The sequence below is a fragment of the Elaeis guineensis genome, chromosome 15 (assembly GCF_000442705.2).
Source record: "Elaeis guineensis isolate ETL-2024a chromosome 15, EG11, whole genome shotgun sequence".
Lineage (NCBI taxonomy): Eukaryota > Viridiplantae > Streptophyta > Magnoliopsida > Arecales > Arecaceae > Elaeis > Elaeis guineensis.
This window is the reverse complement of record NC_026007.2, coordinates 46,693,011-46,837,189: the sequence shown is the minus strand read 5'-3', so window position 1 is coordinate 46,837,189 and position 144,179 is coordinate 46,693,011. Positions and strand designations below refer to the sequence as shown.

The 144,179-nt window shown below is 35.6% G+C and overlaps 1 protein-coding gene, 1 non-coding gene and 1 pseudogene across 2 annotated transcripts; 1 reads left to right on the top strand and 2 right to left on the bottom strand.

The window, feature by feature from the left end:
• The first annotated feature begins 99,261 nt into the window (after nt 1-99,261).
• LOC140853957 (uncharacterized) lies at nt 99,262-130,730 on the top strand (annotated as a pseudogene).
• Nucleotides 101,959-102,065, bottom strand: LOC140854174 (small nucleolar RNA R71). The gene has a single exon (XR_012137308.1). It is a non-coding gene; the product is annotated as a small nucleolar RNA R71 (small nucleolar RNA).
• A 1,120-nt stretch (nt 130,731-131,850) lies between the features above and the next one.
• LOC105032351 (probable indole-3-pyruvate monooxygenase YUCCA9) lies at nt 131,851-136,327 on the bottom strand. Its single transcript, XM_010906785.4, has 4 exons — nt 134,814-136,327; nt 134,011-134,259; nt 133,680-133,802; nt 131,851-132,274 (listed from the first exon to the last, which is right to left on the bottom strand). Exons 1-4 carry the CDS (start codon nt 135,426-135,428, stop codon nt 132,077-132,079), a joined length of 1,185 nt encoding a protein of 394 aa, XP_010905087.1. The 5' UTR covers nt 135,429-136,327; the 3' UTR covers nt 131,851-132,076.
• Nucleotides 136,328-144,179: the final 7,852 nt, after the last annotated feature.

Genomic DNA, 144,179 nt, shown 5'->3' with positions numbered 1-144,179 from the left:
GAATCGGTTGGTGTCTAAGGTAAGTTTGGCAGTTTGACCAGTGGTTTTTAAGCGGGAGCTACTCGCAGTGATTCGATCTTTGACGAGTTAATGGTTTATCCCCACCACTGATCTCACTTACCTGACCAACCTAATGAATTAGGTTTTGATTAGATCACTTGGTGATTAGGGCTCACCCATGTCATTAAGTAAATCAGTTTGACTGATTTAGGTGCTCCTAATGCCAGCTTTAAGTAAATCCTTTTTAATCTGACTTGGTGAAGTCAGTGGGAGGATTGAAATTGGCTAGATATTTTCTTCTCTTTGATTCTTTAATAAAATTTTCAAAAATTATTAGGTCCTAAAAATGATTAAGTTATATTGATAACTAAATCATAGCCTCTCATTAAGTGAGTGATAATGAGTCCATTAGTTTAATAATCATTGGAGGCCCAAAGGCCTGGTGCTTATTGACTAATGGAATTATCATTCATAATATGATAATTTAGTTTGAGTCTTTCTGATGGTGGTCAGGTTGGCTGGCTAAAGTCGGACCTGATCATTTATTGGTCCGATTCACCAAATCAAATCATGTTAATGGTTGGACCTAACCAGATCTTTTCAGTGGAGGCCAAAGCCTACTGATTAGGTTCAGGGGCAAAATCAATTATTAGAAGTTGTTTAGAGAAACAACTGGTTATGAACCTACCCATAGATGCACATAGGTTGACCAACCAAAGTTGGGCTCGTGTGTAGTCTGTGTGGATTCTAGTACCCACTAAGAAATTAAAGTAATTAATCGAATTGGAGGTTGAAGCTACCAATTCGTAAAAATACTGGGAGAAACTTTAGACTAAAATCTAAGTCTTTAGTATTAATAATTTATGTACTAATATAGATCTGGTTTTTCTTTATGCAGCTATGGCCACTACCCTTTCGCTTCGATCATTATTAGATAATGACAAGCTCATGGGACCTAATTTCGATAGCTGGTATCAAAAATTAAAAATCATCCTTGAGCATGAGCGGATCCTTTATGTAGTAACAGATTCGGCATCCGAGGAGCCAGCCCCGAACGCTAGAGGGATGGTCCGAGACACTTATCAGAAGTGGCTCAACGACTGCACCACCGTTCGGTGCATTATGCTAGCGGCAATGAATGATGAGTTCAGCCGCAGGTTCGAGAACGCCCAACCACAGGAGATACTTCAAATGTTGAATGACTCCTTTGGCATGCCTGACGACGTTGAAAGGCACAAAACTAGTTGTGCCATTTTCAATGCTCGGATGAGGGATGGAGCCTCAGTCACTGATCATGTACTGTACATGATCGAAATGATTGAGCGCCTAAGTAAATTGGGCTTTCCCCTGCACGAGCAGCTCGGTAAGGATGCGATCCTTAATTCTCTGTCCAAGTCCTATCTTTCCTTCCTTACTCATTTTTGAATGACAAAACCTGCAGTGAACTACCACGGCTTGTTGGGGTTGCTGCAGAACTTTGAGAAGGACCACCAGCTCCATAAGGAGTCAGTAAATGTTGTGGGAGGGTCTTCTTTTGGTCGTCGACCCTTTAAGAAAGGGAAGAAGAACAAGAAGAAGAAGAATAAGAAGGTGCAGCCACATGCTGGGATGTCTGCACAGGGTCAGACCAAGAAGCGCAAGCCCGATCAGAGCCAGGCAGAGTACTTCTTTTGCAAGAAGTAGGGGCACTGGAAGAGGAACTGTCCTCTATACATTGCCTCACTGGATCCGAACAGGCCGAAAAAGAAGCAAGGTACTTATATGATAACACCTTGCAACTTTTTCTTTTGTGATACTACTACCTGGGTATTGAATACCGAAAGTTCTTATCATATTTGCAATTTGATGCAGGGTCTGTAGGTCAGTAGGAGATTTGATGAAGGCGAGAGATTCTTGAACGTTGGAGATGGAAGCAAAGTTCCAGTTCTAGCATTAGGAATCATGAACCTTGTAATCAATTCTCGAAATATAATTCTGAGTGAATGTCACTATTGTCCAAGCTTTTTATTAAATATTATTTCTGTAGGCCTTTTGGCTGTGAACGGTTATTAATTTTTAATAAAAAAAAATGTTTACAATATCATTTTGAATGGTGTTACAATATTTGTTGGATAACTTAATAATAAAATTTACTTTCTATCACAACCTGTTAATGTGGTTCAAACCTCCGGTAAACACCCTAGAATAGATAATGTATCAGAAGTCTATCTTTGGCACTGTAGGCTAGGTCATATCAATAAGAACAGGATAAACAGGTTGGCTCAAGAAGGAATTCTTGAAGTAGGTGATTATGAATCACTTCCAACCTGTGAGTCCTATCTTCTTGGTAAAATAACCAAGTCACCTTTTACTGAAAAAGGTGAGCAAGCCAGTGAACTCTTGGCTCTGGTACATTCTGATGTATGTGGACCCATGAGATCAAGTGCAAGAGGTGGATATTTCTACTTCATAACCTTCACAGATGACTTATCGAGGTATGGATATGTCTATTTAATGAAGCATAAGTCGGAGTCGTTTGAAATGTTCAAACTATTCCGAAATGAGGTAGAAAAATAAACTGGAAAGTGTATTAAAATTCTTCGATCTGATCGAAGAGGTGAATACCTTTCCAATGATTTTCTGACATATCTTGGGAAGAATGAGATTCTCTCTCAGTAGACACTTCTTGGAACACCACAGCATAATGGTGTGTCTGAAAGGAGGAATCGAACCTTGTTGGACATAGTTCGATCCATGATGGGGTTTGCTGGTCTGTCGATCTCTCTTTGGGGATATGCGCTTGAATCGGCTTGTTACCTTCTAAATAGGGTTCCGAGTAAGTCTGTAACCAAAATGCCATATGAGATATGGATAGGACGTAAGCCAGTACTCTCGCACCTTAGGATTTGGGGGTGTCCAGCTTATGTTAAATGTTTAATTACGGATAAGCTTGGACCTAGGTCTGACAAGTGTAATTTTATAGGGTACCCAAAAGAGACCAAAGGGTATTACTTCTACCTAGCTGATTTGCAAAAAGTGTTTGTCAGCCTTAAGGCAATCTTTTTGAAAAGGGAGTTCCTTGGTGAAGGGACTGTTGCCTCTAAGGTCGAACTTGACGAAATTCGACAGGTGAAAAATCTGACGCAAGTTGCTGAACCGAATTTGATTAGATCACATCCGGAGCCCATTGATCAAGCATCCTTAAGGTGATCTGATAGAGTACCACTCAACCGAACAGATACTATGGTTTCTTGGTCCGGAACGACGATCCTATCGAACTTGATGAAAACGATGAGGATCCGATCACCTACATGGATGTAATGCAGAGATCCGACTCTGAGAAATGGCTAGAGGCCATGAAATTCGAAATGGAGTCTATGAAGGTCAACGATGTGTGGACATTAGTTGACCCACCCGAAGGAGTAAAACCCATAGGGTGTAAGTGGGTCTTCAAGAGGAAGAGGGGCGCAGACGGAAAGGTGAAAACCTATAAAGCCCGTCTGGTTGCCAAGGGATATCGTCAACGTTATGGTATAGACTATGACGAGACATTTTCTCCTGTGACAATGCTCAAATCCATTCGGATTATGCTTGCGATAACTGCCCATCTGGACTATGAAATCTGGCAGATGGATGTGAAGATAGCTTTCCTAAATGGAGAGCTGGATGAAGAGGTGTATATGATACAACCTGAAGGATTCACATCCACTGATGAGTCTAAGGTGTGCAGACTATAGAGGTCCATTTATGGACTTAAGCAGGCATCCCGGAGTTGGAACATACATTTTGATAGGACGATCAAGATGTATGGCTTCGTTAAGAACGGAGAGGAGTCCTGCATTTATAAATGGGCTAATGGTCCAGTAGTGGTATTTCTTGTATTGTATGTGGATGATATTCTCTTAATCGAAAATAATGTCCCTGTATTACAGGGAATAAAGATTTGGCTGTTGTCACAGTTCTCCATGAAGGATTTGGGAGAAGCTTCCTACATCCTAGGGATGAGGATCTATAAGGATAGATTTAAAAGGTTGCTTGATTTATCCCAGTCTACGTACATAGATACTATGCTGAAAAGGTTCAGCATGGAGAATTCCAAGAAAGGCTATCTACTGATAGGCCATGGAATTTCTCTCTCGAAGAGGGATTGTCCGACAACACCTTAAGAGAGAGAGCATATGGGAAGGATTCTGTATGCTTCGACAGTGAGATCTATCATGTACGCTATGACATGTATACAATCAGATGTGGCATACTCACTAGGGGTAATGAGTAGATACCAATCTGATCCAGGGGAGAATCACTGGAAGATTGTTAAAACCATCCTGAAGTATTTAAGAAATACTAAGGACCAGTGGCTTATTTATGGTGAATCGGACTTGAGACTTATAGGACTTACAGACTCTAGTTTCTAGTCTGATCACGATGACAGCAAAAGTGTGTCGGAATTTATTTTTATCCTTAATGGTGGGGCTATCTGCTGGAAGAGTTTCAAGCAACACACAGTGGCTGATTCAGTTTGCGAGGCGGAGTATGTCGCTGCATCAGATGCTGCCAAAGAAGCGGTGTGGCTGAGAAAATCCATCATCGAGCTCGGAGTAGCACTTTCCCTTGTTGGTCCAGTTCTGCTCTACTGTGACAGCTCTGGAGCCATTGCTCAGGCGAAGGAACCCAAGGCACACCAGCGGACGAAGCATATTCTGTGCCGCTACCATCTCATCCAGAAAATTATGGATCGAGATGACGTTGACCTTCAGAAGATCGATGGAAAGGAGAATCTGACTGACCCATTCACTAAAGCCATTGCGGTGAAGGAGTTCGATGACTACAAGTCGAAGATGGGTATTAGATACTGCACCGATTGGCTTTAGGCCAAGTGAGAGATTATTGGGAATAGTATCCCAAAGCCAATCGTCAGCTTGTTGATGGTTGTGCTCATTTTTGTATATGTACATAAATTATGAATTAATAAAAATTATTTTAGTATTTTTCATCATAAAATGTTTCATCTTCTAATGAACTCCTATGTTGTGGTGAAGTCCTTAGGACTATTTAGACTTGACAAAGGAGGATTTGTCGTTTAGTCTTTAAATTTGTTTGCGACCAAATGATACATTGTTACCAAGGATGACAATATTTATCAAGCATAGGTCGTTGTGTGCCATATAGGTTGGTTGTCCTCTTAACTAATGAGTGTGGAGACACTGGTATGGCATACAGGTGAGATGTAAGGGTACATCTACACTGAACGTGACCGACTCTGGAGCTATTTTTGCTGTCAAGATTTGCTTCGATGGAATATGGGTATAAATATACCTCCGACTTGAGACCACTGCGGTGATTTGCAAGCAACTCACTGCACTTAGGCATCGGACTACTTGAATTTCTAATTCAGTGAACGGAAGGCTGCTGGGTGTAGTCAAATACTTGACTTATCGGTGCGTGTGTCAAGATGGGATTGACCACTCTAGTTTAGGAGCTGTGTACAGTTGTATTTTAATTTAGCAAAATCTTGACCAGGATAGTCTTTATGAGGAGTCACAGGACTGTTTGAGTTAAGCACGATTCGGATGATCTAATCAGGGTTGACAGTTTAACCCTGAGTCATCCTAAATACAGAGGTCAAAAGGATGAATTATACAGTAACCATATTCACATAGGTTCTGAGTATTGCGATTGCGACCATTCGATCTATCCGATCATCGGGTACCATTGCTAGATGGTCACTTCGATTAGTACAGGAATTGGTTCCTGTGCTACCGGTTTAGGTTCGAACCTGTGGGGTCACACACATTAGAGGTTCCTATCTGATCTGATAGTTGGTAAAGAGTCCTTCATGTCTGGGATTCTGTGATCGAGAATCAGGATTCTCTGATCATGAGTTCCACACATTTTGGATACTGGGGTCAAGAGTCCCACTGGTTTAGGACTCTTCGATCAGGGTTACATATCGATGAATTCTGATGCCCGATTATCGATCGGATTTGGACTCAATATTTATGAGAAATTTAATTAGTGATTTGATCACTAATTAACTCAATTTGATTGAGTAATTAATTTTGGATCAAGTCCAATTGAATTGGATTCAGTTGGGTTTGACCCGATTAGGTTAAGAGTTGACCTAATCGTCAAGATGGTTTGGTCCCTGATATGATCAGGGGTTGGGCTTAATCAATTCCTGATTTGATTAAGATTTTATTGAATCTAATTAATCTTAATTAAGTTGGGTTTAAATTAGTCTAATTGGGCCTAACTTATTTGATTCAATTAGGTTGGTTTAAATAATGAAACCACCTTGACCACTCTCCCTGCGCCACCTCATTTCCACTGCGCCCATTTGAATTCACGAGAAGGAAGTTCTCATAAATTTTTTCTCACGCAAAGCCCTCCTCACACCCTACTTTAATGCACCATATGAGTGGATAAGGATGATTGGTTGGCCATTCAAATTCAAAACAAAGTTTGAATTTGAATGAGCAACCAATCTTAGCGCCTTGACCTTATCCTCTTTTAACGCCCCATTTATTACACGAGAAAATGTTTCTCATGAAATCACTCACACACAGATTAAGCCACGCCCTCCTCTTCTCGCACCCTTAGTGGATAGGGATAAATTGGTTTTCATTTGAATTCAAAATTTGATTTGAATTTAAATGTGCAATTACTCATCTTTATCCTCTCACGTGGATAAGACGTTTGACATTGTTTTAAAAGGAGGAGAAGAGTGGGGCATGTGTAAGAAAAATTTTAGAGAGAAAATCTGGGCGTGAGGAATCCCTGTGTGTAAGGTGAAGGTCTATATCCTTCCGAGAGAAAAAGAAAGAAAAGAAAGAAAAAGTGTGCGCAGGGTTTCAGTGAGTTCTTCAGGGTTTCAGCTTGGAGTTCGGAAAGTGAGAAGGTGAGCTACGAGTGTCGTGAGCCCACCAAATTTTAGAGAGATATTCAACATCCTCTCAAGCATATCTACTAATGATCCGAAGCATCCAAAGAATCGACAGACATCGATCGAAGGAGTTCGATCAGCATCGACCGTCGAAAGGGCTCTATAACGAGCTAGCACTCGTGAGGAGTCGATCAGACCGAAAGCTTCGTGTGGACAATCCACAGAGACCAGACATACTGTATGACTGCATCACAATGATCAGACTCTTTCAACGGTGATCAGATTATGACGATCTACTATCCGCACAAAGGTATTCTGTTCTGAACACATTACAGTAAAGTGTTTACTGTTCAAATTCGAATTTCAAATTTAAATGTATGCATGCTATATATCATATTTAGATCCTAGTGTAGGATAAATTTTTATTAATTAATTAGATTAATTAATAATTTTCACTATAAAATAATGATTTTGAAAAGTTTTAAAATTACCATTTTACCCCTGTATTGATTTTTCCCACAAACCGTACATGGCCAAAAGGCCTACAGAAATAATATTTAATAAAAAGCTTGGACAATAGTGATATTCACTCAAAATTATATTACGAGAATTGATTACAAGGTTCATGATTTCTAAAGCTAGAACTGAAACTTTGCTTCCATCTCCAACGTTCAGGAACCTCTCGCCATCATCAAATCTCCTACTGACCTGTAGACCCTGCATCGAATTGCAAATATGATAAGGGCTTCCGGTATCCAATACCCAGACAGTAGTATCACAAATGAAAAAGTTGCAAGGTGTTATCATATAATTACCTTGCTTCTTCTTCGACCTGTTTGGGTCAAGGGAGGCAATGTATAGAGGATAGTTCCTCTTCGAGTGCCCCTGCTTCTTGTAAAAGAAGCACTCTGCCTGGCTCTGATCGGGCTTGCACTTCTTGGTCTGACCCTGTGCAGACGTCCCAGCATGCGGCTGCACCTTCTTGTTTTTCTTCTTCTTGTTCTTCTTTCCTTTCTTAAAAGGTCGATGATAAGAAGAAGATCCTCCCACAACATTCACCGACTCCTTATGGAGCTGGTGGTCCTTCTCAAAGTTCTGCAGCAACCCCAACAAGCCGTGGTAGTTCACTGCAGGCTTTGTCCTTCGAAAATGAGTAAGGAAGGGGAGGAAGGACTTGGGCAATGAATTAAGGATCGCATCCTTACCGAGCTGCTCATGCAGGGAAAAGCCCGGTTTACTTAGGCGCTCAATCATTTCGATCATGTACAGTACATGATCAGTGACTGAGGCCCCATCCCTCATCCGAGCATTGAAAATGGCACAACTAGTTTTGTGCCTTTCAACGTCGTCAGGCGTGCCAAAGGAGTCGTTCCACATTTGAAGCATCTCCTGCGGTTGGACGTTCTTGAACCTGCGGCTAAACTCATCATTCATTGCCGCCAGCATTATGCACCGAACGGTGGTGCGGTCATTGAGCCACTTCTGGTAAGTGTCTCGAATCGTGCCTCTAGTGTTCGGGGCTGGCTCCTCTAGTGTCGGATCCGTTACTACATAAAGGATCCGCTCATGCTCAAGGACGATTTTTAATTTTTGATACCAGCTATCGAAATTAGGTCCCATGAGCTTGTCATTATCTAATAATGATCAGAGAGACAGGATAGTGGCCATAGTTGCATAAAAAAAAATCAGACCTTAATTAGTACATAAATTATTAATACTAAAGACTTGGACTTTAGTCTAAAATTTTTTTCAATATTTTTATGAACTGGTAGCCTCAACCTCCAATTCGAAGAATTACTTTAATTCCTTAGTGGGTACTAGAATCCACACAGACTACACACGAGCCCAACTTTGGTTGGTCAACCCATGTGCATCTATGGGTAGGTTCAAAATCAGTTGTTTTCCTAAACAACTTCTAGTAATTTATTTTGTCCCAGAACCTAATCAGTAGGCTTTGACCTCCACTGAAAAGATCTAGTTAGGTCCAACCATTAACATGACTTGATTTGGTGAATCGAACCAATAAATGATCAGGCCCGACTTTGGCCGGCCAACCTGACCACCATCAGAAAGACTCAAACCAAATTATCATATTATGAATGATAATTTCATTAGTCAATAAGCACCAGGCCTTTGGGCCTCTAATGATTATTAAACTAATGGACTCATTATCACTCACTTAATGGGAGGCTATGACTTAGTTATCACTATAACTTAATCATTTTTAGGACCTAATAATTTTTGAGAATTTTATTAAAGGATAGAAGAGAATAAATTTTCAATCAATTTCAATCCTCCCACTGACTTCATCAAGTCAGATTAAAAAAAGATTTAATTAAAGCCGGCATTAGGAGCACCTAAATCAGTCACACTGATTTACCTAATGACATGGGTGAGCTCTAATCACCAAGTGATCTAATCAAAACCTAACTTACCAGGTTGGCCAGGTAAGTGAGATCAGTGGTGGGGATATGCCATTAACTCGTCAGAGATCGAGTCAATGCGAGTAGCTCCCACTTAAGAACCACTGGTCAAACTGCCGAACTTACCTTAGACACCAACCGGTTCATTAGTTTTAATTTGATCAACTTAGTAAATAGGGTTCCACCGTGTAGCCATGAATTAAGTCCATCTTGGTCTAGTTAAAGACATGGACCCATTCAACTACAACTATTGGAGTTGAGTCTAGAGTGTCCTTGACCTAATCTAATTCAATTTTTGATTAGATTTGATCAATTACTCTATTTTAGTCCATTTCTTTAAGCTAACCTTGGGTCTAATCCAATATGGATCTAATCCATCTAACCCATTGATCCACAAGTTTATGCAATTGTCTTAGGTCTTAATTCACAATTCTAGACCAACTTGACAACACTTAATTCTTTTAATTAAGTATTTTGGGCTGATGGGTCAGGGTTTGGCTTTTCAAAAATAATTTTCAAATTTGAAAGGTTTTATTTTTCTGTTCATCAAATATGTTGACTCATTTCACAAATAGATCAGCACATTTCATAAATAGCAATCCTATTGCTAATTACATAACAGAAAATAACTCAATCAAAATAAATTATGAATATTACTTTAGATCTAATCTAACACATTCATGATAAATTTTACAATTGAACCTTTACAATTAAGTTCTTTTGCTGCTTCATCTACATGGGATATAATTACAGCGGCACCCCTACCGCCATAGAAGACCCCATCGAATGAGAGGAGAGGGCCTTTAAACCCTACTTTTCTCCTATGACCGGACGGCCATGGCAACCAACCCAATTTGATTACTTGCTACTTCAAGTATATCTAAATATACTAATTTCAAAATTTAAATTTTAAATTTTGAATTTCAAATTTCAAATAAATTTCAAATTTTAAGTTTTTGAATTTCAAATTTTAAATTTTAAATTTTGAATTTCAAATTTGAAATTTCAATCAAATTTCAAATTTTAAATTTTAAATTTTAAATTTTAAATTTTTAAATTTTAAATTTTGAATTTTAAATTTTAAAATTCAAATTTTAAATTTTGAATTTTAAATGTTTGAATTTTGAATTTCGAACAACTTTCAAAATTTAAATTTTAAATTTTAAATTTCAAATTTCAAATTTAAACTTTTAGATTACAACTTAATCTACGCATGTAAATTCATATATCATATCTTAGAACCTGCTCTAATATAATTTGAAGCAAAATTTGAGTGCAGGGGTAAAATGGTAATTTTAAAACTTTTTAAAATCACTATTTTATAGTGAAAATAATTAATTAATTTAATTAATTAATATGTATTTATCCTACACTAGGATCTAAATATGATATATAGCATGCATGCTTTTAAATTTAAAATTCAAATTCGAACAGTAAACAATTTACTGTTCTGTGTTCAGAACACAATACCTTTATGCGGATAGTCGATCTCCATAATTTGATCGTCGTCGGAAGGCTCTGATCACTGCAATATAGCCACACAGTATGTCTGGCATCTGTGGATCGTCCACACGAGGCTCCTGGTCTGATCGGCTCCTTACGAGTGCTAGCTCGTTATAGAGCCCTTCGATGGCTAATGCTGATCGAACTCTTTCGATCATTGTCTATCGATTCTACAGATGCTCCAAATTGTCAGCAAATATGCTTGAGAGGTAGATGATTCTCTCCCTTGAATTTGGTGGGCTTACGACACTCGTAGCTCACTAACTCACTTCCCGAACCCCAGGCTGTAACCCTAGGGAACACACTGAAAACCCTGCACCAAATTTTCTTTCTTTTCTTTATTTTTTTCTCGAAAGGTTTTAGACCTTCACCTTACGCACAAGGCTTCCTCACACCCCACTTTCTTTCTCAAAATTTTTTTACGCACATCTCATCCTTCTCCTCTTTTTAAAACAACATCGAACGTGTCTTATCCGCGTGAGAAGATAAAGACAAGTGGTTACACATTTGAATTCAAATCAAATTTGAATTCAAATGCAAAGCAACTCATCCCTATCCACTTGGGCGTGAGAAGAGAAGGTGCGAGGCTGCATTGTGCATGGAAAGGTTTCACAAGAAACTCTTTCTTGTGTGAGATATGGGGCGCTAAAGTGGATAGGGTCATGAAGGCGCAAGAGATAAGTTATCCATTCAAATTCAAACATGCTTTGAATTTGAATGGCTAACTAATCAATTTTATCCAAAGATTAGCGCACAAGAGGGGCATGAGAAGGGCTTTGCATGAGAGAAAATTCATGAGAAGTTTCTTCTCGTGAATTCAAATGGGCGCAGAGATGTGAGGTGGCGCAGGGATTCAAATTCAAATGGTGGTTTAATCTTAATTGAACCAACCTAATCAAAATATGTTAAGCACAATTAGACTAAATTAAACTCAACTTAATTAGACTTAATTAGGCTCAATAAAATTTTAATCAAATCAAGAATTGACTAAGCCCAACCCCTGATCAAATCAGGAACCAAACCATCTCGACGATTAGGTCAACTCTTAACCTAATCGGGTCAAACCCAACTGAATCCAATTCAATTGGACTTGATCCAAAAATAATTACTCAATCAAATTAAGTTAATTAGTGATCAAATTACTAATTAAACCTTTCATAAATATTGAGTCCAAATTCGATGGGCAATCGAGTATCAAAGTCCATCAATATGAAACCTTGATCGAAGAGTCCCAAACCAATGGGACTCTTGACCCCGGTACCCAAAATATGTGGGACTCATGATCAAAAAATTCTGATTCTCGATTACAGAGTCCCAGATATGTAGGACTCATAGTCCATGAACAGTAGGACTCTTCATCAGCCATCAGATCAGATAGGAACCTCTAATGTGTGTGATCCTACAGGTTTGAACCTAAGCCGATAGCATAGGAACCAATTCCTGTACTAATCGAAGTGACCATCTAGCAATGGTACCCAACGTCCGGATAGATCGGATAGTCATAATCGTAACACTCAGAACCTATGTGAATATGGTTACTGTATAATTCATCCCTTTTGACCCCTATGTTTAGGACGACTTAGGATTAAACTGTCAACCCTGATTTGATCATCCAAATCGTACTCAACTCAAACAGTCCTGTGACTCCTCACTAGGACTACCCTGGCTAAAATTTTGTTAAATTAAAATATGACTGTACACAGCTCCTGAACTGGAGTGGTCAATCCCATCTTGACACATGCACCGACAAGTCAAGTACTTGACTACACCCAGCATCCTTCCGTCACTGAATTAGAAATTTAGGTAGTCCAGTGCCTAAGTACAGTGAGTTGCTTGCAAGTCACCGTGGTGGTCTCAGGTCGGATATTTATACCCATATCCCATCGAAGCAAATCTTGACAGCAGAGATAGCTCCGGAGTCGGTCACGTTCAGTGCAGATGTACCCTTATATCTCACCTGTATGCCATATCAGTGTCTCCACACTCCTTGGTTAAGAGAATAACCAACCTATATGGCACACAACGACCTATGCTCGATAAACATTGTTGTCCTTGGTAACAACGTATCATTGGTTGCGAACAGGTTTAAGGATTAAATGACAAATCTTCCTTTGTCGAGTCTAAATAGTCCTAAGGACTTCACCACAACACAGGAGTTTATTAGAAGATGAAATAATTTGTGATGAAAAATATCAAAATAATTTTTATTTATTTATAATTTATATACTAATACAAAAGGAGCACAACCATCAACAGGCTGACGATTGGCTTTGGGACACTATTCCCAACGTGTTCAACATTGTAAATGGAGGCTTCATGCTGCATTGTTGAAAAAATATGGATATTTTCAAATCACAAAATATGAGGATCCTCACACTTGTTTGTTTATCGGATTGAGTCGAGACCACAAACATGTCAGTGGAAGGATGATTAGCACATTAGTCCGACATATCCCGATATTAAAGTTGAAGCTATTGTGACAGCCGTTAATGATCAATTTCAATATACAGTGTCATACAGAAAAGCATGGTGTGAAAAGCAGAAGACATTGGTTGATATTTATAGAGAATGAGAGCCATCTTATGCTAAATTATCCTATTATATGGCTGCACTTCAACATGCAAATCCCGGTACAGTTGTTTCATGGAATTTTTTTCAAGCTGTGAATTCCAATGTCCGAGTTTTAAATTATATTTTCTGGGCTTTCAAACCATCTATCCAGGGTTTTACGCACTGCCGTCCTGTAATCAGCATTGATGGCACGCACTTGTATGAAAAATTTAAAGGTAAGATGTTAATTGCAACAGAAATTGATGCAGAGAATGGGATATTTTCATTAGCATATGCAATTGTGGATGAGGAGATGACTGTAAGTTGGAGTTGGTTTCTTTTCCAGCTCAGAACACATATCGTTAAAGATAGAAATAGAATATGCTTAATTTCTGACAGGCATCCAGGTATATTAAATGCCATCACAGATGAGTCTATTAGATGGAGTCCACCACGTGCCTATCACCGATACTATTTAAGACATATCTGTAGTAATTTCAACACTCATTTCAAAAATGTGCAGCTGAAAAGAGCAGTATGGCAAGCAGGAAGCGCTCATCAAGTTCGCAAGTTCAACTTTATCATAGGTAGGATCAGAACAGTGAATGAAGAGGCTTGGAGCTGGTTGTCCGAGATAGAAAAGGAGAAGTAGACATTGGCACATGATGATGGCCTGCGCTATGATGTCTTAACTATAAATTTGTCGGAGGTTTTTAACAGTATTTTACGAGGAGCTAGAAATATGCCAATTACAGCTTGTATTCAAATGATATTTTATCGTCTTGTGAAATACTTCAATACGAGGCATGCCCAAGCCTTGAGATATGTAGAGGAGAATCCAAATAATCTTTTTACTCCTCATGTTGTAATTAAGATTGCTGAAGATCAAGTTAAAGCTAACCAGCACCGAGTAACAGCATTCAACCTTCAAAGAGATATATATGAAGTGCTTACGAGGAGAGCAAGCGGAGGGTTACGAGGTGAAAAAATTTTTCATACTGTTACTTTAGCTGAAAGAAAATATTCTTGTGGAAAGTGGAGCATGTATAAATATCCATATTCACATGTTTTAGCTGTGTTAAGAAATTACTGTACATTTTAGTGGTTTTGTGGATGATGCATATACAATTACAGCATATATGAATGCTTGGAGCGGTGATTTTAATCCATTACCACATGAAGATTATTGGATGCATACACGTATGTTCAAATGTATTTTTGATTATCATCGTTTGAGACCCAAGCAGAAAGGTAGACCAAAGTCAACGAGACTACGAAATAAGATGGATGATAGGCAAATAAGAAATAAGAACCACTGTGGCATTTGTAGGGAACAGGGTCATGACCGCCGTCGTTGTCCTAGGATACTTCAACATACTTCAACTTCAAGCAGTGGAAGAAATTAAAGGCTTCGAAGACTTATTTTGTCATTGTTTTATGCATTTCTGTGAGATTGTATTTGAATTTACGTGTTTAATATCCTGAGATGAACTGAATTTTGTATTTAAGTTGTATTGTGTGACAATATTATATTTAAAAATTTTTTTTCTTAAAATATATTGTGTCTTATTTTTTAATACATCTGTGATAATATCATTATTTTAGATTCATTAGCATATTATGGCTTACGATCTGCGGTATCCCGGTTCTCGAGATAATAGTATTCTTATATTGCAGGAGCACCATCGATCACAGACTATTTTAGATGACGGCATAAGCATTTCAATCCTATTTACTATTTAAATTTTTATTTTAAAAGTCATATACATTATCTAATTATTATATTTTATTGCAGGAGCCCAGACACCTTCATCTACGATGATCCGATGCTGACTTCTGGAGGATAGAGGACTCCCACATAGAGTGTTAGATTATTTACGATATCTGAGATTTTATGGAGTATATCGGATTGGTCGTATACAAATGGACGTTGGTCTTATTACTGTTTTGCTTGAGAGATGGCGTCCAGAGACACACATTTCATCTTCCATTTGGTGAGGCGACCATCACTTTACAGGATGTCAGCATCCTTACTGGACTACCAGTTGATGGCGATCCAGTTACCGGAGTTGATCCCACACTTACCATTCCAGAGTGGCAGGCTTTGTGCTTGCGATTGCTAGGGTTTGAGCCCGACGCATATTTTTTCGATCATTCACGACTCAGGATTGAGTGTTTGGATGATCGTTATCGATATTTTCATATTATGGATGATGCACCAGAGGAGATGGTGCAGCAGTATGCTAGGAGTCAGGTGCTGCAGTTGTTAGGTGGTGTCCTGTTATCCGATACTTCATCGAATAAGATGAAGTTGATATTTTTGCCATTATTAGAGGATTTAGACTTCGCTCGTCGACTCAGTTGGGGCAGTGCAGTACTAGCTTGCCTATACAGAGCTATGTGTCGGGGTTCTTATGCTGATCAGAGCGAGATTGATAGTTATCTTGTATTATTACAGATATATGAATTAAAATTTTTTATTTTTAATATTTAATTATATTTTATATTGGGTATATCATCTATTTAATTTTTAAAATTTACAGATTTGGGTATGGGAGCGTATACCGACTATCAGTCTATTACGACGACAGTTGCTCGAGATGCCATTAGAGCAGCAGGATCCTGATGTTCCATTCAGACGAGATGGACCATTGGGATATAGGTATCGAAATATTTTTTTTTATTTCAAATTTACTATTTTAAATTCAATAAAATTTATTTAACATTAATACATTATGAAATAGATGGAACGTTGCATTCAACGTTCATCATGTATCGACGAGAGTGGCACGGGTTTATAGGTGCCAGTTGGATACATTAGTTGATACATATAGATAGATAAATTTTAAATTTTTTATAAATATCATTTTACAGTATTCATAATCTATTAAAATTTTAGCTTACTAATTTTTTTTTATTTTAACTATATCAGTTTTTTTGGGAGCCATATACAGATGAGATATTGGCTATACTACCGTAGATGTGTACAGTTGGACATGACATATGGACTACTAGGGTGCCACTTATTTATTTTGATGTGGTAGAGTGGCATCTTTCCGATCATGTCCTGCGGCAGTTTGGTCAGATTCAGGGCATCTCAGAGCAGTTTGATACCAGTCAGGAACTTCATCGTATTGATCGACGAGGGAGAGCTCGTATTGACTGGCGTATCAGACATGCAGAGTGCATCGATATTTGGGAAACACGTCGAGATCACATTGTTCATGGTGATTCTATTTTGAGAGGTCGTTCATATATCGATGACTACATGGCTTAGTTTTTTAGCATTACGATGTGAGTCATTGGACAGTCTCGGTATGCAGTTCTTGGATACGAGGGCGAGAGTTCTACTGTGCATCTTTTGGTAAGATTACAAAAATTACTTTATATTATTTGTGTTATATTTTTATTTTATATTTTACACTATACTGACTGTTTTATTTTTATTTTGTAGACTGATTCTATGTCGGATCTTATGTTGGACGCTTGTCGTGCTTTATCTATGACTGATGAGGACGAACAGATTCGGATACTGTGGGAGATAGAGAGAACAAGTTCCGAAATATTGGTGGCGATTGGTGTTGATCCATATAGCTGTGTGCCTTGGTATGGAGCAGCTCCGGCGCCAGATATGAGATATATGCCGTCACCATATGTTTTACATATACCATCACTGCATATTTCATAGATGTCATCATTAGATGCTGCACAGATGCCACCGCCTTTTGATCTACAGATGGCAGCACATTCTTCTTCCTACATCCCTCAAATGATATCACCGGGTACCAGTTGGCCACATGAGTATGATACTTTCTTTTCAGGTCCATCCGTGTATCCAGATGAGAGGGTTGAACGGGTCTCTCAGTCCGTAGATGATCTGACAGCATCAGTTATTCCTGAGCAGCATGATCAGCAGATCTTCTCTACTGATATAGGGGAGGAGCCATCACAGCAGGAGCAGCCGGCGAGGACCTTCCTGAGAAGGTCCAAGCGACCACGGGCACCGCGACGTCCTTATGGGACTTAATCTTTGTTATATTTGTACTTAATATTTTTTATATTTTTATTATACTATTTTTTATACGTTTGATATTTTTATTCTATTTAATAATATTAAATATTGATTTTATTTTATATTATTTAATTTTAAGTGATCGGATATTATGCTTTGTGCATATGGATACACATACTCGAATGTGTCTCAGAACATTAGGAGAGAAAAAGTTATGCTAAAAGGACTATAAAAATTATAACATAAATAATAATATATCGAATGTTGCTCTTTGAATTGATTTTGATGATTACAAAGCATTTGAGGGGATTACTAATGATTTTGGCTTGGAAAAAGATTTATTGTATTTCAGGGGCAAAATCATAATTTTATCAGACTTGATTCGGAAGCCTCAAGAGCAAGAACAAAAGATGTGTAAACTATTGGAGGTAATTTCAATATTTTTGGAAGTATATTTTGTAAGAAAAATAGATTTATATTTTTGAGTCGACCTCATGAATCGACTCATGGCTAAAAGGGCTGAACGACACGTAAAATTTTTGGCTGGCACACTCTGTGAGTCGACCCCTTGGCTTCTTTATGATAATTTTTATTTTTTAAATTTATTATTTTTTTGATATTTTTTTTAAAATTTAATTTTAAATGAGAAAAGTAAGTTGAAATGATATTTTTTATTTCAATTAAAATTAATTTTTTTTTTAAATTTAAAATTATTTCTTATATTTTTTTACCGACCCTCTGACGCCGGCGGTTAACAAAAAAGAGGAAGAGAGAGAGAGGAAGAGGGAAAGAGAGAAGGCAGCTCACCATCGTCGAGAGCTCGCCGCCGTGCCGCCAGAGAGATGCTGGAGAAGGGAGAAGAGGGAGAAGAGGGAGAAGGGAGAAGGAAGAAGGGAGAAGAGGGAGGAGAGAAGAAGGAGGGGGAAGGAGAAAATGCCATTTCCTTTGGCATTTTCTCTTTTTTTTTTCTCTTTTCTTTTTTTTGATTTTTTTAAATTTTTTTCTTAATTTATTTAATTATTTTTTTATGATTTTTTAATAAATAAATTTAATTAAATAATGAGGATAGTAATTTGAATGATAATTTTTAATTTAAATTAAAGTAATTTTTTTTAATTTATAATTATAATTTTTATTTTATTACCATTTTTTCCTCTTTTATTTACTTCTTTTATGACATTTTTTTTTGAAATTCAATTTAAAATTTTAATTTTAGTTTTCTTTCATTTTTATCTTTTTGGCATTCTATTACGTATTTTTTTTCTTTATTTAAAATATTTTTTAAATAATTATATTTAAATTAATTTAGTTATTTAAAATGATGTTTTTTATTTCAATTATAATTATAATTTTTATTTCTTAAAATTAAAAATTAAAAATTTTGTTTTTCAATTAGAATTAGAATTTTTATTTTTTTTCAATTCTATTTTTTTTCCTTTTTTTTTTTTCTTTTTTTAGGATAATTTTTATTTTTTTACAACATTTTTTTCTTTTCTTGAGATAATTTTTTTAAAAAATAATATGAAATGGATAACATAATTTGAAATGATATTTTTTATTTAAATTAAAGTTAAAATTCTTATTTTTTTTAAAGTTTAATTTATAAATTTCTTTTTTTTCACATTTTTTCCTCATTTTTTTCACTTTTTTATGGCATTTATTTTTTTATGAAAATTTAATTCAAATTAAAAATTTAAATTTTTTAATTCAAATTTATAATTATATAATTTTTCTATTTTTTTCATTTCTTTCTATTTTTATGAAATTTTTTTAGGCTATTTTTTTATTTGTTTGGAATATTTTTTAAATAAATTAATTTGAATTTGGAAAAGTAATTTGAAATGATATTTTTATTTTAATTAATTTTAAAAATTTTATTTCTTTTAAATTTCAAATTATAATTCTTATTTTTTTTTCCAATTTTTTTAAATTTTTGATTTTTTAATGGCACTTTTTATTTTTTTATTTTTTTATTTTTTTGAACATTTTTGGTAAGAATTTGAAATGATGTTTTTGAATTAAATTTAAAATTTTTATTTTTTTAAATTTAAATTTATAATTTTTATTTCTTTCACATCTCTTTCTCTTTTTTTTCTATGATATTTTTAATTTTTTAAATTATTAAGATTTTTGTTTAGACATTTTTTTTAAAAAATTAATTTGAAAAAATCATCTAAAATTATCTTTTTTATTAGAATTATAAATTTAAATTTTTATATTTTAAATTTTATTCAAAATTAAAATTTTAATTTATTTATTAATTTAAAATTTTAAAATTTATTTTTTTCTCATTCTTTTTCGATTTTTTTCTTTTTTTTTGGGAGAAAAAATAGAAAATATCATTTTGAATGATGTTTTTAAAAATACCATTTTAAATGATGTTTTTTTTTTTTTTAGATGATGCCTATGTGAAAAAATATGGGTGACGTGGCAAGGAGAAAATGCGATTCAAAATGTCATTTTTTCCTTTTGCATTATTTCGGTAAATAAGTTAGAATTTATATTATTTATATAAATAATTTTTTTTTATATTATTTAGAAAAAGAGCTCGGGGACAAACTGTGCTGGGCTCGATTTAAAATATTTAAAGACAAAAAAAATATAAAACTCAAGATCAATTTGGTTTGATTATAATATGAGCTATTTTCGAGATCAAGTTCAAATTCAAAATTAAAATATAATTTATCAATAATATATATATTAATATATATTATAAATAAAAATAATATTATTAAAAATATATATAAATTTGAATAGATTCGTGAGCTTCTGAACCGAATATTTTGCTACTCAAATTTGGCTCAAAAAATTATTCAAGCTATTCGAATTCTACTCGAGCTAGATAATAATCAAATCGGTCGAATAATTTGCGAGGACTCGACTCATTTGCACCTCTAGAACAACATATATAATATTAAAAAATATAATTTGGCCCAATAGTCTAATTTTTTAGCAAACTTGAGCAGGCTGGCAAAATGGTTTCTTCTCCCATTTCTTTCTTGAAAATTCTTTGTCCACTACCTCTGATGGAGAAAAAATACATTGCTTCATCGAATTAGGCCACATAGCATAATGAATAACGGGACAGATATTTAATGCAGCTCAGTTTTTTTTTTTCTAAAATTTTTTCTGACAAAAGTATCATTTTCATCTATTTTGCTCATGCTTAGCTAGGATATCATAAATAATAATTATAACAAACAACAGGATGTCATAGAAAATAATAAGATATCATAATAATGGTATGACATCTTTTTACATCTTATGCATCTTTTTACATCCTATGAACCAAGTTTTGCGGAATCGAAATCGAAATCCATATCGATTGACCAATGATACGAGTCGGTATAGATCTATACCGGATCAGACTAGCAGACCGATATAGAAGAGAAGAAGGGAACCAGAGAGGAGGAAAAGGGAGAAAGAGGGGAGGGGGAGAGGGTGACCGGAGGAGATGTTGGCGGTGGCCATAGGTGGGCCACGACCATACTTAGAGGGCTGCCAAAGCCTTGACTTTCTCTACCAAATCTCAATTGAGAGAGAGATAGAGAGAGGGGGAGGAAAAGAAAAGGAAGGAGGAAAAATGGACGGCCTTCGTTGGTTGCTATGGCTGTCGGACGATGAAATTATGGCCTGCGGCACTGCAGTTATGAAATTGGGGCAATCTCCCTTATTTCACAAGATTTTTTTTTTTTAAAATCTGACCATAGTAAAGCCGGCACACCCATATCAACTTCACTATTTCTTCAATTTTTTAAAATTTTTTCTAAAATAGTGAAGTAAATCCATTATTGGCTTCACTATTCATCACCGTTTTTAAAAAAATATGATGAATAGGGGCGGTCGCCCATATTTCGTGGCTCTGCCCCATATTTTTCATGACCTAGTGGCCACGGCAGCCATCCAGCACCCTACGGCAACCTCTCTGCCGGTTGCCTCTCTCTTCGGTATCATTGCTCTCCCTCTCCCTCTCTATCTCCCTCGATTAAATGTCCTACGGGTGACACAAAGCCACGGATGTCTCTACGGCCCTTTGGCAGCCTCGGTAGGCCATCGTAGGCCCTCCAATGGCATCGTCTCCTCTTTTACTTCTCTCTTCTCTCTCTCTGTTCCTCTCTTTCTCTCTCCCTCATCCAATGTTTTGATTTGACTAGCGACCCATCCCCAAGTGTGGTCGGTATAGCTCAAAACATCTTAAATCGTTCAGTTCGAAATGATTCAACGAATGCTGCTATGAATAATTATCAGAAAAGTAATATTATTGACATATGATATTATATCAAGCAATAGAATGTCATAACATTATTCGGGATGTTATAGGATTCACGAAAAGTTATATAAAGCATCAAGAAGTAATAATAGTCTTTCTTTATTCTATGATATTTTGAATAATATACATGACTTTCTGTACCTTTATATGATATGCTATTGATTTATTATGACTTCTTGTGTCTTGGAGGGCATTTTCATCAAAAAAAGTTGAATAAAAAAGTTAAGCTGTATTAAATGCCTGCCTTGTTATTAATTGCGCTACATAGCCCAATCCAATGAAGCAGTATGCTTTTTCTCCATAAGAGGCAGTGGACAAAGAGTTTCTTCCTCATATTTTGTACCTGCAATGTTATCAGTGAGATGGACCTCAAACTCTACATTGGTTGTTAAGGATCCATTGCACTATTCTTTGCCAATGCTCATTAACCATATAGTGCTGTGGACTCTTATTAAAACTCTTAATTGGATGCTTTCATCTCATTTTCTTCTTTGACTCAAGTGTTACTCGGCCAACTATGCAAGAGGAAATGGATAGATCATGTATCAGAATTATCGTATGCTTTTGCATGGGGCATTTGGAAAGCATGAAAGCACAAAGTTTTTTTTTTTTTGGGGGGGAGGGGTGGTTAAACCTGACAAATAAATTTTTTTTACTCGATTGCTCTGAATATTTCTGAAATTGAGCTAGGTTAAACTTGACAAATAATTTTTTTTTACTCAATTTCTCTGAATATTTCTAAAATTGAGCTAGCTAGGTCAGTTTCCTATGGTGTCATTGGTTGGTTGCCCTAAAAACAATCTAGTCTCTTCTTTTCATGAACATCTCCGATCCTATATCAAGTTAAAACCTGATGTTCCATTGGATCCTCAAATTGGTGGGAGAGAGAGAAGATACCTAAAAAAGGAATGACAAAGAAGTTTTTCATTGTGCTCCCATTATTCTTTTGTTAGATATCTTTATATGCCATGCAAAACTTAGAGCAACACAAAAAGTGATCTATGCAACCTTCTACCATGTAGGATCTTCAAATATATGGGCAAAAGGGAACCAAAGGATTATCACTAATTGTTTTAATCAAGACTTTTCTCTCCAATACTTTGTTGATCTTCCCTTATAAGACACAAAAATTTGCATAAAGCGAGATGTATAAAAAAGCGAGAGAGAGAGAGAGAGAGAGAGAGAGAGAGAGAGAGATGCATAAAAAAGTGATCTGTGCATTGTTTTACCATGTAAGAGCTTCAAATGTATGGGCAAAAGGGAACTCAAGGGTTATCACTGATTGCTTTAATCAAGATCTCTCTCCAACACTTTGCTTATTCTCTCTTATAAGAAAATTATATTATATATATAGGGAAGTCAATCAGCAAGTTGACTAGCTTTCCAAGATGGTTTACTTAGTAGCTAGTTGACAATTTTAGATCAAGGTTACTGTGAAATACCCCCACCATGCATGGAGGAATTAAAAAAAATAGAGGTTTAAAAATTATTAATTGATTTTTTTATAGAAATATTGTTTAAGAGATAGAATAATTATAAAATTCTTTGATAATTTTTATATAAATATAAAATAAGAAGCATAAAAATATATTGATAAATAAAATATATGTAGAATAGAAGCAAAAATGAGAGAAATCTACTATCTTCCACTACTAATAAAAATACTATATGGTAAGCTCATCAAGTAGTTTTAGAGTCTCACCAGCTATGGTGGGTCAATGTCACCAACTTTTATTCAAGGTCGAGGATTAGAGTTTTAATTCTATGACAGTAATGCCTAGCTCTACTCATGCTTCAATCGAAAAATGGAGGCTGAATTCTCATCCAAATGAAATGGCAACCGACTTGTCCTCCCCTTTGACCCTTGCACCATCCTCTATGCTCTTGTCTCCAATGCCTTCTCCTCCATCACTGCCTTCTCTTTCCCCGGCTCCTTATCAAACAACTTGCAAGAGATATCATACTACCCCTATAAGATCTTAGTGCAACCACAACAAAAAGGAGAAAACAAACTAAAGAAAGAAGAAAAGAAAAAAGAAAACTATGGAATGAATAAAAACATGAGTATAACAAACCTTTTCATTTAGTGGAATATGTGGCATACATTGAAATAGTTTTCAACTATAAAACAAACTAAGAAAAGTCCAATCAATTTGAAATTCTAAAATTAAATTTTAATAAATACATGGCCTTTCATGACATGGCATGCTCTCTATTTTTATGATTTCCAGAATTTTTCCTAAATTTTAGAAGGGGCCCTATTTTGTTTAGGAATAGTCATTCCATGAATAATCATTTTACTATGACTATTAATATAACAGCTCAGTTGTGGCCTTTCAGGCAAAAATAAAAACAATGTGTGCAAATTTATAAGTTAAATCCTATTTTGAAATATACAAGATAACTCAATGCTCAAAGACTATGCCAGCCAATATTAGGTTTCAAAATGATTTCATTTTAAGCTGTTGTCTATAAATAAGCTATTGAGTATGTCATCTAATTGAAAATTTGAGCTCCAAATATGTTAACTACATGATTTGACGTTTATGGTTTATCATGGATATTATTATAAATTAGATATTAATATATGTGATCCACTTATGCATAAATTTAGGTCAAATAAATATTGTTTTATCACCATATGAATCTTAGGGACTCAAGACTTGGTAGGGCCCTATTACTTGCTAATCTAGAAAAGAAATATGCAATTGAGTATAATTAGTTTCTGCATCATAGTATTATGTTCTTCTATTTTGTTGTAAGGCCTCTTATTTTGCATCAATTACTTCTTTGAAAGACAAATTCTATAATGCTAATTTCTGTGATTTCGAAGAGAATATGTTAAATAGATCAAATTTTAGACTGAAATCGACATCTATTGTGCATATTATAAATTTGAGAATAAGTATACCATGGGCAAAAACAAAAATGACCTTGATAGTTTAGCAACAGTAGTTGCTGGAGTTATTACTGGAACACAAGATTTCAAAAAAAAGGAACATAGGCTGGCATAGATGAAAGCATATAATATATTGGTAGGAGAAGTATGGATGATGTGGTTGATAAAGATATGTTTTGAGACACTATAAGTCTTATTAGATTTTCTGAATATAGCCTAGGTTTATCCATCGACATCAATAGTAAAATAAGTAATTTTAATCAGGAATCGATTAATAAGATTGGTACCATGATCAAGTGACATCTTTGACCTATGGAGTGACAATGATAGAGTTTTTGGGAAGCTAAGAATATACTCCCAAAAAATAATGACACAATACACTTTTTTCTTAGCTATTTCGTTAGATTTGTTCTTTGTCATGGTTGTGCAATCATTAGCTAAGCGACTATGTATGATGATTGGACAAGGCACTTGATAATATATTCATATGAAATCTCTCTATTTTTTTTTATTTTCCATTATCTTTGTATTCTATGCTATATTCTATGCATATAGTGTTATAGCCCAAAACCCAGCCCAACCAAGCCCAGCCCAGCAGACCCAAGTCCAAAAAAAAAAAAAAAAAAAAGGGGAATCAAACCGGGAAGAAGACTCCCGATAGGAGTCTTCTTCTCCGGCGAGACCCGAGCGAGATCAGACTCCTAGGACCCCTCGGAGTCCTAAGGTTCCCTATAAGAAGACCCCCTCTCCCTTGAGACCGAACATCGGCCTCCTCCCTCTCTCTTTCTCTCCAATTTTTTCGAAGAAGAGCCGCGGACACCGTTTTGATTCTCATCGTGATTGCCCGCCGACGAGGTCACCGGAGGCCGAGGTGAGTTTCCTTCTTCTTCCCCTTTTTCTTCTCCTTCCTCTCATGCTCTTGTGCGCGGCTGCCGGCGACGAGAGTCGCCGATTTTCGATTGGAGAAAGGGACTTATGTTTTGGTCTCTTTCCCGTGAATTTTTCAGCACCGACGATCGAAATCGATCGCCGGCCACGCTCCTCCGTGACCGGGGGAGTGGCCCCCCTCTGCCGCCGGCCTCCGCCGCGACGGCCGTGGCCCGAATGGCCGGTCAAGGCCGGAGGACTACCATCCTCTGTTCGGCCTGGAAGGAACCAAGAAAAAGAAGAAAAAAGAAAAAGAAGAAAAAGAAAGAAAGAAGAAGAAAAAGAAGAAAAAGAAAAAGAAAGAAAGAAGAAGAAAAAGAGAAAAAGAAAAGAAAAGAAAAAGAAGAAAAAGAGAAAAAGAAAAGAAAAGAAAAGAAAAAGAGAAAAAGAAAAGAAAAGAAAAGAAAATAATAAATAATAATAAAAATAAAAATAAATAAATATTTATATATATTATATATATATATAAATAAATAAATAAGAAAATAATAATAAAAAAAATGATGAGAGAGAGAGTTTCTCTCTCTTCTCTCTCTTCTTTCAGTCTGAACCCTGACTTTCTCTCTGGAATTGGACTTTCTCTCTCCACTTTCTCTCTCTAAAATTTTCTCTCTCTAGATTATTTCTCTCTCTTGATGGATTTCTCTCTCTCTAAAGTTATTCCTCTAGGATTAGCGAAGTGGAAGGCTTCATTGATGATTTTGATCGAGTTTAGCGAAGAGTCTGATTTTAAGTGAGGTTTTGATTTTGGGATTTGTTAGATTTAATTTTGAATTAAAATTAATATAAAAATATAATTTTGGATAATAGGCACGGAAGAATCTCCTAGAAGTTAGTCGATCCGTTCATTCAGTGCTCCATGAAAGGTAAGTAATGAATCATCTTCTCGAGATATTCCATATTTATTCTGAAAATAAATAATTATTCTCTGAAATTATGCATGATTTATGAAATTATGTTTTGAAAGAAAAGTGCGTTTGAAATATTATGGTACGTCGAATTATGCACATATTCAGTGAATTATTTATGATATATTATGATACAAAGTATTTTGATACAGATCGAATTTTTGCTCTCAGCCTAACTATGTTTCAGTGGGCCCCGCCAATGGGGATTATACGTTGGTACTCAGTGGACCCTTCCAGTGGGGGTTGTGCGCTGGTGTTTGTGGACCCTGCCAGTGGAGGTTGTGCGCTGGTATTTGTGGACCCTGCCAGTGGGGGTTGTGCGCTGGTATTCTGTGGACCCCACCAATGGAGGTTAAACGTTGGTCATAGTCAAGGCTGTTGAGTTACGAGTGTTTTGAATCGAATCGGATTTATGATTATATTATATGTGAATATTTGAAAATATTTGATTTGTATTAAATCAGCATGAAATATACTCTTATGTTTATTTGCAGCATTATTCTTGAAAATTATATAATATCTGAATTATCTAGTTGAAATATTTATTACTTACTGGACTGTCTAGCTCATTACCTTTCTTTCTATTTTTCAGATTCAGATAATTAATTTCGAGCGTGGGATGAAATATTGGGACAGAGCTTTTAGAAGCGAGATTAGCATTGTCAACTTTATTAAAATTAGATCTATTGTTTTTATTTTTTTTTAGCAAAAATTTTATTGGATGTAAGATATTTGATTTAATTACTTGAATTATAGTTGAATAATAATTATTTGAATTTATTCCGCTGTGATGCATTGATATCGTGATGAGATGCCTTGCATGCTTATGGAGAGAGTTCTTCATAAGTATGCGGCGGTTGCCGCGACCCTCGATTCACAATCTCGAGTCGGGGGCATGACAATTAATATGGTATCAGAGCATAAGTGGATAAATTATGACACATAGAATTTGACATAGTATGAGTGTAGGTGGGTAAACATTAGGAATATTGGGACGTTAAAGTATGAGCATCATAATAAACCCATCCTAACAAATAGATAAATGAATCTAATAAGGTTTTACTACTACAAGATTATCATGCCTCCCCGTAGAATGACAAGAACTACTTAGAGAATTGCAAGAGAGACATCACAATCACGGGATGGTAGCACTCCCCATCTGACCAGTGGCACCCCTCAGGAGGAGGGAGTTGTAGATCCTAATGGGAGTGCTTCGAGAGCACGTCAAGAACCAGATATGGCTCAGTTAATGCAGACCCTAATCAGAATGGTACAAGCGCAATAACAAATACAGTAGCAAATGTTTGAACAACAGCAGATACAACGAGATACACAACAACATCAGCATCCACCACCACAACATGGAGAGCAACCAGTACAACGGAACAACATTTCAGAATTTAAAAAGCTTGCTCCTCCAGCTTTCAAGGGGACTACTGAACCTTTGGAGCTTGATAACTGGATAATGGAGATGGAGAAGGCCTTCACTGTCCAAGAGTGTCTTGATGAAGAAAAGATTCGATATGCAGTTTATTTACTACAAGGAGAAGCATACAACTGGTGTCAGCGACTACAGCGCAAGCATGAACAAGACAGCGAAATACTTATCTGGGAAAAATTTCGGATTGCATTCTATGATCAGTATTTTTTTTGGAGTATAAGGATCCAGAAAGAGCAAGAGTTTATTTATTTGAAGCAAAAAGGTATGAGTGTGACTGAATATGAAGCAAAATTTACAGAGTTAGCAAAATTTGCTCCGAGATTAGTAGATGGTGAGCAAGAACGTGTTCACAAGTTCGAGATGAGACTGAGAACTGAAATTCGAAAACAAGTGGTTCCATATGAATTGACAACTTATGCCGATGTGGTAAACAAAGCACTGATAATTGAAAGAGAAGTCAATGAAGAACGCATGGAAAGAGAAAGAAAGCAAAGAAAGAGAGCAAAATCAAATGATACACAAGGGCAGAATAATAAAAACATCAAAAGATCAGCTAAGGGAGCAGTAGACAATAAGACTCAACAGATTGATGGTGAGCCGTGCTTCAGATGTGGTAAAAATCATGCAGACAAGGATTGCTATTGGAATACAGGTGCTTATTTCAAATGTGGTCAGAAGGATCATAAAATTGCTAGCTGCCCGTTAAATACTGAAAATCAAGTTGGCCAAAGAACTTATGAAGGACAACATAGGGGTGGTGGACAGATTTCTAAAAACCAGGGAAGAGTTTATGCGCTTTCTCAACAGAATCCATAGGCTTCCAATACAATGGTGACAGGTATGAAAAATTTTGAGGACGAAATTTTATTTTAGGGGTGAAGAATGTTATAGCCCAAAACCCAGCCCAACCAAGCCCAGTCCAGCAGACCCAAGCCCAAAAAAAAAAAAAAAAAATAGGGGAATCAAACCGGAAAGAAGACTCCCGATAGGAGTCTTCTTCTCCGGCGAGACCCGGGCGAGATCGGACTCCTAGGACCCCTCGGAGTCCTAGGGTTCCCTATAAGAAGACTCCCTCTCCCTTGAGACCGAACATCGGCCTCCTCCCTCTCTCTTTCTCTCTGATTTTCTCGAAGAAGAGCCGCGGACACCATTTTGATTCTCGTCGTGATTGCCCGCCGACGAGGTCACCGGAGGCCGAGGTGAGTTTCCTTCTTCTTCCCCTCTTTCTTCTCCTTCCTCTCATGCTCTTGTGCGTGGCTGTCGGCGACGAGAGTCATCGATTTTCGATCGGAGAAAGGGACCTCTATTTTGGTCTCTTTCCCGTGAATTTTTCGACACCGGCGATCGAAATCGATCGTCGGCCATGCTCCTCCGTGACTGGGGGAGTGGCCCCCCTCTGCCGCCGGCCTCCACCGCGGTGGCCGTGGCCTGAACGGCCGATCAAGGCCGGAGGACTACCGTCCTCTGTTCGGCCTGGAAGGAACCAAGAAAAAGAAGAAAAAAGAAAAAGAAGAAAAAGAAAGAAAGAAGAAGAAAAAGAAGAAAAGGAAAAAGAAGAAAAAGAAAGAAAGAAGAAGAAAAAGAGAAAAAGAAAAGAAAAGAAAAAGAAGAAAAAGAGAAAAAGAAAAGAAAAGAAAAAGAGAAAAAGAAAAGAAAAGAAAAAATAATAATAAATAATAATAAAAATAAAAATAAAAAAATAAATATATATATTTATATATATATATAAATAAATAAATAAGAAAATAATAATAAAAAAATGATGAGAGAGAGAGTTTCTCTCTCTTCTCTCTCTTCTTTCAGTCTGAACCCTGACTTTCTCTCTGGAATTGGACTTTCTCTCTCCACTTTCTCTCTCTAAAATTTTCTCTCTAGATTATTTCTCTCTCTTGATGGATTTCTCTCTCTCTAAAGTTATTCCTCTAGGATTAGTGAAGTGGAAGGCTTCATTGATGATTTTGATCGAGTTTAGCGAAGAGTCTGATTTTAAGTGAGGTTTTGATTTTGGGATTCGTTAGATTTAATTTTGAATTAAAATTAATATAAAAATATAATTTTGGATAATAGGCACGGAAGAATCTCCTAGAAGTTAGTCGATCCGTTCATTCAGTGCTCCATGAAAGGTAAGTAATGAATCATCTTCTTGAGATATTCTATATTTATTCTGAAAATAAATAATTATTCTCTGAAATTATGCATGATTTATGAAATTATGTTTTGAAAGAAAAGTGCGTTTGAAATATTATGGTACGTTGAATTATGCACATATTCAGTGAATTATTTATGATATATTATGATACAAAGTGTTTTGATACAGATCGAATTTTTGCTCTCAGCCTAACTATGTTTCAGTGGGCCCCGCCAATGGGGATTATACGTTGGTACTCAGTGGACCCTGCCAGTGGGGGTTGTGCGCTGGTGTTTGTGGACCCTGCCAGTGGGGGTTGTGCGCTGGTATTTGTGGACCCTGCCAGTGGGGGTTGTGCGCTGGTATTCTGTGGATCCCGTCAATGGGGGTTAAACGTTGGTCATAGTCAAGGCTGTTGAGTTACGAGTATTTTGAATCGAATCAGATTTATGATTATATTATATGTGAATATTTGAAAATATTTGATTTGTATTAAATCAGCATGAAATATACTTTTATGTTTATTTGCAGCATTATTCTTGAAAATTATATAATATCTGAATTATCTAGTTGAGATATTTGTTACTTACTGGGCTGTCTAGCTCATTACCTTTCTTTCTATTTTTCAGATTCAGATAATTAATTTCGAGCGTGGGACGAAATATTGGGACAGAGCTTTTAGAAGCGAGATTAGCATTGTCAACTTCATTGAAATTAGATCTATTATTTTTATTTTTTTTTAGCAAAAATTTTATTGGATGTAAGACATTTGATTTAATTACTTGAATTATAGTTGAATAATAATTATTTGAATTTATTCCGCTGTGATGCATTGATATCGTGATGAGATGCCTTGCATGCTTATGGAGAGAGTTCTTCATAAGTATGCGGCGGTTGCCGCGACCCTCGATTCACAATCTTGGGTCGGGGGCGTGACATATAGAATGTAATATTTATTTGTAAAGAGCTTTAAAATGACTTGGCATCTATTCTATTTTATATCAAAAGCTTGGGCTGGGCTTGATAACATGGTTCATATTATATGTTTTTTATTTACACAAACATAACAAGTGATTTAAAGAAGGTCTGGATCCTCATATAATTATTTGTTTTTCTTAGTTTCTTAATACTTTTAGAAGACACAAAAAAGAAAACGATCTTGCTTTTGTTATGCAAATTTCTTTTTGTACTTATGATTTTTGAGCTTTTCAATAAGCTGACAACTATAATTGTCTGTATCATAGTAAGGAAAGATAAAGTTACAAGACATCCAGTTCATGTGACCAAAGATTTAGTTTGGTGTTTAGAAATTTTTTGTTGGTTTAGTGGGTTAGAATTTTTTTTTGGTGGTTCAATAGGCAGAAATTATATAGAGGATTAATAATTTGGATTGTGGACTTGAACATACCTTGTTTCCAAGTAAAGAGACTTATTAGAATATCAATATCCATTTTGGCTTTAAAGACTTTAATAGAAAATTTTGTCAATTCTCTTTTTGGAGAAGTCTTTTTTTCTTTTAATTTTTAGTAAGGGGAACAAGGGGGCTGAGGCCTGCTAATTTATTAAAGAATGGAAAAAACTACAAAGACCTCCTTCAATAGAAGGAGGAAAGACAAAAACATCTTCAACAAATTATGACCCATCCATGGCTTAATCTATAGAGAAGTTTCAAAATTGATTTATATGCAAAAACTGCATTGTATGTGCACAAGCACTCTTGTTCCTAAAAAGGAGGGGTTGCTTTTTGTAAAGCAATCGAGGCCCATTAGCCTCTTGAGCAGCCTTTATAAGATTTTACAAAGATTCTTTCTAGAAGACTTACTAAATCCCTTCCAGCTCTGATTGAAGACTCTCAATTGGTCTTTTTAAGAGGTAGAAGCATCATAGACTGCTTCCTTAGTGCCCTTGAAATGCTTGCTTATTGTAAGAGGTTTGAGAAAAAGAAATTCTTTGTAAATTGGACTTTGAGAAAGCATTATAGAGGTTGGGATTTCTTATTTGAAGTTCTCCGAGCTAGGGTTATCCAAGTAGATGGATTGGATCGATTCATAGTTTATTGTTTTTCAATGTTTATTGATCTTCTATTGAATAGTATATTTGGAAGATGAATAAAATATAAGCAAATGTTAAGATAAAGTGACTTATTGATGCAATCTAGGGCCACGTTTCGAAGGAAAGAGAGAAAGAAGACATATGAAATAAAGGAAAAAAGGCAAAGGGAAGAAAAAACTCTCTTCTTTGAAGTTTTATCGAATAACCACCAAAATCTGATTACAGCATTCGCCAAGAGGCCTTATTTATAGGCTAAAAGTTCTGATTTAACTACAAGAAGGAATTCGAAATAAAATAAAATAAAGAATAAATCAAAATGAGACTCCAGATTTGACTAGAACTCTTGTGCACTTTCGTTGATCTGTCAAACGATTAAATTAGGCTCTGAAATTTATAATGATAGCGAAGTGGCCAACCTTGTAGAGCTCAAAAAGAGCTTTTCAGAATGAGGTCATATAATGATTCTAACATCGGATGAGAAAGTTATGATCGTTCTGGCTCGTCAGTATCGAATCAACATAGTCTAATACAGTCAGCTAGATTTTCGATCCTTTCGGATCCTATCCCTCACATCCAGATACCAATCAGCTAGGATGTCTACGTCATCCTCCCTGGGTTGGGAAGAGCTTGTTCTCGAGTTAGAAGTCTCCTTATTTGATGAATTACCTATATAACAAATTAGATGCTTCATGTTGAATACATCAAAGATTCGAAGATGGCTGGGTAGCTTCAACTGATAGGCGTTGTCATTGATCTTCAAAGATGAGCTTCTTTCGATGTTTGTCGGTGACCTCCTTATACCTGGTATTGCTGACCTCGATTTGTTCTTTGATAGATTGATGGATAGCTTGAATTTTTTTAGCAAGATTTTCAACCTTTTCACTAGATCTCCCCTTGGAAGTGATTGGCGTCAAGTCCAAAATGCTACTTAGGTTTGACGCGTAAACCAATTAGAATGGATTGGAGCCTATGGTTTGATTTACTGAATGGTTGAAAGTGAATTCAGCCTATGCCAAGGCCAAGTCCTACTACCCTGAACGGTCACCAGCAAGGCTCCTCAACAAATTTTTCAGGCTTCTATTAACTGATTCGGCTTGGCCATCTATTTGTGGATGATAGGCTGAGCTGAATTGTAGGGACATGCCTTATCTTTTTCATAAGCTCCTCCAAAAGTGACTCATAAATTTGGTATCTCGATCAGAAGTGATGGTTCTGGACACTCTGTATAGCAATGTTCTTGAAGAATAGCTGAGCAAGATTAGATGCATTCAAGGTCTTGCGGTAGGCTATAAAGTGTGCCATCTTTGAGAATAGATCCACAATCACAAGCACAGAATCACATCGCTTTTGGATCATAGGTAATCCCAACACAAAGTCGATACTGACCTCCTCCCAAGGATGATTAGGAATAGGCAAAGAAGTGTATAATCTAGCATTAGTCGCCATACCTTTTGACACCTGGCACACTCAACATTGCTGCATATGTCGAAATATGTCATGCTTCATCTTCGGCTAGTAGTACTTACTGTGGATCAGCATGAGGGTTTTATCTCTACCAAAGTGACTTTCTATATGGAGCTCTTGCATAATCTTCTCCTGCAAAAAATAATCAGGGATACAAAGCTGCATACCATAAAATAGAAAATCATCCTGCATCTGGTAATCAACCCGATTATTGACCTGGACCTCCTGAAAAATATTGGCAAAGTCTGGATCATTGGCATATATAAAGATCTTTCAATGCATCAAAACCAACTATCTCTATCTGAAGAACACCCAAAAGCTTACTGTTCTACTTAGCGCATCTGCTACTCGACTCTGAATACCAGACTTATGCTTCAGAACAAAATAAAATTCCTATAAATAATTAATCTACTTAATGTGCCTACGGCTTAGCTTTTTCGAACCATTGATGTACTTTAGGGTCTCATGGTCAGTATAAAGGATGAACTCTTTTTGGATCAAGTAGTGCCATCATTGTCGAAGTGCATTAATCATAGCATAAAATTCAACATCATAGGTGGAATAGTTTAGTTTGGAACTTGATAACTTCTTGCTATGAAAGCAAATGGGTTGCCTTTCTTAGCTGAGAACTCCACCAATGCTTGTAGAAGATGTGTCATACTCCACGTCGAAGATCTTGAAAAAATCAGGTAAAGAAAGAACATCAGTAGAACCAATTTTTTTTTGATCTCTTTGAAGGTAGTATGTGCCTCAGGAGTCTACTGGAAATACCTCTCTTTCATACGGTATATCATGGGAGACATGATGGAGCTAAAATCTCAGATAAATCTTCGATAAAAAGATGCCAAGCCATGGAGCTCTACACTTCGGTGATATTGCATGGAACCGACCAATTTTGGATGGCCTACATCTTCGATGGATCTGCCCGCAACCCCTAAGAAGAGACGACATAGCCAAAGAAGGTTCGGCTATTTACCATGAAGCTGTACTTCTTGGTATTAGCCAATAATTTTTTTTCATAGCATACTAAGAACTTTCTTAAGATGCTACAGGTGAGCTTCCAAAGAAGGACTATAGATAAGTATATCGTCAAAATAAATCACAACAAATTTATCGATGAATGGCTGTAGCATGTGGTTTATCAGCCTCATGAAGGTGCTCGATGTATTAAAAAGTCCAAATGGTATCACTAGTGTATAGGCCCTCTCTCATCTTAAAGGCTGTTTTTCACTTATCCTCAAGTTGAATCCGCCACTGATGATAGCCACTTTTCAGATCAATCTTCGAAAAGATGTTGGCTCTAGCTAGCTGATCCAGCATATCATTCAATTTTGAGATCGAAAACTGATACTTGATAGTGATTCGATTAATTGCTCTGCTGTCTATGAATATATGCCACGAATCGTCCTTCTTTGAAACCAATAGAGCAAGCACTGCACACGGACTCATGCTCGATCTAATGCAGCCTTTGTCCAATAGCTGCTGGACCTACCTCTGCAACTCCTATTGTTCAATGGGGCCCATGCGGTATGTCGATTTATTTGGGAGGCTCGACCTCAAAACAAGATCAATATAATGCTGAATATCTCGTTCAGATGGAAGTCTTGTGGGTAATTCTTCAGAAAAAATATCAAAAATTCTTGAAGGACCTAACATACCAAGGATGGGATTTCTTTTTCAACCAACTCACCCTTTTCCACCATCGCCAAGATGTAACAGACCTCCATTGCTTCCTTCAGATAGGAGTGCTTCATCAGAAGATTAATACTGCTATCTGACTTTGATTTAGGGAGATCTTCTTCTTTCATCAAGGCGAGGACGATCTTCTGATTGTCCTTCCAGAAGGTGTAGGTGTTTTGGCATCCATCATATGTAGCAATGCGGTCATATTACCATGACCTCCTCAGAAGCAGATGACAGGCATCCATGGCAATGACATCGCATCAGATCTTGTTGAAGTACTTCTATCCTATTGAAAATGACATCAGGCAGCGACTATCAACAACCACCTCATTTTTTTTTTCAGAATCAGGATAGCTTGTAAGGTCAAGGATGTTTTTCGATGGACAGATTTAGCTTTGTGACAGTCTCCTGGGAGATGATGTTCTCGCAACTCTCTCTAGTAATAATAAGTTTGTAGACTTTCTTTTCAATTGTATAGCAGGTATGAAAGATATTGGTCCGCCTCCAATCTTTTTCCTCCTTCAGAGCAAGCATACTCTTTCGAATAACTAGAGCCTTGCCTCTATCTCCAAATAGCATGGAATTATCCTTCTCCTCATCTCCTTCATCATAACCTCTTGGTCCTCTTCAAATGGTTCTCCTTCTTCAATCAATAGATGCTTCCAGATCATCTAGCAGACTTTTTACAATTATTTCGTGTGTGTCTGATCTCACCGCAATTATAGCACCACAGTATTGATGATCCAGTTGGGATTGAATTTGAGGATCTTATGTCTACAACATGAATAGGAGGGATAGTAGTATTGGGCTGCACATCCTCTTGATTCTCTGTCGCTTGATTGCTACATAGGGGAGGTTCAGATCTGGGTATAGGTCTTCATTGCAGTTGCTCTTCAGTGACTATAGTATGGTGGTATGCTTCTTTGATGGTCCACCAGATGTGGATGTAGAAAAATTTTAGGAAGCATGCATGCAAGATCAATAAAAGTTTTATGCAGCAGAAGAAAAATATTAGATCAAGCATGCAACATTAAGATCACATGTCAATAACAAATCTATCATGTTCTTAAGATTAAGATCTATTAATAAAATATGATGATCAGATCATCACCTTAGCACAGGTAGAAATTCACCGCGGTCCGATGATCATGGATATCAGGTTCTTTAAATAGCCGCACATATGTCCGACTTCTACAGGTATCCACAGGAATGATTTAGAACGCTTTTCTTGATGTTTCTTCTCCAAGAAAAATCAGTATGCACCCTTTTGTGATCATCCTTGAGATCTGAATCTATGCTTGATCCAGAATCATAGTAGGAAGAAGGAGAAAGAGAGAACTTCTTTCTCTCTAGAAGTGGAGACAGAATGCCTAACAGCTTGGGCACATGGAAGAGAGAGGGCGCCCAAACTCTTGGGCGTGGAGAGGAGAGGATGCCCAACCCTTGGGCATGGGGCATGAGGCATGGGGGGGGGGGGGAGAGTGGGCATGGAGCAAGGAAGAGAGGCACAGGGCTAGGGCTCCAGGTTAGGATTTTGAGATCTCATCTCAAGAGATTTATATAGAAACATGAGAGTTCTATCAGGTTTAAGATTTTTGATCAAATCAAAACTTAATCAGATAAGGATTTTGACTAAATCAAAACCCACTCCAATAAGGACTCAGGATGCCCCCTTTCTTTCTCTCTTTGGCATCAAAAATAAGATGGAGCATGCACCCCATCCTTCTCTCCTCTTTCTTATCTTGTCGCACAAGAGAGGGGGTGCCAACATTTGGCACCCCTTGGACCTAATCCAAATGGGTATGAGTCCAGTCTCCTCCATACTTAATTCAGATGGGAGTCCAATTCTTGATGCCCCATCATACATGCTTTTGACTTGATCCAATCTCCATCCGATAGGGATTTCAAGTGGCAAGAGAATTTAGATTTAGCCATATGCTAGCATGATATTCCTAAACCCAATAAGATTTCATAAATCCTAACCTAATCAGAACTTTATATGCTTAATTGCACAATTCTAGATCAATTCTCTTTGTGTGTGATCCCATAAGTTTAATTTTGTTTGATTGTGAGATATATTATGATTTCCATCATCAACATCATTAAAACTTATTTTAATGGATTAGAATACTTTCAATCCAGTCAATTGATAATTATTGATTATCAAAATAATTTTCATTGATTCCACAATCTATCAGTGATACCTAGCAGTATGTGGTGGCAATCCAGTAGAACTGAATAGATGAACCTCTAGATGCAGTTATCATGTGATTCGATTCTTCTATCATGAGTTCTGACAAGATGGAGATTATGGATAACTCGTCAAACCTCATCTCTGTTATATGTTAGATTCAATCGACTTGATTTCTTTGTGAAACTTTATAAAAACTCCTTTCTATCATTCATACTACCATAGCCATAGACTTCAGAATCAGTATCATGATCCACATAGGACTTTTTCTTATCTACTAAGATCGATAGATCTCATCTAGGTGCATATCCTATTCCTACAATAAACCTACTACGGTCAACATACACCTCAAGATTTTGCATGACTAAGAGATCGAGTTATAGTGCAGTCAAACTACAGCAAAACTTATTGTGAATAGTTGAGGCACCGTAGGTCAAAAAACTATTCATACTATTATAGCATCAAGTATGTTAGTGACGAGAAGATAGATATCCAAGTGATTACTCATATTAATCACGCTCAGTACCCTTATTTTTTAACAACCACCTGCACTCTCGCTCTAGTATCTCTATACTGTAGATTTGAAACTCATTTATCCTAAAGAAAAATGATCTGTGCATCAATCTATGTAGATCAATCACCATCTCCATGATGATCTAATAATCAAAAGTAATTTATAAATTAATCATTAATGACACATATCTTAAATTCTCAACTTTTGAGAATATGTGTCATTACTCTTATTAATTTATTGGATGATTTATCGACACATTACATAATATGAATGAAAAAATTATTCTAATTTTATTTCATTAATAAGATAAAATTATAAATTATATCCTTAGAAAGTTTTACATGTATCGATCTAATTGGCTTTTAGGACATACATCTAATAATCTTTCACTTATACTGAAGTCAATTGGCCATAAATCTAAGTTTCATCTTCTTAAGGCGGACTTTGATGTTTTGCTGGCTCAGTTGCTTAGTCAGTGGGTCAGTTACATTGTTAGTGATGTCAACTCCCTATATCTCAATGCATTTCTTTTCGAGATAATCATGGATGAGGTAGAATCATTATTCTATGTGCTTAGACTTCTGATGAGACTTCAACTTCTTAGCAAGGGCTATGGCACTATTATTGTCACAGTAGAGTGGAATCACATCTAATGGCCCTACCCCCAGCTCTGCAATAAATTTTTTGAACCAGAATGCCTCCTTAGCAGTTTTTGATGCGGTGATGTACTCAACTTCTATGGTGGAGTCCACTATAACAGGCTGCTTAAAATGTTTTCAACTTACAGCACCATCATTGTATAAGAAAATACTGTCTAATATCGATTTTCGATCATCAATATTAGACATAGTCTGCATTAGTATATCCTTGTGCTCTTAGCTCTCCTCCTTCAAAGATCAAAGACATATCCTTAGTCCTTCTCAAATACTTAAGAATATATTTCACAGATGTCTCGTGCTCTTCATCTGTATTTGATTGATATCTGCTTGTGACACTCACTATGTGAGCTATATTAGATTGTGTACATAGCATGGTATATATGAGACTCTTTATAGGCGAAGCATAAGGGATCTTGCTCATGCATTCAATCTCTTTCGATGTGTTAGGGCATATCTTTTTGGAGAGATGAATTCCATGCCTAAAGAACACAAATTTTTTCTTGGAGTTTTGCATGCTGAACATTTTCAGCACCTTCTCTATGTATATCCTCCGTAAAAGGCCTAGCATCCTTTTAGATCTATCTCTATAGACCTTAATCCTAAAAAAAAAAGATGCTTCCCAAGATCCTTCATGGAGAATTTCTTAAACAAACACAACTTGACTCAGATTAATATGAAAGTATCATTTTTAATCAGGAGGATATTATCCATATACAGTATGAGAAAAGTGACAGTACTCCCACTGATCATTTTGAACACATGGTTCCTTGTCATTTTTAATGAAACTAAATAATTTGATCACATCATTAAAATGGATGTTCCAACTCTGAGATGCTTGCTTAAGTCCATAAATATATTTTTATAGCTTGCAAACTTTGTAATATCCATCATCGAAAGTAAAATCTAGTGGCTGCTCCATATAGATATCTTCCTCAAGATATCTATTTAGAAAAGTAGTTTTTACATCTATTTGTCATATCTCATAATTATGATATGCTGCAATGACAAGCAATGTTCGAATGGACTTCAGCATAGCCACTGACGAAAAAGTATCCTGATAGTCAATGCTTTCATGTTGATTATAACCTTTAGCCATGAGTCTTGCTTTAAAGGTTTCTACCTTTCTATTCAAATCAATCTTTCTCTTATAGATGCATTTATACCTAATAGATACTATACCTTCTGGTAGATCTACTAAGATCCCGACTGGGTTTGACTGCATTGAGTCAATCTCTGACTTCATTGTCTCTAACTATTTCTCGAAGTTGATATCTAATATCATCTCATTGTAGGTTTTGGGGTCATCTCCATATAGCCCATTTTCAACAGGAAATATTTTCTCTATATCTTCTATATGATACCTAAGTATCTCTCAGGAGGACTGAAAATCCTACTAGATCTACGAGGTGGAGGAAGAGATGCACGTATTGACTTTAGTTGAATAGGCTCCACAGGTTTTGAGACTCATTGCTCTACTCTCTCTTCGAGCTCAATCTGTCTCCCAATACCTCCATCTTGGATAAATTATTTTTTAAAAAAGATGGTATGTCGGCTTATAATCACATTGTGATCTTCTGGGAGATAAAAATAATATCCTAAAGACTCCTTAGGATATTCTATAAAATGAGCTTTTAAAGATCTGGCCTCTAACTTATCCACTTATAGTCTTTTGACATGAGCCAGATATCTCTAAATTCTAGGATGATCCAGATTTGATTTCTTAGCATGCTATATTTTATACGGTGTGGTAGGAATGATTTTAGAGAAAATCTTACTCAACAAATAATTTGCTGTAAATAAATTATGACCCCAAAGAAACATAGGAAGGTCAGTTAAGCTCATCATGGATCGAACCATATTTAATAGGATTTGATTTCTCTATTCTAAAAGTTTGTTGAGTTGAGGCATTCTAGGTGGAGTGCATTGTAAGACTGTGTCATATTTTTTGAGATAACTTAAAATTTTTTTATTAAGATATTCATCTTCTCGATCTGATCGAAGAATCTTTAGAGATTTTTCAGTTTATTTCTCTGCTTCATTTTTGAATTTTTTAAACCTTTCAAAGGCTTCAAACTTATATCTCATAAGATACACATATCTGTACCATAAATGATTATTGATAAAGATGATGAAATAGAGATAACCTTCTCTGATCGGCATATCAAATGGGCTACACACATCTGTATGTATCAGGATAAGTATTTCAGTAGTCCTTTCTTTTTATCTTATAAAGGATAATTTGGTTATCTTTTTTTGAAGCCAGAATTCACAGATCAGATATGACTCAAAAGTCAATAAGCCCAAGAGCTTATCTTTCTCCATTTTGTTAATCCTTTCTTCTCCTATACGACCTAGCCTAAGGTGCCACATATACTTCAGGTTAATTTCATCTCTAAATCTTTTAGATCCTATAGTACTCACTTCCTGCTCGGTAACATTCACAGATACATCAACATATAATTAACAGAGAATGTTTATTAAAAAATCATTTCTAATAATTTTATTTTCAAAATAAATGGTACAGTAGTCCTTATAAAAAATTAATTACATAGTTATCCTGTGCTAAATAAGAAATAAAAATCAAACTCCTGCTAGCAGCAGGTATATAGTAACAATCTCTAAGATTTAAACTAATACCAAATGGTAGTTACAGAGGATAGGTCTCCACAACCATAGTAGCAACTCTTGCCCCATTTCTAACTCATAGGGTCATTTCTCCTTCTTTCAACCCTCTACTATCCTTAAGACCCTGCATAGAAGTGCATAAATGAGTACTAGAACCAGAGTCTATAACCCAACTGGAAGTAGAAAAAATCGTAAGATTAGTTTTGATAATGAGCAGATCAGACATACCTTCAGAAGGTGTGCCATCCTTCTTATTCTTCAAGCTCACCAGGTAAGTAGGGTAGTTCTTTTTCTAGTGGCCATCATTGTTACAGTGGAAACACTTTCTTTTTTTTATCGGCCTTCTTCTTGAAAACTTCCTTCCTCGGCCTGTTCTCCACTTTCTACTTTTTCACAAACTTCTTTTTCTTCTCAATAGATTTTTTCTTAGAAGATGAAGTTCACTCCAAAACTAGAATAGTGCCCCTTAAACTCTTCAAGATCCCTTCAGTAGTAACCAGCATATTCAGTAGCTCATCCTTGGTGCACTGAATCTTATTTATATAGTAGTTTATAATAAACTATGCATATGAATCAATAAGGACTGCAGGATCAGATCAATCTGCAATTTCTTATCCATGGATATGTCGAACTTCTCAAGCTCCTCCAAATCCTTGATCATTATCAGACAATGATTATGGATAGACTGTCCATCATGTATCTTCACCTTGAAGAGTCTTTTGGATACTTTATAGCGAGTTGCACAGATCTGCTCACTATACAACTCTTATTGATGAGTCAGTATGCCTTTGGTAGTCTTCATATCCTTGTGCTCATATTGAAGTTCATTAGACATAGATGCCAGCACATAGCACCGGACCTTGTTGTCATCGTCCAACTACTTTTTATGAGATGCCCTTTGATTAGAGGTCAGATGAGTCAGCAGGGAGGGATTTCTTAGTCAATTACATAATTTGGCTTCTCAGAACTTAAGACTATCTTCAAGTTTTAGAGCCAATCTTTAAAATTGGATCTAGTCAATAGGTTGATCTCTAGGATACGAGCAAATGGGTTGGAAGTAGATATTTTCTACAGAGAGAAGAAAATTCTAGTTAGATTTTATATTTATTTTTTTAATTTATTTTAAAACTTTATTTTAAAAATAAACTCGACTCCTATTATTTTTTTGAATCTCCCACGAAATGAAAACCTTCATGATTAGAGTTTCAAGTAGGTACTGTGGTCCCATCGATTGGCACACCACCTTATCTGACAGTTGTTGGCAATGTGTCAATTAATGGGTGAACAACTCTTGTCCAATATTTTTCAAGCAAATTGTAATGGTCATCGGTCTTTAAGTCTTGAAACCTGACATGACAGTTATTGGCCTTATTCCTTTGTTAAGTTAGACCCACCATTCTTGTGAAAATGAAGTCATCATTGGGATCCTCATTTTACAATTATTAAGCCCAACCTCATCTTCACCTCACAGCATCAACTATAAAAAATCTAATCTTTTGTGATGAAATTTTTTCGTCACTAAAGATGAAATTTTTATCGCTAAAACTATTGGCGACGTAAATTTTTATTGCTAAAAGTTTGTAAAGAAAGCCTCACAGCAAAAGATTTTAGTGATAAAAAAATTTTATTTCATCACAAAAAGTAGTCAACCGCATGATAAAAAAGTTTGCAGCATTAGCAATGAAATATTTTTATCGCAGAAGCTTAAACTTTCATCGCTAAAGTTACGATGAAATATATTTTTATCATCAAAAATGAATATTATTCATTTAAAATTTTTATTAATTTTTTTTAATTTTAGAAATAAAAAATAAAATTTTGTTACAAAATTTAGTGATGAAAAAATTTTTTGTCACTAAACTAGTGATAAAAAAATAATTTTATCATTAAATTAGTGATGAAATAAAAATTTTGTTACTAAATTAGCAACAAAAAAAATTTCATCACTAATTTAGCAATGAAATATGAAATTTCATTGCTAAATTTATGATGAAAAAAAATTTCATCTTAATTTTTGTGATGAAAAAAAAATTCATCACAAATTTAATGATGAAATATGAAATTTTGTCATAAATTTAATGATAAAATATGAAATTTTATCGCTAAAAGAAAAATAAAGAGAAAAAAAATAAAATTTATGATGAAAAAAATTATTTTTAGCTATAAAAATTCATTTCATCATAATTTTAGTGATGAAATAATATATTTCATTGCAATTTGTAGTAAAAATTTTTATTTTGGAGTGACAAAATTTTTTAATTATTTTTAAGATGAAATTAATATTTTATCACTAAATTAAGTTAGAGATGAAATAAATTATTTTTTACTATTTTATCATGAAAATACCTATTTAAATATAAATTTTTATTAGATCAAGCATATTTTATATAAAAATATATGAACACAATAAAAATATTCAAATTCCAAATAACAATAAGTTTCATAGCTATCGTTGTCAGATATAAAAGTATGAGTTCATAAACTATTTAAAATTAAAAAAAACTACAAACTATATATCATCACAGTCGTTGGCGTCATTCCCTCCTCCAAGCATCGATTCCTAACCTGATATGTGTCATGATGGCTGTGCAGAGGCAGCATCTTGCGGTTGTAGAGGTGCTAACTCAAAGGCATCGATACCGAGCCATCCCATCATCGCAGCCACTATCCTCTCGAGCGTCTGACTGTGATTCATCCAATAAATAATTTGATCCTGTATCATGCTTATCGATGTTCTGACTACCTCTGGCATCGAGGCATCATCAGACCAGTCAGACAACAAACTGCAAGATTTTTTTGAGCGCATGCTATACCCAGACCTTAGTTGCTGTCTGAGGATGACATCCAGGATTGCATCATCTATCATTGAACAAATGGACTGTGATCCAGCATCGCTGTCAGATCCAACCTTCCTTATCGTCTATTCTCTCAATTGTAACATTTTCTCCTTCACAATAGACTAAATAACATTATAAATTTGTTTCAAAGGCTTTAAAAGTATTCAAAATGTAGTACCACACTTACATGACACTGCCTCATCTCCTCGGTTATAAACTCGCCACTCTTATTTTGATAGAATTTACCATAGGCGTCGATCTCAGATAGTCCCTATTCAAATAAAAGAAAAGAAGAAAAAAGATATCAAAGTAATTTAAATATTCAATAAGAACTTACAGCATGCAATTGTAAATGTAGTTACGTACTATCCTCTTCATTTCTTCTGCAAAAGAGGCACTACCTTGCATGTGAATAGAATCAATCTTACTCCTATTCACCTTATTCACCTCTGATCGTTGCTGAAAAATACATACAGTTATAACCAATAAAGAGAATAACAATATCAAAATAACTTGAAACACTAAACATATCTTAAATATCTCACTCTCAAAATGCTCCCATAACCACCGCCAATCATCACTAGACCCAACCCAATTTCTATAAGGCTGAGTCATAGGATCAATCTCCTTCGCCTGTAGCTGATTGTAGTACCTATGAAACCTACATCACTGATCTCTGTATCTGTTTGTAGCCATTTTGAGAATACATGCCATCACTGTTCGTTGGTGAAATCCTCGAAGTTAATATAATCCTGCACATATGAACATTCATTATAACAAGAAGCAAAGACAAAATTATTCATGTAATAAAAAATTATCCACGTAACATCCTTGAAGTGTAACAAAGAGACTAGAGAAAAGATAATATGGACCATATAATGATGTGCAAGATATAGAATTATCCATTATTTATGAGGACATTCTTATTATCCTATACATTTGAAGTTAATTCTTATCTTGATGTGAGAGATAAGGGCATTGCAGTATCGAGGGGTGACATGCTTGAAACTTTCGACGGTCCACAAAAAATAATTTCACATATACAGACTGATTTCATTGGAGATTATATTAGCCTCTGTGCCAATCGGATGATCCCAAAATATCTGTACTTTTGGCTTTTCATTGTGTGTATGCACGTATTTTTTCAAAATGAGGCCCCTACTAGGACCATGCACTGTGTGTCATTGCTATGTTCCTGCATATAAAAATTCATGAATTGAACAGATATCATCTACCAATGGATGTATATAACAAAAAAAAAATAGTTTATAAATTTGATAGAGATGTACCTGCAGGGGGATGATGCTGCAGTGCCATGACCTCCGGCTGGATAGGCTCTGAGTGAGCACTAGCCTGCTCCATGGACTTGAATAGCTGAGTCTCATCTAAGTCCTCTGACTCATCATGCAAAATGCTAAAGTGAGGATGTGTATCATCAAGTGGAGCCTGCTGTCTATCCCACGAACGTCCACATCCAGGATCAGCCATGATGCTGTAATGATTAAAATAATTTAAATCAGCATGTAATCAAAAAAACTCAAATACTACATGATGTAAAAAAAAATAAATTGAATTACTTATTCATATTAATTATTATTTTTAGAATCAGAACTCGTGTCCATATAGTCGTCCTCAATAGGACTCGTAGAAGGCATCGACCCTGAAGTGTTATCATCATCATCATTGATGAAGTCATCATCCACATGTGATTATGATTCCAAATTATTATTGGATCGTGCCCGTGCCTGTACCGATGTTCCAACAATAGAAACATCCTCAGGTTCGTAGTCATCTCATTGCAATTGTCTTATGTCGACTATGTCATCTGGCACTAATATGTTATCTGATGCTTGCATTTGATATGCTTCATTTTCAATAATTACACGAACTTCATTCTCTAGACCTTCATCATTCGGACATGTGAAAAATGCGGGATCGAACAAATGTCTATGTTGAGCCCTTATTGCAACTCGCCAAGTCTCTTTCATTTTGGTATCATCAACATACCACACTAATCTCACATGCTTTACAAAAATATAAGGATCACTTATGTACCATACGTGACCAGTGTGGACACTGACAAGCTTAGGATTTATAACAATTGACCTGTGTCATCCTAAATCATACCATCGATACTTGAATAACACGACCTGCCGAAGACCACTATACCTCAGCTCTATAACCTCATACAGAACATCAAAAAAATCTATTATTTCATCATTGTGCTCACTCTCCATGCTCATTCCATAATTCTGTATGGTTCGATCATGAAGGCAATTTTTTGTTAAAAATCACACACCATTGACTATGCATGCTGAATATACCGATATATGTCTGTCAGATTTTCGTGCAAGTGTGGCTAATCATCACTGATATAGTTAGGATTGTCTATACGTAGCTGAGCTACTTACAATTAAAAGAATAATAAGCAGGTTAAGTTTGATAAAATAAATACTATATAAACATACCTTTAAGTCATGGTGAATATTAACATAGCTTACTCGTTCATCAAACCATGATGCGAATTGATTCCTATATCGTGTCGCTGCTAATGTAGGATTGATTCTTCTGAGCTCACTTTCGTGCTTACTGAAGTGATACAGTAATAACATGTATATTTTAATTTAGAGTTTACGAGTATGTATATTCATACAATATCAACATTGCAAAAATTAAATGTGTATACTCACATCATGTACGCTTCCACCTCCTCGTAATTATTTAGCACATACCAATGCATGTCGTCCGTTTCTTGTGGTGTCAATATTCAAAAATCTATCATACCATATGGTCGAGCAATATTGGAGAACACAGATAATCTATCGGTGAGAATGTCATCAACATTGACATTTCGTTACGGCCTCATAAATTTGGTCTCCACTCTCTGAAGGTACATAAAGCAGAATGTCAGACATTCATGCATTACGTATGCCTCCGCTATTGAACCTTCGGGCCGTGCTTTGTTAGCGACGGCACTCTTGTATTCTCGCATCTTCTTATCTAATAAATTATCAATTGATATACATACATAATAAGTTTTACAATAATGAATAATAAATTTTATAATATTATGCAATTATCTTTCAATTGGGTACATCCATCTTGTATGTACTAGCCTATCCAATCTAGCCTCATGTGGAAGATGAACTAAAAGATGCACCATGATATCAAAGAAGGAGGGAAGAAATATCATCTCGAGCTTACAAAGAGTAATGATAATCTTCTTTTCTAATATGTCGATTTGACTTCGCCTCAACATCTTCGCATATAAGTCCGAAAAATAAGTTTTTAGATTAAATAATGCATCGCACAAATTATCCGGCAATAATCCACGCAAACCAACTGGGAGCACATATTGTAGAAGCACATGGCAATCGTGACTTTTCATCTCGACAATCTTTCCATCTTTTGACTTGATGCACCATTTTAAGTTTGAGGCGTATCCATCGAAAAACCTCGTTGATCTTAGATATGCGAGAAATTGATTTCTCTTTCTTCAGTTCAGTACATAACATGCCAATAGCTTCACCAACCTATCTCTCTGTCAAATCAAATGTAATTTCTTTCTAATCCGTATATCCTCTAAGTCAAGATGAGCTTTCACGGTATCCTTCGTTCTTCCTTTGACATTGAGGATGGTATAAAATATATTATCAAATATAATCTTTTCAATATGCATGACATCAAGATTGTATTGAAGAAGAAGTATTTTTCAATATGGAAGATCGAACAACTTGCTTCTTTTTCTCCAATTTTTGATACTTATTCGCACGCCTACTTGGCAGCCGGATCCTTACCAAATATGATATCCTGTGGGTCGGATAGTTGATTTAAAATATTATCTGTAGACCAAAACCTTGGCTAGGCATGTTGTTCATGCTTGCCATTGAACTTAAGACTTCTCCTCCATCTATGATCATCCGATAAGAAATATTGATGGTCGGTGAAATAAATCTTTCCATGAATACGGTCTGACGTAATATCATCATTACAAGTTGGGCATGCTTTATACCTTTTTGTACATCATCCAAAAATATCGCCATACATAAAAAAATTGTTAACTGTCCAAAGTAGTGCCGCATGCATGTGAAAGATGGCTCCTATGACATGATCATATGGTTTGCACCCTTCTTCCCATAAGTATGGCAACTCTTCGATCAACGGTTATAAAAATATATCAACATCTCTTCCAGGGGCACAGGGATCGGGGATCAACAAAGCCAGTAGATTAAAAGATGATTTTATATACTTTCAACATGGTAAATTATAAGAAAACATCATAACAGGCTACATACTGTATGTAGTGCTAAGATTATCATATGGATTAAATCTGTCTGTTGCCAACCCTAGCCTGACATTTCATGAATCAGTTGCAAACCATAGATATTCATGATCGAAATATTTCCATGCATCTCCATCTGATGGATGTCTCATGAAATCATCATCGATGCTGTTTCTCTCCTTTTGCCATCGCATGTTACAGGCACTATGCCTTAACATGAGCAATCGACGCAATCATGACGTAATTGGAAAGTACCACAAAACTTTGCACAATATTTTTTTTTCTTTTTATCCTTACCACAACTTTCTTTTCATCTACTTGAATGACAAATTGGACATGCATGTAGATCTTTTTTGTCCTTTTGAAATAGAACACAATCATTCGGACATGCATGTATCTTTTCGCAGCGTAGGCCCAAGTCATCGACTCCCAACCCTAGTCCTTTCAATAATTTTTTGGCTTCGTAATAACTTGGCAGAAGTAACTCTCCCTCAGGTAGTAGGTCATTCAAAAATTTGAGCAACCAATTAAATGAGTTGTTTGACCACTTACCAAGTGTCTTCATATGTAATAACTTTATTATGGTGGACAACAAAGAGTACTTCTTACAATCAGAATAAATGTTACTTTGTGCATCTTTCAGTAGACCCTCGAATCTATCGTTGACAGGCATGTTACCGTCCTCCTCAGCTTCTTGTCTCGGGATGGGATGCTGATGTTCTGATTCCGCTTCCACATTTGCTTCAAATAACTTCGGATGGAGATCCTCCAAAATTTTTCTATCTTCTGCACCAAGTGTTTGTCTTTCACGACTGGATGATCTACCTACTAACGATGTATTTGTGGGACTTCTGAGCAACATGCTTGAGCCAGTCAATAAATCTTCACCATGACAAGTCCATCTTTTGTAAGTCATATTTATACCGTGTTCGTAAAAATGATTCTGAATGTTCGATAGGGTACACCAAAATAAATTCCTACATCGATGATATGACCAACGAGCTTTCCCATATTCTCTAGTGTAATTGGATGCTACATTCATGAAAGATGTCACACCCATAATATACTTGAGACAAAACTTATCGCGCAATGACATCCAACTACAATCCATGCCTATATATTTATGATGCAAACTATATAGTCAATCTTATGTAATAATAGTTGACTAACACCTTATATCCCCTACCTATAGGATGGTGGTCCTATCCCATTCAAGAACGCAAAAATTTAACATTGCCATACATGTCTTCTACATCAAAAAAAATTTGACAATATTTTGGCGCAGTTCCCCAGATATACAAACATTAGCTATGTACCCAAAGAACATGATCAAAAATACTGACAAAACTCTTTGATGTAGAAGCACATAGTATGCAATATAAAATTTACTCACATGCCCAAACTATCCACAAGGATAATTCGAGGATAGTGTGTACAGCACCAATATTTTTTTTCATTAAAAGACAAATATTGGTTCATGCATGCTATCCTCAGCAAAAATTCTAAGGTTTATAGATTTGTTATGCTATGATTAATATATTATTATTATAACTACTTTTATTTTTAAACTATTTTTAGATCTTAAACTATGCTTCATATAAAGAGAAGACCAACAATAATCATGCCTAATGACTAAAATCAATTACAAAAGAAGAACAAAATTTAAAACACTGCAAACTACCAAAATTATTGTTTTAGATTTTTGCAGCCAGACAATCACAAAAATTAAAAAAATTATGGCCTGCTTATCTTCCAACTCCCCCGTAAATCCCACAGAGAGAGGGAGATGGGTACTGAGATGGATGCAGACGCCGGTGGTTGTGCAGCGCGGTGACGGCGGTGGTGGTGCGGCAATGGCTACGATGGTGCAATATTGGCAACGACGACGATCTACAGGTGGACTGTGAGAGAGAGAGAGAGCCAGAGAGAGGGGCTGTACCTGAGAGATCTTGAGAGAAAGGGAGAGATCGCGGCCCGACGGACTTCAAAGAGAGACAATGGTGGAGGTGGAGGTGGGGCGACGATGACGATGGCGGAGCGACGATGATGATGGCGATCCTAGGGGAAGCAACAATCGTAAGAGAGGGAGAGAGAGAGAAAGTGAAAAAGGGAAAGGGAGAAACTAGGGAGGACGATAATGGTGGTGGTGAAGGGAGGACGACGATGAGGGTTGCCTCGATTCGACCAACGTGATGGCACGGAGAGAGGACGATGATCGGGGAGGGCTTCAATCAGTTAGTCAGTGGTGTGAAGGGATGATGCCGATCGATGATCAAGGAGGGCTTTAATCGATCGATCGATGGCGCACTCGACGGTGTGAGAGAGACAAACATAGAGGAGGGCGTCGGCGCACATGAAGGTTTTTGGGGCAAAATTTTGCCCTAAACCCCCTTGTTTTTCAACAAAAAATACTTTAGCGATGAAATATTTGCTTCACCAAAAATAAAAAAAATTATTGCAAAAGAGTATTTTTTTGCAACAAAAATTTTATTCATTGCAAATAATTAATTTTTGGTGATGAAAAATTTATTTCATTATGAATAATTAATTTTTGATGATGAAAAATTGATTTCATCATAAAAAATAAAAACTCTAGTGATGAAAAAAAATTTTGTCATTAAAAATCTACTTCTAGCAATGAAAATTAATATTTCATCGTAAAAGATTCAACTTTTTATGATAAAATTTTTTCATTGTAAATACTTAATTTTTAGTAATAAAATTTTTTCATCGTAAAAATAAACTTATTTGTGATGAAAATTTTTCATCACAAACAATCAGATTTCTTGTAGTGATCTTATGCTAATAGAGTGGTTGTGTCTTCTCGATACAACTAAACCACTGTATCTAATCAAGAACAATCAACATCAGGAAGAACCCACATATCTACAATGATAGAAGACTACTCAACTTAATATTTATAAGAAAATTTAATTTAGATGTTCTTTAAATTTTAATTATTTATTTACATCGTATGTAAATCTATAATTACATTGGATCTACTAGAGAGATCATGCTTTAGTTCACGAAGACCTGACTCATGGTGCAATGTAAATATGGTGAACTCAACACTAATCACCCCAAAATAGAATCTGGTCAACCAAATTAGCTAGATAAGTAAAGATTGATGGGAGGCTTTTCGTGTAGATGCAACAGTCCTAATTAAATAACTACCTTTCAATGTAGTTGTCTTAGACACCAATAGGTTAACCCATTCCAAATTGGACTCTGCTTTTGGTTCCTCACCATAGATTGTGAAATTGCAACCATCTACATGTGTATTCATGATACAACGCTACATGAAGGGTCATAGTGATTCAATGTGATTACTAAATGTATTGATGAAAACACAAAATGATTATCTTATAATCGAAATAAAATCAGATTTTATTTTTAATTAAATCTTTTTTCTCAAAAAGTGACTTTTGATTAAGGGTCTCATTTCTTAACATTCTAGGACAACTTTTCAATATAACTTTCATATTGCTATGACAACCTTATGTCAGCATGATCTTAGACTAATCTAAAGTTTATCAATTAGATCTTTAATCTAAAATTCTAGATCTAATCTAAATTTTAGATCTTTGATTAAGGGTTTCATCTCTCATCATCTTAGGTCAACCTTTCAATATAACTTTCATTATGCCAGGGCAACCTTATGTCAAGATGATCTTAGATTAATCCAAAATCATTTAATTAGATTTTTGATTTCAAATTTTTAATCTAATTTCAGATCTAATCTAAATTTTAGGTTCAAACATAAAAATCAGATCTAATTAATAATAAAAAATTTAGATCTAATTGAAAGCAAAAATTTCAAATCTAGTCTAAAAATTTTAGATTTATGCACAGACCTAATCTAATTATAGAGCCAAACATAACTTCAGAACTAATCTAATTTTAGATATGATCTTGATCTTAAAACATGATTTACAACCTGGTTCTGATATCAGTTGTAGGAAAATTTTGGGGATAATGCATGCAACATCAACAAAAATTTTATACAGTGGAAAAAAAATATTAGATCAAGCATGTAACATTGAGATTATGTCTCAATAACCAGATCTATCATGTCCTAAAATAAAATATGATGATCAGATCATCAACTTAGAGTGGGTAGAAATTCACCACGGTCATGGATATCAGGTTCTTTGAATAGCCGCACACGTATTCGACCTCTACAGATATCCGTAGGAATGATCTAGGATGCTCCTCATGATGTTTCTTCTCTAAGAAAAATCGTTATGGATCCTTTTGTGATCAGCCCTGAGATCTGAATTTATGCTTGATTCAGAATCACATCAGGAAAAAGGAGAAAGTGAGAACTTCTTTCTTTCTAGATGTGGGTAGAACACCGAATAGCTTGGCCACGTGGAAGAAGGAGGATGCCCAAACTCTTAGGCATGGAGAGGAGAGGATGCCCAACCCTTGGGCATGAGGTGTGAAGGGGAGAGAGAGAGAGAGAAAGGGCATGGAGCAAGGAAGAGAGGCACAGGGCTAGGGCTCTAGGTTAGGATTTTAAGATCTCATCTCAGGGATTTATATAGAGCCACAAGAGTTCTATCTGGTTTAGGACTTTTGATCAAATCAAAATCCAATCGATTAGGATTTTGATCAGGTCCAAACTCACTCCAATAAGGACTCTGGACACCCCCTTTGTTTCTCTCTTTGGCATCAAAAATCAGATGGGGTGGGGCGTGCACCCCATCCTTCTCTCCTCTTTCTTATCTTGTCGCATAAGATAGGGGGTGCCAACATTTGGTGCCCCTTGGACCTAATCCAAATGGGCATGAGTCTAATCTCCTCCATACTTAATTCAGATTGGAGCCCAACTCTTGGCACCCCATCATGCATGCCTTTGACTTGGTCCAATCCCCATCCGATAGGGATTCTAAATGGCTAGAAGATTTGGATTTAACCATGTACTAGCATGGTATTCCTAAACCCAATAGGATTTTATAAATCTTAATCCAATCAGAACTTCATTAGCCTAATTGCACAATTCTAGACCAATTTTTTTTATGTGTGATCTCATAGATTCAATTTTGTCTGCTAGTAAGATATATTGTGATCTCTATTACTAATATCATTGAAACTCCTTTCAATAGATTAGAACACTTTCAATTTAGCTAATAGAAATTATTGATCATCAAAATAATCCTCATTGGTCTCATAATCCACTAGTGACACCTACAGTATGTAGTGGCAACCTAGCAGAACTGAATGGATGAACCTTTAGGTGTAGTTACTGTGTGCTTCGATTCTTTTATCGTGAATCTTGACAAGATGAAGGTTGTGGATAACTCATCAAACCTCATCTCTATCATATGTTAGATTCAATCAACTTGAGTTCTTGATGAAATCTTATGAAAACTCATTTTCATCATTCATACTACCATGGCCATGGACTTCAAAACTTAGTGTCATGATCCATGTTGAACTTCTCCTTATTTACCAAGATCGATAGATTCTATCTAGATGCACACCCTATTCTTACAATAAATCTACTATGACCAACATACATCTAAAGATTTCGTATGACTAGGAGATCAAGTTATAGTGCAGTCAAACTACAGTAACCTCATCGTGAATAGTCGAGGTACTGTAAGTCAAAAAACTATTCAGACTACTACAGCATCGAGTATGTCACTGATGAGAAGGTAGATATCTAAGTGACTACTCATGTTGGTCATGCTCAGTATCCTTGTTCTCTAACAACCATCTGCACTATCACTCACTAGAAAAAAAATAAAATTAGAAATAAAAAAAATCTATTTCTAAATAAAAGAATTCTATTGCTAAATGTATATAGCAATGGAATAGAAATAAAAAAATTTCGTTTCTATTTATCCCGTTGCAAAATCCATCAGAAATGAATTTTTGCATCCATTTCTAAATTTACAAACAGATTAGCAACGAAACTCTTTCCATTTCAAATTAGCAACTAAAATATATGCATTTTAAATTAATAATAAAAATATTTTTATTTTAAATTAACAACAGAATACTTTTCTATTGCTACTTTAAAACAAAAATATTTTTGTTGCTAATTTGAAATGGAAAGAGATTCCATTGCTAAATAAAAATAAAATATTTTGTTTCTATTTTGTTTCTAATTAGAAATAAAAATTTTGTTTCTAAATAGAAATAAAAATATTTTTCATTTCAAATTAGCAATGAAAATAATTTTCATTGCTAATTTGAAATGGAATGTCTTTCAGTTTTTATTTAGAAACGAAAGTAGTTTCTATGGCTAATTAGAAATGGAAACAACTTTCGTTGCTAATTAGAAATAAAAATTTTATTTTTATTCCATTTCAAATCAGATAAAATATTTTAAAAAATTACTATTTAGAAGCAAAACTGTAATCCATTTATAATCAGAAGCAAAATTCCATTTCTATTCTATTTTTAATTTTGAAAAAATAAAAAAATAAAAACTTTTATTTATAATTTTTTACTTAATCCTGTATTTTATATCTAATATTCAATTCAAAAACTAAATATGATAAAAAATATATTTTATTAATATAAATAATTAATGTAGCATTAAAATTTAAATACATCAAATAATCTGATAAAAAAAAATCTAAAATCTAACTGTCATCATCATCATCATCTTCAACATCATCATCTGGTGGAGTATCTAGATCTGTGGATATAAACTTTGAGCAGCTCATCATCTGCTGCATTATCTCCTCCATCTGGTGCATCCGATCTTGCAACCTCTGCTCTCTCTCATTTTGCTCCTCATTCTGCTTCTTCAATATAGCAACAGTCTGCTGGAGCTCCTGATTTGTAACAATGATCTCCTAAAGCTGGTGATTCTGCTCTGTTAATTTTTTTCTCAGCTGTTGAAGCTCATTCTCCAATACCTCTGAATGCATGCGAGATGACGTAGCTGAGGATGATTCATAAGATGATTGAGGATAAAAAGTAGATGCCTGAGAACCCACTCTATACACTCTACGCTTCTTCCCCCCTCAATGACCTCATACCAAAGCTGTCTCTCATCCATAATAGTAGGCTCATTGCATCCCTCTTGTGGCTGAGACATCTACTCAAGCATATTATAGCGATCTTGCATCATATCAATTATTAAATATTATCCCTAAAATTTATCTCACAGTGCAAATATTAAAAGATAGTCAATTCAAATGCTTATTTACTTACATAAACAGTCTTTGCCCATCTATCAACAAGTTCACCATTGGCCTTCCTAGTATGGGTCACCTCGAATAGCTCATGTGGGAGATGTTCTCTACCATGCTTCTCTTGCTGAAAAAATTCATCAATTTAAATAACTTGCATTAAAATCAATAGACACATGAATAAACATAAAAAAATTAACTCACAAATCTTTAAGCATGTCGTATATAGAAAATAGAGCCCCCTGTATGGCAAGATACCCCAGATCCTGGTCCACCGATCTTGCTGAGGCGATTTGCTCTAAATTGATCACTACGAGCTTTAAAATCTTTTTTGGCCCATTCCTCCTCCTATTTTTGCCATGCAGTATCAGAGACATGTATAGGCTTCTTCTTCAACTTCCTCATGGAATGCAAGAGGGCACTGTATCGCTCTCCAGCTTTATGTCTCCAGCCTATCTGAATCTTTGAGGTTATGACCTCATCCCACTCGAAATATTTCTGTAGTAAAAGAAACAAATAAAAAATAATAACATCCCATATAAGAATATTCAACACAAAAATTTAAAAAAAAATAAAATAAAATAGAGGCTTGGTTGCAAAATTTGATGGCTTTGGATCACTTTCTATATAAGTCCATCATCATGTTCATGTTGATGGGTTATTACTTAAGTTGATAATCGACCATAGAGAATTGTACACAGTGAGTTTGATTTTTCATTCAAGTTGTTCAAGATCAGACATAAACAATTAGAATCATCAAATAATGTTTATTGTGCAAAGATTTGTTGTCCATAAACCAATGGTGAACAAGTAATAGAAAAATGATCATAAAATCAACTAAGCTATAGATTGACATATTTCATGTATGCTATCAGATCAAATCAACTAAGATATAGACATATTTTATAAAAATTATTAATAAAATATATTTATAATTTTTATTTAAAAAAATTCAACTCTTGTTTTAACCCAATTACGGACAAGCATAATATCTTATATTTGATTAAATTATTTATTACTTGAAATTCATCCCAATAGAAATTCTTTATTTCTTGAGATATGGTCTTCCAGCAATGTCCATCCTCGTCTAGCTTTTCTTTGAAAATTGATGTTATTTTTCGAGCACATATCTCAGAGGGTTCTAACCTGTTAAAAAACAACAGATTGTACAAATGATTAGCACTAATAAAAAATAATTAAATATCATATAAAATTTAATTAAAAATATTAGTACTTATTATTGACTGCAGTTATGACTGATCTTTTATTTTGATGATCCCGGGATAATGTATCTGAAGATGGTGTCGGGATAACAGATGGGCCTCCAGCATCCATTGTGGGTGTTCCACTAGTAGAAACAGTGGATGAGACAACTGTAGGAGCAGATGGTAATAATGATCGTGCTGTAGAAGGTGAAGAAGCATCAATCTCAACTGGTGTACATAGCTCTCCATGCATATTGCCATCACCCTCTGTATGAAGGACTGACCTAGAAGACTCTATCCCCTTCCTCTGTCAGCTCTATACCTTCCTCTCCGACTGATCCCTCTCATCCTGCAAAAAAAAATTATACAATTTTATAATACCATTATTTTCTAACCTCATTCACAAAAATAAAAATAAAAATAAAAATTAAATATTCATTTACACAAATATGATTATTCACTATCTTCAAAATCTTCATCATTGATTTCTGAGTCAAGCTGAGGCCCCTCTTCATCCTCAACTTCCTCATCATCAATTTCAATTAGTGTCCCATTTGGATCATTCAAAGACTGTTGTGCATCGTCAGCATCTATTTGTATTGATGGAACTTCTATTTTATCTTGTTGAAAAGATGCATCACGTGATAGGGTAGTTGTCTTCTTCATTTCAAAAAGCTCCACAACAGACCTAGCTTTTATTTTGAAAACTACCCATCAATCAATCTTGTCGCGTCTTAAACTAGGATATGTCGTATAATTTACTTGAGCGGCTTGAATAGCAAGAACAGATGGTTCATATCTACTAAAGGATCGCTTATGATTAACTTCAACAAGATTATATTGTTGATAAATTTTTGTTCCCACATTTGGTGTCGGATCAAACCAATCACATTTAAATAAGAAAGTTCTCTTGATTGGTAATCTCAAGTACTCCAGGCGTATAACTTTAATCAATTGTCTATAGTAGTCACTTTCATCAATACTATAATTAGCACCCTTTATGCACACACCACTATTCATCGTGGCCCTATCTGAACCATAACTTTTAGTATGAAACTTATAACCATTCACTACATAGCCGCTATAGGTCATCACACTTTTTAATGAACCCTTTGCAACAGCCTTTAAGTATTGATTCGAGATGTTTTTAGAGGGATGGTGTGCATATTTATAGAACCACATCGCAAATTCACACTCCAGTTTCTTATCAACATCTGCCTCCATGATTTGTGGATGCATATGTTTTACCTCATCAACAAAAATGCTTCAAACAATAAAAGAACAAATTAATATAGATTTAGAAACATTATAATCTTCTTCTATTATTAATGATTATAAATAATTCAATATAAAAAGATATAAATTTATATTATAAATACGTACTCAATGTATGGTTTCACTTCTGGACAATTCAATAGGATATACATTTGAGTAGTCTGATGTTCATTTTCTGTAAGATATCTAACTTTTTCTCTACCAAGTGGCCTACCAGAATGTTTAAAAATTGATAGATTTTCTTCATGTTCTTCTATGACTTCCTCACCATCATCGTTACGTGGCACCTTTAGATGTCTTGTGTTCACATGTGGTTCAAAATAATGAGCATAGAATGATGATGCTTCTTCAACTAAGTAAGCATTGCATATCAAACCTTCAACTTTGGCTTTATTTTTCACATTATTTTTTAACTTTCTAAGGTACCTGCAATGATAACATTCATATTTAACAAATTTTATAATTATTTACATAATAAAGATATAGAGAAAAAAATTAAACTATTTATCTCTCAAAGGGATACATCCATCGATATTGTATTGGACCCGCAATCCATGCTTCATAAGCCAAGTGCACAGGAAGATGCTCCATAGAGTCAAAGAAACTTGGGGGGAATATATGCTCTAGCTTACAGATGATAAAAAAAATCTCTTTATTTATTCGTAACATATCTTCCTCTCGAATTACAGTCGAAGTTAGCTCTCCGAAGAAATTGCTCAATTCTATCAATACTTGTCAAATATTTGCTGGCAGTAGTTCATGAAATGCTATAGGGAGTAATTTTTGCATAAAAATATGACAATCATATCTTTTCATCCCAAACAGCTTCAACTTTCGCATGTCCACACATCTGCCCATATTTGACACATATCTATCTGGGAATCTTACATTTTTAAACCACTCGCACAATACTGCTTTTGATTGTTTGTCTAGAGTGTAACATGCCATTGGATATTTCTCCGTTGCCTCGTTCCATTCCAACTCAAGCCGACGACATAATACCTTCAAATCTTCCCTTGATTTGGCATTGTCCTTAGTCTTTCCTTCAATATTCATTACCCTGTTGAAAATATTTTCAAACACATTTTTCTCAATGTGCATGACATCTAGGTTGTGTCGAATGAGGTTCGTACTCCAATAAAGCAAATCCCAAAAAATGCTTCGTTTCTTCCAACCGCTAGTCTTAGCAATGTGGGAGTTAGTCTTATATGCACCCAAATTAAGAACCTTCATTAATCCCAAATCATCTATTTGTTTCAAAATCTCAGCACCAGATAGAATGGGTGGAGCCATTTTTGTTTCTATTTTGTTCTTTCTAAAAGTTGTTTTGTTTCTTCTGAACGAATGACTAGGAGGTAAGAACTTATGGTGATTGTCAAACCATGATTGTTTCTAAATTTAAAATAATTTTTTTTTTCATTTCAGAATTAAAAATAAAATTATTATCCATTTCTAAATTTAGCAATAGAAATTTTTGATTTCTAATTTTCGTTGCAATTTCGTTTCTAATCTATTTCTAAATTTTCCACCAAATATTGGCATTTAATTTAGAAAAAAAAAATTTTTCATTTCTAAATTCTATTACAAATCCAGATCTAAACCATTTCTAATATCTTTTATTAGATTTTGTTTTTTTTATTTTAGATCCGTCACATATTAGAAATGAAAAAAATTTATTTTTAATTTTTGTTGCAATTTCAGTTTTTTTTGTAGTGACTTCAGTATCTCTATATTGTAGATTCATGATCTATCTATCCTTAAGAGAAGCAATCCATACATCAATCTATCTAGATCAATCACTGTTTCCATGATGATCCAATATTCGATAGTAATTTTTGAATTAATTATTAATTATATATGTCTCAAATTCTTAATTTTTGAGAATATGTGTTATTACTCTTATTAATTTATTAGATGATTCATAGACACATTATGTAATATAAATAAAAAAATTAATCTAATTTTATTTCATTAATAAGTTAAAATTATAAATTATGCCCTTAAAAAGTTTTACATATATCGACCTAATTGGCTTTTAGGATATACATGTTGTTGGGTTCTGACCACATAATGGAAAGTAATTTTTAAAATTTTTTAAAACACTCAAATCAATAGCTTTATCAAATAAAACTATCGAGCTGAACTCAAAACCCTAGAATCATCTTGCCGAACACGATCAAAGTAAATTCAAGCATGCAAAGAGATAGAATATTAAGAGATAGAAATTATACTTTAATCAAAATGAAAAAGTAGCATGTTGGTGTTCTCCACAAGGCTCTAAGGTAAAAGTCCTCCAATGGTAATCCACACGAAAGTTGGCCAAGATCCTTCCCAACCAGTGCACAGCTACAGTCTTGTCTTCTCAAGAACACTGTCGGCTTTTAACTTGTGTCATGATCACACCAAAGCCCAGATGCTTTTGATCTTGCTATCAAAATAATACCTAGAAGACACTCTTCAGATGTCATACAGCCTAGGATTTAATTTTTAGCTTCAATATATGAAAAAATCAAATCCTAGGGCACTCCAGCAACACTTGTTAAAAATCTCACCACCCTTATAGCAACTTTTGCCGCTCAAATTCTCTTCTTTTTTTTCTCAAAATTTTTTCAATTTTTTTTTTATGATTTTCACATCCCTTCTCTCTGGCTCACCCAAAAATCTCAACCAGAAGCTATCTGAGGTGTCTCCTATAAATAGGGGACCAGGGGACATTCCATGGGATGAAGGGGCACCAACTTTTGGCGCTCCAACTTTCCACATGCCAAATAAATTTATCTAATAAATTTTTGATAATTTAGATAGTTAGAGTAGAAGGACTCTTCTTTCTCTATGTGCCATAAAAATTTTATTAATTTTTGACATCAAAACATAGGATTTTTGATTTATCTTCTAAGGCAACGTGTTTAATAAAGAGCCTTCTTTAAGAAGGACTCTTTATTTTTCACGCTGATTAAGATGTAACAGACCTCCATTGCTTCCTTCAGATAGGAGTGCTTCATCAGAAGATTAATACTGCTATCTGACTTTGATTTAGGGAGATCTTCTTCTTTCATTGAGGCTAGGATGATCTTCTGATTGTCCTTCCAGAAGGTGTAGGTGTTTTGACATCCATCATGTGTAGCAATGCGGTCATATTACCATGACCTCCTCAGAAGTAGATGACAGGCATCCATGGCAATGACATCACATCAGATCTTGTTGAAGTACTTCTATCCTATTGAAAATGACATCAGGCAGGGACTATCGACAACCACCTCATTTTTTTTTTCAGAATCAGGATAGCTTGTAAGGTCAAGGATGTTTTTCGATGGACAGATTTAGCTTTGTGACAGTCTCCTGGGAGATGATGTTCTTGCAACTCTCTCTAGTAATAATAAGTTTGCAGACTTTCTTTTCAATTGTATAGCAGGTATGAAAGATATTGGTCTGCCTCCAATCTTTTTCCTCCTTCTTCAGAGCAAGCATGCTCTTTCGAATAACTAGAGCCTTGCCTCTATCTCCAAATAGCATGGAATTATCCTTCTCCTCATCTCCTTCATCATAAACTCTTGGTCCTCTTCAAATGGTTCTCCTTCTTCAATCAATAGATGCTTCCAAGTCATCTAGCAGACTTTTTACAATTGTTTCGTATGTGTCCGATCTCACCGCAATTATAGCACCACAGTATTGATGATCTAGTTGGGATTGAATTTGAGGATCTTATGTCTACAACATGAATAGGAGGGATAGTAGTATTGGGCCGCACGTCCTCTTGATTCTCCGTCGCTTGATTGCTACATAGGGGAGGTTTAGATCTGGGTATAGGTCTTCATTGCAGCTGCTCTTCAGTGACTATAGTATGGTGGTATGCTTCTTTGATGGTCCACAAGATGTGGATGTAGAAAAATTTTAGGAAGCATGCATGCAAGATCAATAAATATTTTATGCAGCAGAAGAAAAATATTAGATCAAGCATGCAACATTAAGATCACATGTCAATAACAAATCTATCATGTTCTTAAGATTAAGATCTATCAATAAAATATGATGATCAGATCATCACCTTAGGACAGGTAGAAATTCATCGCGGTCCGATAATCATGGATATCAGGTTTCATAAATCGCTGCACACGTGTCCGACTTCTACAGGTATCCACAGGAATGATTTAGAATGCTTTTCTTGATGTTTCTTCTCCAAGAAAAATCAGTATGCACCCTTTTGTGATCATCCTTGAGATTTGAATCTATGCTTGATCTAGAATCATAGTAGGAAGAAGGAGAAAGAGAGAACTTCTTTCTCTCTAGATATGGAGATAGAATGCCTAACAGCTTGGGCACATGGAAGAGAGAGGGCGCCCAAACTCTTGGGCGTGGAGAGGAGAGGATGCCCAACCCTTGGGCATGGGGCATGAGGCATGAAGGTGGGGGGGGGAGAGAGAGTGGGCATGGAGCAAGGAAGAGAAGCACAGGGCTAGGGCTCCAGGTTAGGATTTTGAGATCTGATCTCAAGAGATTTATATAGAAACATGAGAGTTCTATCAGGTTTAGGACTTTTGATCAAATCAAAACCCAATCAGATAAGGATTTTGCCTAAATCAAAACCCACTCCAATAAGGACTCAGGATGCCCCCTTTCTTTCTCTCTTTGGCATCAAAAATAAGATGGAGCATGCACCCCATCCTTCTCTCCTCTTTCTTATCTTATCGCACAAGAGAGGGGGTGCCAACATTTGGCGCCCCTTGGACCTAATCCAAATGGGTATGAGTCCAGTCTCCTCCATACTTAATTCAGATGGGAGTCCAATTCTTAATGCCCCATCATGCATGCTTTTGACTTGATCCAATCTCCATCCGATAGGGATTTCAAGTGGCAAGAGAATTTAGATTTAGCCATGTGCTAGCATGATATTCCTAAACCCAATAAAATTTCATAAATCCTAACCTAATCAGAACTTTATGTGCCTAATTGCACAATCCCAAATCAATTCTCTTTGTGTGTGATCCTATAGATTTAATTTTGTTTGGTTGTAAGATATATTATGATCTCCATCATCAATATCATTGAAACTTATTTTAATGAATTAGAATACTTTCAATCCAGTCAATTGAGAATTATTGATTATCAAAATAATTTTCATTGATTCCATAATCTATCAGTGATTCCTAGCAGTATGTGGTGATAATCAAGCAGAACTGAATAGATGAACCTCTAGATGCAGTTATCGTGTGATTCGATTCTTCTATCATGAGTTTTGACAAGATGAAGATTATGGATAACTCGTCAAACCTCATCTCTGTTATATGTTAGATTCAATCGACTTGAGTTCTTTGTGAAATCTTATGAAAACTTCTTTCTATCATTTATACTACCATAGCCATAGACTTCAGAATTCAATATCATGATCCATATAGGACTTCTCTTTATCTACTAAAATTGATAGATCCCATCTAGGTGCATATCTTATTCCTATAATGAATCTATTACGGTTAACATACACCTCAAGATTCTGCATGACTAAGAGATCGAGTTATAGTGCAGTCAAACTATAGCAAAATTCATTGTGAATAGTCGAGACACCGTAGGTCAAAAAACTATTCATACTATTACAGCATCAAGTATGTTAGTGACGAGAAGATAAATATCCAAGTAATTACTCATATTGATCATGCTCAGTATCTTTATTCTCTAACAACCACCTGCACTCTCGCTCCAATGTCTCTATACTGTAGATTTGAAACTCATTTATCCTAAAGAAAAGTGATTTGTGCATCAATCTATGTGGATCAATCACCATCTCCATGATGATCTAATGATCGAAAGTAATTTATGAATTAATCATTAATGACACATATCTCAAATTCTCAACTTTTGAGAATATGTGTCATTACTCTCATTAATTTATTTGATGATTTATTGACACATTACATAATATGAATGAAAAATTTATTTTAATTTTATTTCATTAATAAGTTAAAATTATAAATTATGTCCTTAGAAAGTTTTACATGTATCGATCTAATTGGCTTTTAAGATATACATCTAACAATCTTTCATTTATACTGAAGTCAATTGGCTATAAATCTAAGTTTCATCTTCTTATGGCGGACTTTGATCTTTTGCTGGCTCAGTTGCTTAGTCAGTGGGTCAGCTACGTTGTTAGTGGTGTCAACTCCCTGTATCTCAATGTATTTTTTTTCGAGATAATCGTGGATGAGGTAGAATCATTATTCTATGTGCTTAGACTTCTGATGAGACTTCAGCTCCTTAGCAAGGGCTATGGCATTATTATTGTCACAGTAGAGTGGAATTACATCTAATGGCCCTACCCCCAGCTCTGCAACAAATTTTTTTGAACCAGAATTCCTCCTTAGCAGTTTTCGATGCAGTGATGTACTCAACTTCCATGGTGGAGTCCACTGTAACAGACTGCATGAAACTTTTTTAACTTACAGCACCATCGTTGCATAAGAAAATACTGTCTGATATCAATTTTTGATCATCAATATCAAACATAGTCTGAATCAGTATATCCTTGCACTCTTAGCTCTCCTCCTTCAAAGACCAAGAACATATCCTTAGTCCTTCTCAAATACTTAAGAAAATATTTCACAGATGTCCCATGCTCTTCATCTGGATTTGACTGATATTTGCTTGTGACACTCACTGTGTGAGCTATATCAGATCGTATACATAGCATGGTATATATGAGACTCTTTATAGGCGAAGTATAAAGGATCTTGCTCATGCATTCAATCTCTTTCGATGTATTAGGGCATATCTTTTTAGAAAGATAAATTCCATACCTAAAGAACACAAATTTTCTCTTGGAGTTTTTCATGCTAAACATTTTCAGCACCTCTTCTATGTATATCCTCTATAAAAGGCCTAGCATCTTTTTAGATCTGTCTCTATAGATCTTAATCCTCAAAAAAAAGGATGCTTTCCAAGATCCTTCATGGAGAATTTCTTAGACAAACACAACTTGACTGAGGTCAATATGAAAGTATCATTTTAATCAGGAGGATGTTATCCATATACAATATGAGAAAAGTGACAGCACTCCCACTGATCATTTTGAACACATGGTTTCTTGTCATTTTTGATGAAACTAAATAATTTGATCACATCATTAAAATAGATGTTTCAACTCTGAGATGCTTGCTTAAGTCCATAAATATATTTTTATAGCTTGCAAACTTTGTAATCTCCATCATCAAAAGTAAAATCTAAAGGCTGCTCCATATAGATATCTTCCTCAAGATATCTATTTAGAAAAATAATTTTTACATCTATTTGTCATATCTCATAATCATGATATGCTGTAATGACAAGCAATATTCGAATGGACTTCAGCATAGCCACTGATGAAAAAGTATTCTGATAGTCAATGCTTTCATGTTGATTATAACCTTTAGCCATGAGTCTTGCTTTAAAGATTTCTACCTTTCTATTCGAACCAATCTTTCTCTTATAGATGTATTTATACGTAATAGATACTATACCTTCTGGTAGATCTACTAAGGTCCAGACTGGGTTTGACTATATTGAGTCAATCTCTGACTTTATTGCCTGTAACTACTTCTCAAAGTTGATATCTAATATCGCCTCATTGTAGGTTCTGGAGTCATCTCCATATAGCCCATTTTTAATAGAAAATATTTCTTCTACATCTTTTATATGATACCTAAGTATCTCTCAGGAGGATTGAAAATTCTACTATATCTATGAGGTGGAGGAAGAGATGCACGTATTGACTTTAGTTGAATAGGCTCCACAGGTTCTGAGACTCGTTGATCTTCAGAGACTTTCTCTTCGAGCTCAATCTGTCTCCCAATACCTCCATCTTGGATAAATTATTTTTAAGAAAGATGATATGTCGGCTTACAATCACATTATGATTTTCTGAGAGATAAAAATAATATCCTAAAAACTCCTTAAGATATTCTATAAAATGAGCTTTCAAAGATCTGGCCTCTAACTTTTTCGCTTATAGTCTTTTGACATGAGCCAGACATCTCTAAATTCTAGGATGATCCAGATTTGATTTCTTAGCATGCTATATCTCATACGGTGTGGTAGGAATGATTTTAGAGGAAACCCTACTCAACAAATAATTTGCTGTAAATAAATTATGACCCCAAAGAAATATAGGAAGGTCAGTTAAGCTCATCATGGATCGAACCATATTTAATAGGATTTGATTTTTCTATTCTAAAAGTTTGTTGAGTTGAGGCATTCTAGATGGAGTGCATTGTAAGACTGTGTCATATTTTTTGAGATAACTTAAAAATTTTCTATTAAGATATTCATCTCCTCGATCTGATCGAAGAATCTTTAAAGATTTTTCAGTTTATTTCTTTGCTTCATTTCTGAATTTCTTGAACCTTTCAAAGGCTGCAAACTTATATCTCATAAGATACACATATCTGAACCATAAATGATTATTGATAAAGGTGATGAAATAGAGATAACCTCCTCTGATCGACATATCAAATGGGCTGCACACATCTTTATGTACCAGGATAAGTATTTCAGTGGTCCTTTCCCCTTATCTTATAAAGGATAATTTGGTCATCTTTTTTTGAAGTCAGAATTCATAGATCAGATATGACTCAAAAGTCAATAAGCCCAAGAGCTTATCTTTCTCCAATATGTTAATCCTTTTTTCTTCTATATGACCTAGCTTAAGGTGCCACATATACTTCAGGTTAATTTTATCTCTAAATCTTTTAGATCCTATGGTACTCACTTCCTACTCGGTAACATTCACAGACACATCAACATATAATTAATAGAGAATGTTTATTAAGAAATCATTTCTAACCATTTTATTTCCAAAATAAATGGTACAGTAGTCCTTATGAAAATTAATTACATAGTTATCCTGTGCTAAATAAGAAATAAAAATCAAATTCCTGCTAGCAGCAGGTATATAGTAACAGTCTCTAAGAATTAAACTAATACCAAATGGTAGTTACAGAGGATAGGTCTCCACAACCATAGTAGTAACTCTTGCCCCATTTCTAACTCGTAGGGTCATTTCTCCTTCCCTCAACCTCTTACTATCCTCAAGACCCTGCATAGAAGTGCATAAATGAGTACTAGAACCAGAGTCTATAACCCAACTAGAAGTAGATGAAATCATAAGATTAGTTTTGATAATGAGCAGATCAGGCATACCTTCAGAAGGTGTGCCATCCTTCTTATTCTTCAAGCTCACCAGGTAAGTAGGGTAGTTCTTTTTCTAGTGGCCATCATTGTTACAGTGGAAATACTTTCTTTTTTTTGCTTCCTTCTTCTTGAAAACTTCCTTCCTCGGCCTGTTCTCTACTTTCTACTTTTTCACAAACTTCTTTTTCTTCTCAATAGATTTTTTCTTGGAAGATGAAGTTCACTCCACAACTAGAATAGTGCCCTTTAAACTCTTCAAGATCCCTTCAGTAGTAACCAGCATATTCAGTAGCTCAGCCTTGGTGCACTGAATTTTATTTATATAGTAGTTTATAATAAACTATGCATATGAATCAATAAGGATTGCAGGATCAGATCAATCTGCAATTCCTTATCCATGGATATATCGAACTTCTCAAGCTCCTCCAAGTCCTTGATCATTATCAGACAATGATCATGGACAGACTGTCTATCATGTATCTTCACCTTGAAGAGTCTTTTGGATACTTTATAGCGAGTTGCACAGATCTGCTCACCATACAACTCTTATGGATGAGTCAGTATGCTTTTGGTAGTCTTCATATCCTTGTCCTTGTGTTGAAGTTCATTAGACATGGATGCCAGCACATAGCATCGGACCTTGTTGTCATTGTCCAACTACTTTTCATGAGATGCCCTTTGATCAGAGGTCAGATGAGTCGGTAGGGAGGGATTTCTTAGTCAATTACATAATTTGGCTTCTCAGAACTTAAGACTATCTTCAAGTTTTAGAGCCAATCTTTGAAATTGAATCTAGTCAATCGGTTGGTCTCTAGGATGCGAGCAAGTGGGTTTGAAGCAGATATTTTCTACAGAGAGAAGAAGATTCTAGTTAGATTTTATATTTAATTTTTTTAATTTATTTTAAAACTTTATTTTAAAAATAAACTCGACTCCTATTATTTTTTTGAATCTTCCATAAAATGAAAACCTTCGTGATTAGAGTTTCAAGTAGGTACTGTGGTCCCATCGATTGGTACACCACCTTATCTGACAGTTGTTGGCAATGTATCAATTAATGGGTGAACAACTCTTATCCAATGTTTCTCAAGCAAATTACAATGGTCATCGATCTTTAAGTCCTGAAACCTCACATGACAGTTATTGGCCTTATTCCTTTGTTAAGTCAGACCCACCATTCTTGTGAAAATGAAGTCATTATTGGGATCCTCATTTTACAGTTATTAAACCCAACCCTATCTTCACCTCGCAGCATCGACTATAAAAAATCTGATCTTTTGTGATGAAATTTTTTCATCACTAAAGATGAAATTTTTATCGTTAAAATTATTGGTGACATAAATTTTTATTGCTAAAAGTTTGTAGAGAAAGCCTCATAGCAAAAGATTTTAGTGATAAAAAAATTTTATTTCATTGTCAAAAGTAGTCAACCGCAAGATGAAAAAGTTCATAGCATTAGCAATGAAATATTTTTATCGCAGAAGCTTAAACTTTCATCGCTAAAGTTACGATGAAATATATTTTCATCATCAAAAATGAATATTATTTATTTAAAATTTTTATTAATTTTTTTATTTTAGAAAAAAAAAATTTGTTACAAAATTTAGCGATGAAAAAAATTTTTGTCGCTAAATTAGCAATAAAAAAATAATTTTGTCATTAAATTAGTGATGAAATAAAAATTTTGTTACTAAATTAGCAACAAAAAAAATTTTGTCACTAATTTAGCAATGAAATATGAAATTTCATTGCTAAATTTATGATGAAAAAAAATTTCATCATATTTTTTGTGATGAAAAAAAAAATTCATTACAAATTTAGTGATGAAATATGAAATTTTGTTGCAAATTTAATGATCAAATATGAAATTTTATCGCTAAAAGAAAAATAAAGAGAAAAAAATAAAATTTATGATGAAAAAAATTATTTTTAGCGATAAAAATTCATTTCATCATAATTTTAGTGATGAAATAATATATTTCATTGTAATTTGTAGTAAAAATTTTTATTTTGGAGTGACAAAATTTTTTAATTATTTTTAAGGTGAAATTAATATTTTATCACTAAGTTAAGTTAGAGATGAAATAAATTATTTTTTACTATTTTATCATGAAAGTACCTATTTAAATATAAATTTTTATTAGATCAAGCATATTTTACACAAAAATATATGAACACAATAAAAATATTCAAATTCCAAATAATAATAAGTTTTATAGCTATGTTGTTAGATACGAAAGTATGAGTTCATAAACTATTTAAAATTAAAAAAAACTACAAACTATACATCATCATAGTCGTTGGCCTCGTCCCCTCCTCCAAGCATCGATTCCTAGCCTGATATGTGTCGCGATAGCTGTGCAGAGGCAGCATCATGCGGTTGTAGAGGTGCTAACTCAAAGGCATCGATATTGAGCCATCCCGTCATCGCAGCCACTATCTTTTCGAGTGTCTGACTGCGATTCATCCAATAAATAATTTGATCCTGTATCATGCTCATCGATGTTCTGATTATCTTTGGCATCGAGGCATCATCAAACCGATCGGGCAACAAACTGCAGGATTTTTTTGAGCGCATGCTATACCCAGACCTTAGCTGTTGTCCGAGGATGGCATCCAGGATTGTATCATCTGTCATCAAACAAATGGACAGTGATCCAGCATCGATGTCAGATCCAACCTCCCTTATCGTTTGCTCTCTCAATTGTAACATTTTCTCCTTCATAATAGACTAAATAACATCATAAATTTGTTTCAAAGGCTTTAAAAGTATTCAAAATGTAGTACCACACTTACATGATGCTGCCTCACCTCCTCGGTTATAAACTCGCCACTCTTATTTTGATAGAATTTACCATATGCGTCGACCTTGGATAGTCCCTATTCAAATAAAAGAAAAGAAGAAAAAAGACATCAAAGTAATTTAAATATTCAATAAGAACTTACAGCATGCAATTGTAAATGTAGTTACGTGCTATCCTCTTCATGTCTTCTGCAAAAGAGGCACTATCTTGCATGTGAATAGAATCAATCTTACTCCTATTCACCTTATTCACCTCCGATCGTTGCTGAAAAATACATACAGTTATAACCAATAAAGGGAATAATAATATCAAAATAACTTGAAACACTAAGATAGGGGGTGCCAACATTTGGTGCCCTTTGGACCCAATCCAAATGGGCATGAGTCTAATCTTCTCCATACTTAATTCAGATTGGAGCCCAACTCTTGGCACCCCATCATGCATGCCTTTGACTTAGTCCAATCCCCAGCCGATAGGGATTCTAAATGGCTAAAAGATTTAGATTTAACCATATACTAGTATGGTATTCCTAAACCCAATAGGATTTTATAAATCTTAATCCAATCAGAACTTTATTAGCCTAATTGCACAATCCTAGATCAATTTTCTTTATGTGTGATCTCATAGATTCAATTCTGTCTGCTAGTAAGATATATTGTGATCTCTATTACTAATATCATTGAAACTCCTTTCAATAGATTAGAATACTTTCAATTTAGCCAATAGAAATTATTGATCATCAAAATAATCCTCATTGATCTCACAATCCACTAGTGACACCTACAGTATGTAGTGACAACCTAGCAAAACTGAATGGATGAACCTTTAGGTATAGTTACTATATGTTTCGATTCTTTTATCATGAATCTTGACAAGATGAAGGTTGTGGATAACTCATCAAACCTCATCTCTATCATATGTTAGATTCAATCAACTTGAGTTCTTGATGAAATCTTATGGAAACTCATTTCCATCATTCATACTGCCATGGCCATGGACTTCAGAACTTAGTGTCATGATCCATGTAGAACTTCTCCTTATTTATCAAGATCGATAGATTCTATCTAGATGCACACCCTATTCTTATAATAAACCTACTATGACCAACATACATATTAAGATTTTGTATGACTAGGAGATCAAGTTATAGTGCAGTCAAACTACAGTAACCTCATCATGAATAGTCGAGGTACTATAAATCAAAGAACTATTCAGACTACTGCAGCATCGAGTATATCACTGACGAGAAGGTAGATATCTAAGTGACTACTTATGTTGGTCATGCTCAGTATCCTTGTTCTCTAACAACTATCTGCACTATCACTCACTATAAAAAAAAAATAAAATTAAAAATAAAAAAATTATTTCTAAATAAAGAAATTCTATTGCTAAATGTATATAGCAATGGAATAGAAATAAAAAAATTCTATTTTTATTTATCCCATTGCAAAATCCATCAGAAACAAATTTTTGCGTCTGTTTCTAAATTTACAAACAGATTAGCAACGAAACTCTTTCCATTTCAAATTAGCAACTGAAATATATGCATTTTAAATTAACAACAAAAATATTTTTGTTTTAAATTAACAATGAAATACTTTTCTGTGGCTAATTTAAAATAAAAATATTTCTGTTGCTAATTTGAAATAGAAAGAGATTTCGTTGCTAAATAAAAATAAAATATTTTGTTTCTATTTTGTTTCTAATTAACAAAAATTGTTTCTAAATAGAAATAAAAATATTTTTCATTTCAAATTAGCATTGAAAATGATTTTCATTGCTAATTTGAAATGGAATATCTTTCAATTTTTATTTAGAAATGAAAGTAGTTTTTATTGCTAATTAGAAATAGAAACAACTTCCGTTGCTAATTAGAAATAAAAATTTTGTTTCTACTCCATTTCAAATTAGATAAAAAATTTTAAAAAATTACTATTTAGAAGCAAAACTGTAATCCATTTATAATCAGAAGCAAAATTCCATTTCTATTCTATTTCTAATTTTGCAAAAATAAAAAAATAAAAACTTTTTATTTATAATTTTTTACTTAATCCTGTATTTTATATCTAATGTTCAATTCAAAAACTAAATATGATAAAAATATATTTTATTAATATAAATAATTAAAATAGCATTAAAATTTAAATACATCAAATAATCTGATAAAAAAAAAATTTAAAATCTAACTATCATCATCATCTTCAACATCATCATCTGGTGGAGTATCTAGATCTACGGATATAAACTTTGAGCAGCTCATCATCTGCTGCATTATCTCCTCCATCTGGTGCATCCGATCTTGCAACCTCTGCTCTCTCTCATTTTTCTCCTCATTCTGCTTCTTCAATGTAGCAACAGTCTGCTGGAGCTCCTGATTTGTAACAATGATCTCCTGAAGTTGGTGATTCTGTTCTATTAATTTTTCTCTTAGCTGTTGAAGCTCATTCTTTAATACCTCTGAATGCATGCGAGATGACGTAACTGAGGATGATTTATAAGATGATTGAGGATAAAAAGTAGATGCCTGAGAACCCACTCCATACACTCTACGCTTCTTCTTCCTTCCGACGACCTCATACCAAAGCTGTCTCTCATCCACAATAGTAGGCTCATTGCATCCCTCTTGTGGCTGAGACATCTGCTCTTTAAGCATATTATAGCGATCCTGCATCATATCAATTATTAAATATTATCCCTAAAATTTATCTCACAGTGCAAATTTTAAAAGATAGTCAATTCAAATGCTTATTTACTTACATAAACAGTCTTGCCCATCTATCAACAAGTTCACCGTTGGCCTTCCTAGTATGGGTCACCTCGAATAGCTCATGTGGGAGATGTTCTCTACCATGCTTCTCTCACTGAAAAAAATTATCAATTTAAATAACTTGCATTAAAATCAATAGACACATAAATAAACATAGAAAAATTAACATACAAATCTCTTAGCATGTTGTATATAGGAAATAGAGCCCCCTGTACGGCGAGATACCCCAGGTCCTGGTCCACCGGTCTCGCTGAGGTGATTTGCTCTAAATTGATCACTACGAGCTTTAAAATCTTTTTTGGCCCATTCCTCCTATTTTTGCCATGCAGTATCAGAGACATGTATAGACTTCTCCTTCAACTTCCTCATGGAATGCATGAGGGCACTGTATCACTCTCCAGCTTTATGTCTCCAGCCTATCTGAATCTTTGAGGTTATGACCTCATCCCACTCAAAATATTTCTACAGTAAAACAAACAAATAAAAAATAATAACATCCCATGTAAGAATATTCAATACAAAAATTTAAAAAAAAAAATAAAATAGAGGCTTGGTTGCAAAATTTGATGGCTTTGGATCACTTTCTATGTAAGTCCATCATCATGTTCATGTTGATGGGTTATTACTTAAGTTGATAATCGACTATAGAGAATTATATACTGTGAGTTTGATTTTTCATTCAAGTTGTTCAAGATCAGACATAAACAATTAGAATCATCAAGTAATGTTTATTGTGCAAAGATTTGTTGTCCATAAACCAATGGTGAACAAGTAATAGAAAAATGATCATAAAATCAACTAAGCTATAGATTGACATATTTCATGTATGCTATCAGATCAAATCAACTAAGCTATAGACATATTTTATATAAATTATTAATAAAATATATTTATAATTTTTATTTAAAAAAATTCAACTCTTGTTTTAACCCAATTACGGACAAGCATAATATCTTATATTTGATTAAATTATTTATTACCTAAAATTCCTCCCAATAGAAATTCTTTATTTCTTAAGATATGGTCTTCTAGCAATGTCCATCCTCATCTAGCTTTTCTTTGAAAATTGATGTTATTTTTTGAGCACATTTCTTAGAGGGTTCTAACCTGTTAAAAAATAATAGATTGTACAAATGATTAGCATCAATAAAAAATAATTAAATATCATATAAAATTTAATTAAAAATATTAGTACTTATTATTGACTACAGTTATGACTGATCTTCTATTTTGATGATCACGGGATAATGTATCTGAAGATGGTGTCCGGGTAATAGATGGGCCTCCAGCATCCATTATGGGTGTTCTACTAGCAGAAATAGTGGATGAGACAACTGTAGGAGCTGATGGTAATAATGATCGTGCTGTAGAAGGTGAAGAAGTATCGATCTCAGCTGGTGTACATGGCTCTCCATGCATATTGCCATCACCCTCTGTATGAAGGACTGGCCTAGAAGACCCTATTCCCCTTCCTCTATCAGCCTATAGCTTCCTCTCCGACTAATCCCTCTCATCCTGCAAAAAAAATTATACAATTTTATAATACCATTATTTTCTAACTTCATTCACAAAAATAAAAATAAAAATAAAAATTAAATATTTATTTACACAAATATAATTATTCACTATCTTCATAATCTTCATCATCAGTTTCTGAGTCAAGCTGAGGCTCCTCTTCATCCTCAACTTCCTCATCATCAATTTCAATTAGTGTCCCATTTGGATCATTCAAAGACTGTTGTGCATCATCAGCATCTATTTGTATTGATGGAACTTCTATTTTATCTTGTTGAAAAGGTGCATCACGTGATAGGACAGTTGTCTCCTTCATTTCAGAAAGCTCCACAACAGACCTAGCTTTTATTTTGAAAACTACCCATCAATCAATCTTGTCGCGTCTTAAACTAGGATATGTCGTATAATTGACTTGAGCAGCTTGAATAGCAAGAACAAATGGTTCATATCTATTAAAAGATCGCTTATGATTAACTTCAATAAGATTATATTGTTGATAAATTTTTGTTCCCACATTTGGTGTCGGATCAAACCAATCACATTTAAACAAGAAAGTTCTCTTGATTGGTAATCCCAGGTACTCCAGGCATATAACTTCAATCAATTGTCCATAGTAGTCACTTTCATCAATTCTGTAATTAGCACCCTTTATGCACACACCACTATTCATCGTGGCCTTATCTGAACCATAACTTTTAGTATGAAACTTATAACCATTCACTACATAGCCGCTATAGGTCATCACACTTTTTAATGAACCCTTTGCAACAGCCTTTAAGTATTGATTCGAGATGTTTTTAGAGAGATCGTGTGCATATTTATAGAACCACATCACAAATGCACACTCTAGTTTCTTATCGACATCTGCCTCCATGATTTATGGATGCGTATGTTGTACCTCATCAACAAAAATGCTTCAAACAATAAAAGAACAAATTAATATAGATTTAGAAACATTATAATCTTCTTCTATTATTAATGGTTATAAATAATTCAATATAAAAAGATATAAATTTATATTATAAATATGTACTCAATGTATGGTTTCACTTCTGGACAATTCAATAGGATATACATTTGAACAGTCTGATGTTCATTTTCTGTGAGATATCTAACTTTTTCTCTACCAAGTGGCCTACCAGAATGTGTAAAAATTGATAGATTTTCTTCATGTTCTTCTACGACTTCCTCACAATCATCGTTACGTGGCACCTTTCGATGCCTTGTGTTCACATGTGGTTCAAAATAATGAGCATAGAATGATGATGCTTCTTCAACTAAGTAAGCATTGCATATCAAACCTTCAACTTTGGCTTTATTTTTCACATTATTTTTTAACTTTCTAAGGTGCCTGCAATGATAACATTCATATTTAATAAATTTTATAATTATTTAAATAATAAAGATATAGAAAAAAAATTAAACTATTTATCTCTCAAAGGGATACATCCATCGATATTGGATTGGATCCGCAATCCATGCTTTATAAGCCAAGTGCACAGGAAGATGCTCCATAGAGTCAAAGAAACTTGGGGGGAATATACGCTTTAGCTTACAGATGATAAAGAGAATCTCTTCATTTATTCATAACATATCTTCCTCTCGGATTACAGTCGAAGTTAGCTCTCTGAAGAAATTGCTCAATTCTGTCAATACCTGTCAAATATTTGCTGGCAGTAGTTCACGAAATCCTATAGGGAGTAATCTTTACATAAAAATATGACAATCATAACTTTTCATCCCAAACAGCTTCAACTTTCGCATGTCCACACATCTGCCCATATTTGACACATATCCATCTGGGAATCTTACATTTTTAAACCACTCGCACAATACTGCTTTTGATTGTTTGTCTAGGGTGTAACATGCCTTTGGATATTTCTCCGTTGCCTTATTCTGTTCCAACTCAGGCCGACGACATAATACCTTCAAATCTTTCCTTGATTTGGCATTGTCCTTAGTCTTTCCTTCAATATTCTTTACCCTGTTGAAAATATTTTCAAACATATTTTTCTCAATGTGCATGACATCGAGGTTGTGTCGAATGAGGTTCGTACTCCAATAAAGCAAATCTCAAAAAATGCTTCATTTCTTTCAACCGCTAGTCTTAGCAATGTGGGAGTTAGTCTTATCTGCACCCAAATCAAGAACCTTCATTAATCCCAAATCATCTATTTGTTTCAAAATCTCAGCACCAGATCGAATGGGCGGAGCCATTTTTGTTTCTATTTTGTTCTTTCTAAAAGTTGTTTTGTTCGTTCTGAACGAATGACCAGGAGGTAAGAACTTACAGTGATTGTCAAACCATGATTGTTTCTAAATTTAAAATAAACTTTTTTTTATTTCAAAATTAAAAATAGAATTATTATCTATTTCTAAATTTAGCAATAGAAAATTTTGATTTCTAATTTTCGTAGCAATTTCATTTCTAATCTATTTCTAAATTTTCCACCAAATATTGGCATTTAATTTAGAAACAAAAAATTTTTCATTTCTAAATTCTATTACAAATCCAGTTCTAAACCATTTCTAATATCTTTTATCAAATTTTGTTTCTTTTTCATTTTAGATCCGTTGTGGATTAGAAATGAAAAAATTTTATTTTTAGTTTTTGTTGTAATTTCAGTTATTTTTTGTAGTGACTTCAGTATCTCTATATTGTAGATTCGTGACCTATCTATCCTTAAGAGAAACAATCCATGCACCAATCTATCCAGATCAATCACTATTTTCATGATGATCCAATATTCGAGAGTAATTTATGAATTAATCTTTAATTATATATATCTCCAATTCTTAACTTTTGAGAATATGTGTCATTACTCTTGTTAATTTATTAGATGATTCATAGACATATTACACAATATAAATAAAAAAATTAATCTAATTTTATTTTATTAATAAGTTAAAATTATAAATTATGCCAGAAAGTTTTACATATATCGGCCTAATTGGCTTCTAGGATATACATGTTGTTGGGTTCTGACCACATAATGGAAACTAATTTTTAAAATTTTTTAAAATACTCAAATCAATAACTTTATTAAATAAAACTATCGAGTCAAATCCAAAATCCTAGAATCATCTTGCCGAACATGATCAAAGCAAATTCAAGCATGCAAAGAGATAAAATATTAAGAGATAGAAATTATACTTTAATCAAAATGAAAAAGTAGCATGTTGGTGTTCTCCACAAGGCTCTAAGGTAGAAGTCCTCCAATAGTGATCCACATGAAAATTGGCCAAGATCCTTTCCAACTAGTGCGTAGCTGCAGCCTTATCTTCTCAAGAACACTGTCGGCTTTTAACTTGTGTCATGATCGCACCAAAGCCCAGATGCTTTTGATCTTGCTACCAAAATGACATCAAGAAGATACTCTTCAGATGTCACACAGCCTAGGATTTAATTTTTAGCTTGAAGATATGAAAAAATCAAATCCTTGGGCACTCCAGCAACACTTATTAAAAATCTCACCACCTTTATAGCAACTTTTGCCGCTCAAATTCTCTTCTTTTTTTTCTTAAATTTTTTTTAGATTTTTTTTTTATGATTTTTACATCCCTTCTCTCTAGCTCACCCAAAAATCTCAACAAGAAGCTATCTGGAGCATCCCCTATAAATAGGGGACCAGGGAAAATTACATGGGATGAAGGGGCACCAACTTTTGGCGCTCCAACTTCCCACATGCCAAATAAATTTATCAAGTAAATTTTTAATAATTTAGATACTTAGAGTAGAAGGACTCATCTTTCTCTATGTGTCATAAAAATTTTATTAATTTTTGGCATCAAAATGTAGGATTTTTGATTTATCTTTTAAGGCAACGTGTTTAATAAAGAGCCTTCTTTAAGGACTCTTTATTTCTCACACTGATTTGAGGTGGGCGGTAATTATATTTTTGCATGGCTTTTGGTGAATATAGAGGAGTTAAAATTGGTCCATGTTGGATAAGGATCCAATCTGAATTGACCTAAGCTTATTAGGTCAAAGCCAACTGGTCTAGGTTAGCTTAAATACTTTGAACCAAACTAATTTGGGAACTTGGGTTAATTCAATGTGCTAGCATATCAAATTAACCCATAGAATTTATATTAAACTCTAATTAAATTTAATCAAAACTAAATCTCTAAGTGTGTGACCCATTGGATTCTAAATCTAGCCAGCAATGGATCCGAACTTTCGATGTAACCCTAATCTGCTGAGATTAGATCACCCGAAGAGTCCCAATCAACTTGGACTCTTCTAAATTGATTTTAAAATTAAATTCTTTCAATTTTTATCAAGCCTATAAGTCAAAATTGATATCTAGCAACATATCATGACTATCCAAAAGATTTAAAATTTTGATAAAAAATTATCAAAATACCCTTCAATAGTAAATTTTCGTGTAATTCAATCTTTCAGTCAAATAACATCTTAGATGAGCTGTGGGTATGAAAATATGTCAAATCCAATCACTTATCTTTATGTATCTTGATTTGAAGGTGATGATTTAGTTGATGATACATTAAAATTTTTTTTTTTAATTATCACCCTGCTTTGGCCAAAGACTTCCAAAATCACCGTCCTATGAGATCACATAGGATGTTCGCTCCCCTTATTATTAGTGACTGATCCCTTATTAATCTCTCACAATCTCCATGTATACTTTACCATATCCAGAACACCCCACATAAGGAACAGAGAACCAAATTAGGTAGTGAACCAAAATATGGATCCATATACACAGGATACCATGGTGACCTCAGGTCAAAAGATCACTTACACAATTTTTGCTAGAGAATTATCAGTTGACATGTAAATAAGACTCCATCTGATTATTCTCTCGCAGGTTAATTTAGTGAACTTATTCTCTAATGAGCATCCATATCCTTGTATTAGTGTCACTACACAAGTGGTTGTGAGAACAACCATCCTCATTTCTGAGCATACATAGGACATGCCAGTCTTATTGGTATCATTGAACCCCAACACAATATACCAACGACTAAGAATATTTTAGATCAGGGCCATCAAGGATTTAGGTCTCCCTGACGTGATTTCATCACGACCCTAAAATCATTGTCCAGACCTATGGGGTTCATTATAATCTTAAAATTAATAAGATGTAGCATATAATGAATCAAAAATATTAATTTTATTAATAATATTAATGTCAATTACATGAGTTTGAAAAATAAATTACAATAAACATCCTATCACATCTCATATGTGATTGGCTTGTAAGACATAATTCTTTCAATCTCCCACTTGCATTAAAGCCAATCACCTCTATACTTGATACCCATACTATCAAGATGGCGGTCAAACTACTGCATTGACAAGGCCTTAGTGAATGGATCTGCTATATTGTTCTTGGTGTCAACTCGCTCAATGATTACATCACATCTTTCAACTATCTCCCGAACGAGATGGAACCGTCTTAGGATGTTCTTGGATTTATGATGAGATCTTGATTCTTTAGCTTGAGCAACTACCCTAGTATTATCACAATAAAGAGGCACTGATTGTTCAATTTTTGAAATCACACCTAACTCTGTGATAAATTTTTTCATTCAGACGGCCTTCTTAGCAGCTTCACTTGCAGCAATATATTCAGCCTCAGTGATTGAGTCAGCAATAGTTTGCTGTTGAAACTTTTTCAACTTACTGCACAACCATATAAGGTGAACACATATCCAGATATCAATTTTCTATCATTCAGATTAGATTGGAAACTAGAACTGATATAACCTTTCAGTTTTAAATCAGATCCACCATATATTAGAAAAATATTTCTAGTTCTTCTCAAGTACTTGAGTATATTTTTCACAGCTTTCTAATGATCCTCTCCGGAATCAGCCTGAAATCTGCTTACAATGCTCAAGGTATAAGCCACATTAGGTCTGGTACATAACATAGCATATATTATTGATCCTACTGTCGAAGCATAAAGAATAGAACTCATTCTATTTCTCTCTTCAGGTGTCTTAGGAGATATTTTCTTAGAGAGTTGTATGCCATGACCTATGGGCAAGTAACCTCTTTTACTTCCCTCCATGTTGAACCTCTTCAACACAAGGTCAATGTACCTAGACTGGGACAAGCCTAGCATCCTTTTCGATCTATCCCTATAGATCTTTATACCAAGTATATAGGATGCTTCACCCAAGTGTTTCATAAAATTTTTTTGTGATAGCCAAGTCTTGACCGATTGCAACATCGGAATATTATTCTCAATGAGCAGTATGTCATCTACATACAAGATCAAGAAGACAATAGTACTCCTACTACTCTTTTTGTACACACAAAGTTCATCCACATTTTTGATGAAGCCAAACGATTTGACTGTCTCATTAAAATGGAAGTTCCAGCTCCTTGATGCTTGCTTTAATCCATATATGGATCTATTCAGCTTGCATACCTGATTTGCTCTCCCACTTGAGATAAATCTCTCTGGCTGAGTCATATAGACTTCTTCTTCAAGGTTTTTATTGAGGAAGGTAGTCTTGATATCCATCTGTCAGATCTCATAGTCATGGTATGCTGTAATAGCAAGCATTATCCGAGTAGACTTGAGCATGGTTACCGATGAAAAAGATTTCTTCACAATCAATATCTTATTTTTGTCTGAAATCTTTTGCCACAAGCTTGGCCTTATAGGTCTCTACCTGGCTATCTGCTCCAATCTTTTTTTTGAAGACCCACTTGCAGCCTATTGGGGTCACACCCTTAGGCGCATCAACCAACGTCCAAACTTAGTTGGCATATATGGAGTCTATTTTAGATTTCATGATATTGAGCCACTTGTCAGAGTCACTACTCATGACAGCTTCCAAATAGGTCGTAGGCTCATCATTCTCAATGATGTGGGTTGTGTTGTCATTCTCAATGACAAATTCATATCTGAGTGGTACACTATGTACTTTACTCGACCTTCGAAGAGGAGGTATGTGTAGTGGCTATGCCTCAACAATAGGTACATCTGGTTGAGAACCATCTAGTGAATCCTGGATGGATTGTAGGTTTTGAACTTCCTCAGGTTCAACAGACCTCCCACTATCTCTTTCTTGGATAAACTCTTTCTCTAAGAAAATGGCATGCCTACCAATAAACACCCTTTGTTGAGTAGAATTATAGAAGAAGTATCCTATACTCTCCTTAGGATAACCTACAAACCTGTATTTTTCTAATTTAGCATCCAGCTTATGTCCATCAATATTTTTCACATAAGCTGGATAGCCCCAAATCTTAAGATGCTTCAGATTGGATCTTTTTTCTTTTCATATTTTATATGAAGTGCTAGAAATAGATTTTGAAGGTACTTTATTTAAAATATATGCTGCAATCTCGAGGGCGTATCCCTTAAAGGATAATGAAAGATCCGTGAAACATATCAAGGACTGTACAATATCTAATAAGGTGCGATTTCTCCTTTCTATAATTTTATTTAATTATAGAGTATAAAGAGGTGTCCATTGAGAGAGTATACCATTTTGTTTCAAATAATTGAGGAACTCACAAGATAAGTATTCTCCTCTTCGATCTAATCGAAGAGCTTTAATATTTTTACTAGTTTGTTTCTCGATCATTCTTTGATATTCTTTAAATTTGTCAAAGACTTTAGATTTGTATTTCATTAAATATACATATCCAAACCTAGACATATCATCAGTAAATATGATAAAGTAAGAGTATTCACCTCTGACTTGAATCGATATTGGACCACACACATCAGTATGTACAAGGTCCAAAATATCACTCGCCTGATCTCTATGTCCAGTAAATGGAGTCTTGATCATTTTTTCATGAGGCAAGATTCATAAGTTTCATATAATTCATAATCATAAGGATCAAAAAAATTATCTTTGTATAACTTGTTAATCTTTGACTCATTTATATGGCCAAGTCGGCAGTGCCAGAGATATGTGACATTCACATTCTCTCTCTCTTTTTTCTTCATATTATTAACATGAAGCACATTATCATTAAGTGAAAGAAATATAAGACTATTATCAATAAAAGTACTTTTAAAATATTCATTAGAAAAATATATAGAACAATCATTACTCTTTGTAATTATTTTAAAATCTTATTTCAATAATAATGGTACAGAAATAATATTTTTAATAATATTTGGAATGTAATAACAGGTATTTAGTTCCAAAACTTTTTTCGAAGGCAACTTCAAAACCTTGGTTCCTATGGCTTCGACTTGAATGAACTCTCCACTTGCGTCGACCAGCTCGAAGTCACCTTTATTCAGATTCCTTATTTCCTGTAGACCCTGCAATAATTTGCAAAGGTGTGAACCACAGACGGTATCCAATACCTAAGAATCTGACATTGAAATACTTAATAATAAATTAGTTTATATCATATACAAACCTTTAACAATATTTGCTGATTTCACGGTTGCAAGGTACTCCTTGCAATTTCTCTTCCAGTGGCCCTTCTTGCCATAGTGATAACAAGTATCTTTGGCGGAGATCTTCTTCACCTTCTTCTTGGAGATGCCAGTCTTAGGGTTCAACTTTTTCTTAGAACCCTTCTTCACCTTCTTCTTACTGATCTTATCAACATGAAGAACCTGAGCATTTTTACTCTTGAAATGGCTCTCTGTTGTTTTTAACATATTCAGTAGCTCAGGCAAGCTGATGTTCAGTTTGTTCATATGATAATTAATGATAAACTGAGAAAAAGAGTCAGAAAGAGACTGCAGGATCAAATCCTGACTCAGTTCACCATCCATGGCAAAATCTAGCTATCCCAGATGAGTGATCAAATCAATTATCTTTAGGATATGCATTTGCATGGAAGAGCGTTCAATCATACGGGCACAGAACAACTGCTTCGATATCTCATATCGAGCAGTTCAACTTTACTCCCCATATAACTCCTTAAGATTAAGGAGAATAGAAGAAATGTCCATGTCCTCATGCTGTGTATGGAGCTCATTGCTCATGAAGGCAAGCGTGATACATTTGACAGTCACACTGTCATCTTTCTACATCTTATATATGGTCCTTTCCTTTTCGAAAGCATCTTTCCTAAGAGAATCTGGAGCAGGTGTATCCATAATGTAGGAGACTTTCTCCTAAGTGAGAATAATTCTCAAGTTTCTTAACCAGTCGACATAGTTGGATCCGATCAACTTATTAGTATCTAGGATACCTCTAAGGGATAGTGAAGATGCTATAAGTGTAGTTAATCTACAATGACAAGAACACAATATAAGCGGACAACTCATGAAGACATTCACAACTAGACTAAGACTTTTATTTAATTATGTCTTTCACTATTTTATCAAACTTCATAGTCCTTAAATATGAAAATCAAGAAACATACCAATATTTCTTAGTGAGGTTGAGATCTCTATTCCTCACAAACATCTTGTGGATAGCACAACAAGTATTCATGAGTTCAAGAGTAGGTAACTCTTTACCAATTGTACCTTTATAATTCTCAACATCTTTCATTTTGACCTCTAAATCACATATAATCTTGTGGATAGCACAACAAACTATAGTGTTCTAGTTAAGTTGACCCTTCAATCTCATATAGTCATACTTAAACAATGCTGCCCTTGTGGATAGCACAATAAAGCAATATTATTCAAATATGCCATAAGCATCAATATGTACTTGATCAACATCATGTCAATTTCTATAGTAAGCCTTGTGGATAGCATAACAAGCTCACTAAGATCTTGACATACTCTATCAACCAAGTTTGAAAGAAGGCCCTTGTAGTATCTACATCACTAATTAATCTAAGTTCGAAATTCAAGAAGATCAAATTGGGCAGGTAAGTAGGTGGGAGGCTTTCCGTAGCTTTTCTAGACACTAACAGAGTTGGTCAGGCCAGCATACAGACCTAATTAAAAAACCACCTTTTATACCTTCCTCGACACCAATTGATCTTAAGAATTTGACTTTTGATTTAAAAGTAAATCCTGACATTACAACTTAATATAATTTTTTGAGGGACTTTAAACTGATCTCGACACATTCTAACTATATAAGCGCATAAAATGTACACTACAAATTATACAAATTTATTTGCTTCTACTATTCAAAATAGCAATCATATTATTATGTCAAAAAATATATAAGGATGCAATCAAAGTCATAACATATGACTAACAAATTCATATAATATAATATACTCTAATCTAATTAGGCATGTATAACACCCTTATTAGCTATACATCGATTTAATCATCATGCAATCATGATAATAAAATTTTAAATTATCATAAATTTATAATTTAATAATTAAAATTTAGAATCATGATTCACAAAAAATCAAAAATATTTTTTTTGAGTTTGAAAAATCGATGCAATAACAATGCTACATTTTTGATAGGATATGAACAAGAATAATTTTAAGCTACTATATTGCACTTGTTTGATCGAATCAGATAAGGGTGGCTCTGATACCACTGTCGGATTTCGATCATCAATAATAAATAATTTTTAAAATTTTTTAAAATACTCAAATCAATAGCTTTATCAAATAAAACTATCGAGACGAATCCAAAACCCTAAAATCACCTTATTGAACACGATCAAAACAAATTCAAGCATGCAAAAAGATAGAATATTATATTTTAACCAAAATAAAAAAGTAGCATGTTGGTGTTCTCCATAAAACTTCAAGGTAGAAGTCCTCCAATGGTGATCCACACGGAAGTTGACTAAGGTTCTTCCCAACCGGTGCATAGTCGTAACCTTGTCTTCTCAAGAACATTGCCGGCTTCTAACTTGCATCACGATCGCACCAAAGCCCAAATACTTTTAATATTATCATTAAAATGACATCAAGAAGATACTCGTCAGATGCCACATGACCTAAGATTTAATTTTTGGCTCCAACACATAGAAAAATCAAATCCTAGGGTACTCCAGCAACACTTGCTGAAAGTCTCACCACTCTTATAGCAACTTTGCCACTCAAATTCTTCTCTTTTTTTTCTCAAAATTTTTTTAAATTTTTTATTATGATTTCCACATCCCTTCTCTATAGCTCACCTAAAAATATCAGCTAGAAGCCATTTAGGGCATCCATTATAAATAGGGGACTAGGGGATGTTATATGGGATGAAGGGGTGCCAACTTTTGGCGCTCCAACTTCCCACATGCCAAATAAATTCATCGAGTAAATTTTTGGTAATTCAAATACTTGGACCAAAAGGATTCTTCCTTCTCTACATGTCATAAAAATTCTATTAATTTTTGACATCAAATCATAAGATTTTTGATTTATCTTCTAAGGCAATGCATTTGATAAAGAGCCTTCTTTAAGAAGGACTCATTATTTCTCACGCTGATTTGAGATGGGCGGAAATTATATTTTTATGTGGTTGTTGGTGGATGTGGAGGAGTCCTTCTTCACTTGAAATTATCTAAGTTGGATATGGATCCAATCCAAATTGATCCAATCCCATTAGGTCAAAGTCAACTGGTCTAGGTTAGCTCAAATACTTTGAACCAAACTAATTTGAGAATTTGGGTTAATACAATGTACTAGCATATCAAATTAACCCATAAAATTTATATTAAACTCTAATTAAATTAGATCAAGATCAAATCTCAAAATATGTGACTCATTGAATTTCAAATCTAGCCAGCAGTGGATCCAGACTTTCGACGTAATCCTAATCTGATGAGATTAGGTCATCCGAAGAGTCCTAATCAACTTGGACTCTTCAAAATTGATTCCAGAATCAAATTCTTTTAATTTTTATCAAGCTCACAAGTCAAGATTGATGTCTAACAATATGTGATGACTATCTGAAAGATTTAAAATTTTGATAAAAAATTATCAAAATATCCTTCCATGGCAAGTTTTCGTGTAATTCAATCCTTCAGTCAAACAATATTCTAGATGAGCTGTGGATATAAAAATATATCAAACCCAATCACTTATCTTTATGTATCTCAATCTGAAGGTGATGATTCAGTTGATGATACATTAAAAATTTTTTTCTAATTATCTTCCTGCTTTGGCCAAAGACTTCCAAAATCACCATTCTATGAGATCACATAAGATGTTTGCTCCTCTTATTAGGATTGACTGATCCCTTATTGATCACTCACAACCTTCATACACACTTCACCATATCTAAAATATTCCACATAAAAAATAGAGAACCAAGTTAGGTAGTGAACCAAAATATTATATCAGGGCTATCAAGTATTTAGGTCTCACTGGTGTGATCTCATCACGGTCTTAAAACCATTGTCCAGACCTATGGGGTTCATTATAATCTTAAAATTAATAAGATGCAGCATATAATAAATTAAAAATATCAATTTTATTAATAATATTAATATCAATTACATGAGTTTGAAAGATAAATTATAATAAATACCTTATCGCATCTCATATGCGATTGGCTTGTAGGGTATAATTCTTTCACATGTAACAGTAGAGCCTCAAAGCATCCTGCATCTGCTGTCGTAGTCCTTCAAGATATCGCACGATCATTTATTCTTCATTCTCCACCAGATCATTTTGTGCGACCAATTGGAAATTTTTTTTTTGTGTAATCATCCACGAATCTAGGCCCTTGATGAAGGTTCTATTGGAAATTATGTTCCAAAGCTAATTGTCAGTCTGTTGATGGTTGAGCTTATCATTGTAATTGTATATAAATTATTGAATTAATAAATATTATTTAATTTTTTCATCACTGTGTATATCTTATTTTGAACTCTTGTCATGTGATGAAGTCCTTAGAACTATTTGATTTGATATAGGAGGATATATTATTTAGTTTTTAAATCTTAAGTTCATGACCAAATGATATACTATTATTATGATGATAGCTATATCAAGTATAGGTCATTGTGTGCCATGTACGTTGGTTGTTCTCTTAACCAAAGAGTATGGAGACACTGACATGGCATGCAAGTGAGATGTAGTACACTCACAGAATGTGACTTATTGCTGAACACTCTGCTGTCAAGAATAGCTCATGAAGAATATGGGTATAAGTATCCCTCTGATCTGAGATCACCACAGTGACTTTCAAGTAACTCACTGTGCTTTGGTGTTGGACTATCTGAATTTTTAATTCAATAATGAAAAATTTTTGGATACAGTCAAGTACTTACGAAGTCGGTGTATGAGTCAAGATGAAATTGACCCCTTCGAATAAGTAGGAGTTAATTTAACAATATGTTTCAATTCAGTAAATCTTGATTGAAATAATTCATGTGATGGATTTGAAAAATTGAAATACAATGTGGATGATAATATCAGGGTTGAAAGTTAAACCCTAGATAATTTTGAGTATTTGGATTAAAGAGATAAATTATATGGTAACCATATGTCGATAGATTCTTGAATAATATTTTGCAATCTTTCGACCTATCCAGATGTCAGCTATTATTGCTAGATGGTCACTTTGATTGCTATAGAAAGATTATTCCTATACTATCGACTTAGGTTTGAACCTATGGGGTCACACTCAAAAAAATTTTTTGACTGATCATATGGTTGATCAATAATTAAGAATTGTTCTAGGATAAAACAGTCAATTCGATTGATGATTAACCATGTGTAAAAGTTATAATAAATTAATTTGTTAATTATTGATGAATTATAGGAGGATTGATTAGTAATTAAATTGTTAATTAGTTTAATTTGATTGAGTATTAAGATTTGGATCAAATCTAATTGAATTAGATTCAATTTGGTTTGATCCGATTAGGTTATGAGATGATCTAATCGCTAAGGGTGTTCGATTCCTGATTTGATTAGAACTTGAGCTTGATTAATTTTTGATTTAATTAAAATTTAATTAAAATTATTTTTTACCTAACTAGATAAGATTTAGTGATCCAATTGGATCTAACCTAATTCGATTGGGTTAAGAATCTAGTTGGATGAGAAATCAATTCGAATTCAAATCTCTTGCACCTCCTTTCTCTGCGCCCTCTTTTTTTCTTCACGCAAAAAAATTTTTGCATAAATTTTTTCTCAAACCTAGAGGTTGTTTAATACCCACATCTGATCTCTTTTTGAATTAAAAATTGATTGATTTAAATTTAAATTCAAATGGATTTAAATTTGAATGAAAATCTAGAGTCCAAATTGAGTTGGACTCTTCTCTTCATGCCACCGCCTTTCTCCATGCAAAAGGTATTTTTGCATAAGATTTTTATGCCATTTTGATGTTGGTCGACCACTATCTGAGTTCCTAAGAGGAGGATAAAGTTTGGTTCAAAGTCAATTCAAATATGATTTGAATTGATGAAAAGGATCAACCAATGTTTGAACTTGAACCAAACTACCTAAATCTTATCCTCATCTTTTCATGGGATGCCACCCTTAAGAAGGGATGAGTTTTGTGCAACAAAAAGAGTGATCTTTAGTATGAGAAATCTCTAAGTTGGGGCATGAGAACTTGAGAGTGGGTCAGACTTCTGTGCGTGAGAAACAGAGGAGGAGATCTTCTTCTTGGGTGTGAGGTCTAGGGTGGGTTCTAGAGTTTCAACTCTGAATTTTGTGAGAGAAAAATATAAGAGTGAGTTTTGTCTAATCTCCTACACCACCACCTCCTTTTAAAGTTTCATCTTTTGATCTAAAAGAGTCTGAGAGATCCAAAGAAAAGAGTTTGGATCAGCAATCCAGTACCTTCAATGCGAGCTAGCACTCCCAGAAAGAATGATCCGATCAGGACTTCGAGTAGACGATCTATCGAGACCGGATGATCTGTGCAGCTGTTCGATATCAGTTAGAACTTTATACCATACCTACCAGTAGTGAAGATCATCGACCTACGATAAGGTGGTAAGTTTTGAATTCAATCGATGTGATCTAAAGGTCAGATCAGATTCAGGGCATCGATGTGATCGATGTAGTTTTTTTATTTTATATCAGATTTTATATATAAAATTTTTATATCATTGATCCTTAATGATAGTTTAGATCTGATCTAAAGTATGTATAGAAGATTAAAGTGTTTAATCTTTTATTTTTTTACTGTAAAATTTTAAAAATACATACTTTGGACTATCCATTTTTCCTTCAAATGATATCGGAGCCAGATTTCTTATGACATAAATTTTCTGTATATAACCTAATATTACATGTATTTAGATATATAATTTAATTTAGATTAGATCGATATATGATATTTAGATCTAAAATTAGTTATAGAGCTGATTGCACAAACTGATATAAGGTTATCCTGCTGTAAGGTTTACCCCTTATAGTGTAAAAGTTGTCCTAGTTTGTGCTGATCTTTATAAAATTTGATTTTAATTATTTAGATTAGATCTAAATAATTAATTTAGAATCTGACTAGTATAGTAATCTAATTGGATAGATCTTCATAGCCATTCGGTCATAAGAGAAATTAGGATTTCATAATTCTATTTACCCATTCGATGAGATTTTTTATGGCGTGTAGGGGTGCTGCGTGATTTTTTTCATGATGATGAACAACAAAAAAAATTTTAAAATTTTATTTTAAATTTAAAATAATATATATTAGATCTAAAATTAAGATTTTAATCATTAGATAATTGATTGTAAAAAAATATTTTATAAAATTAAAAATTATTTTCAAATACCAAATCCAAATCCATGTCAGTCCAAAACTGAATTAAGTGATTTAGATTTGAGAATCAAAGATCTAAGATATTAATTTTATAATTCATGGGTTAATAGTTAGCTAGAGTCAAGTCCATTTTAACTAGGTTAGACCTAAGATTAGAAATCATTGATAATGGACTATGTTAGTAATTGATCAAATCTAATTAAAAGTTAATTCTGATTGGATCAATTTTTTCTCTTGATCAATTTCAATAGTTGTAGTTGATCAAGTCCATATCTTTGATTAGACTAATATAGACCTTGATCATAGCTCCGTGGTCGAACCCAAGTCTATAAGTTGATCAAATTAAAAATGACTAACCAGTTGGTGTCTAAGGTAAGTATGGCAGTTTTGATCAATGGTCATTAATTGGAAGCTACTCGCATAGATTGAGTCTATGTCGAGTTAATGGCATATCTCTCCTATTGATCTTACTTATCTGACCAACATGGTGAATCATATTTTGATTAGATTACTTAATGATTGGGATTGACCTATGCTACCTAGAAAATCAGTATGACTGATTTAGGTGCCTCTACTTTAACTTATCTTGAGTCCTCTTCATGACTTGATAAAGTCAGTGGAAGAATTTATGACTAATTGGCTAGACTAGTTTATACCTAATTTTTTTTAATCTGACTTGGTGAAGTCAGTGGGAGGATTAAGATTAACTGATCAAATCTTTTCTCATCTCTCAATTTAACTAATTAAATCCTCTAAAATTGTTAGATCCCTAAAAATAAAATAATTATGGTGATACCTAGATTATAGCCTCCTATTAAGTTAGATGATAATGAGTCCAATAGTTTAAATGATCATTGGAGGCACCACATGTCTGGTGCTCATCTGGTTGTCGGAATTATCATTCATAATATGTTGATTTAGTTGTATCTTTTTGATGATGGTCAGATTGGCCGAGCTACACTCAAGCTAGGCCACTCATTTATCAGATACACTAAATTCTAATATATTAATGGTTCGACCTAATCAGAACTTTCAGTTGAGGCACCACACATATGCTGAAGAGGTGTCTGAGATAAAATTGAATGCTAGAAATTATTTGATGAAATAATTGGTTAAGAACCTACCTATGGATGCACAGGCATTGGCCAAGCCACACTCGGGTCCATGTGCAGCCTATGTGGATTCTAGTACCCACTAAAAAATTAGTGTAATTCTTTGAATTAGAGTTAGAGGCTATCAATTCGAATAAAATAGTGGAAGAATTTTTTGACTAAAATCTATATCTTTAGGTTTAATCAATTCATATAATAATTAAGTTTTGATTTTTTTTTGCAGTTATGGCCATCACTTTGTCGCTCCGATTACTATTAGATAGTGATAAATTGATGGGATCAAATTTTGATAGCTGGTATCGAAAGTTCAAAATAGTCTTAAAGTACGAACGGATCTTGTATGTGTCGACAAATCTAGCACCCAAGGAGCCAGCTCCGAATGCACGTAGTACGGTTAGAGACACTTATCAGAAGTGGCTCAACAACCGAACTACAATTCATTATATTATGTTGGTGGCTATAAATGATGATTTCAACCATCATTTCGAGAATGCTCAGCCACAGGATATGTTACAAAAATTAAACGAGTCCTTTGGCACACCCGATGATGTTGAGAGGTACAAGACTAGTTGTGCCATCTTCAATGTTCTAATGAGAAAAAGAGTGTCGTCACTGATCATATACTGTGCATGATCAAGATGATTGAGTGCTTAAGCAAACTTGACTTTTTTCTGCATGAGCAGCTGGAGAAGGATGTTATTCTGAACTCTCTACCCAAATCCTACCTCTCTTTCTTTACTCATTATCGAATGATAAAGCCTGCAGTCAACTATCACAATTTGCTGAGATTGCTGCAAAACTTTGAGAAGGATCACCAGCTCCATAAGGAGTCGGTGAATGTTGTAGGAGGATCATCTTTTGGACATTGATCCTTTAAGAAAAGAAAGAAGAACAAAAAGAACAAGAAAAGGGTGCAAGGTGCTGGGGCACCCAAGCGCAATCAGACCAAAAAATTCAAGTTCAATCAGAGTCAGATGGAACACTTCTACTGCAAGAAGCTGGGGCACTAAAAGAGAAATTATCCTCAGTACATTGCCTCCTTGGATCTGAACAGGTCGAAAAAAAAGCAAGTTATTATTGGACAAGGTATTTATATGATAATATCTCATAATTTCTCAATTTATGATTCTACTACCTGGGTATTAGATACTGAAAGTCTTTTTAATTTTTATAATTTATTGTAGGATCTACAGATCAGTAGGAGATTTGAAGAAGGCGAAAGATTCCTTAATATTAGAGATGGAAGATCAGTTTTAGTTCTAGTGTTAGGGATTATTAAGTTGTATTCAAGTCAAATATAATTGTTTTTAGTAAATATCACCTTTATCCTTCATTTTTATTGAACATTATTTCTGTAGGCCTCTTGGCCATGTATGGTTATGAAATTTTAATAAAAAAAATAATTTTAATATCATTATGAATGATGTTAATATGATGAATGGATAGTTGAATAATAAAATTTATATTTTGTCACAACCTGTTAGTGTAATGTACATATCCAGCAAATGTTCTAAAATTAGTGATGTCTGTGATATCTACCTTTGGCACTGTAGGTTAGGTCATGTTAACAAGAATAGAATAAACAGATTGATACAAAAAAAAATTTTTGAAGTCAGTGATTATGAATCACTTCTAACTTGTGAGTCCTATCTTCTTGAAAAAATGATCAGGTCACCTTTTACTGAAAAAGATGAGCGAGCCAGTGAAGTTCTAGGTCTGATACATACTGATGTATGTAAATCGATAAACATCAGTATCAGAGATGAATATTATTATTTTATTATATTTATAGATGATCTATTGAGGTATGGGCATATCTATTTAATGATACATAAGTCAGAATTATTTAAAATATTCAAATAATTCTATAATGCAGTAGAAAAATAAACTGAAAAGAGTATTAAAACTCTTCGATCCGATCAAGGAGGAGAATACCTCTCCAGTAAGTTTCTGACATACTTAGAAGAGAATGAGATTTTCTCACAATGGACCCCTCCTGAAATATCACAGCATAATGGTGTATCGAAAAGGAGGAATCAAATTCTATTGATATGGTTCGATCCATGATGGGATTTATAAGTTTATCGATCTCCTTTTGGAGATATGCACTCGAGTCAGCTTGTTATATTTTAAATAAAATTTTGAGTAAGTCTGTAAGTGAAACACCACATGAGATGTGGACAGAGTGTAAGCCAGTACTCTCTTATCTTAGGGTTTGGGGATATCCAGCTTATGTCAAATATTTGAAAACTGACAAGCTTGGACCTAGATCTGATAAATATCTATTTATAGGGTATCCAAAAGAGATCAAGAAATTTTACTTCTATCTTGTTGATGAACAGAAAGTGTTCGTCGGCAATACGACAGTCTTTCCAGAAAAGAAATTTTTTGGAGAAAGAACTAATACCTCAAATGTTGAACTTGATGAAGTTTGATTGATAAAAGAATCGACACAATCTAGTAGATCCATAGAGTTGGACTTGATTAGATCAAATCTAGAACTTGTTGTAGAAACATCTTTAAGGAGATCCGATAGAGTGACATGTCAATCGGATAGATACTATGATTTTTTGATCCGAGATGGTGATTTAGTTGAACTCAATGAGAACAATGAGGATTCGATCACTTATATGGATGCGATGCAGAGATTTGAGTTCGATAAGTGATTGAAAGCCATGAAATCTAAAATAGAGTCCATGAAGGTAAACAATGTATGGATATTAGTTGACTCACCTGAAGGGATAAAATCCATAGGATGTAAGTGGATCTTCAAAAGGAAGAGGGGTGCAGATGGAAAGGTGGAGACCTATAAAGCTCGTCTAGTTGCCAAGAGTTACCGTCAGCATTATGGTATTGACTATGACGAGACCTTTTCTCTTATGACAATACTCAAGTCCATTCGGATCATACTTATGATAGCAGCATATCTGAACTATGAAATCTGGCAAATGGATGTAAAAACAACATTCCTAAATGGAGAGCTAGAAGAAGAGGTGTATATGATACAACTTGAAAGTTTCATATCCACAAATAAGTCTAAGGTATGCAAACTTCAGAGGTCTATTTATGGACTTAAGTAGGCATCTCAGAGTTGGAACATGCATTTTGATAAAGTGATCAGAACGTATGGCTTCATTAAGAATGGAGAAGAACCTTGCATATACAAGTGGGTTAATAACTCTATAATAGTATTTTTTTATTTTGTATGTAGATGATATTCTCTTAATCAAAAATGATATCTCTGTATTAAAGAGAATAAAGGTTTGATTGTCATCACAGTTCTCCATGAAGGACTTGAGAGAGGCATCTTACATCTTTGGGATGAAGATCTATAGAGTTAGATCTAAAAGATTGCTTGGATTATCCCAGTGAACATACATTGATACTGTGCTAAAAAGATTCAGCATGAAGAATTTCAAGAAAGGCTATCTTTCGTTAGGCTAAGAAATTTCTCTTTCGAAGAGTGATTGTCCAACAATTCTTCAAGAGAGAGAGCATATAAGTAAAATTTTATATGCTTCGACAGTGGGATCTATTATGTATGCCATGACATATACGAGATAGAATGTGGCATACTCACTAGGGGTAGTGAGCAAATACCATTCTGATCCAGGTGAGAACCACTGGAAGGTCGTAAAGATCATCCTTAAGTATTTGAGAAATACTAAGGACCAGTAGCTTATTCATATAGAATCTGACTTAAAACTTGTGAGATTTATAGACTTTAGTTTTTAGTCAGATCATGATGACAGTAAGAGCATGTCGGGATATATTTATATCCAAAATGATGGAGCAGTCTGCTGAAAAAATTTCAAGCAGCACACTGTGGCCGACTCTACTTATGAGGTAGAATATATCGTAGCATTCAATGCTGCAAAAGAAGCTATATGATTATGAAAGTTTATCAACGAGCTCGGAGTGGCACCCTCCCTTGATGGCCCCATCTTGTTGTACTGCGACAGTACTGGTTCTATTGTTCAAGCGAAGGAATTGAAGTCACATCAGTGGATCAAGCACATTCTGCATCGCTACCATATGATCTGGGAGATCATGGATAAAGGTGACGTTGAGCTTAAGAAGATCGATGAAAAGGAGAACCTAACCAATCCATTTACTAAAGCCCTCGATGTCAAGGAGTTTGAAGATTATAAATCAAAGATGGATATATGATACTATACCGATTGGCTTTAGTCCAAGTGAGAGTTATTAGGAATTGTGTCCCAAAATTAATCGTCAGCCTGTTGACAGTTGAGCTTATCATTGTAATTATATATAAATTATTAATTTAATAAATATTATTTGATTTTTTCATCACTGTGTACATCTTATTTTGAACTCCTGTCATGTGATGAAGTCCTTAGGACTATTTGATTCGATATAGGAGGATATATCATTTAGTCCTTAAATCTTAAATTTATGATCAAATGATATACTATTATTAGAACGATAGCTATATCAAGTATAGGTCATTGTGTGCCATATACATTGGTTGTCCTCTTAACTAAGAAGTATGAAGATACTGGCATGGCATGCAAGTGAGACGTAGGAGTACATCTCACTGAACATGATCTACTGTTGAGCACTCTGCTGTCAAGAGTAGCTCGTGAAGGATATGGGTATAAGTATCCCTTTAACCTAAGATCACCAAAGTGATTTGTAAGCAACTCACTGTACTTTGATGTCGGACTATCTAAATTTTTAATTCAGTGATGAAAGATTTTTGGATACAGTCAAGTATTTGTGAAATCGATGTGTGAGTCAAGATGGAATTGATCCCTCCAAATGAGTAGGAGTTAATGTATTAGTGTATTTCAATTCAGTAAAACTTCGATCGGGATAATCCATGTGATGGCTTTGAAAAATTGAAATATAATGTGGATGACCATATCAGAATTGATAGTTAAATCCTAGATCACTTTGAGCATTTGGGTCAAAGGGATGAATTATATAATAACCATATGCCAATAGGTTCTTAGATGATGCTTTGCAATCTTTCGACCTATCCGGATGTCAGGTATCATTACTAGATTGTCACTTTGATTGATATAGAAAGATTATTTTTGTACTACTAGCTTAGGTTCAGACCTATGAGGTCACACTTAAAAAAAATTTTTGACTGATCATATGGCTGATCAATGATTAAGAATCATTTTAGGATAAAACAATCAATTCGATTGATGATTAACCCTGTGCAAAAGTTGCAATAAATCAATTCGCTAATCATTAGTGAATTATAGGAGGATTGATTAGTAATTAGATTACTAATTAATTTAATTTAATTGAGTATTGAGGTTTGGATCAAATCTAATTGAATTGGATTCAATTTGATTTGATCCGATTAGGTTATGAGATGACCTAATCGCTAAGGGTGTTCGATTCCTGATTTGATCAGGACTTGAGCTCGATTAATTTTTGATTTGATTAAAATTTAATTAAAATTATTTATTATTTAATTAGATTAAATTTAGTGGTCCAATTGGGTCTAACTTAATTCGATTGGATTAAGAGCCTAATTGGATGAGAAATTAATTCGAATTCAAATCTCTTGCGCCTCCTTTCTCTATGCCCTCTTTTTTTCTTCATGCAAAAATTTTTTTGTGTGAATTCATTTTCATGCTCAGAAGTTGTTTCATGTCCATATCTAATCTCTTTTTGAATTAGAAATTGATTGGTTTAAATTTGAGTTCAAATAGATTTGAATTTGAATAAAAATCTAGAGTCCAAATTGAGTTGGACTCTTCTCTTCACACCACCACCTTTCTCCATGCAAAAAGTATTTTTGCATGAGATTTTTTGTACTATTCTAATATTGGTCAACCACTATCTAAGTTTCTAAGAAGCTAATAAAGTTTGATTTAAAGTTTAATTTAAATTTGATTTGAATTGATGATAAGGATCCACCAACGTTTGAACTTGAACCAAACTACCTAAATCTTATCCTCATCTTTTTATGGGATGCCACCCTTAAGAACGGATGAGTTTTGTGTGACAAAAAGAGTGATTTTTGATATGAGAAACCTCTAAGTTGGGGTGTGAGAACTTGAGAATGGGTCGGGCTTTCGTGTGTGAGAAACATAAGAGGAGATCTTCCTTTTGGGCGTGACGTCTAGGGTAGGTTCTAGGATTTCAACTCTAAATTTTGTGAGAGAAAAATACAAGAGTGAGTCTTCTCTAATCTCCCACACCACCACCTCTTCATAAAGCTTCATCTTCTGATCTGGAGGAGTTTGGAAGATCCAAAGAAAGAAGTTTGGATCAGCCATCCAGTACCTTCGATGCGAGCTAGCACTCGCGAAAAGGATGATCTGATCAGAATTTTGAGTGGATGATCTGTAAAGATCGGACAACCTGTGTGGCTACTCAGCATCAGCAAGAGCTTCATACCATGCCTACCAACAATAGAGATCATTGATTCATGATAAGATGATGAGTTCTAAACTCAATCGATGTGATCTAAAGGTCATATCAGATTCAGGATATCGATGTGATCGATGTAGTTTTTTATTTTATATTAGATTTTGTATGTAAAATTTTTATGTCATAGATTCTTAATGATAGTTTAGATCTGATCTAAAGCATGTATAGAAGATTAAAGTATTTAATTTTTTATTTTTTTATTATAAAATTTTAAAAATACATGCTTTGAACTATCTGTTTTCCCAAATATTGGTATAAGGATTATGTATAATTGAAGGGCAAAAATTAATCCCTCAATACCTTCTTCATCTTTTTCAGTCCTACATTTTTGACTTGCCTCTGTGTTCTTTGATTTTTTTTAACTGTTGCCACCAAGCAGAAGTCTGACCAGTTAATTTTAAGGTAATGAGCTTTACCTTTTTATCGTCAGGTACCTCTTTGTACTTAAAGATGTACTCGATCTGATCTAGCCAATCGAGAAACATCTCTGTTTGTAGACTATCCAAATATTCAGATAGATCTACTCTTATAGAATTAAATCAGTGAGTTGATAGCTCAAACGAATCACCGTGATCTTCTCGCTATTGTGTGGGAACATCCCTATGGAAGGGGTTATCGAAATCTAAAAGACCCTCATCAGATCGCTAATCTTCTAGTTCTGCTTTAGATCTCATATCTCAATTTTCTACCTACATAAGATGCGCAGTTAGATCCACTACCTATCTCCTCAAATCTTTGGTCTCTATCATCAAGTCCTATTCCTGCTAGGTGATTTCATTATGGGCTACCGTCTAATTCGTAAGTTGGTTCTTCTTACAATCACCACCAAACCATTTGAACTATAAGAAAAAATCATCGCTCAAGAAATCACTGGGCTTTGATATCAACTAATGCAGCCTAGGGCCACGTTTCGAAGGAAAGAGAGAAAGAAGATGCACAAAACAAAGAAAAAATGGTAAAGAGAAGAAAAAATTCTCTTCTCTAAAATTTTATTCAATAACCAATAAAATTTGATTATATCATTGGCCAAGATGCCTTATTTATAGGCTAAAAGTCCTGATTCAACTACAAGAAGGAATTTGAAATAAAATAAAATAAAAAATAAATCAAAATTAGACTCCATATCCGATTAGGACTTTTGCGCTCTCTTATTGACCTATCAAATGATTGAATGAGCCTTCAAAATTTATAGTGACAGTGAAGTAGCCAGCCTCGTAGAGCTCGAAAAGAGCTTTCTGGACTACAGTTATAATAGCGATTCTGACACTGAATGAGAATGTTATGGCCATTCTAGCTTGACAGTATCGAATCAACAAGGTCTAATGCAGTCAACTAGATTTTCGACCCTTTGGAATTCTATCCCTCACATCCAAGTACCGATCAGCTAGGACATTTGCATCAGTTACTATCTCCATTGCTTTAGTGGTGGATGTTCTCTCTTGGCTTCTAAAGAATGCTTGTGATCTTGGTGTGATTGATTAGGGCATTAGACAAATTAGGTGATATTTTAAGCTTGCAATTTGCAGATGATACTCTTTTATTTTGTACATGCAAATAAAAATGTGTGTTGGTAGCTAAGGTAATCTTGTTAGCTTTTGAAGGGGCATCAAGATTGAATTTAATTTTTTACAAATGCTCTACTCTTTACCTGAATATGGATGAAGAGGAGTCATCCCACTTTTCATCTTGGATGAATTATAGGCAAGGTACTTTATCCTTTATGTATTGCAGTTATCACTGTATCATAAAAAACTATCTAAGCAAGACTGGTTACCTTTAATTGAAAAGTTGAACTTGAGACTAGCAACTTAGAAGGAAAATTGCTTTCATGGGGAGGGAGATTGACTTTGATCAACATTGTTCTGACATTACTTCCATCATACTACATGTCAATTTTGAAATTGCCAAATAGGTCATCAACAAAATGGATAAAATGGAAGGGCACTTTTATAAAAGGTTAGTGACAGTGTTAATGTTTTTCATTGCCTGGTGAGTTGGGATATTATTTCTAAAGTGAAGGAATAAGATGATTTAGAGGTAAAGAATTTATCTCAGATGAACCAATCGCTCCTAGCTAAATGGGAGTGGAAGTTTCTATAGGGATTGGTGATTTATGTCACAAATTGACATAAAAAGTATCAATTAATATCTAAATTATCTAACTTTATTAAGAAATTGATACTTGTTATTATATTTTGCAGAAGAAGAGATCATCAATAGAAAGAACAAGGAAAGAGGATTCCAACGGCGCAAATTTTATGCAAAACGGAGTTAAATTGACCCAGGAATTGAAGAATGAAGAAAGAAGACTCAATTGGGTCAAACCCGAGTCAAATCAGATCAAAATTGATCAAAAATCAACTGATTTGGTGATCTGATTAGCCGCCTGGTCCACAGCAACAGGCGCGTGGACCATGGACCCATCGACGCACCATAAACCCCTCTAACAACTCTCTAAAACCTCTTAGTCCCACATCGAAAGTTTTGAAAACCTTATAACCCCCAAATGCCTATAAAAAGCCCCCAAAGGCCCTTGTTTTATGTATTCTTCCTTCCGATCAAGCTTGTAACCCTAGATAGTGGAGTTTTTAGCTCTTTTTTCAAGCCTCGAGCTTTGAAGTTTTTGTAATAAATTTTTTTTATATATAAAATCTTATTTTTATGCAATTTCATCTCTTTACATTATGCAATTTATTTTTCTTGCAATTAGGATAGTTTAATTTATGCAATTTAATTTTATGCAATTAGGTTAGTTTAAATTATGCAGTTTAAATTTATGCAATTATGATAGTTTAATTTATGAAATTAGGGTAGTTTATTTTTCTATATTTAAATTTTGCAAGTAGATTTAGATCATGTCTAGCTAAGCATCCCTTCTAGGGTTTGCGATGAAGCTAGATCATGAGTAGGGATTTTACATAGGGTTCTTTCTTTTTCTTAGAGTTTCTTTTTCTTCCTCTTTTGCCAAGAATTTTTGATGAACTACAGTTGGGTCAGAGTCCCTTCATAGTTCATGCTTGATTCAGTGCATAGGAGGAGAAAACCCTAAGGGATCCTAGTTACTACTCCCCTGTAAAGAATCTTGATGGGTTATCGTTGGGCCTTAGTCCCTTCATAATCTATGCTTGGGAAAGACAAGAGGAGTAGTCGTTAGGATCAATAAGAAAAATTCTAGGTAGAATTTCCTAATCTAGATCTAGTGGATTCAAAAACCCTAGATCCTTAGTCTTATTGTCTTTAGCAAACAACTTTCGACTTTCGATTTTTGTTAAAGCTCGCTTGAGCATAGATTTGAAAATTATTTTTAAAACCAAGTCTCTGTGGGATCGACCCGTACTCGCTGGTCGTGCTACTCTGCACACCGTGCGCTTGCGGTTTTATTTACAAATTTTAAGATTTGAACATCAAGTTTTTGGCGCCGTTGTCGGGGATTTGGCATTTTAAATTATTTTCAAATATTTGTTCTTCATGCTTTATAACTCTCTTTCTTTTTCCTTTAGGTTTCTATATTTAGTTGGTGATTGTTGGAAAACTCAGGTACGCTTCTAATTTCTCTTTTATTATTTTTAGTTAATTACTTTTTCTTTAGACCTAATCATTTGAATTTACTTAATCACAAAAAAAAAAAAACAAAACAAAAGACATTTCATAATCGTGAAGTAAAATATCAAGATAAAAAAAAAATTTCTAAATTAAAATCTTTTACATTCTTGGTCATCTTGTTTATTTGCATTTGCATTTTCATAATTAATCTAAGGGCATCAACCCATTAACAAGATAAGGTGGGGATTTCATTACCCTTCCTTAGCCCAAAAATCATCTCCATCATATTGCATTACCTAGACCTTTAATCTTAAAATCAATTAGACGTCAACCTTAAGGAATTCGAGCTCAATAGGACAAGGAACCCTAAGAGTTCTACCAAGTTTGAGTTGTTTGATTAGTTGGTGTCTAGGCAAGTCCCTGAGGGTGGTTTGTTAAATTGGTTTAGTTGCTGGCCTGGCCAACTCGTTTGGTGTCTAGAAAGGCAACGATGAGTGAACCTCCAACCTCTTATACTTACCTGGCTAACTAGTTGATCAATCTCCACTTGGAAGGTTTGAAGGGTCATCTTGGAACAGTTAGGAGCTGTCTAGATTTAGGTTAATCCTAGGATAGATTGAGTTTAATTTATTGTTTCACTTGTTTGAAAAAAAAAAATATTAAAATTTAAATTAATTTGGTTACTTTTCTTTAGATTTAGGACTCCTTAGGATCTTCTCTTTAGAATTTTTTTCTCTTTCTTTTTCCTATACATAAAAATTTTATAAAAAAAAAATTGTATAAACATCGAGAACCGTACACCTCGTGTGTGGAGAAGAGTGTCGGGTCGTCTAGTTAGGATTGAGTCAATTCCTGTTGTTCCAATGGCTGAACCAATCCAACCCATGACCCTTAAGGATTTGTGTTATCCAGTTGGCTCCATCCAACCATCTTGTATCAGGTTGCCACAACCCACAGCTAACAATTTTGAAATCAAACCTCAAATCATAAATATGCTTCCAAAATTCACAGGATTAGAGGATGCTTATATATTTATTAGAGAATTTGAGGAGGTATGTGCAACCATGAAACTGCAATTAACAGAGGATGAGGTCAAACTTAGATTAATCAACTTTGCCCTTAAGGACAATGCTAAGAAGTGGCTTTATAGTCTGCCAAACTATTCTGTCACTACCTGGGAGGGCTTTGTGAGAACATTTTTAAAAAAGTATTTCCCCCATCATAAAACAGCTAGGATTAGGAATGAAATAAATCAATTTTACCAACTAGCTGGTGAATCATTTTGGAAGTACTTTGATCGTTTCAAGAATCTTTTGACCCAATGCCCACACCATGGAATAGAAACTTGGAGACTATGCCAGATCATCTATTAAGGTTTAGATTCAAACTCAAGAACCATGCTAGAGTCCATGTGCCAAGGCCAATTTATGGACAAAGAAACTACTGAAGCTTGGCAATTCTTAGAAGACCTAGCCGAGAAAAATTTACAGTGGGAAACAACTAGGGAACCTGATAAAGCTACACCTTCAAGAGGAGGAATGCATCAAATTCAACCAACCCTAGCATCAGAGGTCAAGATTGCAACCTTAACACGTAGATTGGAAGCCTTAGAATTACAGAGACCAGCCAATGTAAATCAAATATCTGCACCCATGTGTAAAGGGTGCAATGCACCAGACCATGTCTTAGAAGAATGTTCCTACTCGAATGAGTGTGCACAGGTGAATGCCACCTATCAAGGACCATTGAACAATCCTTATGCACCCACATATAACCCAGGTTGGAGGAATCACCCGAATTTCTCATGGTCCCAGAATCCTAATGTAGGCAATCCAAATTTCAATCAGCAAAATCTAAGATCCAACCCAGTAATGAACAACCCGCCAGGCTTCCATGATAATGACAAGAAAATTACCTCTTTAGAGAAAAGCCTAGAAGCCATGATGAAGACACATACCAGCTTTATGCAAACCACGGGTCAACTCATAAATAATAACACCCAAGCTATAGCCCGTCTGGAAATGCAAGTAAGTCAGTTGGCTTCGACCATTAGTGAACGAGAACATGGTAGGTTACCTAGCCAACCTGAGCCAAATCCTAGGAACCAAAATGGTCCACGACCCCAACAAGGAAACCAAGTTAATGGTGTAAATGCCATTCATATCTTAAGATCAGGAAAACAAATAGACAATAAGGTAGTTGCACTTGATGATATAGATGACTCATCTGCCGAGTCACCTTCTAAAACTACTACCTTTCAACCTCAAGCACCAGAAACTGAAAATTTACCTAGTCCAGTACTTAAAAGTCCTAGAGCTCCTTTTCCAAACAGACTGAAATCTAATAAATCTGAACATTTAGACAAAATTTTAGAGGTATTTAAACAAGTCCAAGTTAATATTCCTCTTTTAGATATAATCCATCAGGTTCCAACTTATGCCAAATTTTTAAAAGATCTTTGCACTAGGAAAAGGACCACTAATGTACCAAAGAAAGCATTTTTGGCTGCAAGTGTCAGTTCATACCTATCTAGCCATGTGCCAATTAAATATAAGGACCCTGGAGCTCCAACAATTTCTTGTGTTATTGGAGAAACCAATATAAAAAAGGCCTTGCTAGATCTAGGAGCTAGTGTGAATATCCTTCCATATTCGGTGTATGAACAACTAGGATTAGAAAAACTTCAACCTACTGGGATCACATTACAGTTAGCCGATAGATCTCTCAGGATCCCTAAGGGAATGGTCGAGGATGTTCTGATAAAGGTTGAAAATTTCATTTTCCCTGTAGATTTTATTGTTTTAGAGACTGAGCCAGTTGCGAATCCTAAAGGACATATACCTGTCATTTTAGGAAGACCATTCTTAGCTACGGCCAATGCTGAAATCAATTGTCGAAATGGTCTAATGAAGTTATCCTTTGGGAATATGACCATTGAGCTTAATGTTTTTAACTTAGAACAGGAATCCTCTTCTCATGCTGATGTCAATGTAGTCCAAGATGGTATTTATGAATCCATTGACATTAGTGATGATGAAGTCGACCTAGAGTCTAACCCCTGGTTAATCCATGAGTCTGAGGATGTCAATGAAATACTTAAAGAAAATCAGATTAATCAGGAATCGACACTTCCTACTGAACCAATCATTGAGATGGTGAAACCATCACCTAAACCATCGATAGAGGAAGCACCCATTTTAGAACTGAAACCCCTCCCAGAACATCTCAAGTATGCATATCTAGGACCCAAAGAAACTTTGCCTGTAATTATTGCATCAGACCTAGATCCCAAGCAAGAGGAAGAGTTAGTGTCAGTTCTAAAAGCAAATCAGGAAGCAATAGGTTGGACCATAGCAGATATCAAAGGAATAAGCCCTTCTATAGTTCAACATAGAATATACTTAGAGGAAGAGGCTAAACCAACAAGAGAAGCCCAAAGAAGGCTTAATCCAGTTATGAAGGATGTAGTTAAAAAGGAGATTCTGAAACTCCTAGATAGTGGAATAATTTATCCTATTTCTGATAGCTCTTGGGTAAGCCCAGTTCAAGTAGTACCCAAGAAATCTGGGGTAACAGTGGTCCAAAATGATGCAAACGAACTTATCCCAACTAGGACCCAAACGGGATGGAGGGTCTGTATAGACTATAGAAAGTTGAATGCTGCGACAAGGAAAGATCACTTTCCTTTGCCATTTATTGATCAAATGTTGGAAAGACTAGTCGGACAAGAGTTTTACTGTTTTCTTGATGGATACTCCGGTTACAACCAGATCCCCATAGCCGCTGAAGATCAAGAAAAGACTACATTCACCTGTCCATTTGGTACTTTTGCCTATAGACGAATGCCCTTTGGACTATGTAATGCACCGGCAACCTTTCAGAGATGCATGATCAGCATGTTTTCAGATATGATAGAACGATTTCTAAAAATTTTTATGGATGACTTTTCTGTTTTTGGTCTAACCTTCTCCGAGTGTCTGAATCACCTGCAATTAGTTCTAGAACGATGTAAGGAGAAGCACCTAGTTCTCAACTGGGAAAAATGTCAGTTTATGGTCAAACAGGGAATAGTTCTTGGCCATGTCATTTCTAAAAAGGGGATTGAAGTGGACAAGGCCAAAATAGATCTAATTGCAAGTCTTCCACCACCTAAATCTGTGAAAGAAATACGTTCATTTTTAGGTCATGCTGGATTCTATAGAAGGTTTATTGCCAACTTTAGCAAAGTAGCACATCCACTGACTAATCTTTTGGCAAAGGATACCAAATTTGAATTTACTCATGAGTGCTTGGAATCCTTTGAATTTTTAAAAAATGCACTTGTATCAGCTTCAATCATTCATCCTCCTGTCTGGTCTGAACCATTTGAATTAATGTGTGATGCGTCCGATCATGTTGTGGGTGCAATCTTAGGTCAACGAATAAATAAGCTGCCTAGAGTGATATATTATGCAAGTAAAACCTTAAATGATGCGCAGCTTAACTACACCACAACTGAGAAGGAGTTCCTTGCCGTTGTCTTTGCTTTAGAGAAATTTAGATCTTATTTGGTTGGGACCCACACCATTGTTTACACCGATCACTCAGCCATTAGACATCTCCTAGCAAAGAAGGATGCCAAGGCACGTTTAATCAGATGGATTTTGCTCCTTCAAGAATTTGACCTAAAAATTAGGGACAAGAAAGGCACTGAGAACGTTGTAGCAGATCATTTGTCCCGAATTTCAGTCGCACCATCTAGTGAACCACCCATCAATGAATCTTTCCCAGATGAGCAACTCATGTCTGTGTCTACTGAACCTTGGTTTGCTGATATTGTAAATTATTTAGCCATAGGTAAGATACCTTCTCATTGGACTAAGCAGGATAAATATAAATTCTTTGCCCAAGTGAAGTATTTCATTTGGGATGATCCTTATCTTTTTAAACAATATCCTGATCAAATTATTAGAAGGTGTATCCCAGATAACGAAGTCATGAATATTTTATCTTTTTGTCATGATCAAGCATGTGGGGGTCACTTCGCGTCTAAGAAAACTGCTGCTAAGGTTCTCCAATGTGGTTTTTATTGGCCCAATTTGTTTAAGGATGCTCATGAATATTGTAAAAGTTGTGCTCAATGTCAGAAAATGGGTCGAATCACCAAGCGACACATGATGCCACTCAACCCAATCTTGGTAGTTGAAGTTTTTGATGTTTGGGGAATCAATTTCATGGGACCATTTCCAAATTCCTTTGGAAATAAATATATTCTAGTAGCAGTTGATTATGTTTCAAAGTGGGTAGAAGCAATTGCATGTAGAACACCCGATAGCAAAATGGTCATTAAGTTTCTTAAAAAAATATTCTCTCCCGTTTCGGTATTCCTAGGGCAATCATTAGTGATCGAGGAACCCATTTTTGTAACTGACCTTTTGCAACATTGATGAAAAAGTATAATGTCACCCATAAATTGACCACACCATATCATCCTCAAACTAGTGGACAAGTTGAAGTGTCAAACCGACAAATCAAACAAATTCTGGAAAAAACTGTTAGTGTCAATAGAAAGGATTGGTCTTTGAAATTAATTGATGCACTTTGGGCATACCGAACCGCTTTCAAGACCAATCTAGGAATGTCTCCTTATAGGATTGTGTTTGGTAAACCATGTCACTTGCCTATTGAGATAGAACACAAAGCCATGTGGGCCATCAAACAACTAAATACAAATTTGAACGACGCTGGAAACCATAGAAAGCTTCAGTTGAATGAATTAGAAGAACTTAGAAATGAAGCCTATGAAAATGCAAAGATATACAAGGAACGAACCAAAGCATTTCATGATCAATCAATTATGAGAAAAACTTTCAATATCGGACAAAAGGTACTCTTATATAACTCTAGATTACATCTGTTTCCAGGAAAGCTTAGGTCTAGATGGACAGGACCATTTTTAGTAAAGGAAGTCTTTTCACATGGAGCTGTTGAGATTGAAAACCCAAGTAATGGTGTTATCTTTAAAGTTAATGGTCAACGATTAAAACCATTCTTGGAATTACCTGTCAAGACTATTGAAGATGCCATGGTTCTTTATGAACCAACTTATTCTGATTAAGTTGCTTCGAGGTTTGGTCTGGCTGAAGACATAAAACTTAGCGCTTCTGGGAGGCAACCCAGCTTATTTAATTTCTAATGCTTTCTTTGTTTTCAGTTTGCTTAGGACAATTAAATTAGATAAACTCCATTGGGGACAATGTCGGTCAAGTTGGGGGGAGAGCTTGAACAAAATCAGGTGTTATCATTTCTTTTTCCTTTCACTATGAGTTATTTCTTGCATTTAATATATTATGTAAAAATATATATATATATATATATATATATATATATATGAAATAAATTAATCTATAAAAGAAATAAGAGTAAGTTAGAAAGTATTTGCTAATGTAGTGAGTCACGGAGAAGATTAGCTGGTTAGACTCTTGGTGGCTTAGGTCATTTAAAGACTATTAGCACTTCCAATTGCACATGCACACTAACAAGGTAAAGTAGGTGTTAATTGTAAGGTCAATTAAGGATTTGAGTATTATTTAAATTAGATAATTTTCTCTACACCTCAATTGAAGAAATTTGAATTTAAGGAAAGAGCTACCTGCCTGAAATAAAATGCAAAACACAGAGTAAATGTGGATTGCCCTAAGCCTAGTAACCGGGTCTCTTCACCTAAGTCAAGTGTTGAGATTTGCGTCAAACGGTGGTGGGAAGGCCAGGATGCTTAGCAAAAAAAAAAAAAAAAAAAAAAAAAAAAAAACAGTGTGAAAGCTACCTTAGTTCTTTGTTTAATCTGGGGTGTATAGAAAATTAATCGAACTAAGTTATGAAAAATGATACAATTGGCCTGTACAAGTTAATACTGAAATACTAAGTTAGTTATCACTCACACAAGTGCTATAAAACTTTAAGTGTACTCTAAGAAAGCTTCTAAGTAGACCGACTACCGATTCTAATTCGAAGCTCATTACTTAGTAATACTAGAAAACTTCTTGAATTTTGATCTTAAATTAATTTGCAAAGGAAGGATCTTTTTGAATTATGATCTTATTTTGGTACATTGCTAAGGGACTAGCAATGATTAAGTTGGGGGGTGTGATTTATGTCACAAATTGACATAAAAAGTATCAATTAATATCTAAATTATCTAACTTTATTAAGAAATTGATACTTATTATTATATTTTGCAGAAGAAGAGATCATCAATAGAAAGAACAAGGAAAGAGGATTCCAACGATGCAAATTTTATGCAAAACGGAGTTAAATTGACCCAGGAATTGAAGAATGAAGAAAGAAGACTCAATTGGGTCAAACCCGAGTCAAATCAGATCAAAATTGATCAAAAATCAACTGATTTGGTGATCTGATTAGCCGCCTGGTTCACAGCAACAGGCGCGTGGACCATGGACCCATCGGCGCACCATAAACCCCTCTAACAACTCTCTAAAACCTCTTAGTCCCACATCGAAAGTTTTGAAAACCTTATAACCCCCAAATGCCTATAAAAAGCCCCCAAAGGCCCTTGTTTTATGTATTCTTCCTTCCGATCAAGCTTGTAACCCTAGATAGTGGGGTTTTTAGCTCTCTTTTCAAGCCTCGAGCTTTGAGGTTTTTGTAATAAATTTTTTTTATATATAAAATCCTATTTTTATGCAATTTCATCTCTTTACATTATGCAATTTATTTTTCTTGCAATTAGGATAGTTTAATTTATGCAATTTAATTTTATGCAATTAGGTTAGTTTAAATTATGCAGTTTAAATTTATGCAATTAGGATAGTTTAATTTATGAAATTAGGGTAGTTTATTTTTCTATATTTAAATTTTGCAAGTAGATTTAGATCATGTCTAGCTAAGCATCCCTTCTAGGGTTTGCGATGAAGCTAGATCATGAGTATGGATTTTACATAGGGTTCTTTCTTTTTCTTAGGGTTTCTTTTTCTTCCTCTTTTGCCAAGAATTTTTGATGAACTACAGTTGGGTCAGAGTCCCTTCATAGTTCATGCTTGATTCAGTGCATAGGAGGAGAAAACCCTAAGGGATCCTAGTTACTACTCCCCTGTAAAGAATCTTGATGGGTTATCATTGGGCCTTAGTCCCTTCATAATCTATGCTTGAGAAAGACAAGAGGAGTAGTCGTTAGGATCAATAAGAAAAATTCTAGGTAGAATTTCCTAATCTAGATCTAGTGGATTCAAAAACCCTAGATCCTTAGTCTTATTGTCTTTAGCAAACAACTTTCGACTTTCGATTTTTGTTAAAGCTCGCTTGAGCATAGATTTGAAAATCATTTTTAAAACCAAGTCTCTGTGGGATCGACCCGTACTCGCTGGTCGTGCTACTCTGCACACCGTGCGCTTGCGGTTTTATTTACAAATTTTAAGATTTGAACATCAATTGGCAAACTTGTAGTGGTATGAGATTGTTTGAACCCACTATTTGAGGATGAAGATAGGTATGAGAATGAGAAACAATACTTAGAGTCTCTCTCCTATTTGGAAAGATGTTTGTTCGAAAAATTCTGCTTTTTGGAACTATGTGGCTTTTGGAATTGGGAATGGTGAGTCCATTCAGTTTTGAAAAGATGCTTAAATTAATGTGATCACTCTCTTCTCTCATTTTAGGAACTCTATGCTCGTGCTTTTAAACCAAGTCTGTTCATCTCTTCTTATTGGAGCCAGAGAAATTTGAATTGGTGCATCGAAGTATATAGGGCCCCTAGACTTGAGATGAGTTAGTTGGACATTGCATAGCATACTCATCCCAATTAGACTGTCTTGCATTGAAAACATGCTAATTTAGAAATTTGATCAAAATGCTATATTCATTGTGGACTCGCACTATAAATTACCTAACTTCCATGGCATAAGATGCGCATACTCAAAAATTATTTGGGAGGCACCGATGCTGGAAAAGATGAAAGTTTTTTTATGGTTAGCAATAAAGAATAAGCTGCATATAAGAAAAATTCTCACAAAAAAGGGATGGAACGTAAGTGCTAGCTATATGTTGTGTCGTACTAATGTGGAGCCTGAAGGAACCAGATCTAGGATTTTAGGGTTAGATCTTAAATTTTTTTCAAGATCAAGCAGCGGAAGATTAAAATAAATCAAAATTTATCTTATAAAATCAGAGAATCCCTAGATCTAAAATCCTATTACATGATTATTACATGGCATTAAATCAGAAATTAAAATATAAAGAGCAAGAACTACATGTTGATCATATCAACATGTTTCTATACTACATCTAATGTATGTAAAATATAATAGATCAGATCTATTACCTTGCAAGTTAGACATTCTAACCTTACTGATCTAGGTTTGAGGATGATGTTGCGAGCCACACATGCATCCAGCCTTTAGGAGTCGTCCACACAAGCCCACGAATCATGATCAGAAATTCTGGTCCAGAAAATCAGCATAGTATGCTAGTACTATGCTGATCTTTCTTCGATGGTCGATCAGATGCCTCCTTCTTCTTGATTTAGACTCTTCCAAAGATGAGACGTAAGAGAAAGAGTTTTAGATATGAGACATTCTTAGAAAACTCACAGATGGAGGAAGAAAAGAGGTGAACTCAGCAACCCTAGAAGAAGACCCTCTTCTTCTTTTCTTTACTTTAACCCAAATACTTAGTTTTGTGTCTATTATATCTCCATGCCCCAACACTCTTTCTCTATAATTTTCACATGCCCCAAAGGTCTCTCAATGATCTATAATCCACAAAAATTTCAAGAAAAAATTCATCTTAAATAATGAGATATGAAGAATTCTTGTCTAGGTCAAATACCTAGTCAAGGAAAATCCAAACAGGGCAAGACAAGTGGTGCCCAACTCTTGGGTGCCTCCTCCTTCTTTTTCTATCATGGACCACCAGAAAAGGATGCACAATATGTGCCATAAAAGTCATGAAAATCTCAAAAAAAATTGGGATAAAATCAGTGCCATAGGGAAAGAGTTTTGGTTTTCTAAAATTATATCTCATAGAATTTGAAATCCAAACTAATTTCTACTTTGACTTAGTCTACAACCACATTCCATGTAAGAGAGAAAGAGTGAAAAGCTTTGGGTGTATGTGAAGGCCTGGGAGAGAAGGTTTTGTCACACAAAATAAGAGAGAGTGGGCGTGGGGGGCTAAGGTGGCGCAAGGTGGAATCCTAGTGTTACTAGGATTCAATCTATGACTTGTTCAAATTTGGTTTCTCAAACCAAAATCAAATCAACCCAATTAAAATAGATCTTAATCTAATTAAGAATCTAATTTAATTAGATTAAATTAGATTTAAATCTGATTTAATTTTCTAATCAAATTAAAAATTAAGTTGACCCAAGTCCTAATTGGACTAGGACTAGTTTTTCCTTACACTTGGCTTATCCAATAAATCAATTGGACTTGATCCAATCAAGTCCAAATCAAATCTAATTAAATTATATTTAATTAGACTTAATATCAGTCCATTAACTTAATCAAATTAAGCTAATTATCAATCGAATTGCTAATCGATCCTCCTGCAACACTTGCACTAGGTTAAATGTCAATCGTATTGATCATTTAACCCTAGAACGATTCTTAATCGTTGATCAACCATCCGATCAAATAGTGAACTCTAATATGTGTGACCTCATAGGTCTGAACCTAAGTCGGTAGTATAAAAATAAATTTCTGTACCAATCAAAATGACCATCTATAGCAATAGTATCCGACGGCCGGATAGGTCAAATGTGTAGAACAACATCCTTAGAATCCGTGCGGATATAGTTTCCATATAATTCATCTCCTTGATCAAAATGCTCATAGGACATCTCAGAGTTTAACTGTCAACTCTGATTAGGTTATCCACATTGTATTTCAAAATATCAAATCTATCTGATGGATTATCCTGGCCAAGGTTTTGCTAAATTGAAATACAACGACTTATTCTTCTCCAACTCATCGAGTGGTCAATTTCCTATTGATCACACTCCGACTTCACAAATACTTGACTGTGCCCAGAAGTCTTCCATCACTGAATTAGAAATTCAGTTAGTCCAGTACCAAAGCACAGTGAGTTGCTTGCAAGTCACTGAGACTATCTCAGGTCTAAGGGATACTTATACCTATATCCCATCAGAGATATTCTCGACAGCAGAATACTCTTGAGTTGGTCATGTTCAATGATGATGTACCATTACATCTCACCTATATGCTATACTAGTATCTCCACGCTCCTTGGTTAAGAGTATAACCAACTCATATGGCCTACAACGACCTATGCTCGATAGAAGCTGTCGTCCTTATTAACAACCCATCATTTGGTCGTGAACAGTTTTAAGGACTAATCGATAAATTCTTTCTTTATCGAACCTAAATAGTCCTAAGGACTTCATCACAACAACGGAATTCATTAGAAGATGAAAACTTATGATGAAAATGTCAAAACCATATTTTATTTATTAACAAATCAATTACAATATAAGGTTGCTCAACCATCAACAGGTTGACGATTGACTTTTGAGATATATTTTTCAACAACTCTCATTTATTCTAAAACCACTCGGTACAGTATCTAATACCCATCTTTGACTTATGGTTGTCGAACTCCTTTATCGCCAGGGCTTTAGTGAAGGGGTCGGTCAGATTCTCCTTTCTGTCGATCTTCTGAAGGTCGACGTCATCTAATTCTACGATCTCCCAGACCAGATGGAAGCGGCGCAAAATGTACTTCGTCTGCTGGTGTGCTTTGAGTTCCTTCGCCTGAGCTATGGTACCAATGCTGTCGCAGTAGAGTAGGATCAGACCATCGAGGGAGGGTGCTACTTTGAGCTCAGTGATGAATTTTCTCAGCCACATAGCTTCCTTCACGGCATCCGATGCTGCGATGTACTCCACCTCACAAACAGAGTCTGCCACAGTATGCTGCTTGAAACTCTTCCAGCAGATGGCTCCATCATTCAGAGTAAAGATATAACCCGACATGCTTCTGCTGTCATCATGGTCAGATTGAAAGCTGGAGTCTGTGAACCCCACAAGTTTTAGATCTGACTCGCCATAAACCAACCATTGGTCATTAGTATTTCTCAAATACTTAAGAATGGCTTTAACCACTTTTCAGTGGTTTTCTCCAGGATCAGATTGGTATCTACTCACTACTCCTAGTGAGTATGCCACATCTGACTTTGTACATGTCATGGCGTACATGATAGATCCTACGATCGAAGCATATAGGACTCTATTCATACGCTCTCTCTCTTCAGGAGTTGTCGAATAATCCTTCTTAGAGAGAAAAATTTCATGGCCTATCAGTAGACAGTCCTTCTTGAAATTTTTCATGCTAAACCACTTCAGCACAGTGTCTATGTATGTGGACTGGGATAACCCAAGCATCCTTTTAGATCTATCCCTATAGATCATCCCTAGGATGTAGGATGCTTCACCCAAGTCCTTCATAGAGAACTGCGATGACAACCAAGCTTTTATTCCCTGTAGTGCGGGGATGTCATTTTCGATTAAGAGAATATCATCCACATACAAGACAAGGAATACCATAACTGGACCATTTGCCCATTTATAGATGCAGGACTCTTCTCTGTTCTTAACGAAGCTATACATTTTAATCACCTTATCAAAATGCATGTTCCAACTCTGAGAAGCTTGCTTCAATCCATAAATGGATCTCTAAAGCTTGCATACCTTGGACTCATCTATGGATGTAAACCCCTCAGGTTGTATCATATACACCTCTTCGATCAGCTCTCCATTCAGGAAAGCTGTCTTTACATGCATCTATCAGATCTCATAATCCAGATGGACAGCTATTGCAAACATTATCCGAATGGATTTGAGCATTGCCACAGGGAAGAACATCTCGTTATAGTCAATACCATAATATTGACAATACCCCTTGACAACCAGACGGGCTTTATAGGTCTCCACCTTTCCGTCTGTGCTCCTCTTCCTTTTGAAGACCCATTTATACCCAATGGGTTTAACCCCTTCAGGTGGGTTAACCAATGTCCATACATTGTTGACCTTCATGGACTTTATTTCAGATTTTATGGCTTCAAGCTATTTCTCGAAATCAGGTCTCTATATTGCATCCATATAGGTGATCGGATCCTCATCATTCTCATCGAGTTTGATGGGATCACCGTCTTGGACCAAGAAACTGTAGTATCTATCTGACTGATGCGGTATTCTACTGGATCGCCTTAATGGTGCAGGTACATTGGGCTCCAGATCTGATCTAATCAAATCTGACTCAGGTTCAGCTATTGGTGTTGGTCCTTCTACCTGTTGAACTTCATCAAATTCAACCTTAGAGGCAACTGTTCCTTCACCAAAGAACTCTTTTTCTAAAAATATTGCCTTAAGATTGACGAACACCTTTTGTTCATCAGCATGGTAGAAAAAATATCCTTTAGTCTCTTTAGGGTATCCTATGAATGTGCATTTGTCAAACCTAGATCCAAGTTTATCTGTAACTAACCATTTGACATAGGCCGGGCACCCCCAGCCCTAAGGTGTGAAAGTGCTGGCTTACGCCCTGTCTATATCTCATATGGAGTCTTAATTACAGACTTACTTGAAATCCTATTTAACAGATAACAGACCGATTCGAGTGGATATCTCCAGAAGGATATTGGCAAGCTGGCAAAACCCATCATGGATCGGATCATGTCTAATAGAGTCTGATTTCTCCTTTCAGACACACCATTATGCTGTGGTGTTCCTGGAGGAGTCTATTGGGAGAAAATCTCATTCTCTTCTAGATATGTGAGAAACTCACCAGAAAGATATTCTCCTCCTCGGTCAGATCGAAGAGTTTTAATAGTCTTCCTAGTTTATTTTTCTACTTCACTTCAGAATCGTTTGAACATTTCAAATGAATCCAACTTATGTTTCATCAGATAGATATATCCATATCTGGATAGATCATCCGTGAAAGTGATGAAGTAGAAATATCCACCTCTAGCACTTGTACTCATGGACTCGCATACATCAGTATGTACTAGGCCCAAGAGCTCAGTAGCTCTCTCACCTTTTTCAGTAAAAGGTGACTTGGTCATTTTACTAAGAAGATAGGACTCACAGATTGGAAGTGATTCACAATCATTGACTTCGAGGATTTTCTCTTGAGTCAATCTGTTTATCCTGTATTTGTTTATATGACCTCGCCTACAGTACTATAAGTAGATATCTGATACACTATCTAATCTAGGGTGCTTGCCTGTAGAATAGACTACGTTAACAGGTTGTGATAACATATACATATCATTGTTCAAATATCCACAAAAAATAGTAACACCATTCATAATGATATTACAAACTTATTTTTTTATTAAAATTTCATAATTATTTTTGGTCAGAAGGCCTACATAAATAATATTTAAAAAGAAACTGAGACAGAAATGACAATCATTAAGAATAATGGTATGGGACTCAAATACAAGTTTCAAGATTCCTAATACTAGAACTAGAACTAGTCTTTTATCTCCAATGTTTAGGAACCTCTCATCTTGCTGGAATCTCCTATTGACCTGCAACCCCTGCAACGAATTGCAAATATGGTAAGGACTACCGGTATCCAATACTCAGTCAGTTATATCATAAATAAAAAAAATTACAAGAAGTTATCATATAAATACCTTGCCCAGCAATAGCTTGCTTTTTTTTCTGCCTGTTCGGATCTAGGGAGGCAATGTACTAAGGACAGTTCCTCTTCCAGTGCCCCCGCTTCTTGCAAAAGAAGCATTCAGCTTGACTCTTATCGGGCTTGATCTTTCTGGTCTGGCCCTGCACTGATGTTCCAGCCTGAACTTGCACCTTCTTCACTTTCTTCTTCTTGTTGTTCTTTCCTTTCTTAAAGGGTCGAGAACCAGAAAATGAACCTCCCACTAAGTTCACCGACTCCTTGTAGAGTTGGTGATCCTTCTCAAAGTTCTGAAGCAACCCCAGTAACCCGTGATAGTTTACTTCAGGCTTTGTCATTCTATAATGAGTGAGGAATGGAAAATAAGACTTGGGCAGCGAGTTTAGTATTGCATCTTTCCCAAGCTGCTCATGCAAAGAAAAGTCGAGCTTGCTCAAACGCTCCATCAGCTCGATCATGTACAATACATGATCAGTGACAGAGGCACCATCCTGCATTTTGGCGTTGAAGATAGCACAACTAGTCTTGTACCTCTCCACATCATTGGGTGTGCCAAAGGCATCCTCCAACACTTGAAGCATGTCATTTGACTGAGCTGTCTCAAATCTGCGACTGAACTCGTTGCTCATGGCAGCAGCATGATGCAGCGCACCATGGTCCGATCACTGAGCCACTTCTGCTAAGTATCTTTGACTGTTTCACGTGCATTGACTGCTAGCTCCTCAGGGGTAGGATCTGTTATCACATATAGGATCCGTTCATGCTCCAGGACTATCTTCAACTTTCGGTACCAGCTACTGAAGTTGGGTCCCACCAAATTTTTATTGTCCAACAATGATCGGAGCGAAAGGAAGTGGCCATATCTGCACAAAAAAAAATTATAACCTAATTAGTAATTGATTCATTAAACCTAAAGATTTGGACTTTAATCAAAAAGTTTCTCCCACTATTTTATTCGAATTGGTAGCCTCTACCTCCAATTCGAGGAATTACCCTAATTCCTTAGTGGGTACTAGAATCCACTTACACTGCACACAAGCCCAACTTTGGTTGGCCAACCCATATACATCTAAGGGTAGGTTCATAATCAATTATTTCTCTAAATAATTTTTAGTAATTTAAATTTTGCCTCAGTCCCTAATCAGTAGGCTTTGGCCTCAATTGAAAAGGTCTGGTTAGGTCCAACCATTAACATGACCATACTTGGCCCATCTAGCCAATGAATGATTAAGCCCAACTTTGGTTGGCTAACCTAACCACCATTTAGAAAGATACAGTCAAAAAATCATATTATGAATGACAATTCCATCAGCCGATAAGCACCAGGCCTTTGGGCCTCCAATGATTATCCAACTGATGGACCCATTATCATCCACTTAATGGGAGGCTATGATCTAGTTATCACCATAACTATTTTATTTTAAAGACCTAATAATTTTAGAAGATTTAATTGATTTAGAGAAGGAGGTCAGATGAATCAGTTTATCATGATCTTTCCACTAGCTTCACCAAGTCAGCTTAAGGGAGATCATTAAAAGGGCTAGTCTAGGAGCACCTAAATCAGTCACACTGATTTACCTAGTTGACATGAGTCAACTCGAATAGTCAAGTGATCCGATCAAAATATAATTTCATCAAGAGGCCAGGTAAGTTCAATCAGTGGGAGGGTCTGCCAAAGCTTGCCTTAGGCACCATCAGAAATAGACAGGTAAGTGGGCTGCTAATTAAAAACCACCGATCTGGTTTACCTTAGACACCAACTTATTTAATTAGTTTTGATTAGATCAATCTAACAGTTCGTGCTAGACCGCTTAGCCAAGAATCAAGTTCATTTGGTTCTCGTTAAAGACATGGACTTAACCAACTACAACTATTATAATTGATCTAGAGAATCCTTGACCTAATCTAAGACAACAATTGATTAGATTTAGTCAATTCTCTAATTAAGTCTATCTTTAATCTAACCTTAGGTCTAACCTAATTAATGGATCTAATTCTCACTAACCCATTAACCCAATATGTTATGGTTTGTGTCTTAGGTTCTTCAATTCACAATCCTAGAACCTAACAACTTCTTAATTCTCAATTAAGTTTTGGGCTGAGGGTTGGGGTTCGACTTTTTGAAAATAATTTTTATATTTATAAAATATTTTTACAACATAGTTCTACCAACCAAGTTGCATGTTTGATTCATAATTAAAATACAAGTGAAATAAGCATAAAACTACTTTAGATCTAATCTAAACAGGTTCATGTAATTGAAACAATTTCAACTTTAAGCTGCACAAATTTTTCAAATAAATATATGATGGTTCTTTGCATGGAAATTATTAACAAAAAGATTTTATTTTAGATTTAAACATCTTTTAAATCTAATAAATCATAGATTTAATCTAAATCACATCTAATAAATTTATGATTAAAGATAGATCTACACGAACTAGGACAACCTTTGCACTGTAAGAGGTAAACCTTACAGCAGGACAACCTACAATTCATGATTGATCTAAAAATTTTAATTTCAGATTTAACAATCAGATTATAAATTAGATCTAATTTAAGAAATAATCTAAGCATGTATAAATAATCATGTAATAAACAACCTATGCTCTGATACCAATTGAAGGAACTAGATCTAGAATTTCAGGCTTAGATCTTGAAACTTTTTCAAGATTAAGCAGCAGAAGACTAAAATAAATCAAAATTTATCTTATAAAATTAGAAAATTCTTAGATCTAAGATCCTATTACATGATTATTACATGGCATTAAATTAAAAATTAAAATATAAAGAGCAAGAACTACATGTTGATCATATCAACATGTTTCTATACTACATCTAATGTATATAAAATATAATAGATCAGATCTATTACCTTGCAAGTTAGATATTCTAACTCTGATGATCTGGGCTTAAGGATGATGTTGCAAGCCACACATGCATCCGACCTCTAGGAGTCATCCACACGAGCCCACGAATCACAATCAAAAGTCTTGGTCCAAAAAATCAATACAATATCCTAGTACTGTATCGATCAACTTCAGATCTTTGTTATAATTTTATTCTAATTTATTATTCTTCTTAAATTTTTTATAATTGAATTTTAATTTTAATTAATATAAAATTTATTTTTTTATACTTTAAATTTTTGTTATTTATTTTTATTGCAAGTAGATGTTAGGATCTAGTTAGTAGATCTTAGTACCAATTTATTTTATACTCTTTAAATTTCTATTATTTATTTTTATTGTAAGTAAAAGCTAGAATCTAAATAGTAGATCTTAATATCTGATTTATTTTTTATATTTTTAATTCTATTTTCTGACTTAAAATTACTTTCTTCAAAATTTTATTTTCTTTTTATAAAATCAAAAATTTTAAATCAAAATCCTATTTTTTCTATGGATTCGACCCAACTCATTATTTTCTATATATTTTTAATTTTTAAAAATCAAAATTAATTTGATAAGGATGGTGTTCTAACGACAACATCGTGATTCTATCAATTTTTGGCATCGTTGTCAGAGAAAGTACCAATTTTAATATTTAATTTTTTTGATTTTTTTGTGAATATAGCTTACTAATTTTTCTAATTTTTTTATCTATTATAGAAAAAAATATAAGAAAAAAAAGGTGAAACGCTTTAATTTGATGAAATCAATCCTAACCCTAACCCTAACTATTTTTTTAATATTAATTACTATTTTTTTTAAATTAATCTAAAATTTACCCACATAAATCTAATAAAAATCATGTGATAAGAGTAAAAACTTAATTGTTTAGAAGCATTCATCATCTTAGATTTACTTTTGATGATCGCTGGAGACAAGATAAGCTTTCAAGTTTAATTAATTCATGCATCTAATGTAGTTGTATAGAACCTGTTGGTGCAAAAATCTGCTTGCGCCGGAGAAGCTGGAGTTGGGGAAGCCGCGGTCGCCGCCGGGACCTGCAAAGGAAGTCTAAACCGGAGGTGGGGTTGCTCCGGCAAGACCCTCCGACGCTCAAGTCAGTTCTCTGCCTCAACAAGAATGGAGTGCTCGAACGAAGAATTTAGCAGAGTTTTGAGATAAGAAAATGAGCTTATCGAATAACGTATCTGAGTTCCCCTTTTATAGGCGGAGGAAGCAACGAATTGATGGCGACATTTGTAACCGTCTGGCAGTGGACTGCCCAGGGTCAGGCGGAGTTTGCTGCGAAGCGTAGTGGAACGGACCCGTGGCTATCGCTGGGGCGTGCCACGTGGAGTCTGCCGCATGAAGTGGGGCGGCGTTTTGCCGTCGTGACTTGCCAGTGGATGAGAGAATCGCGTAGTATCCATTGCAGGAGGTGGAGCAGGATCGTGGCCGTTTATCGTGGCTGGTCAGGTAGTAATGGAGCCGCGCGGGATCCGTCATGGGGAGTGGAGCAGTGCTGCGATCGTTACTGCGGCCTATCAGGGAGTGGTGGAGCTGCGCGGAATCCGCCGCAGGAAATGTAGCAGAATCGTGGCCGCGATCATGGCCTGGGAGTGCTGATACTGATCTGTCAGCTGAAGTTCAGCAGTGGTCATAGTCCGGCCACCGTAGAGGTCCGGATGAAGACTGTCTGCAGCCGTTGGAATCGAAGACGGAGCCCGGCTCCCGTAGGAGTCCGGGCGAAGTTTTCCTGCAGTCAAGGTTAAAGGCGAAGTCCGGCTCCCGTAGGAGTCCGGACGGGGCTTACCAGCAATTAACGTTGAGGACGGAACCCGGCTCCCGTGGGAGTCCGGGCGGAGTCTGCTCGCAGCTGAAGTTATCGGCGGAGTCCGGCTCCCGTAGGAGTCCGTCCGGCTCCCGTAGGAGTCCGGTCGCAGTCTGCCTTGCAGCCGTTGGAGTCGAAGACGGAGCCCGACTCCCGTAGGAGTCCGGGCGAAGTTTTCCTGCAGTCAAGGTTAAAGGCGAAGTTCGGGTCCCGTAGGAGTCCGGACGGGGCTTACCAGCAATTAACGTTGAGGACGGAACCCGGCTCCCGTGGGAGTCCGGGCGGAGTCTGCTCGCAGCTGAAGTTATCGGCGGAGTCCGGCTCCCGTAGGAGTCCGTCCGGCTCCCGTAGGAGTCCGGTCGCAGTCTGCCTTGCAGCCGTTGGAGTCGAGGACGGAGCCCGACTCCCGTAGGAGTCCGGGCGAAGTTTTCCTGCAGTCAAGGTTAAAGGCGAAGTCCGGCTCCCGTAGGAGTCCGGACGGGGCTTACCAGCAATTAACGTTGAGGACGGAGCCCGGCTCCCGTGGGAGTCCGGGTGGAGCTGTCCTGTAGTCGATGTCGGCGGCGGAGCTCGACTCCCGTAGGAGTTCGGACGGAGCCGTCCTGTAGTCGATGTCGGCGGTGGAGCCCGGCTCCCGTAGAAGTTCGGGTGGAGCTGTCCTGTAGTCGATGTCGGCGGCGGAGCCCAGCTCCCGTAGGAGTCCGGGCGGAGTCTGCTTGCGGCTGAAGCTGTTGGAGTTCTCGGTGACGGAGCCCGGCTCCCGTAGGAGTCCGGGTGAAGTTGTCGTGTAGTCGATTCCACTGAGGACTTCGGCTGTGGGTATTTTATACCCAACACCAGTCCCCCTACTTTCGAGTTTGAATTTCAAACTCGGAAGTAGGGGGACTGGTGTTGGGTATAAAATACCCACAGCCGAAGTCCTCAGCGGAATCGACTACATGACAACTCCGCCCGGACTCCTACGGGAGCCAGGCTCCGTCACCGACAACTCCAACAGCTACGAGCAGACTTCGTCCGGACTCCTACGGGAGCCGGGCTCCGCCGACAACTCCGACCTTAAGTGGACTCCGCCCGGACTCCTACGGGAGCTGGGCTCCGCCGCTGACATCGACTACAGGTAGACTCCGCTCGAACTCCTACGGGAGCCGGGCTCCGTCCTCAACATCAACCGCTGGTAAGCCTTATCCGGACTCCTACGGGATCTGGACTTCGCCTTTAACCTTGATTGCAGGAAGACTTCGTCCGGACTCCTACGGGAGCCGGGCTCCGCCGACAACTCCGACCTCAAGTGGACTCCGCCCGGACTCCTACGGGAGCCGGGCTCCGCCGCCGACATCGACTACAGGTAGACTCTGTCCGAATTCCTACGGGAGCCGGGCTCCGTCCTCAACATCAACCGCTGGTAAGCCTTATCCGGACTCCTACGGGATCTGGACTTCGCCTTTAACCTTGATTGCAGGAAGACTTCGTCTGGACTCCTACGGGAGCCAGGCTCCGCCGACAACTCCGACCTCAAGTGGACTCCGCCCGGACTCCTACGGGAGCCGGGCTCCGCCGCCGACATCGACTACAGGTAGACTCCACCCGAACTCCTACGGGAGCCGGGCTCCGTCCTCAACATCAACCGCTGGTAAGCCTTATCTGGACTCCTACGGGATCCAGACTTCGCCTTTAACCTTGATTGCAGGTAGACTCCATCCGGACTCCTACGGGAGCCGGACTCCGCCAACGACTTCCACAGCAGGTAGACTCCGCCCGAACTCCTACGGGAGCCGGGCTCCATCCTCAACATCAACCGCTGGTAAGCCTTGTCCGGACTCCTACGGGAGCCGGACTCCGCCTTTAACTTTAAATTGCAGGAAGACTCCGCCCGGACTACTACGAGAGTCGGGCTTCATCCTCGACCCCTACGGCTGCAAGACAGACTTCGTCCGGACTCCTACGGGAGCCGAACTCCGTCACCAGCCCCGACCACTGCCGAGCTTCGATCGATGGATCTACATTCTCAGGCTGTATCAACGGCCATGATTCTACTCCACTCATTGTGGCAGACCCTACGCGACTTCATTATTCTCTGACAGGCTGTATCAACGGCCATGATTCTGCTCCACTCATTGCGGCAGACCCTACGCGACTCCATTATTCTCTGACAGGTTGTATCAACGGCCATGATTCTGCTCCACTCCCTGCGGCGGGCACCGCGTGACTCCACTGCCTGTAACAGATTCCACGTGGCGAGCTACGGCGATAGCCACGACTCCGCTCCGCTACTCTTCGCAGTAAATTCCTCCTGACTGTGGGCGGCCCACTACCTGGCGGTTACAAACATCGCCATCGATCTATTACCTCCCCCGCCTATAAAAAGGGGGACCCAGATACGTTATTCTATAAGCTCATTTTCTTATCTCAAAACTCTGCTAAATTCTCCGTTCGAGCACTCCATTCTTGTTGAGGCAGAGAACTGACTTGAGCGTCGGAGGGTCTTGCCGGAGCAACCCCACCTCAGGTTTAGACTTCCTTTGCAGGTCCCGGCGGCGACCGTGGCTTCCCCAACTCCAGCTTCTCCGGCGCAAGCAGATTTTTGCACCAACAGAACCCTTTGTTTAAAATTTATTGTGCATATTCATCTCAAATCAACTTAAGGGCAATACCCATTAACAAGATAAGGTAGAGATTTTATCCCATTTTCTTAGCCCAAAAACAACCAACCAGCATCCCGCATTAACCCAAACCTAATTAAAATTAAGTAGACATTGGCCCTTAGGATCAATTGAGTTTAGTTTGAGTATTGTGGTGAAGTCAAGTATAAAATAAGTTTGGACTCACCCCTAAAACTAGTGTCCAAAGTAAGAGGTTACAAAGATTAAGCCTAAGTAGACTCATGGTTATTTAATTGGTTCCGTTAGCTTACTTGGCCAATCCAATTGGTATCTAAGGCAAGCAACGAGAGGACCCCTACGACCCCATCTCTTACATAGCTAGTTGAAGAAAGTGAGAACAAATCCAATTGCATTTAGGCTAAGCCACTTTACATTGAACTGTTAGATCTGAGAAATCTATAGGTGTCTAGGTTTATTTGTTTGCTACCTTGATTGCAATTAACATTTAACTATAACTAATTCTTCTCATCCTTCACCTTAGGTCTAGAGCTTTCTTAAGATTATCACCTATAAAACTTCTCTCTTCTTTTTTTTTTCTCTTCTCTTTCTCCTTCTTCTTTAAAAAAAAAAAATTGAACCACACATATTAGGGTTTGCACTGGTACATGCACGATAGAATTTTTTTCTGACCTACTTGAATCTAATTCTGAAATTGAATGACTGATCCATGTTAAACTTGATAATCAAATGGCTAAAAATTTTGGAGAATCATCTAGACAGATGAAGAAATATTTTATTTCTTCCACCTATAATCCATCGATGTTTACATCATTCTATGTGATCAAACATTCAGATTCTAGTCTTCAGATCAATTTAAATCTGATAGCCCAAAAATTAGATAAAGTCAACCTTGTTATAGATAAATTCTTAGTCTTAGATCAATAATCTCCTGTGCAATACATACCACCTCTCAATTATTAGGAGATTTGTTCTATCTATGCTAGCCCAGCCCATCATGTGAGTGAATATCTCACGGCTGTACAGTTTTCACCTTTCATCTAAGAATAATTCAAGCTGCTCAAGGTTACTCCAATCCTGTCAATGACCCATTCTTAAACACATATAACCAAGATTAGGGGAACTACCCTAATTTTTCTTGAAGACCCTAACAGACTCAGGCCCAGACCTAAATTCCTCTGGTGCAAAATTTTCAGAATAGACCCCAATACTAGAATTATGCCTATAATAGAGGTCAGCTTAGTCAGTCTACCCAGTCATAATATCACAATCAGCCGTCATACCCATCTCCTCAACAGATACCTCTAGCTGACGATACGTTTAGCCAACTTCAACAAATGATTATGATCCAACAGCAATCCATCACCAGACTAGAAGTACAAATAGGATAGTTAGCTGAGTCTACCATGAGGAGAGAACTAGATCAATTGTTGAGCCAACCAATATCGAATTTTAAAAATAACCCATCCACCCACCAACCACCTAGACCTAGTCATCAATCCAATGTCCCACTTAAGAATCTTCAATTTGAAAATGACAGTAATCTCTGAGTTTAGAAGTGATAGAATTTTTAAGTACCCATACCAAGATCAGGTGAGAGAGGCTAGTACTGATGCTAACCAAAATGAGAAATTAAAAGAAGAGATTAGTATTGAGACTAACCCAATAGAAAAATCTGAGCCCGAAACTGGTACTGATTTGATGAAAAAAATAAAAAAAGAAGAGAGTGACTAAGTTACTCGAGACATATAAACCAAGAGTTCCATTTTTTTCAACTCTAGAAACTGATTCTTTCACTTTAGAATTATTACCTTCTCCAGAACTGAAATCGTCCTTGATCAAACCTGAGTATACATGTTTAGAATCTAGTGATACTCTTCCGATACCCATTACTTCAAACTCATCTTCTAACCCAAAAACTCAATTTATGAGCATTTTAGAAAAATAAATAAGAAAAATTCTCAACAAACAAGAGTCTGTGAATGGATTTATAAATTATCTTCCTAAAATTAAGAATAGAGATGTGAAATATTTTTTGAAGATTGATAATAAAATATTAAAATTTATTATAGGTCATCTTCTTGAGATTGACAATCCAAAACTATTGAAATTTATCAATTTAATATTTGACATAGGATAGGTGAGAGAGTCGATTGGTCTGGCTGAAGACGGTAAACTTAGTACTTTCTGAGTGACAATCTAGCTTTTACTTTTTGATATCTTTTTGCATTTTGTTTAGGTTAATCGAGTCTTACTTTATGTCTTTTGTAGGGATTTGAAGATAATATTGGTTAAGTTGGGAGAAGTAATTTTGAAAAGACTTCTGGATCAGGTGATATCTCTTATTTTCTTTTCTTTTGTATGCACCCTTTATTTTTCTTACTCCATTGAGGATAATGTCGATTAAGTTGGAGGAGAGAATAATAAAAATTTTTAAATTTTTAAGTCCTCAAGTAAGTTAGTATTTAGCATTTAAGCACCTGATTATACTTAAAAATCGAGTTAAAGCAAGTATTTTTTAAAAAAAATTGATGTACAGACCAGAGAGTTTGTGAGATATCGAAGAATCAAGTATTAAGAAAACTTAATAAAGAGTTAAGTTTATAACTTAAATAGCTTTTTTTGAATATTTCTAAATTTTTCTACCAGCATCAAAGAAGAGTTTACTTCCTATGAGCTTGTGTAGGGTAACTATACGCTTCTTTAAATAAAAAAAAAAATTTTTTTAAATACTTCATGCTGAGTAATCAGGTCTCTTTGCCTAAGCAAGCATTGAGTTTCACGTCAAAAGGTATGAAGGACAAAGAAGCTTTATTGTAAAGATAGTTTTAACTCGTAGTTTATTTGATTCGAGCAAATAAGTTCAAGGGATATTCTATACCTAGTGCCCTAAAGTCATCTGGTTCGGGAGTCATTGGCTGAAAACTCGCTACATAGATCAAACAAAAAGCTTAAGGGGTTAAGACACTCAATAGCAGTACAACGTAAAAAAAAAAAGAAGAAAAAAAATTAATAAATAAAAGATGGAAGTAACAATATACTTGTCCACATGAAGGTTAATGATTTGAAGATAAAGGTAGGAGTAATTTAGAAAAAGTTCAAAAAAGATTTAGTGTTCTTATTTTAACTTTCACATTGATTAGTATTAATACCCTAATGATATACTTCACTCACGCTCTACTGAATATCAATGGCTTTTTTGAAAATCATCTGGTGAAATTTGAAACTCTAAGTTAAATGGTACTTAACTCTAAATCTTTTTTTTACTCGAGGACGAGCAAAGTTCAAGTTAGGAAGTGTGATAAGCGATATATTTTTATATTTATTTTAGATATTTTTGATATTTTATGGTGCTAACATCTTTTTAAAAATCTGATTTCATAAATAAATTAAATTTTTTTATAAAAATAAATAATTTAAAAAATATAAAATTAGAGCATATTTATGAAAAATAGATGTTAATTTAATTGAGTAATTTAAGTACCAAAATAATGAAGAATTAATGAAAAATTTAAGGTATTTTTTTTTATTTTTTACGTACAAAATCAGGACAAAAATCAAGCCAAAATATCCTAAAAAATAAATTTTATAGCCTTTAATGCATGGTGGACTGACCGCTCGATCCACAGATTCAAGGGTGCGGTCTATCAAAAATGGTTCGTGGTCTTTGATGCGGTCTACGACGGGCAGAAGAAAATTTTTTGCGAACGAATGGTGGAGATTAATCACAAACAAGATCGGATAGCTGCTGCTTATTGTCGGTTGAAAACTAAGCAAAGAAGAAATCAGGAGTGCAATTCGATGGCTGAAATTCAATTTGGAGTCCGATCCGATGGCTAGTGTTCATCTTGACTGAGAATAGGAAGAGTTAAGTATGATCCAATGGTCGAAAACACATCAAGAGCACGATCCAACGGTCAGCATCATTTTCGATCATGATAAGGAGTTGATCTACATTTTTTGGGCTAATCTGAGTGGTCCAATGAAGATTCGACGGTTAGAATTAAATGCTATGGGTGTAATACAAATTCTAAGGACTTTAGGACTCCTTTTGCTATCAGAAAAAGATAAAAAATTCACTTATAAATAGGGAGTCTAGGAATAAGAGAAGAAAGTAGAGAAAATTAGTAAAAAAATAAAAAAAAAATAGAGAATAAAATTAGAGAGATTTAGGAATCCAAAGGGAAGAAGAAGAGAAGTCGGTTTGCTCTATGGAGTATGAAGAAAGAAGGAGATGTCATCAACCATCTTTCCGATGAGGCTACATCGATCAACTTCATATTCTTGTTATAATTTTATTCTAATTTATTATTCTTTTTAAATTTTTTGTACTTAAATTTTAATTCTAATTAATATAAAATTTATTTTTTTGTACTTTAAATTTTTGTTATTTATTTTTATTATAAGTAGATGCTAGGATCTAGTTAGTAGATCTTAGTATCAATTTATTTTATGCTCTCTAAATTTTTGTTATTTATTTTTATTATAAGTAGAAGCTATGATCTAAATAGTAGATCTTAGTACTTGATTTATTTTTCATGCTTTTAATTTCTATTTTTTGACTTAAAATTGCTGTCTTCAAAACTTTATTTTTTTTATAAAATCAAAGATTTTAAATCAAAATCTTGCTTTCTCTGTAGATTCGATCTGATTCATTACTTTCTACATATTTTTAATTTTTAAAAGTCAGAATTAATTTGATAAGGATGGTGTTTTAATGACAATATCGTGATCCTATCACCCATCTTAACAATGTTGCCGGCAGTCAGAGAATTTATGAAAAGTGAGTCTTCCTCATTCAGGTCTTGCTCAACAACATCCAGAGATTTGAGTTTTTTCGATCGTTGTGCTCCTCTTGAAAGAAGGAGAGGTGGACTGAGTTGGTGGGTGAATAGCTTGGATGATAGAGTGGAACACTTTAGCAATTGGTATAGGGCTATAGGTAAGAGTGGAAGATTGAGTAAGAGGTACAGTTTTTGATGAGTCTAGCAAGAGCGAGAGAGAGTTTCCCAGGAAAAACTTAGATAGGCAATGGTTGGCATTCGGAGTAGGAGCGTTAGAAGGTCCCAAGAAAGTAAAATAGTTAGGTTTAAAATTTGAATGAACCAGTTGGAGCGAGGCAACAGGTTTTGAGAGGCATTAATAGACCCAAAAGGTTAGGTGGAATGAAAGCGCTAGGAGAACTGGTGAACAATGAGGTAGCATTTAGAGATAGGCTAGTAAATGGTGTAATAGAAGGTTTGAGCCTAGTTAGAGAAAGGGATGACTGTGAGCCAGCCTGATGAGGCCGTGATTGAATTTGTGGGTTATGTCTATCAGATGAGGAATTGAAATTACCTGATTGGTTGACAAGATGATTTGGAGAGCCGGGTTGAGGATTCCTATTAGATGAGCCAAAGCAGAAGTCATACTCAGAGTCACCAAGGTCACCGTGATCATCACCGAGAGAGGAAGATTGATCGGAAGAGGGGGCAAAAGGAGTAGAGAAGTTAACCACTAGCTTCACTTGATAAGAAATACCCCCCACTGAAACCTCAATGAGCTCTGGGATGGTTTTCAGACTTTCACAAAGAAAATAAAAGTCAAAATTAGTGAGATCATTTCATTGGATACAAGACCTACTGGCACGTAGAGGAACTCCAAACCTAGCCACGATGTTGGCCACAGCGTCGACATTCCAACAGATTAAGGGTAGGTTAAACAAACTAGCACTCACCTTGAATCTCAAGTTGCTATGGAAACCAAACTTGGTTTCATCCCAGTGACTAACTAGTAATGTAAAATCTTCCCTCCTAATGTGCCCCAAAGCAATTAGACCTTGCACCACCTCATTGGATGGGCAAGCCACGAAGAAAGTATTAGATTTTGGAAGGCATTTAGTTTTTCAATTTTCTACAATACAAGCTTTCCTAGAGAGAGTGACAGCAACATCATCCTCTTCGACTGGGCATCCAAAAGCTTCAACATATGCAACACGATATAGATAAGAGGAAACCTCTGCTATATTGGAGGTAAAAGCTAAGAAAACCTTAGAGGTTCTAGACATATTGGTATTGGGGGAGGGGGGGCGGTGCAACAGGGTTAGAGAGAGACACTATGGGAGGGTTAGTTACAGGTTGTGAGAAGATCAGGCGATGATGAGAAGGTAGCAAGGTAGAGGAAAAAGAGTGGTTCCTACATTGCTTGAAGGAATGGCCAAATTTAAGGCAATGAAAGCATTTTAAGGGGTTCCTACAAGCATTTTTGATTGGCATCTCCACACCGGAAGCAGACACCCTTTTTAAAGGGAGCTAGGGAGACGATGAGGAGAGAGAAAAGCAGCGACCATACCTGCTAGACGGTGCATGTAGATCAGCAGAGAAACTGGGTGGGTCAGCTCTCACGAAATAATAACATATCTTGACTTGGAGAGATGGGACTTGTTCCATAAAATAAGAATTTTGTACATTTACTCTTTGGAATAAGCGCCAAGAACAAGTGCATGAGCTTAATATGCATTTGAATTTGTGATGATTTGTTTTTTATTATAAGGATAAAACTACGCTCCTTTTTTATTTGTATATTTAGAGATTGGATAATAGTAAATTTGTAATTAGAGAGGATAACTTTCTCTATTCTATAGTATAAATCTATTCCTTCAAAATAGTAGAATAGAATTATACCCTCTCTCTCCTACTTGTCCCTTATCATTGTATAAGGCTATTCCACCAGCCAAAAATGGTGCTTGATGGTGTAACCATGGAATGAGTGGTTATACCACCTACCAGACACTGCCTTATACCATAGAACATGTGAGGATAATTTCATCCTTATGGTTAACATCTAAATCATTGCAAAACCTAACGAACATTAAATGAAAAAGCTTATCTCTTGCATCTATCCCTCCAATCAAATGTACAAAATTTCTGTTCATGTAAAAAGTGGTGTCCCCCAAACTGATCTGGATAAATCTCTTCATATCCTCAAAATTTATTTCCAAATCAAACGGTCGAGTACTTTCCAAAACCATCACTTTCAAATTTAATGAGATGAAGGGAGTGGAGGACAATAAGATGCTGATGTATGTTCACCAACCGAAGATTATTGTTTTTCTTGATTAAACGACTGAAAATTATTGTGCAACAGAGGCCTGGGAAAATTCAACTTTGAGGCAACTATATGAACCATGCTAGTAATGGGTTTGGATTGCATCTTTCGCACGAACAATTGATTCATCTTTTTTAATGATATGCATCATTGAATTGTGCAATAGCCGCTATGAGAACCATGCTGGCAGATGAATGGGAGAGTTCGAACTACTTTAAAATCTGTGTGAGATATGATCCAATGGTTTGTGTCACAAAAAAACAAAAAAAAAAGGATCAATAATTCTTTCGGGTGAAAGATACTACTCGAACCTGCCAGTATTTGGAGAAGTAATTTGGTCAAGCATGCAAGGGTGGAGGAAAAAAAATCCTCTCTTTGTTGAGTTGTCCCTATCAGCTGGTTGATGGTGTGAAGGGGACCAAACCAGTCGCAAAGGGACTTTCAACGCATGACTATGACTTCCACCTAGGCCGCTACACCCCCTTTTGGAGTAGGATCTCTTCCCTTTGTACCGCGACTGTTGGAAGCCTGCTTGTGTGCAACAATAAGCTTGGATTCCAGTTGATAGCTCTTGCTCCTTTCTTTGCTGGCACTTGATAGATTCCTTATTCTACTTTGTTTCGCGGTTCTATCGACCCATTCCTGTCTACATTTCATATGAAATATTGAGAACTTCTGCTTGCTAATACTGGTTTCTTCCTTACAGTAAACATGAAGGTGGTGTTAATGGTTATGAATCAGCCAGGCAGGTATCTGTAGGAACTTGGAATGGAATTGAGGTGCTTAAGTTTAGTCACTGTACTATTTGTTTAACAGGCCAAGGGATTGAGTCTAGTATGCAATGAAGAGTTCAAATGGTTTTGAGAAGTGAACATGTGATGAACATGATTAGGCACTACTGAAATTTCCAAATTGAAAGAATGGTAGTTGCTCTTTTTTATAATTGTTATTAAAAATTGTGGGAGGTTTATCCAAACATGTGGAAAATGTTGGTTGGCAGATGTAATCAAAGTCTTTTGCAATCAATATTGTCTCCTTTTCTCGAGAAATATGGTCCTTTGGGTTGAGCTTTTATTGATTAGGATACTTATGTTAAGTCTGAACAATATCTACAGTTGAGAAAAGTCCTTTGGGAGAGTTGAGATTTCAAATTTGACTCTGTAATAGCAATTATTTTAGGCATGCAAAGATTTCATATATGTATTTTTCATGGGCTGGTGACTATGCTTAAAAAAATTTCAAATTCCAACAAATGCCAGATTCTGTAGATCTTTTCAGATTGCATGAAGTTTACACAATTGCTGAGCACACAGATGGTAATATTGTCCATCAATGGATGATCTTTTGCAAGCGTTGGTTGTAAATAATTGTATTTGGTGTGCAAGAGTCCAAAATCTCGCAGAGATTAATTTACTTTTCTTGAGCAAGATCTTTCATAACTTCATTTCTAGATTCCTTTTGAGTGTTCTTGATTGCATGAACCTAGGTTGCCTGACCATCTAATGTTAAGTTTTCTACTCAAATGGTGATCAAGTTTTACAGTCTTGAGTAAGAATTGGATACAATAGTTGCGGTTGACACAAAAAAGTTGATAAAAAAAAAAAAGTTGAAGATGGAAAGTTATCAAACTTTGTTGAATCAAATGTTGATCCAAATTCAAACATATCATGAATTTAATGTCATTATCTGATGGTGTTTGGTAACAGATGAGGATCTCATCTCACTTAATCCATTGGTTTCTTGATATAGGTTCAGGTTTGTAATTCATAACCAGGTGAACTATAATGTCCAGAATAGGGTCAGCATAGGGACAACTAATGTAGAAACGATATTTTTTTGTTAATCATATAGACACTGGTCTCATTTAAGCATTTAATGACAGAAAAGCTTGTATCATTTCCCTTTTTTTTCAAAAAAGAATAGTTGTATTAATGTCATTTAGTACAGGGAGTCACCATCTGATTTTTGATAGAAGAGCATACATATCTTGCACCAATGGTACTGGTTCATAATTAGTCAATTACACAGTTTGCGGGTAAATAATACAGGCTAAACCCTAGAAGACTCCAGTAGATCAAAACTTAGTTATAACTCTGTACTGATCTCCATGCAAGTAAGTAGTAATTTTTGGTTCCTTCTGTGCAATTCCAGGAGTACATCATCAAAAAGACAGGAAGGTAAGAACCATATATAGGATACAATAGACTTTTCTAATTTCTGCATGAGAGACGGAAGTTAAAAGCTTCAGTCATTTTCTGCTGTCTACATCTCTAAAGGCGGATGCTTGGTCTTGGACTTCCATTGGCAGGCAATGTCCTCTGCTATCCTGTGAGCATCCATGGAAGATCCCAACAATCCTCTCCTGGTGAACCCCGTCGCATAGAGCCCGTTCTTCCCTCTCCAACTGTTAGGAAATGGATTCCTCGGAAAACCATCTTTTTTATCAAAGAACTCCTCCTCCTTGTGACAAGAAAACAATTAGATACCAACCATATACGTATTACTTACATGCGTGTGCATGCATGTCTACATATACGTACATAATTATGCATGCTTGCAAATATATACATATACATATGTATACACAATTATGCATGCAAACATATAAATGTGATTGTAGAGAGGTCCAGTCTAAGAATAAGTGAGTGAGGTCCACACGAGGTCCAACGGGTAGTTTTCTATCCACGTGAATGAATGCAGCCTGGACCATGTACATGATGGGATTTCACGTGAAGAGGCTTCTTTGAAGCTGAAATCAATTGTAAGAGGTTAATTTTTTCCACTCTCTGATGATAACCCCACAATGAGTGCTCATTCAGGAAGTCAGGATCATGGCTCAGGTATATCCTTTTCTTCTTCATATGGCCCATTCTTACCATCCTATTGTTGCTCCCTTCAATTGAATCACTGTATGCCATAAATAGTAGTATACAGACTACTCCAGGGAAGACTCAGATCTCACTGATTTGGTCCACAATTGCCATCAAAGCTGGAGGATGTTTTATGTTATATATATCATCATCCTTGCCTATATTTGCACAATAATATTGAAGATGAACAAGAACTCTTCACATGCACCGATCATGACCGATGTTGTTCTTGCTTTTCATATACACTATTTTGAAGGGAATATCATGAATGGGCTCATGTTACATTTATCGATTTCAAAATCGAAATAACTGCAGAGACTATATGATAACGCTATGCTTTTAGGATGTTATGATGTTTTAGTTTTTTGAGGAAAATAATAAATTCAAGAGGAATGAATTGGATCTCCGACCTTGCCAGAGGAAGAAATTGAATCTTCAACCTTGTGGTTGACAATCATATGCTCTAATCAAGTTACTCGGTATGTGGTTGTGTGGGCTTAGTAGTTTTTTGCATCATACTATGTGGCTTTGCATGCTGGTTTATTTTGCCGACATACATTGGATATGTTCTAAATTGGGCTAGGTGGACTCCATAGCATGCAAATTCTTTGGTGTCTATGGTTCCGATTGGATGAAATATTTGCCAAGCATGCATCTAAGTTCCTCACCACAAATTTTGATTGCATTGTCTCTATCCTAACCATGTGTCTTCTTCTTGTCCTTTTCATTGAAGCTACTGCAAGAACTCGGCCTGGTCCTCGTATCAGTATTCCTATGGAGCTCCAAGGCATTTTTGCCTTTGTTATATCTCAAATGGACAAATTGTACTTAGGCTTTTACTTCTCACTTAAAAAGAAAAGAAAAATGAATAAACCTAACCATATGGAGACTAATTTCATGCATGATCACAGTCCTTTTGCATCACATGCATAGAGTATGCCTCCATATTTTCAAACTAAATGCTATGTATTGTAGTTTTGGATGGTCATTTATACCTTGAGCCATGAAGGCACATTGCTTCTATAGCCAGTTGCTAGGATGATTGTATCGTAATCCTCCTGTCTGCCATCCGCAAATTCCACGCCTTTATTTGTAAAGCGCTTTATACCAGGGACCACCTGCAACAAGCTACTTGAACTCAGATGCATATCAAGAAAAGGTCTTCAAATCTTTATTCTTTGGATGTGTATGAATGTTGGTATATCATGAAACATCAAACATAAAGATAAATTAATGAAGATCCTACCTAGTATGTTGAATGAGTGTTAAGAAAAGAATCACATAACCATGATAGAATGTTTCAGGTAATGAAAAGAAGATCAAGACCTTAATTTGGCCACTTTTGATTCTTGAAAGAGTGCCAACATCAAGAACCGGGGTCTTCCCGGTGGTGTTCTTTAGTTTCAGGGGCCCTATCTTGGGTCGAGCGAGGCCATATTTCTCTGTATCCCCAAGTATCAGCCATGAGCATAAGAGAAGGAATGCATCAACCAATTTCATTGGCAACCATTTGAGCAGCCACATTGAGAGCCCAAAGGTTGAAATCCCTAGTATTTCCCTTGGCAAGATGTGCAACTGCTAGACTCAAGGAGAAAACAGTGACATGGTTAGTGTAGTAAGAAGGGAACAGCAGTACATTGGAATACAGATGGGAAGTCTAAAAGAAAGAGAACTCTGACTTGAATTGAATAAAACATTTTTAAACTTGCAGAATGAAAGATATATAGAGGTTGTCAAACAAAATATGGAAAATTTGAGGAAAATAAAAGCACCACATCATTGCATGCGCTATAGGAAAGAACAATAATTCAAAAGATGAAACAAAATTCAAGGCAAACATCATAGTAAAAAAGGTATATTTCCAAAGTGAAAGTGACAGTATTCAATGATGGAAAATTACAAAAATCATATGGAGTTTTGCGAACTGAAAAGGGCAACAAGATGAATTCAACCTCAACACCAACAATTAATGTAAAAAAAAAAAGGAAGAAGATATAAAGACAGAAGAGGATGGGAGTAATACAGTCAAAGGATGGGAGGAGGCTATAAAAGGCAAGCAGAGGGAAAACAGGAGACCCAAAAATCAGAAAATGAACAAAGGAAAAAGGAAAAGCAAGTCAGAATCTCACCTTATCTCTAACAACCATAGAGACTTGAACTTCACTGCTACACAGGTCCAAGCAAACTTCCATGCCTGAATTCCCACAACCCACCACCAGAACCTTCTCCCCTCTAAAATCATCTCCATTCTTGTAGAAACTTGTGTGCAGGACTTGCCCCTGAAACTCCGACATCCCACCGATATCTGGCAATATCGCCTCTGCATTCTCCCCCGTCGCAACTATAAGCCATCGACATATGAATTCTAAGTCATTGCCCTGAACCCGCCAAAGCCCAATGCTTGGATCATACTCAGCACACTGCACCCTCACTCCAAACAAAGGCTTTATTGAGAAGTGCTCAGCATAGGCTTCTAAGTAGCTTATGAACTGCCGTTTTGTTGGGTATGTCGGGAAATCCGGTGGGAAAGTCATGAGAGGAAGTTCACAGAACTGCTTGGGGAGATGAAGCTTTAGGCGCTCATAAGTCCTGAGCTTCCATGATGAGGCTATGCAATTTTCTTTCTCTAGTATCAAGGAAGGGACACCTTGCTTTTTGAGGCATGCTGAAGTAGCCAGGCCCGAAGGTCCGGCTCCTACGATTATTGGCCCGGGCACCCATACATGCTTTGAATTCGATTTCATGAGCGGTCCATGGAGCTTGATTTCCAGGATTGGAGATGAGTTCTGCTTCGCTGAAGTGACTCTCTGCTGGACTTGGGATCTTCTTTATGTAACTGTCATGAGATAGCAAAGCAGGCTTAATGAAGGTGTAGATAATATGCTGGCAGAGATCTCAATCTATACCCCTGAAGTCATCTGGATAGTCCTTGGTTTATGATTCCACAAGCGCATGAAGAGCAAGAGAGAGGGGGAAAAAAGTCTTTGATATGTGTTTCTTTCACTTAATGAATATGCGAAAAAGGATCACAAAATATTGCATGGGAAGCTCAGAACAACAAAGTTGGCAATGTAACAGTACTGAACAGAAGAAACCATTGAACCCAACTGATGAAGGAGTCATCAATTTGGGATCCTGGAGGAGATTTATACAACTAGGAGACTTTAAGGTTCGAATTTGGTAATTGGTAGTATGGAGATCAGAGATTGGAGCAGAGGACTACTCATAAGCAGAGCTTGGAGTATCATCTTTGGTCGAACAAGCACCAGAATCATTTGAGATAAGATATGGGTTTTGTTTGGTTCATTTAGCTGCGGCAGTAGAGGAGAATCCATATAAATAGCAGAAGTTGGAGCAGAGTTTTAAATGCAATGAGGTTATTTTGACGTGGTGAAGAAGACATGTTGAAAAGTAAAGTCCGGGCAGTGGCCTCTCAATTGATAGGAATTTGGCTCTCTATATGGAAATACAAGAAGAAAAAGACAAGAAAGAGGAATAAAAGAAGAGATGGAGAGGATGGAGGTTGCGCAGTTGGTCTTTCTGTGCAGCGTGGGTGAGATGAAAACCACCGGCCATGAATCAGATAAGGCTGGTGCTATGTTGCTGGGGGATATATACTGAATAGCTATGTGCAAACAACCAAATTAACAGAAGAATACAAAAAGAAACAAGTGGAATGTCAGAGTGGCCAATCTGCCAATAGATGGTGAATGGCACTATAGAGAAGAAGGTGGGTAGAACCTAAGCATGGTCTCTACTTGCGAACTAATGGGTGTTTGTCTTTTTCTATGTCAATCTCCTTTTTTCCGCCCCCACCTTTGCACAGGGTACTCTTGGTCTTGATTGCTTAGGAGAATAAGTATATATATAGAGCATATGAGGATGAATAAATCTCCAGTATCTAATCATTTGTTTTCCTTTTGGGTTAGCTAGTTGAATTTTTCTAGTATATATTTATATGCTATGGTCCATGCGTGGTTGAGAGAACAGTGTGGGGGATCACTTCCTGTGCTACTTAAATTCCATACAATTTAGGTATATAGGCGTTGCTGGATGATGACATTTTCGTCTCTCTCTCTCTGGTGGGGCTTGGGGGAATAGGCGTGGGGTTTGGACAAGTGGATAGCATCACATCTAAGTTTCTAGGGGGGAGAAGTAGGTGGGGGACCAATATTGTGAACCAAATTTTGTTTGCTTAAAATCAAATGGTTCGCTTGCTTATCAATAAATATGCAATAGCTAACTCTCCTTCCTTGGACAATCTTTTTCCAATAGGGCACTGGTTTTCAGAAGGTGCATGGATGGCCTAATCTGCAAGGTGAAGTCCTAATTTGTGAGATCTCTCTCTTTTGGTGCGGTGATGGCTTGGAATCCTATGTTACATCGGTGGTGATATTTTAGTTCTCGAGTAATTATGGATCGTGTGGTGGTGATAGAAGGATTCACCTTCCTTCATGAGAATCCATCATTGGATCACCAACTGTGCAGATCTCAGGGCACTTTGGACCAATCACTTATCCATTCACATGAATCTCAAAATGATCAATGGATGATCCAATGGTGGATTCGTGTGAAAGATAGTAGATCCTTCTTTTGCATAAAAGATACGATCCCATCTGACGTAGCCAAGGTCATGTTTTGATGGAAAAATAGGAGAAAGATGTACGAAACAAAGAGAATAGTAAAGATAAGAAGCAACTCTCTTCTAAAATTTTGATTCAATATAAAAAAAAATAGATGGCCTACAACGTTGGCCTAAAGGACCGTATTTATAAAAGAAAAATCTTAACTTAATGCCCAAGCAACCCAAAATAAAATAGAAAAAAGATTAAGACTTCCAATTTATTCAGGATCCTCCGGACTTTCGTTGACCTATCAAATGATTGAATCTGGCTCCAAAATTGGACTGTGATGGCAAAGCGGTCAGACTCGTAGAGTACGGAAAGAACTTTCCAAATTGGAATCTTATAGGCAATTTTGACTCTGGATGAGAAACTTTAGCCCGTTTTAGCATGATGGGGATAAAACTGGTAGGATCAAGCCCAATCAGCTTGACTTCTTATCCTTTTGGTTTCGATCTATCAAATCAAGGGATTTACCACCTATGATGTTTATGTCATACTCTCCAAGCTGAAAAGAACTCATCCTCGGTTAGAAGTTTCCATTGTTTCCTTCAAGTAAGAGTAATTCATTAGAAGGTTGTTGCTGATCTCTAGCTTTGATTTAGATAAGTCCTCTTTTTTCATTAGTGCCAGAGTAATCTTCTGACAGTCCTTTCAGAACGAGCAGGTATTCCGAAGACCATCATGAGTGACGCCACGATCATACTGCCAAGACCTCCTCAAAAATAGATGGCAAGCATCTATGACAACAATGTCGTATCAAACTTCATTGAAGTATTTCTATTTGATAGAAAATGAAATAAGATAGTGATTATCGACAACCATCTCGCTTCCTTTTCGGAGCCATGACAGCTTATAAGGTCGAGGATGCTTTTTAGTGATCAGGTTCAGCTTCGTGATGACCTCTTGAGAGATGTCACTCTCTTAGCTATCTTCATCTATGATGATTTTGCAGACCTTTTTTTTAATGGTGCAGTAGGTATGGAAGATATTGGTCACCTCCAATTTTTTTCTCCTCCTTTTTGAGAGCAAGCAGGCTCTTTTAAATAACTAGAGTCTCTCTTCTATCTCCGATCAATAAAGAATCATCATCCTCTTCACCTCCTTCGTTATAGGTAAACTCTCGATCTTCATCGAATATTTCATCTATTTCTATTAGTAGCTATTTTTCGGACCAACCAACAGCCTTCTTACACTCGCTCCATATGTGATCGATCTCGCCATAGTTGTAATATCGTAGAGTAGAAGACTTAGCCAGGACTGGCTTAGAGGACATCAAATCAATAGCGCTATGAACAGAAAGTGTAGAAACTGTATTACACTGCATGTCCTCTAATTCTCTAACTCTTGGTTGCTCTACAAGGAAGAATCAGACCTAAGCATAGACCTTCGTCGTTGTTGCTCCTCAGCAACTATGACAGGGTGGTAAACTTCTCTGACTGTCCACAGAGAGTGGAGCCTAAAGGCATCTTGGATCTTTTGTCTTAGTCCACCAAGGTATCTCGCAACTATCTATTTCTTGCTCTCTGTTGGATCATTTCTAGTGACTAGTTGGTAGAATTCTTCTATATATTTATCTCCGAACTTAGTCCCTTGTTGGAGTTTTGCAGGTGCTAATACAGGGATTGTGTACAGTCGAAAGGCAAGAATTGCTCCTTCAATATCTTCTTCATCTTTTTTCAATCCTAGATCTGTAGCTTGCCTCTGTACTTTCTGACCTTCTTTAGCTATTGCCACCAGGTAGAAGTCTGACTTGTCAACTTCAGGATGACAAGCTTCATCTTCTTATCATCCGACGTCTCCTTATACTCGAAGATGCGCTTGATCTGATCCAGCCAATCAAGGAACACCTCCATTTGTAGGCTAATCGAATACTTGGATAGATTTATCCTGATAGCTAGTATCATACCAGTGGGTTGATCACTTGAACGAATTATCTCGATCTTCATGTTGGTGGGTGAGAGTATCCCTGTGGAAGGGGTTTTTGAAATTTGAAGCTTCTCATTAGATCTGTAGTCTTTTAGTTTCATCTCGGATCTTGCCTTCTGATTTTCTAACTATGTAAAATGCATAGTCAGTTTTATCATTTGTCTCCTTAAATCTTTGCAATCTATCATCAGATCTCACTCTCGCTGTGTGATTTCTTTAATAGCCATCGCTGCCTAGGTTACAGTTTGGTTTTGCTTATGGCCACCAACACCACTTGCTATATCAACTACAAGAAAGAAATTCTATTCAAGAATCGGTTGGGTTCTAATACCAATTGATGTAGTGAAGGTCATGTTTTGATGGAAAAAGAGGAGAAAGACGCACGAAACAAAGAGAATAGCAAAGATAAGAAGAAACTCTCTTTTAGAATTTTGATTTAATATTAAAAAAAATAAACTGCCTACAATATTCACGAAAAGGACCGTATTTATAAAAGAAAAATCCTAACTTAACACCTAAGTAATTCGAGACAAAATAGAGAAAAGATTAAGACTTCAAAGTCATTCAGAATCATTCGGGTTCTTGTTGATTTGTCAAACAATTGAATCTGGTCCCAAAACTGAGTTGTAACAGTGAAGTAGTCAGACTCATAGAGCATAAAAAAAGCTTTCCAAATTCGGATCTTATAGACAATTTTGACTTCGGATGAGAGAGTTATGCCTATTTTAACATGATGGGGACAAAATCGATAGGATTAAGTGTAATCAGCTTGATTTCTTATCTTTTTAGATTCAGTCCATCAAATTAAGAAATTCCAGCTAAGATATCTATGTCACCATCCCAAGAATGATGCGAGAAAACAAAGGTTCCATAGAGAAATCTATCTTAGATTTTTCATCCAAAATGACACAAGTTTAAAGTCCAACTTCAACAAACGTTGTATATATAATAGCTAACTCTCCTTACCTTAAACAATTTTTTTCCTGTGGGGCGCTGGTTTCTGAAGGGTGCCTATATAGACAGCCTAATCCACAAGAGGAAGTTGTCCTACTTTGTGAGATCTCTTCCTCCTTTCGCCTGGTGGTGGCTTCCAATCCCGTGTCACATGGATGGTGGTATCTTACTTCTCCAAAAATCATGAGTTAGGATGATATTTTTTTGCGTGAAAGAAAGATTTGCTTGCCATTGCAAGAATCTACCATTAGTCATCCATAGCATAGATCGATCACAAAGCACATAAATTCTATTATTTATCCATCTGCATGGATCTCAAAGCAATCAGTAGACAATCCAATGATAGATTTGCATGAAAGAAGGTGAATTCTTCTTTCACGTGCAAGATACAACTCCATCCCAAGGAAACAAAAAGATTAGCGGAAGAACCTATCTTACAATTTCGCCTTGAAGCAACATAAGTTTAGGATGCAACTTTAATCGAACAATATGGTCTCTTTTTCCGATATTCCAAACCAAACGCAAGTAGAGAAAGCGTCAAGCACTTGAAATGTTCGTTGCCATGCGCACTCTTCCTTGTCCTGAAATGGAAAGTGTATCAAGACGCGTGGCATACGGTAGATTTCAGTTCACATGATTCCTACTTAATATCAACTGGATTCCAACTCCGATAGCTAAAATCCAACACAAAAATGCCAAAAGGACCCTGTACTTCCTTTGTACTTTGGCAGTTTGTTTGGCTCCATAGTATCTTAGCCTTGGCCCAAGCTACGTGCCTCACTGCGTCTAGCCATGGAGATTTGAGCACTGCACCATATGGGAGCCCATATAGTGTCATCATAGCTCACCTTATAGTTAGGCTTCCCTTGGTGCTAGTCTGTGCACAGTTCACATGGTGCTCTTTATCTAGCTTGTCATGTCCTTCTGTCACCTTAGGATGTGGATGGGGTGAATTCAAGGGGAGCTATCATGTCCACGGACTTTGTACAAGCTTGTCAGTGGTAGATATCTATTAAATCAGTCATAAAAAGAAAGGAAAATAATTTCGGCTGTGATGTTGGCCTTCTTAATGTAAAGGAACGGTAGGTACTAATGTCTTAGAAATCAAGTTTGGGCTGCTGGCCAAGATGTCTAGATTTCTCTTGATGTCAAAGAAATTTTTTTATAAAATTTTTTAAAAATGATTAAAATATAAAAAAATATCAAATTAGACAGCCATGACTCAGCGCATGATGTATGACTCCCATATTTTTGATCCCGAATGACATAATTTTATAGCAATAGATCATTTTCAAACAAAAAAAATCTAAAAATCTCAAATAGGTCTTTTTCCTTTAATTTAAATCTCTCCTTCTCAAAGCCATTCGATCAGAAATCCAGGATAGTTGGATAAACTTTCAATGGCCATACTTATTAACGGCATGAAGAGGTATTTAAATCCAACCCTGGATGTGACAGGCTAACTATAATAGGCTTTCAGTATAAGTTAATTACACTAGAAGTTCTAACATACTGTAGTGATATTTCAACTATAATCATTTGACATGATGTTGAAAATAGTGTTATAGCCTCCTTTGCTTTCATATATCTGGCTGGTAATTATGAAAATGATTTTGTGGAAGGATTAGTTTGGTTTGTTCTGCTTCAAAACGCAACATCAAAACATCACGTCAAGATGCTATAACACCACTACTATGGTATTATACTTTCTACATGCTTCCTAATGTGGAGGTTTCATGTGTAATTCTCTAAAATGTGGTATCAGAGAATCTGAGCATTCTCTGCATATTAATGCTTTGGCAACACACCATTCTCATTCATAAAAATCTCTCAGCTGGCATAATTGGCATGGAAGGGTCTGTGTTAGTGGGCAACGATGCTGCATAATTTTGCTAAGCGCATGTGGCAAGGGCATTTTATTGGCTCGTTGAGGCTTTTGGTACTCATATCTGTTACCACATAAAACTTCCGCATGTTTCTTCCTATCTTTTTTACGGGATAAATTGGGAGTTTCACCTTCTTTCGGTCAACATGTAAAATCTGTTGAAATCTAAATTCGTCTCGGTTAATATTATAATATTATAAAAATCACTGAGAGAATAGTAAGAAATAGAGGGCTACAAATTTAGAGACTAATAGTTTTCATCAAATTTGAATCCTGTGTGTTGCATCTTTTGCACTATAGAGAATTGTACATGAACAGATCATTGCCACATCATCCATCTCAAAAACAGAAGGCTTCCACTTCTTTTGGAAACTGAGACCATCGCATTGGATTGCCAAATATGTTGATATATAATTGCCAAACATATCGAATAGAAGGGTTGTGTGAAAGCCCTCTATTTTTTGAGTTGGATGATATGGTGGCAATCTAAGCATGTATAGATGCAATGCAGATGAATCTAATTAGTTTTCATCCCTTTACATCCTGATTGTCTTGGGGGTTCATATCGCTCTTGCTACAATCTCTTTTTCTTAACCCTTTGGGCTTTCAGTAATAATCATAGTGATGGTTCTTGATGGCAATATGATATTGTTATCGTACCATGCAAACATAGGCATTGCAGGAATAGTTGGTGAAATTTATTTTTTGAATAATGCAAATATTTTTGTAAAAGAATTAGTATGGAACTGATGGAATGATTTTTGTAAAAAAAAAAGTATATAGTACAATGAAAAAAAAATTGATTGAAAGTGCTTTTTCAGTTGGAAAATATTTAATAGGATTTTTTCTGGAGCTGTTACCCCACCAGCAATCGACTTTTTCCTTTTAATTTGTCATCTAGCTGATTATTTATATTTAATTATCGATTTCATTCACATTTTTCTTATGAATGAGAGGAATGGTTTTTTTATGTGGTATTCTGTTATCCTGGAATATGATTTTGTTTCCAATACTCTGTTAATATGAACTCCAAATTAAGGGGTTTGGGCAATCACGAAAATATTTAATTAAATGAAAGAGAAAAAACTAGTTTTGATGAACAACTGAATATATAAAGTAGAATTCCTAACTCTAGGCAAGACTTTAGATAAGCAACAAATTATAGTTCCCGATATCGTGCAACATAGCAGGCACTAACTTACAATCTTTTGATTGCCCAACTCACCAGCTATGACTTTTCCTATCTGCAACTTCTCCATATGTAGTGGTCACTCATTTAAGGAATTGGGGTAATCCTAAGCTGTGTATCCCCCTTTAGAGTGCTTATTATAAATTTTGATAGAGCAGTCACTACAGAAAAAACTATTGGTGGTTTTATAATCTGGGATACTGAAGGATCTATGATGGTGATTGGTGATAAGCTTCTTCCTAATTCCTCAGTTCCTTTTGTTGAACTTATAAGAGTTTAGCTGGGGATCAAATTTCTTATTGCCCACTTTCATACTCAACGAGTTTGGATTCAAGGTGACTCATCCATTGTTATCTCCTGGCTTAAGAATATACAACATAACAAAATGAGTCTTACTCCCTGGATGCAAGATATTAAACTATGGTTTCCTTGCTTTCATTCTATTAAGATCACTCATATATGTTGAGAAGGGAATCAAGCAGTTGATGGGGCTGCCACCTATGCTTTGTTTGGTGATTTTTCCTTTAATTCTAATCTCTTACATTAATACCCTGATCTGGTTCGTATCTTGAAGGCTGATGCCTACTCTATTACATTTCCAAGACATGGTTTGTAGGCATAAATTTGATGTTTCTGTTACTTTCTGCTGGGCTGCACCATATACCATGTTATTTGCCTGCTGTTTCAAGAGGTCATTCATAATGTTCTTTGTAGCTACTGATATATTCATCCATAACATGCTCTCTACTGGTTGTCATGATCAGCCTGTTTTGTGGGCGATAATCAGATTATTCTTCTCTTGGCATCGACTTTGGGAGTGTTACTATTCTAACCCCTTTAATATCCGGGAAGACCCAAGTCTAATAACGTATGTTCCTTGGGGTCCAGGGTATGCTATTGGTTGGACTTCATGCAG

Excerpts from the sequence above, each read along its gene's own strand:
- LOC105032351 (XM_010906785.4), bottom strand. The coding sequence starts at position 135,428 with ATGAAATCGAATTCAAAGCATGTATGGGTGCCCGGGCCAATAATCGTA. Across the intron at positions 134,260-134,813 it reads CTATGGTTGTTAGAGATAAG|TTGCACATCTTGCCAAGGGA; the intron begins GTGAGATTCTGA and ends TGAGTCTAGCAG. Across the intron at positions 132,275-133,679 it reads ATGTGCCTTCATGGCTCAAG|GAGGAGGAGTTCTTTGATAA; the intron begins GTATAAATGACC and ends TCTTGTCACAAG.